This window comes from Uloborus diversus, chromosome 6, assembly GCF_026930045.1.
Source record: "Uloborus diversus isolate 005 chromosome 6, Udiv.v.3.1, whole genome shotgun sequence".
NCBI classification, from domain to species: domain Eukaryota; kingdom Metazoa; phylum Arthropoda; class Arachnida; order Araneae; family Uloboridae; genus Uloborus; species Uloborus diversus.
This window is the reverse complement of record NC_072736.1, coordinates 102978743-103122921: the sequence shown is the minus strand read 5'-3', so window position 1 is coordinate 103122921 and position 144179 is coordinate 102978743. Positions and strand designations below refer to the sequence as shown.

The window sequence follows — 144179 nt, the reverse complement described above, 5'->3', positions numbered from 1 at the left end:
ATTTGCCATGTAATTAAAAGTTTAAAATACTTAAAACGTTCTTAAGGTGCATAAATAAAACTTCGTCTTTCAGTTTTATTTCCAATTTTTTGATAAAAAACTCCTTTATGGTTATAATAAAACCTTCTAAGGTAAAATTATTCTTTTTCATAATAACCTTCTTTTTCTCAGTAAACGAATTATACGCATTTCGCTTTTTCATTAAGTCATAGTTTTAGCACCGGCACTTAATACTTTCAGATAAATTACATTCAAATGTTTTCTTTACATTCAAATGTAGATATCCAAGATGTTAGGAAAAATATTCAAAAATATTTCGTGTGTGAAGTATTTTAAAAAGCCTTATCAAACATTTTTTTTTACAAAATTTATGAAGATGAAAGTCAAGTTAGATGACTTATGTATCCTGTCAATTTATAATATGAGATGTTTTACTTCAAAAACTAAAGTACAGAATGTGTTATGTTTGCGACTAAAAAAAAATTGATTTTTTTCTAAGGTTTAAAAAAATGTGTGTGTATTTAAACCGATTTTCTGAATATAAGTAGAGATTCGTATTCATCCCTCCGATAAAAGCACTAACCTAAAAAAGTGACAAAACATTAAATAGTTAAAAACGAGTGTGATACGATAATATTTCATTTTACAATGCTAAAACTTGTAGGTGTATAAAAGCTCCTTGCATGCAAACGATTCAACTGAATAATAATAAAAGAAGGGATTATGTGCCTCACGTTTTGCAATAAATAAACATTTTTAAAGATTTTTTTTTGTTCTAACGCTTTTTGAATCCATTTCACGCAAGAAGCACTTAAGTCAGTGCCGTACTTAAAAAGCGCATAAAAAACGAGGGAAAATCTTACATTCTATAGGCATCCGTGAAGAGCTTTCCAACGAATGAGGAGAAAAAAAAAGAAAAAGAAATGGAAAAAAATCTTATAGTAGTAGGAACACTTGAAAAAACTATTGAAACGTTATTTGAAATTTTTCTTCTTAAAGTTTTGGTTTCACGTTCGATGTAGAAGTTATACAAGCAAATGCCCTTTTTTTTAAAACCAGAACGGCTGTTCATGTTTTTTTTTTCTTAAATATAAATTTTAATATCACGTATGTTGAATGCACTTGTTTCTTGGTTTAGGGATTGCATGTCAAAACATTTCTTTTTGAATAATTGTTAACATGTTCATCTAAATGTTGGCTTTAATTTTTTTAAGTTTTACAGAACAAAAAGAGAAAAGTTGAAATACATTGCTTCTTGTTTATTCAATTTTAAAAGTGAGTTTCTTGATGTTCGCGTGCATGACATTAAAATTTCTTTTTATACTCGTATAATGTCTAGTCTATGAAAAAGGAGACTAAAAAAATAAACAACAGCTGTTTCGTTCAAACTACAACTCTTTCGCAAGCGCAGAATCTAAAGAGATATACCACCTCTTACGTAATTTCGAGTCTAAATTATAATTGCGGAAACATTTTTCTTTCAAGTTTGTGATGCCTTTTGTATTTTAATATGTTAATGTTAAAATATAAAAAGCATCAATGCTGTCTGGTATAAAAAATGCAATACACATTTTTTTTTTTTTTTTGTATTTGCTTTCTTAGATTTAATCTGTGATATTTTTCATGCAAGATTCTTAAAATTAATAATTTTCGACTGAAAGAAAGGTTAATATGTAGCCTAAACTTCTCTCACAAGTTGAATAAGATAGGGTAATTTGTATCCCGTGTTTGCTATTTTCACTTTCAAAGTTATGAAACACTCAGTTAAGAAATATTTCTCTCTTTATTTACTGTCATGCATTAAATGCATACATACATCACATTCTGTCAGAACAGGTTTGTGGGTTTGTGCAGTTTCAACATTATTTTTTAAAATATAAATTAATTAAACTGAACTTGAAAAGTTCAGATCCCTTTAACATAGGGTAAAACGAGTCGGCATGAGGTAAAATGGGTGACAATGAAAATTGATGCCTAATTATTAATTTTAATACGTAGTAAGATGGCCTATTACACATTCTGATAAACAAATCATTGGAAGTAAAAGTTGCATTTTTCACAATTATTTCAAAGTGGGTTTTTGAAAAAAATTACAGTAAAAGTTTTCTACAATATCAATGTCCTCTCTTTTGTTTTGAAAAAAATATAATAGTCCCCTATTCTTCATTTAGTTACATGCTTCACATGCATGTCATCACCGTCAAGTATGATTTGATGACCAAGTATTATTATTATTATTCTGATTATTATTATTATTATTATTTGACTTGTCTCCTTTGAATTCAACTGTCATATGTTTATCAGTGATAAGTTCAAGGCTAGTCTTCAACTTTGTTGCGATTAGGATTTTTTTTCTCAATTTACGCTTGAAATGTAGCAGTTCACATTTTTTCTTTTTTTCATGCATTCTGATTCTTTATGAAGATGTTCAACTATAACATATTCTGTTATTTCACGCACTCCAACCAACCCCCCCCCCCCTTCATTTATTTCAGCAATTTGATACGTCAATAAGTTGTGAGCTGATGTACTGCATTACGTTAAATTAAAACATACAAAACGGTAGTGGCGTTACACTAAAATTCCCTTAACTGTACTATTTTCTTATTCCAGTTTGGTTTACTCCAGGCCAGCCAGTAGAATTCAAAATAAAAGAAACGTAAAAGCTCGATTTTTTTTTTTTAATATCTTACTTAGGATTAATTTCAGCGAGATAAAAAATTGACTATACCAAAGTGAATTTAATAATAATGATAAGTATATGAACATAAAATAATACTGTACAATGTGTACACTTAGACGCATATAAAAAGTATGTTTATATATATATATATATATATATATATATATATATATATATATATATATATATATATATATATATATATATATATATATATATAAATTTATTTATTAATATATGAATATCATATATTATAATAAAATCACCTTATTATTACCAACCAAATGATACTACCATGATTTATGAAAGTTATAATCAGTAGAAGTGATTTAAACAGACTTTATGTTCAAAGTTCGAGAAAAGAACCAATTAATACAACTTGTTAGGATTAAATTAACTGCGAGGTTCAATTAACTCCTTAATTCATGATATTATAAGGCGTATCTTAATATCGATGTTCAAAGAGGCGTCCGAATCCCCTGCCGAAATCCAAATGAATGTCCAACAACGATATCACGGAAGCACCAGTCTTGCGCCCAATATATTTTACACTTTCTGCATAAAGAGGGTCATGCGATAGTTACATCTTCCCCAGTAATACATTAAACTATTTGTTATCTGACGGAAGAGCTCTGCGTGGAATTTAAATCGTTTGGTTCGAGATAAATTAGACAGCTACGGGAAGAAAGTTGTTGTTGAACGAGATGAAACGGCATAGGGACTGCCCGTAAATAACATCAATTTTTCAACACATTTAGCTCCAAACCCCCTAATTCAAAAAGTGTCACGCCTCAGTATACCCTTCTCCTCGCCTTGTTACGTGTCAGGCTATTTTTCATTAATATATGGAAGGAACAAAATGTATGGGGTCACTCTTCTTGTTACCTCCTTAATTTCCTTTGTCGCGTGTCAGGCAATTTTTCAAAACCTTTTTTTCTTTTTTTTTGTAAAAATAAGATGTTTAGTGTCACACTTTGTGCAACACCCTCCCTTCAATTTTCCAAATATAACGCTATTTTTAATTGACATATTGTAATAACATAATATTTGGTGTCACACTTTTAGTTACCCCCTGCCTTCCCTTTTGCAAATGTAACTGCATTTTTGAATTGACATATTGTAGTAACAAAGTATTTGGTGCCACAATTCTTGTAACCCTATCACTTCCATTTGTAACATGCCACGTTGTTTTTCATCAACATATCGTAATAAAAACTGTTTGATGTTTGTGCTACCCCCTACCTTCCCTCTGTTACATGCTACACCATTTTTCATTAGCAAAATGTTTGGAGTAACATTTCTTGTCCCCTTCACCCTTTAATTTGTTACATTCTACGCTATTTTTAATTAACAAATAGTAATTACAAAATATTTCGGGTCACTTTCATTGTTAACCGCTTCCTCTCTCTATCACAAACTATCGCAATCTCATTGACCTCCCTTTCATTGTGCTAAGTTTGATATCATTTGTAGATTACCCTATAGAACTGAGACTACTATGTAGGCAGCATTTAATAAGCAAAAAAAAAAAAACCTTTAATTTATTAAGAAAAAGGGATAGAAATGTGATCTTGCTATAAAAACTTCCCGCGAATGTGTTGTTTTAATAAAGCTTGAGGTACAACAAAAAATACTTAGCCCAAAAGTAAAGAATTAAAAAAACATATAGATTTATTGATCAAACATGCAATGCAACTTAAAGCTCTATGGAATGGTATCCTCCGGCATCTATACACCTTTTCCAACGTGTTTTCTATGCATCATAGGCCCTCTGGAACTCGCTTTTTGGAATGATATTAAGGTACCTCATCGTGGTGGTTTAAATATTGTCTTGGGTCTCCAGATGCTTTCTGTTCAGCCCCCTTTTCAGCCATGGAAACAAGAAGAAGTGACGACGCTTTAGTGTTGTTCCAGAGTCTTCTACATCTTGAACGACGACGAGTTTCTGTATACAGAGGTTCACTAAAATTGACGTCTCACCGCTCTGAAAACTCGTTGGAAACATAACGAAGTATCTCTGGAAAACATAAAGCCCTAAGGGGTGATTGTGTTCCGGTATTTTACCAAATTTCCGGTATTTTCGGACGTATTTCCGGTATTTTTATGTCCGAAAATACCGGAATTATGTTTTTTTTTTTGATATGCTTTTATCTCCCTACCTCCGCAATTTTTTAAAATTATATAATACTCATCAAATATACCTGCAAGAGCCTTAAGATGGACACCTATCCCTTAAGATGGACAAATAAATGTCAAGATAATTTGTATAACACCAGCTCAAAAGTAACTTTGTAACCCATTAAAAATTTAATCACATGTACACACAATATTTGACTCAGAACTATTTAATACTATGGCAAAGGTGCACTTAAGTAATAAGGGTCAAAGATTATCCCCCCCCCGCCCCCCGGTCTCGCTTTGAAACCTTCAGGTATTTTTTGATGAACTCACAATCACCCCTGGCCTTACCACTTTCATCTTGTCGAGCAGGTGTGCGTAGTACAGACGCGTGGAAAAAAAAATGAGGCTGATTACTTTTGGGACAAACCCTGTGTATAAAATTCGAGAAAAGAAATGGAACAGTTAAAAGCGCTGTAACATAAGTATTAAATAAAAATGTTACACGATTGGATAAAAAGATGTGAAACAACACTGCATTTTTAGAAGTTATGCAAAAAAAAAATGAGTAGTTAACAAAATAATTGCTATGTTCATTGTTGTCCATGAGTATCCTTTTTTAACTAAAGATGTCGGTACTGAAAAACATACTACGCTATAAAGAAAAAAACTTAAAGTTTTTTAAATTTTTCCAAAGAAATATTTTCAATGAAAACTAGTATCTCTTTGGATAAATGTTAGAAATACTGACCTGAAGTATTAAAATATATTTTGCTTAATGCGTGCATTCAGTTATTTTACTACATCAAATATGATTGCATTGATCACTTTTATCAAATAGAACAGTAACGTTAAAGTTAAAAATAGCGCTAAAACCCACGTCAAAGTTAAAAAGCCTTGAAAATGAGATGGAACAAAATTACCTAAAGAAGCATTTTTTAAACTTGGCAGTAAATAGGTAGTTAATAGGTCCAAATAAAGCAAAACAGAATCCAAAACCTCCGGTTTAGAAGTAGTTCATTATTATTTATAAAAAGATCTAATGTGTTCTCTGATATGCAATTTACCGTACTTGAAGCGTAAGAAAAAGTTAAGTACTTACATTTACAAAAATAATTTCTTATGCGTTTTGGTGTAATGTTATATTGCTTCCTATAGAGCACACGCTTGAAAAACGAAGAAGAAAGAAAATGCTAAAACTTTAAGCATAAGCAATTTCCCAATTCAACTTTGATCAACTCCTTGGTATTTGACAACAATGTAAGTTTCTGTGGTTATTTTTAATTATTTTACTTATTTCCTAAATATCATAATTCGTGGAGCACAAAATTCATGTTCTTCCTTAATTCATGACTAAATATGTCATTGTAAACACTGAAATAAATATTTTTACAAATTACTCTATTTTAATTCTTCTGATCTGCTCCTCTGACTTTTGCAGTAACTTTCCGATTACCGCAGATAAAACTTTATCTGAAATGGATAACTTATTTGAATGCACAATAGTATTTGAGCGCAAAGTATGCGAGTTCTTTACTTATTTAAAAATTTTCTGGCCAATAAAAGTAAATGCTTCTGATATGTTGCACCAATTACTCCAAGGGGTCACTCACGAATAAATGTTTATAAAGACTAGGGTGCAGTAGATATTGAAAAATATTGATGTTTCTTTTAACGAATCAATAACAAGCATTAGTGAAAAAAATGGAAAAAAAAAACATACTTTTGTTGATATTTAAAATATTATTTCATTAGTGTTTTTTGATGCTTATTTTTACATTTTTCTGGCCATGGGCTATTAAAATTTTGGACTGCTTCATGAAATTAATCGTAGAAAGCTGTCGACATTTTAAATTCCTTCATAAAGTAAACAAGACGAATGTAAACAATGATAACTATAGTGCGCTGCAAGATTCAAACTTTTTGCTCTCTTAGAAAATATAGGTAAGCAAAAACGTAAAAGCAAAAGTAAACTTTGCTCTTATGTTGGCAAAAAAAGAGTAAATAAATAATTAAAACTTTTCATTTTACTTTTGAAAATGTAGTGTTTTTTTTTAATTTTAATTTTTTTTAAAATTTATTTATTTATTTTTTTAGCGGCATTTATGTATAAATCTGAGGGAAGGAAATATCAAAACAACATTAATATGATTAGGGGAGGAGTGTTGAAACTGTAAATTTGGAGGCTGATAACTTCTAAGAATCTATTTTTAACATATATGTTTTTTGTAATCCCTAATAGTAACTTTCACCACTAAATGGTACCAAAATAATAATCAGCATCAAAAGAATTAAACCGATGATTTGGCGAGAGAAAAAAAAATCATGACTCCAAAGTAAAAACATTCTTCCTTTTTGTTTCATTTTCTGTCTTAGTAATTGTAAAATTAATCATCTGAATTTGATTTTGTTATAAAAGAGATGTACAGGGTTGTCCAAATTAAAGTTCCCCAACTCAGAGGCCTGTGCAGGATGTTCTATGGGTCATAATGTGATGAAATTTTGGAAACAGACCCTTCAGATCATGCGCTCGTGATTTATTTTTTTAAAAAAAAGTACTAAAAGTTGCCAATAGAAGGCGCTGTAACACAAGTAACTGGGAAATTTGCATATTTCAACAACGTGATTTTCAGAAATAAAGCTTCTGCGCAACTTATTCAAAAGATGAGCCCTACAAAAGTGGAAGGTGGAAGACAGGCGCTGCACAGGCAGTTATTTTCAACCTCGCTGGTACACAATGGTGACTTTGAAAGACAAAGCTCTATTGGTCAAACTTTTTTACCAGAATGACGAGAACTCATGTGCTGCTTTAAGAGCATTCCGTCGGCTGAAGAACATGCGCCGAGGACCGATGTCACCACGCGCTTAAAGAGAGATGATAAGGAAGTTCGAAAGATCTGGACAACTGGGAATTTTGCCAGGTAGAGGACGCCATGCTATGAATTCTGCACGCGTAGAAGACGTTGCTTTGGCGGTCGTGGATACCACTAGACAATCGCCACATGGTGTTGTCAGTGTGCCACGTGTTTCTCGTGCTGTGGATATGCCCTATACGACCGTCTGGCGTGTGATGCGTCGAATCCTACGCTATTTTCCTTACAAAATCCATAGTCTTCATCAGCTGTCGGACGGGGACCCTGTCGTTCGGGAAACATTTGCGCTGCAGTTCCTTGCCGGAATGGAAGTCGATGCTGCTTGGCCGTGGAATATCCTTCGGACGGATGAGGCCCATTTTCACCTGAATGGTCAAGTGAATGCGCACAACTGTCGCATTTGGGCAAGTAAAAATCCGCGAGCAATTCATCAAGTACCCTTGCACCCTGCAAAGGTTACGGTATGGTGCGGTTTCACTGCAACTTGGGCCTTATTTTTTTGAAGAGGTGACTCCAAGAGGATTCGAAACCTGCTCTATCACAGGAAGACGATATCAGGACATGTTGACAACGTTTGTGATACCTGAACTGCAACAACGTGGCCATATCCAGGACACGAAATTTATGCAGGATGGTGCACCTCCCCATATTCTTCTGGGCGTTCAACAGGTGTTACGGGCAACTTTCTCTGATGCACGTGTGAACAGCTGCTGTTTCCCAACAGCTTCGCCTCCTCGCTAGCCTGATCTCACCCCATGCGACTTTTGGTTATGGGGATTTTTAAAAGATCAAGTCTACCGAGAAAATCCAGCAACCTTGGCAGATCTGAAAGACTCAATTATTCAGAATGTGCGCGGTGTTAATGTGCACTTATTGCATTCCGCTGTGGAACACACTGTTTTACGGATGGAAGAAGTTGGGGAGAACCACGGCAAACATATAGAACATCTATAGAATGTCTTGGTGATCTGCAACGCCACCTATCGGCAACTTCAGGTACTATTTTTTTTTAAATAAATCACGAGCGCATGATCTGAATTGTCTGTTTAAAAAATTTCATCACATTATGATCCATAGAACATCCTGCACAGGCCTCTGAGTTGGGGAACTTTAATTTGGACAACCCTGTATTTTAAATATTTTTGTTATGAGAAAATAGTAATAGTGCATCTAGATTGACCACCATTTGGGTTTTATTTAAATTATGTGGTGATTGTACCTTAGGACAGCCAATCATGTTGTACCTTAGAACATGTCCAAATAACAACAAAGGTACAACATATGCATGGATCATAATTTAGATCTGTTTAGAAACATGATCTAATCTGATGTATAATCTGTTATAAACATATAATGTAAGATAATATATTTTTAGTTCATTATGTTATTGCAGCAATATTTCTATCTCTTTTAACTTACATATTTTCAATTCAGCAACAATGGACTTGTTGAATGTTATAATATTAAATATGACTGTTCCCTGAATCATGAAGAGTGTCCCATGGTACAATATACTGTGCCCCAAGGTACAATATGAGGTTGTACCTTGAGACAGTTTGGAAATCTTACTTAAAATGGGGGGCTATATTTTATTTTCAAAGTGTCTAACTTAAAAAAATATATACTGCAGAGAAATTTGGCGATGCATATATTTTAATGTGGCTTTTAGCAAGGATCCCAAGTCACGTGATATATTTGAAAGTGAAGTATTGAAAGAAATCAGGTTTCTTCCCCTCGTCTCTCTTAAAACGTGTCACCCATTCGTTGAAGTCGAACCATGTGACTTGAGAGCTTCTCGGCATTTTCTCAGAAAATAATTGGTCACGCTCCCTCCAGTTGCTAACTATGTGTCTAAGTTTATTAACCACTGGCCATCTCACCTACCTTACACGTTAGTTTATTAGTTTTAGGTCCAAAAAGTTTCATACTCTATCACAAAGTACAAGTGTATTGTGTTTAAGGGCTTAAAACCTGCGGTTTATTTTGTTGTGTACAGTGAAAAATTATATTTTACTATGTTCTTTTTTTTTAACTTAGCAAAAAAAGATAAAATGTTCCTTCGCTCTGACAACTTTTAGTGTAAAGAAAACTGTTTTTGTTGTCTAACGCATTTTCAACCATCCAAGTCAGAAACAAATCGAAAAGAAATCAGTTTCAGTAATGTATACGTGAAAACTGCTCAAAGAATCGCCTTTGTGAGTTTAAAAACACGCTTCCAACATTTTCTTTTATTTCACCTTTTCCTTTCTTTTGACAAATGAAACCCATTACACTTGTAAATTCACAACTGTTTCTTTTGGACCCAGAAGGATTTGGTGAAAAGTTTTCCGAGATTTAAATGTTGTTTTCACATTTTTATAAATGGTTAGAGAAATAGCACGGAAAGAATGTTTTTCTTTTTTTCTTTTTATTAGTTATTATATTAGTTATTCGTTTTATTCTTAATGTTGGTTTTTAGAGGCTAGTTTAATTGAATTATGGAGTTATTTTTAGAATGTGTAAGTAAAAATTTTAGAACATTGACAACTGAACATGGCTTCATAGAAAAGTTTGAGGCGTAAAACCGTGTAATTTTTTTTTTTTTTTAATAGAAGTATTTACCTGTACAGAGCAACTTTTGAACACAATCAAAATAATGCGGACAATGTTTTTATTTATCACTAGATGTGTTGCCGGGCATTACACGGTCTTTCTCGAAAATAAAAGTTGTGTCAAGTGAGGCGTGTTCAACGATCAGTCTTAAATAAAAAGGGAAAAAAAACGTAAAATGTGCCGTCAACGTGTAAAAAAAGAGCAGTTTTAAATCAATTTAGACCTCTTCCGTTTGTTTTTTTAATTCGAAAAATTCCAGCATTGTTATTACAAGTTTTTACCCATTGTTATTTCCGTTTCTCGAGTTTTCTGGCAAAAAACCTCTTCAGTCATTCCATGTCAACTCACACACCAAAAAAGTGAGTGCTCACAGATTATAACAATATTTTGTAGGTTCATACCCAATTACTAAGTGGTATAAAAAAAAACGAATTTTGATCCTCTAGCTGTTGTAGCTTTTTAGATATAAGGGGTCAAAATTTTAATGTTTTGCTCCAACGGCTCCTACTTGCCTGACCATAACTCTGGAACAAATAAAGTTAGAAACTTGAACTTTATTAAGTTTGGGTCGCCTTTGCTTACAACAGACTAAAAGTGCAATGCAATCGCATGTTTAGGTAAATAAAGTTCTAAAAGCACTTTATTACTTTCAGCATTCTATTGGGACTTTATAAACACGAGGCAGTTAGTTGAATCAATTTTTCAAAACAGTTACTAGTTAACTCGTTTGACTGGAGTATTATTTCATTGTCTTCACACGAGGTAACTTCGTAAATTCAATTTTCTTCTAAAAATACCCCACAACGCTGTTAAAATTGAACCGAGGTGACTCAACAAATTTACTCGTGTGTAAAGCGAACGCTTGGCAATGTCCCAAAGAGTTGAATCAACTAAAAAGTTGATTCAACTCATCAGGATGAGAAACTTGTTGTTGTTGTCTTGTGCCAGCAAGGCGGGCAATTTGGGAAGCGCTGCTTCACTTTTCCAACTGTACTGGTGTTAACTTTGGTATTAAGTCCGACTTCCACAGTACACGCATGCCATAGGGACCCGTTAATAGAGTACGCAACCATTCACAGCATAACAACACATTCACACATAGGAAGGACAAGGATAGGAGAGATTAAGTACATCCATGCCCAAGCCGGAATTCGAACCCGGGACCACCCCATCGCAGACAGGTAAAATAGCATCTGTAAATCAATCTGCAGACGATATTTTAAAATGAGTATTACTTACAATGTACAAATCAGAGCTGCGGAGTGTAACAATGTTTGCACATGAATTTACCAGAAGGCATTCAAAATGTCTGATGCAAATAATGCAATAGAATACTAAGGAACATTCCATTATAAAAATCGAACACACGCACAAAGATTTCATTTAAGAGTTACAAGTGTTAGCAATATTTAGTATCTAAATCTCATTTGAAATAAAATAATAGTTTAAAAAACTAAAAAATCACGCTTTTGTGGTGAAATGAACTAAAAAGTTAAAAATAATCTTTGGATGACAGTTATATAAAGTAATTGACCAAACACTTAATTTGACTGTAATAAGAAAAAGCGTGGGGGACTTCTTATCAGTTGCCTTAAATTTCTTCCACTTGTTATCCATGCAAAAATGGAAAGAGGCAGCCCCCCACGCTTTTTTGTTATTGCAGTAAAATTAAGTGTTTGGTCACTATATACTGGTCATCCAAACATTATTTTTAACTTTTTAGTTCATTTTGCTACTAAAGCGTGTTTTATTAGTATTTTAAACAATTATTTTATGAATTTATTTTTGTTACTAGCGGTACCCGCACGACTTTGCCCGTAGTATAAAATTAATAGGTCATTTGGTTCGCTTGTATATTTACAAAAAAATGGACGATGAATTTCCCGCCAATATGCTATGTTAATTTTCTAGCCCATGTTATGGTAATTTGCTCGTTCACGTTATGGTAACTTGCTAGTCCATGTTATGGTAATTAGTTCGGTGCAGAGGAATTAAATCCACCAATGGTGGTAAAAACAAAATCATGGAAAAAGAAAAAAAAAGGCGAATTAAAAAAAAATCGCCTAAAGGTGCTTACCCCCATGCTACGAACTAATTCTGTGCCAAATTTTATGAAAATCGGCCGGACTGTCAAGACGCTATGTGCGTAACAGAGATCCAGACATGCAGACATCCAGAGATCCAGAGACACAGACTTTCAGCTTTATTATTAGTAAAGATTACACACTTTGTGTGGTTTCGTGGTTAATTATAAATTTTGCAAGAAAGTAAGTATCGATCTTAAAACTACTGTTAGTCGTAAATAAAAGTGAAAATGTATACATCGTCGACTCTAATCAACAATAGGATATTTTACTGCTGTTCCTTCTTTTAGTTACTGGGATATCGTACGGTTGCTCTAAGGCGACGTTATATCTTCATCATTAACTTTCGAAACTCATATCTGAATTTTATTCCCCGTACAAGAAAAAAAAAAAAAAAAAAACCCCTCCAGAATAGTAATGCAATATGATTTACTGAATGTATTTATTTTATTGTACTCTGGATTATTTCATTGAGTTTGAAAAAATGGAAAGAGGAGGATGAAATGAGTGAAAGATCAAGGTGTTTTTATCTCATAAGACATACAAGATAGGAAAAGGTGCTTCAAGAAAACTTTAATAAGTTGATAAGGTCTTGCTTTCCGAAATAAAAGGTCTGGCTTTTTTTCTCCGTCAGATATGCAAATTTTGTTGAAACTTATTTCAGAAACTGCTTTTAGAAAATGCCTTTAATGCAGAGTACATGAGCCTGAAGCGTTATTCTGATTAGAATATTAAAAATAAACAGGAAGACGATCTGCATAGTGTCAATTTTTTACCATGCAGAAAAATTACGTTTTCGAAACGCAATTTGTAATTAAAATGCCTCTAAGACTCCGGAGAGTAAAATCTGTTAATTGCTAAAATTATTTAAACACGAAAAATATAATTTTAATTGTTCATAAGCGCATGTTTTTCTGCCCTCATATTTTTAGAGATTTACTGGTGGATTGGTTATTTGGTGGAATTAAAAGTAAAATATTTTTTGAAGAAATCAAAAGTAAAGCTCTAGACTAGGAATTCTGAATGGTAGCCACTGGCTACCGGTCACAAAAAATTGTAGCAATTTTTGCACTTTTGGTAGCTATTTTTTTAAACCCAAATAAAAAACAAAAAGTATTCAAAAACGTCCAGCATCCAGCATTCATTTGAATTTTGACGCCTTGAATTCAAATTATGTTTTTCTCAATTGCGAATTGCGATAAGACCTTACTCGTGGAATTTCTTGTTTCTTTAAATGGAATAGGAGTGACCAAGAAATTTGCACCCGACATATTATGACTGGTGATTTTTTAGAATTGACAATACAAGATATATCAATAAAAAAAGAAATGATGATAAGGTAAAGCTCTAGACACGTATTCTGAATAGTAGTACTTTTTTTACTTTTAATTGCCACTAAGCCGCAGCACCAAAAAAAAAAAAACGAGTACCCTACTTTCTTATAGTAAAATTCATATTAAATGAAAAGGTTATGATATTCGACGAAAACAAGAAATAAAATTTCACTGCATGTGCTTTGGAATTTAAAGATGTTAGCATACGACAAAAGGAAACACACTACACATTTTTAAACATAAAACAAATATACAATGGCTCCCAAAAGTGTTCGTACACCTTGAAATTTTGAAGTAAAACCAAAATAACGCAAAACTGAATTCGAATATGAAGTTCAATTTTTTTTCACATCATTCCTATGTTATTCTGAATGAAACCCAGTAGTTTTTTTCGAAATATTGCCACATTTTATTTTTGAAATTTGTCAAAAACGAAGAGACAGAGAAAAGATACACCACAAAAGTCATCGTACACTGAAATATTTTCGAATAAATTCATAATTAACATTATCATATGTGGTTTTTTTTATTATTTTTGCATTGTAATGATACTATAAAGTCATTTGCCTTTCATTTTTTGTGTATTTATTCCCTAATATTCTGCTTATTATTTTAAAATGGCAGGTATGCGTAGAAAACAAAAAACATGATTCGAAATTTGATTTTTTTTCCCTCACAGTAGCCGTAAATTGGTTTGCAATGTCTCTAAATTGGTTAATTTATACCGTTCTATAGTGAAGTGCTTGATAAAATGCTTTAAAGACAAGAATCGGATCGAAAACAAGGTAAGACAAGGTCAACTGGCACAGTTAACAAAGCGTGATCGGAGGTTTACAGCTAAAAAAAACATGAAAAATACACATTTCAGAACTGAAAAAGTTTCTGCAGAATTAAATGAAACATTTTACGTTTAATGTTTGCCTTAAATTATTCGCCAAGGTTTCTGATTAGCTGGATTACATTGGACCTCTTCCCGCAGAAATTTTCTTGTTCGTGCGAAAAACAGTAAGCTTGCGCTTTCCGTCGTAAAATCAATGATAAATAAGCTCAATACATTTTGGAACAACGTCTTAGTTATAGATGAAAATAAATTCAACATTTTGGGTTAAATTGTTGTATAATTGTAAATGGAAGAAAAAAAATGAGTAATTGAATCTTAAGAACTTAGTTGGATCAGTTAATCAGGATGGTGAAGGTGTTCTTGTGTGAGGGTACATCTCAGCATCAGGACTTGGAAATTTGGAATCTTTTGGTGAAATAATGAATTTGCTGTTCATTTAAATATTTTAAAAAACAATTTTAAATTATTAACCCAAAATTTGGTAATCGGAAACAACTTTTTTTTATCAAGATAACGATAAGAAGCACACGTTCGCGTTTGTTGCCTCAAAATTTGTCCTTAAGCTTAGATATATGTCCTCAATCGCCAGATTTAAACTTAATAGAACATATTTGGAGACATCTGGTGGCTAGATTTTGAAAATACACCATTGAAACGAAAAGCGAATTAGAAACAGTAAGACTAGTATTTCGACTGAACACTCACTCAGAAATTGCACAAAAAAAAGAAAGAAAAAACAATGAAATCTATTTCCAGATGCTTAAAAGCAGTTGTTGCTACTGCATGGTATTCTACTAAATAATAACTTTGTAAAAAGTTAGATTATTTACTAATTTTTTTGACATTTTTTCAAAGTGTACGAAGACTTTTATGAGATAAAATTTCTGGCACTTTTTGGATTTTGATTTTTAAAAAAGTAAGTTTTAATGTTTTATTAAAAATTTTCATGTAGTTTTGTTAAAAATAGATCATAGATCTTATAATAAAATACCTATTCCGAAATATTAATTCTAATCAATGGATAGAGGCTTATTTCATTGAAAGTCGTAGGTGTACGAACACTTTTGGGAGCCACTGTAGGTAATAATAACTAAATGGAAGGAGATCAGAATTCACAACCGCTTTTTTAATTTTATTAGTCAGAAAATGTCGTTCACTTGAAACGATTATTTTTCAGGTAATTTGGAAATGCAAAAATCCGTAAACGCAAAAACAAAATGTGCCAAAAAAAAAGAAAAAGAAAAAAAAAAGAAAGAAGAAAGAAAAAAAAATCGCGATCGTAAAAACGAACCATTTTTAAATACTCGTAGATGTAAAATCATCTACATACTTTAAATGAAAATATGCGGATATCGGCGGAAAAAAAAAAGCATAAACTCGAGATAACGCTTACCAGAGACTCAAGGACTGAAAGTGTGCTTTCTTAGCGCGATATTTTTTCAACAGGAAAAAAAACACGATCGCCACTTTTAGTAACTGGGACTAGATTCTTTGGTAGCCATTCTCAATGAAATTGACTGGCAACCGCTAATCTAGAGCTTTACGCTCAAGCTTGAACCACAGTGGAGGTAAAAAAAAATGCATCACCCTCGCATTTTCACAACAATGGGATTATGTGAAAAGTTTTGGTCGATCGATTAACGATGAATGTATGTGAAATTCTGCAAAACTTATGAAATAAACATTTAAAAGCAGGAATCCGTTAATTGTTTGCGTAAATCGGGGCTAACGTGTCCAACTGTTCTGCAGATAAACTGATTTGTACATTAACGAGCAGAATCAAAGGGTTTCTGCGTTTCACCTATAATACGCGCATTAACCTTTTCCGTATCGGTAAACTTGTAAACGTTAAAAGAAATAACATTTCTAAAAACTACGTCGTAAGTCAAAGAGTTACCCATTTTTTGGTTGCTCCAATGACTAAGCAGAATTTTATCGCATGTTTCGCAAGCTCATTTCGATAATTTCAGAACATTTAAAAATATTTATTCACTGTAATACAGTTTTTTAAATTCAACAGCTGAAACACTTTTTGTTAAAAAGTCGTAATTCAATACTGATTGTAAGTTGACTAAAACTGTTTCATTTATTCTATTTCTGAGTTAATAATTTCTTGAGAGTATTCACCTGATTTCATAGTTATCGAAAAAAAAAGCAGCATAATGATAATGTAAAAGCACTGAATTGTTAGTACTGTTTCAGAAAAAAACGTATTCTAACTTTAGCAAGTGCGTAGTGTTTGATGTGCAGATTTCTAGATAGTTAGTGAAACGAAACAATTTTAACACACACATTACTTTGGCTGATAGCATTGCGCGTTTAATACACGAACTTTTTTCAACGTTTCAGACTCTGCACTTACCATTGAACATTTTCATAAGATCCTCTTCCCACCCTTCATCCCATATTTTGTTAATATAGGTACTGCAAAAAGAAACTGATGTTGATTAAGGTATATAAAACTAATATAACAGTAAAAATTGAGAGAACTGAAAACAAAAATTATCCAACGGTCCTCGACCTTTCAGGAGTTTTTTAACAGTCATGTCCCCCCCCCCTTTACCCCATGCACTACTTAATACAAGTAGTGCGATAAGAAACTGAAGTCGATTCGGATACTTGAAATTAATTTATAAGTAAAAATGTAGATAACATCATACAAAATTTGGCACTGCTACAACGTATTTTGAATATATTATTATTAAGCCTTCCTGATTTACATGGAAAGCTTTCAGCATATTTTAGCAAATTTGGCCGAAGCGAAAGCTAAATTGCAAGTAACTATGGATAAGCCTTTTTGTTTACGATACTTGCAAAGCTACAGTACCCAAAATCTGCATTTCACTTTCGTTTCTGTCAATCGGCACTGTCAATTTGGGGTTCGTATTTTCGTAGCGTTGCATTGCGCCGATTTTTTTTATACATTTTCTATTACAGAATCAAGTTTAAAAAACATATGATTACATGCTTCAAAAATTGAAATAAGGTAATTTTATTTTTCTGAAGTGTCTAACCATACATAGATCTCCACGGTCAAATTAATACATAAATATTCAACTCATTTCTTTGGATTGTTATTAAAGCTTTTAATGCTTGAAATTTCTTTAAGCTGCTAAATCTCACTCGCCGTTCTCCAAAGAAAGGTTCACCAGCAGAGTGCGATACCTCAATAAAATAGTCATAAATTTTAGAAATATTTCTTTCTTATTTCATACCATTACCTTCTTCTTCAAGTAGTTCAAATTTGAAGTCATTCTTACTATCGGTTCTTTTTTTTTTCTACAACATTTTGAATGTAGGAATGTAACAGTAATCACTTAGTATATTACTTTGAAATGTGATGATTTGCGACACAATTAATGAACTAAACCAAAACTTCTAAGAGCGACAAAAAGTAATTTACTCTTTTAGAGCTATAAAGCGATTTTTTTACGATGTGCGGTACTTACCGTCAAATAATAAAATAATTATTGAATTTTATGAATACTTTGCAATGTACTGCAATTAAAATCTAAAAGAAAATTTGAAAACTAGTGAAACGTACTTTTAAAAAATTAATATTCACTCATTCAATATTTGAAACAGTTGCAAGCAATTGTCATTCATTTTTAAAACAGTTTGATGATGCCTTTACTGCTCATGATATTTAATTAAGTGAGATTCAATTTTCCTTCAGAAATTAAATTGCTTTAATATTTCTTCCTTATCACTTTTTAAATGGAACGTTTTTGGCTGTTATCAGTAGAAATGCTGAGAATGCCATTCCAATATTTTATGTTGCCAAAAACTTTTTATAAAACATCCATAAATTTTTTAACGGCTGGAAAATTATACCCAAAAAAACATAATTGCACACAGGAGTTTTTTTTTATTAATATTTACGATCTAAATGAAACGGTAAGTTTTTCTTTTTCTACTTATCGCAATAAATAGCTGCACGTATGAAATACCATTTCTTTTATTGCGCTTGGCAGAATCCGATTTTATTGACTTAAATGAAAGAAATGAAAGAAAACTACTAACTTGTCTCCCTTTTTTTCATATCTCCCCTTATGAGGTATTTTTTGAGTTTACTTTTATTCCAGATGCAGTCAGTAATTTCATAAAAAGTGAGAAGTGTGTCACCGCGAGATGTCACTGTTGACTTTTGTCGCGTTTCCATAGCTACGCTCAATGACTCTTTTGCCTGAAGGGTTGTAGGTCTACAGAAAGGTTCGTCGCCAAATCCCTTAATTTCTTTTGGCGTTAGAATGGAACACGAGCCATTGAAAGGAATGAAGAAAAAATTATGAAATTCTGTTATTATTACTATTTTCTTTCAAAACACGATAATGTCACTAAGTTGTCCCCTGCCCCCTTTCCACTGTGGTTATTAGCAAAAGACTGCTTATGCTTAGTCTTACTTATAAGTGTTACAAACATTTTTGCATGTATTTTTTCGGTAAATGCAAGCTGTTCTTCAACAGTGAAATTGCCATTCGTTTCAAGCGTGTTCATCTACTGTAAACAGACAGCCTGTTCTGACGTCAACCATATACGTATTTTTTTAGAAATATTCGCAAATATTTCTGAAAAAAAATATTTGCGTATGTATATTGTTTTTACTAAAACATTTCTTAGTACAGTATAACCTAGTATAAACAGGCTCGGATAAACGAGATTCTTTGGTACTTTATTTTTATTTTATTTTCTTTTTTAAAACTTTGATATTCGCAGAATATCATTTCGATAAAAGAAAGGTGGTGTTCTCTAAGCCAAAGTTTGCATATCGAAGCGATAAAAATGGCTTATTGAGATCACTAAAATTCACAGAAAAGTTATTTTCGAGTTATATATGTGTGCAAAATACAAAGCTATGTATTTAAGTACACGCATATTCAACCTAAAACTGTAACGCGATACTATTATCAAAAATTGCATGTAGCATATCATTTTTAGTACTTATTTATAGTCAAGCATTTTGTAAAATAGCAAGGAAATCCAAAAATTTCTAGAGATTTCAATAAAAAGACTCTTTTTGAAGCAAAAAATTCGATGACTGTCGATAAAACGTGCATAGTCATTAGAGGGATTGAAAAAAAAATCTACTTTTGATGCGCATTCTATGTACAATATAGAAAAGCAACAAGCTACTTTGTAAAAACACAATGTATTATTTAGTTGGTTTTAACAGCACTTAACGTATTAAGTTTATAAGGGAATTCTTACTTGCGCAAAAGTACACAAAGCATTTAAAAGTAATGCTTATTAGGAGTTTAAAGGTCCATGGACGAAGTAATTGGTTACTAGCAGCGTTTCTTAGGCGTTTCATGATCTATTGTGGGAATAAAAGTTGCGTTACGTGACGTATGTTCATTAACTAGGCTTAAAACGGGCGCGGAGTTCTGAGGCATCCCAGCAGTCACCTTCTGTTTTCCAATGTGCGCATCAACTGATATTAGCCATATCTTTAGCAGCTTAATTAAAAAATATTTTCTTCTGAGAGAAGTGTGGCTAGTACGTAGCTGGTGTTTTTCATTCATTTCGGACCATCTGGAACGGAAAACCAAACACTACTGCTGGACAAATAAAAAAAAATAAAAATAATAAAAAAAAAACGAAATTCTTTTTGCGCTGAATGTGAACAATGTAATTGCGAAGTTATTTCCAATTATATATAAAAAAAGAGTTGATGTGATTAATGCACTGAATTTCAATATAGATATGTATTAAGTGCTTTATTAGTGGCATTTCTTAATTTCTTTCCTTTTTTCTTTTAATATATTAAATTTTTCTAAGAAACTTGTTGTTGAAGTCAATTGAAATTATATTATTTTGTTATTTGTATGCAAATATATCTCCTTTAGAAATCGACAATGAACTTTTGTTGAAATATACATGTATGAATCGCATTAAGCAAAAGGTAATTCATGGTCATACATGTACCCCGTGTGACCTTTTGTTTTATGTTTAGCACACGAGTTCTACCGGGTTAAATAACAGAAAAAAAAGTAAAAATGTCCGTTAACCTGTAGAAAAGAGAAATTTTATGACCTAAAATTAAAATTCTGACCTCTTTGGACTTTTTTTTTCAAAGAGCGTAACAGGAACTGCCAAATTTTGCAAAGATTCGACATAAAAGACAACAATGGTCGAAATAAGATGCAGAGAAACAAAATTTATAATTTGAAGATAAATAAAAATAATGGAAAATATGAAATTTAACTTTTTATCTGCTTTCCAGGTCCACTGCGTTACAGTTAGAGGATGAAAATCAAGCATAAAAAATATTTCATCAAAAGCATAAGAAATGATTCAAACCCATAATATTTAACATAACTAGGACCATGAGACATCACACAGTGTTTTGCGACCAAAAATAATTTACAACTGCAGTCAATTACACATTTTGAGGAGAAATATAGCAGCTAAGAAACGTTTGAAGTTACAAGTGTGCACATAGTGTGTTTTTTCAAATTGTACACTCAAACCTGTTTTTATGCTGTGGATATTAACCGCATAAAAAATCGTATTGAACAATCTTTCAAAACTTCACGAGTAGCTGTAAAAATAGTTTTGTAACAAAATTACTGCCAAATTGCACAAAAAAAAAAAGAATTTTGAAATTTTGAATTCAAATTATGTTTTTCGCAATCACGACAGGACCCTACTCATTGGAGTTATTCTTTCTAGAAACGGCCCCTGTCCCCTCAAGCCTGCCCCTCCTTCTGGGCGGTTACGTGTGCATAGTTAAGTGTGTGTAGGCTTCTGTGTGTGCGTAGACCTGAGTGTATGTACGTAGGCGTGTGCGTAGTGTATGTGTGTGAAGTCGTGTGTTTATATGTGTGTGAGCGTGCGTGTCTGTAGGACATGGACATCTCCGACCAGGAAAAGCGGATAGCTCTGGACCGGGAGACAGCCGCGCCTGGAGGACGGCGGGCGGTGGTGCTGCAGAGGCCCCTGGTCCAAGTTGAAAAAGGAACCACAACATCAAAAAATGTCAAAAGAGAACAATAAGCAATCGTGATTGCTAAAAAAAAAAAACACACACACAAACACACAGCATAAAAAAGAAAGAAAAAACGCACAAAAACAGCTTGTACGTGCTTTTGTTGGGTTAAAATAGTGTATTTTTGTTAAAGTAGCTTATTTTTCTATTAGCACTTAAAAATATAAATGTTTTTTTTCTTTGTTTTTTTACTTCGAAAACATTTCATTCTTCTGAAAGTGTGATATGTTCCAATCTCAACTAATCTTGTCCTAATTAATGTTCAACTCAAATATCTCCTTTAATATAGGTTTCAAATGCTTCAACTGTGTTGTGTTGGTTTTATTTTGCAATTGATATTCTTTCTCAAAATGCAATTTAGAGTACTTCTCATTTTAACTCTACATCTTATTTTGAGTATTTTTGCAACTGCAATATGCATCTAGGACTAACGGTGGCGAAAATAATCGTCATGCTAGTTAAACAGGAACACACTGTATATAGAGATTAACAAAAATTTAAAAGTTTTATTTATTAAAAAAGGGGCAATTTTGGCACACCCTGTGAATTGAAGCTTATTGAAAAATTAGAAGAAATAAAAAAATTCAAAATATCTTTGGAGAACTTTTTTAGTTTTAGTTTTATTTTCTATTCATCCCTGTTTTGTTTCTAATTCAGTTCTATAAAAACTGACATATCCGGGAATTGTGAAAAGTGCTTGAAAAATAATTAAATGAATAGCGAGTAAAAAGAAGAGTATGCTTATTTTGGCAGTAAGGAATGTAATTAAGATATAATTAGATAAATTAAAATTTCAAACAAAATTTTAATATTGGATGACATTTTTGTGAAGCTTTTAACGAAATGAATTTGTACATTCGATGTTCATTAAATTAAATATCGCCTCTTGAAAATATAAATTAAGCATTGCACAAGATCCGATCATCTTGTGGCTGGGATAATGCGCAAGGTCCCTATCAATTTTTTAGCTGCAAACTCAAGACATTCGGAAATCTCTAAAAGAAAAACTTTTTCTTATCTCTTCAGCTATAATTAAAGTTATACTTTTTTTTTCTTTTTTTAGGGGAGGGGTTTAAGATTTCAATGTTTAATAAAAAATGCGATCAAATAAAACGTTTTGCACCTTTTTACAGCTTTTAAAAATAATAAATAAATAAATAAATAATTTTAAGTTTGAGCATAAATAAAATTTTATCCCAGCAAAAACAACATAAAGGCTTATATGTAGTTAAAATAATTTATACGCCATTGCAAGTCATCAACTAAGCGGTATATAAAATAATCATATCATTTATATTGTTTTTATGCACGAAAAAAATCAGAAACATTCCAGTAAAAATGGGATATTAATCGGTCTAATGTCTAGTAGCAACGTATCAGAAAAAAAACAGAAAAGTTTTAAACTGAAATTTAGTGACCTAATATATATATATATATATATATATATATATATATATATATATATATATATATATATATATATATATATATATATATATATATATATATATATATATATATATATATATATATATATATATTTAAATCTTTTTATAACATGTTTTTTTTTTGGTGTAGTAATGAATTTGACACTCTGATTTAACCCCGAAATATGAGCGAAAAAAATGCAAAACAAACCACTATAAAATTGTTTTTGATGACTGCTTATAAATACTACTTTAGGGAGGAATGCCTTCGTGAGTCTCTCGCCTGGCTACAAACGTTCATACTTATTAACATGAACGTTTGTAGCCATTTCTCCTTCCTAGCTCCTGAAATGGCTGTTAATGTCTAGCATAATGCTCTTTTTCCTCCAAAAAAGGGGAGGGGGTGCTAGGCAGTGTTTTTTGCGATTACCCTTTCACTATTAATATTTAATAAACTATATATTTTTAAGTGAAATCATTAGTGAGTAATTTTTATTTTGTTTTCGTCTCCTTAAAATAAAGAGGTAACTGTGTTATTTTTTCTGTCAAACATACATACCGTATCTTTTATATAGTTGTGCCCAGTTCTCACTGAATTGATCACTTTTTTTTTCTTTATGTATATCTTGTTATAACATTTGCAATACTACGATTCATTTAAGCTTGTTTTGTATTATATTTAGTATTAGTAAAAAACATGAAAAATAGCCCGAAATATATTTAAAGTTACAACTTTTAGACGCCGGTAGTTATATTTCCTGGCTGCAATTCTTGAATGCAAATGTTTTAATTTGTCTAACACGAATCTCATAAACATTGTGTGAGTCTATTTTTTTTATTCTAAGGTCTATTGATGTTTTATGCCTTATCCTCTGTAACCTCAAGAGCATTAAATCAAAGCTTGCTGGGTCTTACGCTCGCCAAAGTCCTTTATCGCAGCCAACACGTCCGCCATTTTGGGACTAAGCGCCATTTTTTTCCAATGTGAAGTATGGTGAAGTAGCGTGTTTTGCTTCTTGACTGCGAGTGTTGTTTTTACTTAAATGTTAATCTTCAATCGTCAAGAAAACTCACTCTACTTCATTAGAGCAGTCTTGTTAATCGGCATTTAGCCCCAAGATGGCGGATGTGTCGCTACTTAAGACACGATCAAGAGCTTAAACACTGACAATGCCGTTTTTTTCTGACCGACTCAATCCCTAATCATACATTTCAAAGAGGTTCTTCAACACATTCTCTTTTTACAAATTCGGGACAATCATTTTTAAATTTACATATATAAGAACAGCAAATACAAAATATAAACTGTTTGTTAAGACAAATCATTAGGTTAAAATTTCTATAGATACCTATATGCCTAATTTTTAGACCATGCCACTCCATTAAAACGTGCCATTGGTATATTGAAACAACTTTTCAAGTAGATACAGTGGTTTTTAAGATTACGCTTTCATATAAACACACACACAAAATTTGCTCTCTCTCTCTCTCTCTTTTTAATATAAGTACAGATTTTGAAAAAGCTTGCAGTTTTCAAAAATTTTAATTTTTTCATTATGTACAAATCAAATGAAAGCCAGAAAAAAACGTAAACCACTGAAAACAGAAATATGGAAATCATAAGCTTGATTGAAATTTGAATGGTGGCTTGGAACAACGTTGGATAGGTTTTTTTTTTCGTTTTAAATTGGTTTTCTGTTGAAATAATGTTGGTTGTTTCTTTAAAAAAACGAATTTGGGTTTATCTTTTTCCAATAAAAGAAAACATATATTACAGTGGACCAATATTAGATGGGACATTTTCTCGGCAGATTTTTCAAATTTAATTGCACTTTCAGAAACAAACGCTCGCCTGTCAAGTTTGGATTTTCAACATCCAACCTTGTTCCAGCAGTGGAACTTTTATCTTTGCTACAGCTATCTGTGGAGCTTTCTTAAGAATAATTCTTAAAACTAATTATGGTTTTATTTTTTGGTTGCGCATTGGTTTGAATTCGCACTTGGACGCCAGGAATCATGCTTTTACCATTTTTCTTTACAGATGGTGAGCGAAAGCTTTAGAATTAATCATTAAAAATCATTGATTGCAAATATTGGTGCTTTGCACATAGGTAAACTGCAATTGTGTGTTCTTTATAACGTTGAGTTAGAAATAAAAGTTTAATACTCCTAAGTTTTCCTTTTTTTATTTGAAATATTTAAATTCAGTTAAGACTGTTTTCTTTTCTTAAGATGGTACTTTTATGAATTTGATTGGCATTGTGATTAGTGTTACAATGTGTAAAAATGAGTTTAATGATTCCAAACATATCATTACACATACTTCTTATGATGAAAATCGTTAAAAACAAAAATAAAAAAAAAGGGAAAGGGGATGAGAAGTTTAGTTTCTTATTCGGAAGTTTAATTATGTACCGGTACTTCCATCAACTTTACTTCAAAATGTGCTTTATTTGTTTGAAAGCTAGTGAAATTAGATTTGGTGAAGCTATCCTTTTGAAAAAGTATGTTAATATAAATTTACCTTATCACCTACAAATGAGAAAAAAACTAATGGCAAAATGAAAAATTTGAAAAAAAAAACATTTATGAGAAACGAAAAATTCTGGAATTTTGTCTTTTATTAACAACTGTAGCAAGCACCCTAAATGCAAGAAAGCAAAACAATGATTGATATCAATAATTAAAACAAGATAAGATGATGCACAATGATCGAGAATTTATTTGTGCCCTGGGAAAAACTGTTTACCGAAATCGCAAACATAACTTGCTCTCTCAGGGCCAGAACACCCCAAGTCTGCCCACGTTTGGCAAATAGCAAATTTATCCCACACCGATCCCACAGTATCTTTCATCACGAAAGAGGCAAGTTGCATCGCTTGAGAAATAATTTTTATTGCTTAAAAAAAAGATGTGATATAAGTATAGACCCAATTTAAATAAGGGCCATAATTACACTAAATACATCTAAGAAAGATGGTCACTATCGCATGTTAAGTAAAGGAGTTCATGACTAAAGATGTGCTTCAAAAATTAACTAAAGATCTCCGCTTTCCGGATATTACTGTGAAATTGTATTTAACTGAACATAAGAGCATCAAAAGAAAATGATTGCTCATACTTCATAAACGTTTGCTGTCTAGAACAGGAAAAACACCAATTTACTCAAGCTGAATGCACTATTTTAAAGGATTTATCAAAATTTTCTCTGCTATCATATTAGTAAACTAGTAATATTCGCACGACTTTGCCCGAAGTAGAAAATTAAAAGTTCTTTTGGTTCGCCTGCATATATACAAATAATGGATGAAAAATTTCTCGCCAATTGGCTTGTCCATGTTACGGTTCCACGTTATGATAACTTAGTAATTTACCCGTCCATCTTATGATAATTTTGCTCGGGAAAATGTTCTTAAAATTGGAATAGAAAAAGAACAAAATCGAATTTTCAAAAAATCGCTTCCAGGTGCACACCCTCATGCTACAAACTAACTTTGTGCCAAATTTCAAGTCACTCAGCGGGGATGCCCTTAGTCACACCTCTGCCTTTTTTTATACATTTTTCCTCTATATGTAGGTTTAGCACAGACCGCTAATCGATATTTTTGAAAATTAAACAATTAATGTGCCTGTATGACGATTTTAAAAAATAATACTTATTTGAAAACAAAATGCGCGAAGTATTACAAAAATACTAAACAGATTATCCCTCACTTTTATCAAGAGAACACGTGCCAAATATTTCATGCATGTCACTCAAAAAAAAAAACATAAAAATGTATTAGTAATCTAAAAGAAGAATTGATAACCAGATCGTAATGCAAAGATAAAAATGTAGTCTTTTACTCTTTTCGAATCTGTGTTATCTATTAGGACGATTCTGAATGGTCTTGTAAATCATGTAGTATTTCATTTGAAAACGTGTAAGATCACTGAAAGAACGTGACTAGACTTGTAGAGTGCAAAAGAAATACCTATGTATATGAAGCATATAACATGATAATGAACGAACGAGTTTTTTACTTGTTAGCAATGAAGTGATTTGAGGTATAATCTGCGCATCTATTTTCAGCAGGTTTATGATCATTAGGGTAGGTATTTTTCCCCCTGAACTTAAAAGTGGTACAAGATTAAAAATGTGCTAAATGCTCTCAAATTAACATGTATAAAATAGTATTACGTAAAATATTTTGGAATACCCCATGCACTTAGAAATACAGGGTAAATTTATATGGTAAATTTTACTGTAAAATAGAGATTTTACAGTACAGAAAAAAATTTACAGTAAATCATGCCAGAAAAGCAAACGCCTTTACGCATTTTACGGAGCAAAGCACTTTGCTCTTTTTTCCCGTTTTTTCCACCAGCTGTTCAGGGTAGTGGCTATTACAGCTATCTCGGACCAATGAGAGTTGGGTTCGAAACCCGACGCTCAAATTCACTTCTTTCCGTTCAGCACATATAATTGTAGCATTCTTACTTTTTTTTTTTTTGAGTTAAATGTTTCAGTAAAACAAGATTTTACGGAACAAATTTCAGGAACTTTTTTAGCAACGTGCCCTTACCTATAGTTAGGGTAAACCTAACTTCGTAACATTGTGAATGCTACGTAGACCCTAATTACAGCATTATGAATCTACCAGGCCAGGTTTGCTACAACTATAATTATGTTACATACAGGATTGAAACAATAATCGATGTTACATTGTTTTCGGAAAAAAAAACAATTTATTAAATTTCATTAAGTTTGGGTTCACGCCTGCTAAATTGGAGGTAACTAATCAGTGAAAAGTAATGTTCAACTAGAAATTCTTGGTGACCTAGATTTTCAAAACGAGAGTAACACTTACAAGTCCTTACAAAAGGTGTACGTATATAAATCGATGGAATAATATAATACAATTAGCTGCTCATGTTTTATGCATGAAAAAGAGAAGCATGCATTCTGGCTTATTCTCAGATTTATTACTACGTAGGTCGGAATATATATTTTTGGAGACTCGAAAACCGATTGAAAACAAAAATCTCCAAGTAATTTATTTCCTGCAGATAAGTCGACACCTAGGAAAAAAATTGCGAAAATGTATTTTCATCCATTATATTAATTAGAGCTAGAGTTTTTGCTGAATTTTATATTCATGTGGTAGTAAGTGATTATTTCAGCTGCGGAAATATTAGAAATATCGATATAATTTCAAATTGGAAAATCGGTGCGAGTGGAAGGCAGGGAAGAATGGAATATCTGAATTTGTGCCAATGGTGTATTGGTGCATCTAGCTTGTAATGCAAAATTTAACTTTTTGAGCACAAACAGATTTTCCCTTTTTAGCGTGCATTTCGAGTAAAGTCAGAGAAAGAAGGAAAAAAAAAAGCATGAAGGAAGGCTTAATGCATCTTGAAAATGTCGCGGAAACAAAAAAAAGTCAAATATTTAAAAAAAATTAAATAAATATCGAAAAATAAAAAAATTCGAAAGTAGGGTATTGAGATGAGAAAAAATGTATGTTGGTCTGTCTGCCCCCCCCCCCCCTACTAACTTTTGAGTGAATAGTTTGGTTCGAACATTTTTTTTTTGTTCAAAAGATCTCGGCGAGGACACCTCATTCCTATATTTCACTGTTTGATTAGAACTATGTTTCGTTCAATTTTGAACAGTTCAAAAAAAATTAACATTAGTGCCTATGGGGAACTTCAAGGCAATTCTTAACTTAAAACTTTTCTTCAAAAAATTTTGTAGGAGAAAGATTTTGATGAAAAATCTGTATATAAAATATCTTTTTGAGTAAAAAAAAATCCGTTCAATTTTGAATACTTCAAATTCCATAACATTACTGAACGTCAATGTAGATTCCGCACTTGAAGTCGAGTTTACTTCAAACAAATTTTGTAGAAAATAGCTCTTGACGACAAACTTCTGACTCCGACTCCTGTGCCCGAAAATGAGTTGGACTCCGACTCCTCAATTCGACTCTGACTTTGTAGCTTTGGCAAATATTTATACACGAAGGAAAAATGACTGACTTCGACTACTGGAAATTCGACTCTGACTTTAATTCCTATGTCAAAAAATAAATCCGACAATGACTCCGCAAACGTTGGCAGAGCTGCGGACTCAAAGGGGAAATGACCGATCCCTACATCGAGTCTTTGAATTAAAAACTTTAGGCATTCGAGTCTGACTCTTTTATCCTAAAATCAGAATGACTCCGACTCCGCGTCCATGGTTTCTACTGTGAAATAATTATTCGTAATGTGATTTGTTTGTTTTCACTTTAAAGTTTTAATTTATGCATTCAGTTTTTAGCGGAGAAATTCGGAGTACTTTTTGTTTCTACATAAAGATATACGCAGACGATTTTTTATATTCGACAATGAAAATTTTTCCTTCAAGTTGACATTTTATTGTTTTTATTTATTTTTGAAAGTACATTTATTCGTTTAAAAAATTATTTTTTGCAACAGGGGAAAACAAACTTTTTTTTGTTATGATGTATTTATTTTAATGAGAATATTAATTTTAAATATTTTTTTTCTTTTTAAAGGCGGTTAAAGAATTTTTTAATGGAAAAGAGTGTATTAGCTGCTTTGTTTAAAAGGTGCTACTATTTTATTTGTTCGTTTATTTATTTATTTATTTATTTATTTACTTTCGCATCTAATTTTTTAGAAGAGCAAGGCATATTTTATTTCTAGAAATCAGTTTAAAATATTTAAAAAATATGTTTAAAACTATTTGCGATTTTAGCTATTTTTAAGAATATTGATCAGATACTAGAAAGTAGATATGGGAATACGGGAAATTAGGCTTTCTTAGTTCTAGACGGAACTTCTTGTTTTAGGATACTCTGAAGTGCACTTTATGAAACAGTTATCACAAACTCTTTCAAGAACACTTATTTTGTTCAGCACACTTTTTAAACACTTTTGGGAAGACATATGTGAGCACTTTTTCAATCTTGACACATATTTACTTTAAAGAAAAACTTCACATGTAAATTCCTGAGCACCTAAGGACTTCTTTGCCAAACTTAGTGAAGATCTGACTTAAGCGATGGATTTGTACGCAACCACATACAGCTATTTATATATAGATAGATGACTCGGAAGTAATTTTTATAGTTTTGCCATTTGTGAACAAATAACCTTCAAGTTAAAACTGTTACCGGCACTGCTAAGTCCTTAAAACATTTTTTTTCCACGTTAACCCTTTGGGGCACTGCATTCAATTAATAGTAAATCGATTTGTCATCTTTACTACGCATACATTTTTATAAAATGTTCCTTGAAAACTGTATTAAAATTTCTTCAAATTAAAGCAATGTATTAATTTTCCTTAACCAAACGCAAGAGTTAAGTGTCTGACCATAGAATTTGAAAGTAAAGATTCCTCTACCCTTCCTTGCACGTGTTGTTGGTGAAAATAATAGATCGAACATTAAATGAGCATCTCCTAGTGAATAAACAGTTCTTGATTTGTAACTTAAATAAGGTTTCAAAAGGATTTTGTTAGGTGAACTAACTGCAGTAACCTCTTTCTACACAAATTCAAAAGGGCTGTAAAACGCTTTCAAAATTCAGACCATAGATAGGTTTTCATTGTAAGATTTTTCTAAATTATGCTGAACAGCAGCACCTACTAAAGATACTAGTACTATCTTTTGACCCAAGACAGAGGAGAGGTGCACCTACCACTTGTACTAGTTATCTCCATTTTTTTTTATTTGGCCGCTTACGTTCCTTTGCTTTTCACTGCCTCAAATGAAGACTGTCGACTGAAGACATGTTAAGTCTTACCGGAAGAAAAGGTTTTTAAAAAGTAAACGGTACTTAAGAGTTTTTTTAAAAAAAACATTCTGAAATAGGTCAAATATAATTAGGTTTATCAGTAGGCACAAAAATAACTGATGATAACAAAAACAGTTAACTACAAAAAAAATAAAATAAAATAAATAAAGAAAGAAAAAGAAGAAGAATAAATAAATAAATAAATAAATAAAATAGTAAACATAGAGTTGAGGCGTTTCGTATCAAAATCCAATGAATTCTAAAATCCTTTTTTTTCTCAAATCGATACTTGTTGATGCTTTTACGCTATAAAGCAATTTGGATCGAAAACCTTTTAATCTGGCCTAAAACCGCTGCCCAGTCTAATATCAAAACTAGCTGAATTCGTTGTTGTATTTAACGGATCTTGTAAAAACGTTCGGGAAACATCATTATTATCCTAATAAATTACGAAATCACATTTTTGATATATCTTGAATTGAGGTACAACATGAATTTAATTGAAATTTGAAAGGAAAAAAAATAATTTATTTCACAACCAGCTTAATGTTACTTTTTTCATGCAAATAATTTTAAAAAAGGCTTATTGGTAATGGAGAAAACAATCAAGTCAAGCACTTAAGGTTATTCAAACGAAAATTAACTCATTTTTAGTGCAGGGCAGTGCACTAAATGTGCAGATGAGGATTGAATGAAAAGAAAAAGTAAATAGCATCTAACGCCTATATGTGAGAAAGTTGTCTCTTGACTAGTCTATTTAACACAGGGGAAACTGGGCTAATTGGCACATTTTTCGCTTTTTGATTTTTCTATTTTTTTTTTTTTTTTTTTTTTTTTTTTTTTTTGTAGTATTTACGGTAAAAGTGATTTATGCGTCTGATAGGATAAAACATTGGCTACAAAAAAAAAAAAAAAAAAAAAAAAAAATTAGGAGCATCATCTAAAATTCACTGGGTAGCTCGTGAAAAATATTTTCCGAAGACGCCTCAACAGTGCCAACTAACCGCCGAGTCGGGGTTAGTTGATTTATGTAGTGGGGTAAGTTGGCATATGATGTAAGGCAAGAGTTTCTACTCGTCTTTATGTAAGGTGCAGTTAGAAATAATGTTAATGTGCTTGAAATTGAACATTGTATGTGTCAAAAAAGAAAAAAAAACATTTTTAAGTACACAAAAAGTATATTGACAAAAATACCATAATAAGAAGTCAAAATTAAAACATCCAGTTAAGTTACATATCAACCAAATAAAATGCGGCGTCACTGCTCATCATAATGGATGGTTCAATTTTTTGATGATTTTGTTAGATTTGTACCAGATTATGTTCGTGTTTTCAGTCCAACACAAATATCCCTCATATTTCTTCATGGTAGGTACTTTAAACTCGCCATTCCCAATTTCTGTAATTTGTCTAGGGTATAACTCTGTAAATGTATTTCACAGCTAAATAGTCCCCACAATGAGACCCCCAACAGCAATCTTATGACTCTGAGTCCCTGTGACCTTTTTCTCGTTTGAGTTTTTCACACCAAACTCACTTTGCAAAGGCAAAATTCCATCTTCTTCATCATTATCACACCCAAACTCAATCCGAATCCAACTAAACTATTCTTACGCTCTACACATTTAACCTCTAAATCATCCTCTTCATCAGTGGAACTAAGCACACATTTTATTTTCTTTGCCTTTAAATGTTGGCATACCTTAACTTATCCGTTATTGCGGGGTTAGTTGGTCTACCCAGTCAGCTTATGTCAACTAGCTCCCGAGTACGTATGCCAACTTACCCCAACACGGCAAGTAAAATACACATAGCGACCAAAACAAATGTTCATCAACTACAGTAGAAATGGACTTAGAACCTCTTAGCGAAATGGCCAACAATACTAAAAATTTATCAATGTTACCTCTATTTGAATACGCTACTATACAACACGATAAATACTGAATAATCAAAATTTTATTTACTGAAACGAAAATCACGTTTTCAGTTCTTCCGCTCAAAACAATGGCTGGATCCAGCTAGCGTTTTCATGCAAGTTTTATGTAGCCATGATGATCACGTGATACGCTCGGTGCCGCCCTGAATCGTGGAGTTTTTTCAAAATCACAATGCCAACTAACCCCGGTCTCTCCTACAAATGTGCAGCGAAATCAAATAGTATATTTTGTTGCCCAAATGACTCTAAAAAGTATTTAGCTTGAATTTTCAACAAAGCGGCGAAAGCAGTTTTTTTCTAAATCGGTTTGACGGTTGTGTCGAAAGAGGTATTAATAGTTATAAGCGCAAAAGCTGAAAAAAGATTATGAGGTTGTAGAAAACGAACATCTATCTGTCCGTCTATCGAGTGCTCTAATTCCATAAAAAATTGTCTAAAGATCTCGCCACAACACCACATTTTCATTTTTTTATATCTGCATCTAAATATTTAAAAAATAAATAAATAAAATAGAAAAAAAATAGCACTACCCTCCGAAAAAATCGTAGAAAACATAAATCATGTTCCAAAAAGCGTATTTGCTTAGGACAATCTGTGTTGAAAAAGCCTTTCACGAAAAACCACGTACCCGAAGATATATATATATAAATATATATATATATATATATATATATATATATATATATATATATATATTGTATTACTTGATTGTTCTCCACTTATTTTTTAAAAATCACAATAAGTTTTAGCATTGCCGTCAGCGCGAACGAGCCAAAGCTGTATTTCTAAAACTCAATAACACTACAATAATGCATAAAAATACGAAAGAGGATTCTTTGTAAACTTAATAATGAAAAATGATTGAATCAAAGTAAAAGGAATTCCAAGTGTTTGTAGTTTTCGTGCGACAAAAATGTCTAAAAACGATTTCCTTTTTGAGGAATCGTTTGTCATGACTTAATGATTTGCTTTTCCGTTTAAACTACTTATAATGTAAAATTATTATTTTAGTCTAAGATTTTTAAATTAGTCTTACTTTTTCTATTTGTTTTTTCAATGATTAAATCTTTACTAATAATAAAAATGAATGTCTTTCTGTCTGGATGTCTGGATCTCTTTGTGTCAGGATCTCTGTGACGCGCATAGCCCCTAGACCGTTCAGCCAATTTTCATGAAATTTGGTACCAAATTAGTTTGTAGCTTGGGGGTGTGCACCTCGAAACGATTTTTCAAAAATTCGGTCTTGTTCTATTTTTATTCCAATTTTAAGAACATTTTACTGAGCAAATTATCACAACGTGGTCAAATAAATTACGAAATTATCATAACGTAGAACCGTAATATGGACAAGCAAATGAATAGAGCAAATTGGCCAGAAATTCATCATCTATTATTTGTAAATACACTGGTGTGCAAAAATTAAGGACAAGACGGTTTTTTCAATATAACTTTGTACAAAAGTTTTCCAAATCAACACATTTAATACCGTAAGATCCCCAATTCGTAAGGACATGTGTAATGTAAGCAACACTTACTAAAAGAGAAATCAGAGGGATAAAAAGAAGCTTTATTGAAAAAGTAGCATGGAGCGTAATGCGACTGAAGGCCGAAACATCCATGTGATGGGTGTCCAGCAAGAAACATCCGGTCTTCAGTAGGGGATATGATCTCCCCCGACTGCTAGGCAGGTTTCACAGCGTCTGCTCATGCTGAGAATGTGGGTGTCAATGAGTTGTTGAGACATTGCCGCCCATTCGTCTTGCAGAGCCAATCGAAGCTCCCGAATCGTTACTGGTGGTAAGGTACGAGCTGCCAAGCGTCTGCCTAGAAAATCCCATACATGCTCGATGGGAATGAGATCCGGAGATCGTGCCGGCCAATCCATACGTTCAATATCCTCACTCTCTAAGAGCTGTTCGGCAGCTACTGTGCGATGACATGGTGCATTATCGTCCATGAAAAGGAACTGCGGACCCATAGCGCCTCTAAAAAGACGCACATATGGAAGAAGAATCTCGTTACAATAACGGGTCCCGTTGACTGAACTTGCGTCGAAGATGTGAAGGTCTGTACAACTACCAAGCATGATGCCTCCCCTAACGAGAACACCACGACCTCCAGAGCTGTCCCTTTCAATGATGTTCGAGGGATGATTGCAGCTTCCGCGCTCTCTCCAGATGCGTATGCGATGAGAATCGCTACCGAGACTGAATCTGCTCTCATCTGTAAAGAGTACTCGTCCCCATTCATTGTCTCTCCAATTCCGGTGTTCTCGGCACCACAGAGAACGCCTTCTCTGATGGGCAGGCGTTAGAGGTACACACCGTATAGGGCGTCGTGCAAACAGACCACCGCCGTGCAGTCTTCTGGCCACGGTAAAACGCGATATATGTCGTACAGTCGCCTGTGTCGTGTGTCTAGCGATTTCTCCCGCTGTCTGCCGCCTGTTTCTTTTGACCTGTAAGACAATATACCGGTCATATGCGGGAGTGGTTCCTCGTGGACGACCACTACTGAACCCCCGGATAGCTGTTCCTGTAGTTTGAAATTGTCTCCAAAGTCGTGAAACGATGATGTGAGCAATTCCGAACTCTGCAGCCTCACTTGTCACACTACGGCCTTCCTCCAACTTCCCAATGATTCGACCTCGGGTAAAAGCATCCAGATGTCGTCTAACAGATTGATTATTCGCCATTTCTCGCTGAGGCAGCAACTCGGTGTGATTTTAACTGCTATACGGCGTGGAATCTCTTTGCTAGAAATACTGATCTTACACCGACAACATGTTTTATACTATTCAGACACTCCCCCATTACGTCTGCCTGCATATCTGCTCATGTGCTACCGTACATCACTTTACTTAATCTCCTGATTGGTCTTTCTGTCCGCTCTGCCTCTTCGTTCAGCTGATATGCTAATTTTTTTGACTTCGTCCTTAATTTTTGCATACCAGTGTATACAGGCGAACCAAATGACCTTTTATTTCCTACTACGGGCAAAGCCGTGCGGGTACTACTAGTATGAAATAAGTTGCAATATGTAGCACGGATTTAATTCCTTTTTATTATTAATAAATGTTTTGTAAAACAATTAAAGTTTCAAATGTGTGTTGATTAATTTTATTTTAATTTAAATGTGAGTTTTTTTAACCGACTTAAAAAAACGAGGTTATGATTTTGGCTTACGGCTTTTTACGTGTGTTTTCGTATAATTTCATGAATACTGGACTGATTTGAAAAATTCTTTTCTTGTTTGGAAGGGTATGCTTCCCAGATGGTCCCATGTTAATTTTGTCTGGATCTGTTGAGGGTTCTCGGAGAAATCTAAGAAACTTTAAATTTCACACGTTGTGGCTACGTAGACCAGCTTTCGTCACTGCGCGTTCCGTCACAGGAGGTCACGTGGTTTTGGCGTGAACGGTGCATTTTTCGACGGAGGTATCTTGTTTTGAACAATACGTACATAATTCTCTCGCATTCCAGTTGTAATTAAAAGAGCTGAGACTCAAAAAAAAAAAAAAAATGTTTGTCTGTTCAGTTGCACTCACCGTTATTTTTTTCCGCTAAAAACAACTTGATGTTAAATCTTTATTCCATTTTATTTGAGGGGAACTGAAATGGAGTGCAATTTCTAAAGCCTTAAACATTTTTGTTTTTCATATTATATTTCTTATTAAATTAAATAATTACTTGTATTCAATTATTGCATATACCTTGTTTTTACAGTAATTCAACGGTTTGACACAGAAACTCAATTAGAGCAATAGTTTTAAAAAAAATTTGGAGAGAAGGGCTGGTGAGGGAGGATACTTATATTTAAAATAATGTTAGATATCTCAAACATGCAATACTTTTGACGTATGAACTGACACTGATCAACAATACTGCTGTTAAAAAAAAAAAAAAAAAAAAAAAACTCCTTCGCTCCCCCTAACCCCTCCGAATGATATCTAGACCTTATTGGTTTGATGAGGGAGGTGAAGTCTGCTATCCAGGGAAGATCAGGTCAAAGAAGGGGAAAGAAGAACGGGGAAAAAGCCAGAGGATTACATTCAGTTTTGGTTACAACTAGTGATTGCAACACCGGTATACCGAATGACCGATATTTGAAGCTACTTTGCAATTTTGAAATACCGGTATTTGCTTGGGAAAATAACGGTATTTTTGGTATTTGCAAAAACAATAAATAGTTTTTAATTAAAGAGTTGTCAATTTAAGTAATTAGATATCTACTGTTATTTTAAATATACATTTCTTTTTCGATGAGATGGTACTAAAATCATTCTATTGTAACAAAAATTTGACTTCACAAAAGCCCGAATTTATAGAATATCAATGAGTAAAAGTAGCGGAAAGATTACAAAATAATATTTTCATCACCAGATGGTGTGATGAATCGCACTTTTGTGAGTTTATGTGAACCACGTTTTTATTTTCTCCATTTCCTTGACTTGCTCTCTTGTGAAAATTAATTTTAAGTGTAATAAGAATGCTTCTGTGCTATGGACAATTTATTCCAACCTTTAATTGCAGCAATTGGGGCCGTGGTAGCCCGATCGGTAGAGTGTCGGATTTGGGGCCGGAGGGTCCTGAGCTCGAACCTCGATGGTCGAAGACCCACCGTCGTCATTAAAGGGGACTGGGCGACGTTAAATATGCTCGTGGTCTCAATGTCCTCCAAGTGAAACGATACCTCTGGGGTGCTAGCACCAGGTAGCTATTAGCTCCTGGACTAGTTCCAAATTCTCATTAACTGTTCGATCCGGTGATGGTGCTGCCATCTATCGGTATATAAAGAAACGGAGGCAAAGCACTTAGTATGCATTCCTCGACATAAATACAGTTGTAGTCTGTTGTGACTCTGAATAAGAATAGGAATTGCAGCAATTCTTTATCATTAATTTTTTGAGCAATCACGATTGCTTATTGTTCTCACTTGACTGTTTTGATGTCCTATGATTTTATTTTCCTCCTACCTCTCTCTGGAGCACCACCGTCGCGTCGGCCGGCCGCCTCATGATACTTCTCCTCTAGCGAAAACCGTCTCCAGGTTTCGTACATATTCTACAGTCATACGCATTCATACACACACCTACACACACACACACACACACACACACGCACACACACGAACACACACACCTACACATATACACAACATAAACATACCCCCACACACACAAACATACAACTACTCACACACACACAAAAACACACATGCCTACACACATACACATCCCCTCCACACCCACAAACAAGCATACCCCCTCCCACACACAAACACGCACATCTACATACACACTCTCTTGATTTCGAAAAACATAATTTGAATTTAAGATGTCAATGTTCAAATTAATCTTTTTTTACATAATATTTTTTTTTGCCTCAACTGTACTGAACTTTGTGAAAACCTTTTTCTCGCTATATAGTATGACAAACAATAATTTGTTGTCACCGGTATTAGTGTGCTGTTCTTTCTCGCTATTTAGTTTTATACTAAGCGAGATGCTATTTATAACGCCTTTAACATGTAAAAAAAGGTAAGGAATAATCAGTTGGAAATATATTTTCAGATATTTACATAATTGTAAAGAATTTCGAAATGTCAATAAAAGCAAACACAAACCTCTTCTGACCAAGAGGAAATGGTTGAGGATGATGTTAAAACTGAAAAAGAATTGTCGCTTGAAGAAGAGTAACAATTAACTATAAATAATAATGATAAAAAAAAATATCCTTAATACAAAAGAAGCACCCACACACTCAAAACTGGTTTTTTCCAAACTAGCTAGTTAAAGACCAAATTATTTGAAAATGTAGGACTTCCACTCAACTACAAGAGGTGTATTGCGCACTATTAACTGTCTCACCGGCCTGCGTGAATTCAGAAAGGATATTTTCAACTGCAGGAAATATTTAACTTAAATGATAGTTCCAAGCTTAGAGACAGTTCAATAGATGCATTATGCTTCTTACTGCTATTGATTTTTTGTTATGACTTTTGTTCCTTCATTTTATATTTGTTCACAATAAATAAATGATGCTTTTTTTTTGCAAAAAATAATAAAATGTGGCAATGAAACATTATATATTTTGGGAAATTTCTAATACCGGTAGTAATATCGCTATTCCGGTATCACGTTTAAAAAATCCCGAATATTGGTATTGCATTTTTGGTCCAGTATTGCACTCCCTTGTTACAACATGAGTTTTCGATAAGTTACATTCCATTGATGAAAACAGTTTGCATATATTTACAATTTAACTACTGTTTAAAGCTTTAATTATTTTCTTTGATGACGTACGTTGCGAAAAAAACCTTAAACAACGCATATATCAATAATATAATAATACGTAAGACATGAATTTCTTTTAAAAAAACAAAAAAAATGTTGTTAAGTCTCACAGGAGAACACTTTCCTGCGTTTTCCACACCCTGCCTTTTTGTTCCTACATTCCCTCTTCCCAGCGATACGTTCGCCGTTTCAAGGAACCCCCAGCTTTCTATATCTGATCAGAGTCGATGTCCGTGGATATTAGCGGCGGAAGCGCCCTCCCGCGGCGAGCCGGTACATGCGGACTGGTCTCTTTAACTTAGGCTCCTCTGAGTGATTTAGTATTCGGTAGGAAATCGAAGAAAGTAGGACTGTTCCGCGTTCCGTCTTAAACTTGTACCAGTTGATCTCGCTGGCTTCTGGAAATTGCTTTTATTCTTCTACGAGCTTAGAGATCAAGGGAGGATGAAATAGGAATAGAAAAATATTTGGAGTTTTCTGCATAGGATGGAGAAGAAAACTTATTGCAAATGAATATTTTCTGCAATTGAATGTAATATTCAATCAGATGCGATTTTATTTTGTGACTTTTATGCGTGCAAAAAATAAGTTCATTATTTGACGGTAAAATAATTTTTATTCAGGACTGAAGAAATATAGTTAAAAATTAAAACTGTTTCTTGAATAAACAATAAGTCTATTCGGAATGTTTTATTTATAACATAACGAGAAATCATTTGTGGCACTGGATATGTTGAAAGAGAAATGCTTCATATTTTCGTTGTAAACTAGTTATTGCAGTATTCTTGATTCTAATATATTTTCCTTTTTCTTCTTAAACAATCATTTTGCTTTGGTATTATAATTAAACTGTTAATTATGTGCTTCAAGTTTTTTAGCAGTAAACTCGTTTTTATAGCATCTCGTACTGCAAAATAAAATATTCTCTTAATTTTGAAATCAAGAAGTTTGAAATATTTTACCTCCTTTGTTTGTTTTTGGAGGGCTGTAAAATAGGGAGAGCAAAGAAAAATGAAAGCTTTCAGCAAATTTCATAAAAGAACTTCATAACTCAACAATTTCTACAACGCTATTTTACTTGCAACTCAATTTATCTGAAAATAAGTATTGTATTTTTACCGGCAGAGTAAATGTGGAAAAAATTTAGTAATATGTGAACATCAACTAAATTTACTGATGCTATCTGTTGAACAGTAGAACGTGATTTTATTTACTGTATTGTATTTTTAGCTTTCCACGCACAAAACAGGAGCTAAATAACCAGAGTGCCTTTAGGAAAACGATTAAAAATCATCTGTTGTCTTACAAGCAGGAAGGAAATTCATTAACAGCACATTTCCACTCATATCAAGTTACATATTCATATTTTTTAAACTGCCTTTCATTATCTAAGACTAATAAAACTGACGAAGAATTATTGATACTGTACAAAAAATATCTATTCACCGAAGCAATACACAGACAGTAAATATTTGAATCTCTCTTTGAATTATTTGAATTATCCTGCGCTTGTATGAATTTACAACAAGTGACGATGATGGCAACAAGAATAAGAAGGACAAGTTATGCGCAAATATATTTATTTTCTACTGCATTCATCATTTCACAGAGTTATGACGTCATTATGGCAATATCTCCTTGCGTGAACTGTGAAGAGCTGCATGTAAAACTGGGAGAAAACCTACCGGAACAAATAATGGTAAGTTGATTTAAAGATTTAACTAACTAGTTTTTTTTTCTTTTCTGAAAGAAAAACGTTGAGAAATATACATTCTTATTTGTAATATTACTCGAGATTTCAGATAACGTGCAATATTATTTTCTAAATTTAAAATGCAAAAATAATTTTCTTCATCATACTTAAAATTGTATCTTTTACTGATTTCTGTCGATAATGAATACGGACTTACATTGAGTGTCAAGTAGAATGTGATGTATAAACTTTACTTTTGTAGAGAGTACTCTGTTCAAAAGTATCTTAAAATAAAATCGTCAATTAAAAGAAATATGCTATTTTTTACTGGAACTCATGTTTTTTTATTCAAAGGTTTTTTTTTTTCTGTGTGTGAAGTAGAAAAATTTCTTGAAGAATATTCACTAATATGTATCTTACATTTTTTACTTGAGCGAAAATCCTGACATAATTAAAAAGTAATATACATTTTTTAAAACATTTATATCTAGTACCTGAATCATGAAGATTAGATGAAATTTACTTAAACGTAACGTATTTAGTTGATGTAAAAATATTTCCTTTCATACTGAGTTTTTTTAGCAGCAAGAAAAAAATTGGTCAACTCAAAATGTGTTTAACGCAAATTTGTTTTTGGGACCCTTTTAAAAAAGGTTTCGGAGCAAAAAAATAACGTTTGTAGTAGCAATATAATTTTGTTAAACATCGCTTTAGGAATATTTTTTGTTTTAATAAAATATATTTCTATAGACAAATCCATAGAGCTATATACTCTGTGAAGCTAATGGGGAAACATTCAAAAATTGTATGAAGGAAAAAAAGTGCTTTATTCGGTAAAAAATGAGAAACTATGATTTTCATGGTAACGTAAATAACGAAAAAAAAAAAAAAAACTTGCGTAAGAGTGTAAAATATTGTATGAATACAATGCATAAAGGTTCTGCAATTATCGAGTAAACATAGGAATTCTTGCCTCATAAAAAAATTTTCGGAAATAATTTCATGTGTAATAAACCTTTCCATCAAAGAATAGATTGTTATTATTTTTCAAATTTACGTTTAAAAAATATCGCTTAATAAGTTATTTATAAAATTGCATTGAGTAATAATAGTATATTATGAATAGTATGTATTCAGAAATAATTAAATTTTGTAAAATGTATTTGGCTTCAGCGAAACTAGTAACTATTTCGATAATTTTTCTCTAGTCACAAAATCTGTCTTCTTCTGAAAAAAAAATATTTATGACTCAGCAATTAAAAGACATTAATCCATTATTTAAAGACAATTTGTATTTAACATGATTTTTTATCTTTTGTGTTCTATATATCTTTTGTCTTAGTAAATATTTCAACTGCATAACTAAGTTAAAAGGTTTTTTTAAGTACTAAGGTAAAACAAACATTTTAATGCTGAAGCGTAAATATATATGCTTTTGAAATACATTCAGAGCAAAATGTTAAAAGCATTATCAAAAGCATTTCATAAAACAATTAAAAAAAAAAAAACAAGCAATACATGTTTAAAAACCATATAGTTGATACTATAGGTTGTTACCAATAAAGAAAAAATAGTGAATATGTTCTGTGATCTCTACTTGAAGAGGTAATATTTTTGGGAAATACTACTTAAAAATTATTATTTTTTCGTTAAAAAGGAAAGAAAAAAACTCTGCGTTTGTATTTAACAAAACACAGATGCATAAATAAATGAATGCACGGAAACACATTCTTCTTTTTTAATTAAACAAATTGCATTCATACTATCTTTAGGATATATGCCTCATCTAACATTCTCTAATTTTTTCATCGAACTTTATTTCGTGTTTATTTCTTTGCCTACCTTGATAAGTCAACAATTACATTATATTTTTCCCATTTTTAAATTCTCCAAAAATATGTATTTTAAACATATTTGAATTCACATAAAAATTTGCTCAGGTTATATCGCAATTTTATATAAATATTTGACAATAATGCGCAAAACATAGCATATTAAACACCAAAATAATAACTATTAAGATTTATCAGTGACAAAACCTTTTTAAATCGAGGTTTGCTTGTGTATGTTTTTATTTTCTTTCACTTTATATACCCACATTTTTAAATTGTTTTCTGGTGGCCCTTTACCAGATTAATTGTTACTTTAACAATTAAACTGATTATCAAAGCCCTAAATAATGTCCAATTGAAGATACTTTTATTTGAAAGTCATGCATATTATAGTAAACACAATATGATGAAAATTAATCCAGCTCGAAAAATATCGTAAGAAATAAAAAAAAAACTCTGAGAAATATCATTATTGAGCAATCAGATTGCTTATTGTTCTTACTTGACAGTTTTGATGTTCCTATGATTTTATTTCCCCGCCTCCCTCTGCAGCACCACCGTCGACCGACCTCACGATGCTGCTCCTCTAGCGAAAACAGTCTCCAGGTTGCGTCCATTACCTACACACGCACATACATACACAACTACACACACATACACAAACAGTCATGCCTGCACACACACACACACACTCGTGATTACGAAAAACATAATTTGAATTCCAGATGTCAAAATTCAAATTATTATTATTATTATTTTTAATATTCTCCTCAGTTGTGATTTCACTTAATTCTTAAAGCACTTCCATTTTTTAATATGTAATGGTTATTCTCCAACATACTCGAATGCCCTTCAAATATTTCAAACGAAACTCGTGCTATGAATTTCATATGACACCGCGTAAAATAACTAAACTAGTCGATACTTTTTTTAAAACAAAATCTGAGAACTCGTACACTTTACTTCAAAAACTTAAGACAACATTGTTTCCTCAAAACTAAACTTCAACGGATACTTTTAAAGAAAATGCGGTGGAATATTTCCGTGCGTGCTGCTAGTCGTTAGAGATATTACGTAACTTCTTGAAAAGCTTTCCAGTTTCAAAACTTGCGGAATGTTTTATTTTCGGCTTTTCTAAGAAATTAAGATACTATTAAATATTTCGTACTGCAAGAATGTTACATTCGTTGCTTTATTATTTAATCTAGTTTAGATGTGCATAGTCAGCATTTCGATGGTCTCATAGAGTTCTAAATGCATTTTTTTAGAAATATTTTGTGAATTCCAAGAATAAAATTTAGTGTATAGGATTATATTTTTTCAACTGTTTTTCCTGAGTTGGTAGCGTAGAAATGTTGTTACATGTTTTAAAAATACCTGTTTGTAAATGTACTTCCTATTTCAAAAATACAAACTGCATCAGAACCTGTTTATCAAAGTATTAAAATATTTAGTTAAATGCTGAAACAATTGGACGCAATCTGCTTTTTTTTTTGCATCACAGCTTTGTTCTTTCCTTGTAAAAATTATGCCCAAGTTTGCATTAACTAGTAATAATTTCTTTTAATTTATAAATAAGTGATTGCAATACTGATAAACAAGAAGAGCAAAAACTGATATTTAATGCTACTTTTAATCTTGTAAAATGGAAATTTTAAAAAAAAAACATCAATACTAACTGCATTAAAGGAAAATATTAATATGTTTTATTGAAGTGTTTTTAATTTAACTTGCTAAATATTTACTCTCATTTGAAACTTGTATTTTTTCATTTATAAAACAGTCCAAAACCAATTATTTTGTAACTAATTTTCTCAAATCAGTGCAAGAAATAGTATCGGGTATTTACATGAGTATATAGTGTTTAAAATCGCTTTTTCACTTAAAAAAATATTTTACAATTATATTTATTCGTCACATCAATGCCATTTCTTTTTTTTTCTTCTGTGGGAACGCTGTAATGATTCATTTTTACATTTCCTCTTCGATTACTAGTATCAGGCCTTATTATTTTTCACCTTATTTGATTATAATTAAATTCTAACTTTTGCTCCTGCAATTTATTTGTCTTCAAAAAAAAAAAAAACACTTAGTTTTTTGGCTAATGCCTTTTTTTGAATAAAACTGCGAAATAAAGCTAAGAAACGAAATTTTTTGTTGTTTCTCTCTGAACACTCGTCGAAATATGCTTGTTTTCCACCGTCATATTAAAAAAAAAAGATGTGTAACCGAAATTTCATCTTTGGTCCGGTAATGAAATCTTTATTTAACTTTAGTGCATATTTTTAACACTAATAATTTTTAGTCAGAAGAGAGCACAATCGCAAATGTAACAGTTAATGAATTTCAGTTTTTTATATGTATTGTTTACTTTTAAAATGTTACTACTTTACTTTCATTATTTCAAAGCGCGAAAATATTTTACGAACTAATTACGTGTACAAAAAGCGACACAAGTACATGCCCTTGAGCACGAAAGGGACATTCTTTGAATAAATGTCCTAATAAGTGAAACGCAATTTATTTTAGGTCCTGATTAGCAGCCAATTAAGAATTCAAGATAAATCCTGCGCAAAGTATTCTCATCTCAAACTAATCACGTAAACCGGATTACATTGTTTTGATCGAGATAAAGATCTCGTTGGAATTTACTGTGACGTCTGCTTCAAGATTAATATGTAAGCTTTTAAGACCACATAAGACGCGGACTGTGACACCATAAACCTCTTAATTAACGCGACACTGTTCGGAATGGTATTGAACAATGCACTTTTTGATTCGATTACATAGTCTTGAAAGTATTGAATTGCGGCACAGGTAAAGCAATTGTTTTGTATGTTGGAAAACATTTACTAAAGGTTACGATTCTTTTTGCAAAAGATCTTAACGGATTTATCATTGTGGATTATTGACGGATCTGTAAATGTTCTTTCAAGTGTTTTTTCACTTCGTCTTTAAAATTAGAAAAAAAAGTATTGTTTTTTTTAATCTGTTTTTTTTTTTTATTTTTTATTTTTTTACGGAAATTATTTCTATTTTTCCTATAAAATATTCCTTTAAAACTCACCATTAAACGGTATTTTAACACTAGAATTGCGGAAAGTTCTTTTGACTTCAAGCGAACTTGTTTTACAAACTGCCTTTCTACATTTTCATCAAAAGCTTAATCTTTCTTTGAATTCTCCTAATTCATCGTGCTTTTCTTAAGAGCTACTTGTAATTTATTTTCTTCGGTTCATAATTCATCAAAGGTTTCTTTAAATACCTTGTATTAAAAAAATCTATGTAACTCCTAAAATAGAAAAACATGATTTTTATTTGAAAGAGAAATAAGAAAAACTTAAGCTCAAATTTTCGATAATGATTTACAATTTTGCGAAGATAAGTTCTTCTTTGAAATGTAAAATATTTGGAAGTCATTTTTTTCTATTAACAAAAATTCGTAATTTAATTAAAATACACAATTTATATTTCACACCAAGTAAACATTATTTTGCTATTGGGCTAATTATAATGTTCAGTTCATTAATATTGCATACCCAATAAACATTACGCAGTTATATCTTGATGCTTTATTTACATTAATCAACGGCTGCTGAATCAAACAACACAAATAATGTTACAGAAAGGGAATGCTGATATTCATAACAAATCTTTGTTGAAAATTAATGGTTGTTTTTTGAAACAACAACTTTGTTGCATTTAACATCCCCTAATACGTAAAATGTATGTTCTTATGCTTCTTCGAGTAACTAGAACTTAAAGTTTTTTTTTTTTTTTTGATCGATTTTAATTTAATTAAAAAATCGGCTAGTATGTTTTCAGCGTTTTCATTTTGATACAAGGAATCAAACCAGCTTACAGCCTTAATGCATAAAACAACAAAGTTGTTATTTGCATTTTCACGCCTCCTCTATTTCCCCATCAGATTTAAAAAAAAAAAAAACTTCGGTTCACATTTTATTGGTTGTCCATTTACATCACTTTGTATGATGACTAATGATATTTGTTCTAGTGACTGACATCACCTCTGTATACTACCGTGGGCAGGTGAACGGCAGTATCTGCAGAATTGAATTTTCGAGATATTTCAAGAAATGTGTGTCGGATTCAATACTAACAATAGGGAAATGTTGGACTCAGACGATTCTTTTTGTGCCATTTTTCGGCGGAAACCAAATAAGCAAGCTTGTGCAACAAAGCTAATGCACAACAGATGACAAAAAGTGCAAGAAAATGAAAAATGAATATTTTGCAGTTACTGCTCTTTACTCGCCCCCGGCATTATAAATCGAGGTTGTTTATTTCTAGCGTTTTTCTTTAAGATTACCAGAAATTAACCAACCAAGTGTTTTCGACACTCAACTTTGAAACAAGTTAAACTTAGTAAGACTGCACTTTGCAAAAATCTTAAGCTTAATGCTATCAAATGGTTATCCAAATGCTTACATTATCTTCATTAATCTTCATCATCTTATATTATATTATCTTCAATAATCTGAGTCAAAGGCACTAAAAAACTCAACAACGTGTAATGTTTGAAGAAACGAAGTCAATTTTGAACTATCTATCTTTAAGCCTTTAAGCTAGGGCTAAGGCGGAACAATATTGATATGTTGCAAGGGAAAAAACTTTAGTACATAACATAATTTGTGCTGAAAATTTGCAAATTATGAAACATTACATATTTTAGCTACACTCATAGACATTATTATCAACCCTATTATCAACACACATGCCCAAAGATGAAGATCATTAATTTCGAAAGAATAATATACACATGTATATTGCATGAACGTTGTCCTAAATTGTTAGACGCAGTTAAAATATAAGCAGAAAAATAAAAATCGGAAATGCGTTTCAACGAGAAACCGTAGTCGTAGGTTTGCAATGAGTTAAGGTAAATGATTAACTGTAGCATTAAAATAGAGAACAAAGAAGCGTCTGTACTAGAAATGCAAAGGGCTGAACTACTTTAGTTTCCATGTTTTTAATCAATAATAATATTTCAGAAAATAGGACATTGGTGGATTGTTTTCTAAAGGAAAACTGAACAACTACGCTCATGAGTCTTACTTTTGAATATTTTCTGAATAGTCAATAGATAAAGCTATCATAATATTCAGTGCTATATCGAGCATTACTCCTGACATATCTGAAGCAGTGAAAAGATATACGGACAGCACATTGTCTGTATATTTACCCTTATCTGTCGTTTGTTTCTTTTTGGAGCACCAGAGGGTGCCGAGGAGAAATAAATGGTTATAAATGTAGGTGCATTAGGATGTTTAATGTTCTACTTCCTCATTTTGTTTGCGATGTTTTTATACTACGTTGAAAACAGTAATTTACGAAACATATTTGATTGAATCATTTTTTCAGTACTTTAGGCAATAGTATCCCCCTTAAAGGAATATCAAAATTAATGTCATTTCCTTGTTGTTTATATTTTTATTTCAAGTTAAACGCGAAGGATTACTTTCATTTTGGAAAATTATGTTGAAACTAATTTATAACGCAGCACATGTAAACGTAAAAAAAATCAAACAATTTTCAAATGATATTGGAAACGTTTTTTGGGAGTAACTCAAATATGATATAACCAAATAATCTTGACTTAATGGATAACATCAAAAAAAAAAAAAAAAAAAGAAAAGAAACGAATTGTATTGCATTATATTATAACTACCTGGCAGGGGTCATGGAATGAACGCATCAATTTCTGCCATCCTATATAGGAATCATAAGGCTTTGCATTGAACGCTGTTATAGAAAAAAACACTTTATTCTCCCATTTTATTTCCTACTTTATTTAAAAATTTGTGGTTTATTTTTAAACAGTTCAGCAAAACTAAACATTAGTATTAACGACGAAACCTGACATTAAAAGGAGGGTTTGTTTCGAAGAATAATAATGGCACTTAACTTTTGACGTAAAACATGTAGATAAATGAAGAAATATTCTTTGTTTTTTCAAACGCATATTGTTTTCTTTTATTTATTTATTTTTTTAATAGTTATAACGAATTTTAGCTCATATAAATCCTTCACTAAAATTTCATTTGCGTTGAACAAATTTTACTGCGAAAATTTTTGACCTGGAACGAGCATTTGAAAAATGATTTGGTTTGCCTTTTTCTTAACCTTTTTTTTCCGTTGCAATATTTCATCAACATTTTTCTTATTTAGTCTTCTTATTACTTTCATTCGTCTATCGGCTTATTTAATTTTAACTAGTAGTCTTTACGGTATTTTTCTTCGTTACTTCTGTTTTTTTATGCCTTTTTGTTTTATTTCTCGCTTATTTGAATTGCTTAAAAAATTTTGCGCACATGCTGTCATTTTATCATGCAATTACTTTACGTTTCAAAGAAAAAATCCTATACTTTTAAGAATTCATTCCTTTTCTTCTGCTTGGATTATTTATTTATTTATTTATTTACAACATTTTTTCAACGTTGTGTATCTTTCTCTGCACTTTTTCTAAAATTCTATGTCTTGAATGCTATTGAATCATTGCTTTTATGCTCTGATTTTATTATCAAACCATTCCATTGTTTTCTGTTCGTTTCAGTTGTCTTTTAGAGCTTGTTATTTTTAGTTCAAATTGTCACAAAAATTAAAAAAAAAGAAAAGAAGGCTCAATGCATCTCAAAAATATTGCAAAGAACTCAAAAATATTTCAGACGATCAAATAAATATTGAAAAATTAAAAATTGGAAAGTAGGGTTTCTAGAAGTTGAAGATGTTTGTCTATCCGTCGGTCAACCCGTCCATCAGTAAATCAGTCAGTCGGCTCTTCAGTCTGTTCGTGTGTCCCCTCTAACAACACTTGAGTGAGTAGTCCGATTCAAAAAAGTTTTGTTCAAAAGATATCGGCATGCACACCTTATTCCCATATCTTACCACTTGATAGGAACAATTTTTCGTTCAACTTTAAACACTTAAAAATAAAAAAATTCCTTAACATTAGCGCTACGGGAAACTTTAAAATCAATAGACGGTGGATTTGCTTCCTTCTGGATGATTCTCGAAAAATTGTCCCATGTGCAACTCTAAGTTTTCTTTATTTTATTCAAGTAACTATTAATTAAATATGGGATAAACTGTTATGCTTTGATAGTATATTAAAGCATGTACTATTACCCATCAGCATTATTTTTGAAGGCTTTGGTTAGCTCGAAAAAATAAAGAACTTAACGTTACGCAGTGGGCCATGTTTTCGAGAATATCCCTAGAAACTATCCTGGAAACTCTGCCAGAAGTCTTTTTTTTTTGTTTTTTGTTTTTTTGAGAAGGATTTGAAAATCATCGTCACGTTTCGTTGAATGACAGAAATATTGTCAATTCTCTTTTCTCTTAAAGACAGTTTGAATCGTGGGAATATAAAGAAGTCTGAAGGATTGAGATCTGGCGAGTAAGGTGAGTTTTTATTTCGGTGTCTTGCCAAGCTTGATGTAAAACTTTAAACTGATTTTTTTGTTCACTCATTCTCCTGGTATCAGTTCAGAAACAACGCAATAAGCAAGCTATTTGTAAAACAAGTCTTACACGGAACACGAATGACGCTCAATTGAACAAGGGTGGGGGGAGGTGATGGTCAATATGAACACTACGGAGGCGCAGCGGGTTTTTTTTTTTTTTTTTTTTTTTTCAACTTTGTTACCAGTTCGGCCGTTCCGACTTCATTTACTGAACTGTTATCATAGGTTGTATAATGTATATGATGGTAGCATGAATAGTTCGCCGCACCCCACGCATCTGCAAAATGCATCCCAAGATGCATAGGCTCCCACTTTGGGAACCAATCCTCTGAAGAATATTTATTCATTTATTTAACTTTTTGTAACAGGGGAAAAATAAAATCCGGGAGCTTTATTTTTACCTAAAAGAAAGAACTGCAGTCGCTTTAGTTTTTATAAAATGTACTTACTTGTATTTGGATGTGATTTTTATTTAATCCATTTATTCATTTATTTTCTCTTTGTTTATTTGTGTATTTATTTATTTTTAAAATAATTAGAGGAATAGAATTGTTTTTATTGGTTGCATTGTTTAAAAGGTGTTAACACATTTTTCACTTATTTATTTATTTCTCACTTATCTACTTCATCAGATGAATAATTTTCGCTAAAGAAAAAATCTCTAAGTGTAAAAACGGTACGTTTGACATAATTTGCAAGCTTTTTCATTACAACGCTGTTTTACCAGTATTTAATTTTCTTACAGAGACTTGCATGAGTTAGTTTAGTTTAAAATAGTAACCGTTTGACTTTTAACCTTTTTATATTAAATATAGTAGCACTATATTATTTTATGTTTCCAAAAACCTCGGAAATTGAAAAATCTTCGATGTGCATTTATAGTTCTATGACCATTTTGAAGATAGCACCATGCTCATTCAATATTCAATTCTTCAGAACAGTTGGAGTGTATTTGGGTTCACCAAAAGGATTAAATATATCAATGCTTAAGTTCAAAACTAAATTTAAAAATTAAAATAAAACGCAGTGAGAAAACTACAAATGCTATGAAAATTTTATTCATAAACTAGATACATTTTGGCATTTCGCCAAAGTTATCTTTTTCTTTTGTTTCACCTTTGGTTTTCCCTTAAGAACGTCCCCAGCAAAATCAAACTCTAGACCGTATTGCATTACTAATATCGTTTTGAGTAATTATGAGCTTAAAATCAGAAAAAAGATTTAATGTACTATGATTGATAGAGAAAATTCAAAGTAATATTTGTCGTTTTTATGCAACTTTCTACTTTTGAAAACACATTTTTAATCAAATACACATAACCTTGCTGTTGGAATAGGAAAGACAGCACGAAGAGCCAAATAAAAAGACACGCTTTTCATTAAAAGAACATAGCTTTAAAGGAATTATTTTTAAATATGCAAATTCCTCCGTAAAGGACACTTCATTAAGCATTCGTAGAAGAAAATTGCTCCCGAGACTTAAAACTTGTGCTGGCTTAATGAACATCAAATGTCGCTTCCTTTTTAAAACACGTTCAGAGAGTCCAGGTTGAAATTTCAGGAGACTAATGAACAGCAATCCTTTTTAGCTCTCAGGGAAGTAATCTTCACCGATATATTCAAATTAAGGACACGTGGAACATCTGGGTGGATAAATTGCAGTAATTTTTCTATTAGGATTTTAAATGCAAACGTTTCGATTGAAGTTTTGTGCCATGCTAAAAGTATAGTTTCACTAAAAATTTAGCTTTTAAACTAAATAAAAACTAAGGTTTTTTTCAGAACTGTTTTTACCTGTTTTAATTTTACGTGTATGTTTTTTTTATTAACTACAAAATATGAATAAAATATAAACAAAATAAAACAAGGTATCTATGTACAAGAGACACAAGGCACAAATGAAGTTTGAAAAAAAAAAAGAGTTAAAAAATAACCAACATCTGTTTCAAGCAGGGCTGCGGATTTGGAGTCTAAGAGTCAGAGTCGAACTGATTTTGTAGTAAAGGAGTCAGGAGTTGAAGGTTTAAAGGTCCAAGAGTTGGACTCGGTTATTTTTCCTCGAAGTCCAAAACTCTGTCTGTGCTTGCGGAGTCGGAGTCGGGCTGATTCCGGGGTAAAGGAGCCGAAGTCAAAAGTTTGAAAATATCCGGACTCGAAGCCGTATCAGTCATTCTCCCTCCGACTCCGAGGCCTTGTTTCAGGCTCTCAAAAGCAAGGTTCTTCATCAGTACCGAAAAAGAAGGAATGGTTCACGAACTAACGGTCAAGTGAACGAGAAAGACTAGACACAACCGTTCACTTTCTTTTACTTTACCGTTAGTTCAGACTTTGTGAACCATTCTTCCGCTTTATGCACTGATGAAGAGGCTCTTTTTGAATTCCTCGAAACAGCTTTTTGCTGAGTTGTTAACTCTCAATGATTTTATTTGTAATGTTATTCGCGTTGCCATATTTAATTCATTTCTTAGTGAGAAGTTTTTTGAATGCTTTTTTACATAAATTTCAAAACGTGTTACTAATTTATTTTGCAGAGGAAATCTTCCTGTGTACACTTAAGTAATTTTCCATTAGATTTAAATTAGATATCGAAGGTGGATTTGATGTTTTCAGAACGATACAATCGCATAAAAACATAAAAAATGCTTTTGATTAAGTTCGAAATGTATGCTCAGTAAAGATACGATTTTAGTAATACGCTCGACAAAGTTTTGAATAAATTAAGTGCATTTCATATCTGATTTCAAAAAGCATAAACACAAAATTCATTTCTAGATGTTGAAGAAATATTCATGAGCAACAAGTAGTTAAAAACCCTTTACGATACTCTTAAATAAAACTAATAATATGTAAAATTGCAATGTTGAAACTTCGTTTTGCATAAATCACTCAATTTAATTACATTTATTTGTAAATTTGTTTTAGGGTTTAGAAATAAGTCTTATTGCAGTTCTTTTAAAAAGAAATTACTTGTAGGGTCAAAATAAGTCCAGGAGAAAAGCTTTTAGTTCTTTTGTCCGTCTTTTTTCTTCTCCTCTTTTTTCATTGAATTTTCGGGAAATCAAAAGTTTATGAGAGCTGTTCTTTTCACATGTTTGAAAACAACTTTTAACCAACTAAATATGCCAACTTTAGAGACGTTTCACCGCCTTGGTTCGAAACAGTTAGACTTTCTGATTTCACCAACATTTTGTTATATATCGTCATATTTTAACTAAACTGGAGTCGGATAGACCGGGGTAAATTTACGCGGATTTTTTGAATGAGTTTTGTTTTTTAACTTATGTAATTTAGACATGATGATTTTTTAACGCAGTTAATCAAGCCAAGCTTTGTGTATTCAGTTGATCTCATATTGGTGTTTTTGACCGCAGGAACAATGTATAGGGATCCAAGTTTGTTGCGCAAACTTGCCTCGGGAACGAGGCAGCAGAATGAAGTGTTATTTCCTCACAAATACTTTCAGTAAGTTCAATATAAAATAGCGGCATCAATCTGTCATGACTGATGGCGTGCCAGTTATACCTCGTCTCGGAAAAAGTGCACTACGTAAAGGTACCCTATGAGCAAAAAAGCCCCGGTTACTCTAAGCACATTTTTCATTTTTTAAAAATTAATGCAAAGATACTCCTGGCACAGTTATCTTTACTAATAATAAACCGGAAAGTCTCTCTGTCTGGATGTCTGTAGGATGTGTGTGAAACGCATAGCGCCTAGACCGTTCGGCTGAGTTTCATGAAATTTGGCACAAAGATAGTTTGTAGCATGGGGTGTATTACTCGAAGCGATTTTTCGAAAATTTCATTTTATTCTTCTTCTATTTCAGTTTTAAGAACATTTTTCGGACCAAAATTACCATAAGATGGACGCGTAAATTACGAAATACTCATGACGTGGAATGGGAGAGCGAATGAACGTAGCCAATTGGCGAGAAATTCGTCATTCATTATTTGTAAATATACAGGTCAACCGAATGAGCTTTTAATTTTCAACTACTGTAAAAACCGTGCGGGTACCACTAGTATTTTTATAAAAACAATTTGATTTTGTTAATTTGCATGAGTGACGTGCAGGACATCTCAACCTCTTATACTTTGCTGAATAAGTTATATATTATTTTAGCTCTGATAACATAGTAATGAGGAAACAGATTGCAGTTTTTGAAATCTAAGGTTCCAATAAAAATGAAACATATCTCATTTGCTGAGAAGTAATAATTCAGGCCGTTCAAGAAAACATTATATAGGATCATTCCACAAAATAGCCGCCATTTCGTCCCACTCGTAACGCCTCATATAGTTCATTAAAACAAACAATTTTAAAAGATAACCGGCAAATATTTTGCTTAAGAAACTACACACTAGTGTGTGATTTATTAAGCAAGAAAACTGTGTTGAATAACTTTTTAAATTATTATTTTTAATGAAATTTACGAGTTACCACTTGCGAGACAAATAACCGTTTTCCGTGGAAAGGCCCTTTAGCGAAATTTTTAAACCTCAACAAATAAATAATTGCTTTTCTCGTAAATATACATATATATGCTGTTATGTCTTTTTTCAGAAAGTATTGAACATTGTTACTAAATGATTTTTTGAAACCTTTATTAATTATTTTGATAAACGAGTAATTATAAAACAACTACGGTAAAAGCTTCTTCTTAGTATTATTTTAATCGATTTTTTTTACGACGGAAATGTCTAACTTATGTAAAGACTTGGTTTTAAAGCAATTCAAAATGCTGTCATACCAATAATCATAATAACAGTTTGTTCTTTTCACATAAAATAAAACTGACAGAGTTATTTATGAAAAATGTTGTTTCTTATTGATGGGAAAAGTATTCGCCTAATCAAATTTAAATTGAAATACCATGCTACTACATCTAAACACAGTAACAGTAATTTTGGTAATTGAAAATTAAGTTTTAGTATTTGAATTGTTTGTTCAAAATAATTCAATTAATATTAAACAAGTCTGAAGGACAGTTAATCTATTTTGCATTGCAATTATTTTCTTTCACAACAATAAAGTACAAGTGTGTTATTAAACAACAAAACCAATCAAATTGATTTTGAAATGGCAAATATTATTTAAAAGTATAATTGAGTACATAATTCATATTTATTTAAGTATAAGTAACTTACGGATTTAGATAGATAAATTATAATCGTAGAGAAAATTAAAATTATTCTTTATGCAGATGAATATGCGGGTTGAATTCTCTGAATTAAAGTTGTTTGATTATCAAAAAAATCACCAATTAAATTTTAAACACCTCTTTAATTTTACATAATGCATATTTTCATTCGAATGCAAATAATTCTTGTGCAACATTTCTTATATATGTAATAAACAAATTTTTAGGTGTAATTTCGAAATCTATTTTGAGTTTTGAAATAACTCATAAACTGTGCAGAAATCGGGTCAAGTATCAAGTTACAATCATAAGATAGATAATGAATTTTAACCTTTTTATTACCTTGAATGATGTCTGTTGATCCCATTATCTAAGCTTAAATGTTCAATAAAAATAAGCTTTCATAAGGATATGCAAAATTTTCATATTCATTCATTCATTATCAAATCCCATTTTCTAAATTATACTAGAGAGAACAAAATATTATACCACTCACTGCCCAATTTATTTTTTCAGTAATTTTTTTTTGTTTAAACATTCTTTAGGGCTTGTTTCTGCTTGAAAAGATATTTTTTAATTTGCAGTATAGTCAATTTATATACGGAAAAAATTGTGTAACAGAAAAAAAAAATAATGGATATGAAAACAGAAATAGTTTAGACTAAAAACAGTGGACTTGCTTTCATCATTCTTTTCGTTCAGTTCCGAGTTGATTCATATGATTTCACAAATTTTTTCTTCTGTTAACTTGTAACATAAAAATCGTGAACTGTTTAAGCAATTCATTGCACTGTTGATAGTTTTTACTTTTGATAGTTTATTGTGTTTTTGAAGATTAAGTTATATTCGAGAAAATATTTAAATAATACGACACAAATTGTAAGAAAAATATCTTACAATTTGTTTTGACAAATTTTTTTGAAATTGGTATCGGTATAAATTGAAATAAAGAATTATAAAAAAATGTGGATAACAACATTTTCTTGAACACACTGTTAGCATATTCGCTACCTTCATCATTATTTTTGTGTTGCAATGATGTTTTTTCACAACATTTCTGCAATGTTTATGGGATTTTATATCTACCTACTTATTTCCAAAATGCTTGTAGAGCAAAATGATTAAAGCATTTATCTTTCTCGGACAAACAAGTGTACCAACAGCTGCAGGGGAAAGAAGCTTTTAAATAATTTTGTATTTCTTCGACAACCTCTTGAAAACTCTATCCAATATCTAACACACTTTACCGCTCACTTGATATCACCCACGTGTTTTTACAGCATCATTCAGTAATAGCATGGATTGAGGTGGTTTTGAAAAAAAAACATGTTTTTGACACTGGTTTTCGACCTGATAAGCTGCATTCATTCCAAAACGCGTTGTTGCAAAATATACCCACTAATAGTAATGTGAAATCTTAAGAGATTCAAAGTACATTGTTTAAATAGCAAACTTACAAGGTATTTTCATTTCTTGAATTAATAGATATTGGGCAGAAGCCGCTTACATGTGCAATTAGAGACATGAATATAATGCGTTAGCACAACTAACAGCGAACAACCAACTCAATGCAATGCGTACTTTGCTGAGAGGCGCATTTCTTCCCATAATGCAACAGTTCAATGACGCCACTTGGGTTCTTCCCGTAATGCAACAAGCTATAACGTTACGGAAAAACTAAAGCTTGAAAATTCATGCCATGAGATGGTTTTGATTGCTTCAAGTATGGATAACAAACCTTTTCAGTTAGTGAAAGTACTAACTGAAAATCATCAACTAGGAGTTAAGTCTTTACATCCAACATCAAACTGAACAATAATATATCTAGTAAATAATACTTCATATTTTTCATTTAAATGAGAAATATTATCCAAGCATTAACTGCATATGCGGACTTTTATTTTTATCTCTAAACAGCTTTAAAATACTATAATCACTTCCCAAATTCAAAGCTGTATGCATAGGGAAATGAAGAAAATTGTTTTAAATGCAAAATCTTTATAAAATAGGAAACATGCTATTTTAAATTTGCATCCATAAAGAACCAGACAATCATTAAACTTGTATCGTCCCAATTAAATCGGATTTATGTGATAAGTGACATTTGTGTCAGAAGTAACGCATAAGCTAGTAAATATCTGGATCGAGGCCAACCTATTTTGAAAAGAGCATTCAGTTGAGCAGAATATCCTTAAGCGATCGATAGAAGGAAGATCCGTTGGTCAACGGACATGGCAAAGTTAATTTGAATAGTGAATTCCTGAACGGTTAGCTTATGTTAAAGGATGCAGCTATGCATAGATAGTAGAATTTAGTCACTAATTTCAGAAATTTACGGAATTGTAATCTTATTAACTGAGTGTGAATTCAAGTTTCTGCCTCCATCATTAACAGTAAGCCTATTAAAGATTTTGGTAATTGCAATTTATATTTGTTACTTCAATTTCAGTTCAAAACTGAAGTAGTAAGTATCAAGTTGCATCAAGTTTTACTATCTGCAACAAATAACACTTAATATTAAGTAATATGAATTTTCAAGAATTTGTTGACTTATTAAAGTATTAGTTTCATTCAAATATTTAAGAAACTAATTTTTACTTCGGTTAATTAAAAAAACCTTTAAAAGACTTTGTTTATCTTCCAGATCAATTTTAATGATGCATATGTATACAAACGAAAACAGGTAAATAAAAAACCTAATAACTAAAATAATGGTCTAATGCAGGCAACAATCAAGGCTGCTTAAAACTGTGTTGTGTTTCACAACACAGTTTTAAGCAGCTTTGCCGCAGATTCACCTTTGATTAAATTGCTAAACAGCGAATGACTTGGAATAGCTCTCATATTGAAGTGCTTGAAAGCAATTCAAGTCTTCGCTGCGAAACAATTTTAACACGAGGGAATCTAAAGCGAAGCTATTTATGCCTATGAAGGTCGCAATGTTTTTTTAATAAACAGCTTTGTTGCAGATTCACTTATGATTGAATTGTTTAGCAGGGAATGCTTGGAATGTCTTGCATATTGAGGTACTTGTAAAGACTGTTAAGTCTTCACTGTGGAACAATTTAATCTCAGATGAATCTACGGTCCAGCTATTTTTGCACAAAGAGATGCTTTCAAGCAATTTAAAGATATACTGTATGAATATTTCAGTGTCTGCATCCGCTTTCACACACATTTCTTAGTAGTCCTCTGCAACGTTACTTTGGGAACAAAGAATATATTCTTCATTCTTTAACATCTTGTAAACGGCTTTTGTCGTCCCTTTTGCCCTTTAGTCGGCCTGGTGTCCTTGAGTACATTATGTCATGGTACCCTAAGAGGTCCCGGTTGCAATCCTAGCCGGTCGAAGATCCACCGTCTTCATTAATGGTGACGGAGAGATGATAAATATGCTCGTCATCACAAAGTTATCCAAGTAAAATGATACCTCTTTGGATTATGGAGGAAGGATTGATCGGTTTCTGGTCTGGATCAAAAAATCAGAGCTGCCTTCAATGTCTCATCCAACTGGAGAAAGCACAAACAATGGCAGGTACCGGAGAGCCTGGAGTGAAAAGTGAAAAATGATACTGTAAGAGGAGCTGAACCAATAGAGAGAATATTTATTTTGAGAATAAGATGAAAAACTACCAGACGATGTGTCCCTCTCATTCAATCCTGTGATCCATTCCATTTATCACGACGATTCTTTGAGGATCATTGATTTTTTTTAATTTATTTTTTTAAATATAATTCAGGTTACTTTATACAAAATATTTCCCACCAAAAAATAAATTAATAATAATAATAAACATGTTATATACAAAAATATATCTCTTTTTGTATTTGGGGGTCCAAAGGATTGTAATCTAGAAATCAAGCAAAATCCTTTTGACGTTTAGAAAAAAAAAAACTTTGCGTTATTTGAATGAGGTCTCGTGTGTATACGTACACTCCACGGCTGAAATGTCTAATGTCAACATCAAGTCATTCTTCGCGTCACTTGTACGTTTCGTGTTCCGTCTCTTTCATATTGCAATTTACAGGGTGACCAGTAATTAACACGCTGATGTTTAAAATTAATTTCTCGAAAACTACTAATTCAAAAAATTCTATTTAAATTCTAAAACAAACTTCAATACATATGGGAATTAGTTTGATGCATGTTCGATGTGTCTTTCATCTTTAGCTATAATATGGCACAAACGAATAGTGAAATTCTGCATGAATGGCTGAAGAATCAAAGTTTTAATGCTTTCAATACGGACTGAATCGCAGTTTTGGGTCACTGATGCTGTTGGGGGTTTCTAGCGTAAACGTTTTCTTTGATGTAACCGAACAAAAACTAATCGCAGGGGTTCAAATCAGGAGAATAGGGTGACCAATTAGTTCCTATATTTTAGATTTCGGGTGCCAAAATCTCCTCGTTAAAATGCTCTTCAAGCACATCAAGCACTTCATTGGAACGATGAGTTGGAGTGCAATTTTGCATGAACCACGTGCTTTCGAAATTCAGCTCACTTTGAAGTACTGGAATCAACTGATTTCCCAAAATTCCTACACATCATTCGGAAGTGGGTCTGTCTGTTGTCTTAAGCTTAGTTTCAGTCGCAAAACTTCTTTGAGTCACAATTGGGCTGTTTTTCTGTTCGAATAATACTTTCAAACCATGAAATTGCGCTCAAAAACACTGTATATCGACATTTTCACAGAAAAATAAACAAAAGCCAACTCATTCGCCAACACACTGAATCTAACCGCCAAGTTTGGACTAAAACCGATTTTTCTAGAAATTGGGATTTCTTTTCAACATATTAGTTACTGGCCATCTTGTATTTAGCAAACTTCTGAATGATGTGAATATAGAAGTATAGAGATATTTCAAAAAAATTTTATGTATGATTCGAACTTTTGACATGTAGTAATACCTGAAAGGATTTTCGATTGTCTTTTACTTTCATGGTCAATATTTTTTGAAAAATTTTAAATATTTGTTTAAGCAGAAACTCGATCTCTGACCGTAAAACTAATATTAATAAAAAAAATGCAACGCTCACAAAAGAAAGTAATTTTTAATTGCAAATGAATTGAGCTAAACGGATATCAATAACTTAGACAACAGTAGGCGAATGGCAATAAAATTGCGATTACATTAAGAAGAGATTACTGTGCGGGAAAGGAATTTATTTTTTCAGAAAAGCAAACCCGGAGCGGCGTTCCTGTGTGTTCCGGAACGAACTAACCCCTGATCAATCTTCCAATTTACATATTTTCAATGTGTGATTTGCATGTCATACTTGGAGGAATCCATTTCATTTTACAATTTAATGCTTATGGTTTTAATGCTTATGGTTTTAATGCTTATGGTTTTAATGCTTATCTCATTTCGAAAGTTACATCAAAGTGAATGTTCACCACTAAAAACTGTTTGCTTACCCTCTGTAAAAAAGTTTTTTTTTTTTTTTAACAATGTGTCAAACATTCATAAAATAAAATAAAAGGTTTTTTAGTAAGAAAAATAATTTCATACTCGCAGATATACACAAATGCCACTTTTAAACGTTTAACAAGCAGATACATATTTATGGAACGTGAAAATCGATTTCCTTGCCATCCTATCTATATTTGAATTTAAATTGAATTTTCAGATCACAATTTTTACTTGATGTTCTTCCGGATAAAGATTGGAAAACCCCGAAGCAATTTCTTCATTACATAAAGTCTTTTGCTAAGAATACGATGAAATATTGTTATCGTACGACAAGGTATAATATGTGGAATACTTTAAATTGTATATTGAAATTATTTTTTAAGTCGAACAGAAGAAAAATGCTGGAATTGTTGACATAGTTATCTCGTTTGTAGTACATTAAAATAGAAATACACAGCTTACAAAACAAAAAATGTACCATGTGACTTGATACCTACCAATCACAAAGAAAATGAATTCAGAATTGACAAATAAGGGAAAGCTAAATCCGTTTGCAACTCTCATAATTCAAAACTTAAGTTATAAAATACTATATCCGTTATTTAAGCAATATTATAAATAGATTGGAACATTTTTGGCCTAATAAAATGTGAGCTCTTTTCCACTGAGAAAAATAAATAATTGCTTCTACAGGTGGAAGTGAATGATACTATTACCGAGTTTACATTTTTTGCATGGGGTTCGAAACGGTCGTTGTTAAGTAGTTTACCATGGATACATGAAACTACAGCAGATTTGCCTCAAGCTCCTGTCCGTTTTTTTTTTAAAGGATATAACTAGTGGCGTCATTTCTTGATTATTTACCTAATTTACAACTTTCAGTGTTATGGAGCTAAGTTGGTCGCTTAACAAATGCCCTTTAACAAATGGCGAATGGGAAATGTCAAAATGAAAAAAAGTTTCCACAATTAAAAATAGCAACAACACTTTATTAGAACTTATTTTAATATCACAATTGACGCTTGATTTTAATTATTCTTGTGGAACGCGAACCACTTTCACAAAATCGAGATATGAAAATTCGAAAAGCATTGTTTCAACACAATATTTTTCAAGTCTGCTAAATTGCTCGTAAAATCGTGAGTTGCCCTTAATTAAGCTTTATAAAATCATATAAATCACTAGCGAAAAATTCTGTCACAGCATTTGCAGAATACTTGCTTTTTTGAATGTTGTATAGGAACTGTTCGGTATTTGCCTGCAATTCTGCCTTACCTTCGGATAAAGTGCAATCATGCATAACTTTCTACTTTTAAATAGATCTTTCCTACAAATATAATGCCCATTCTGAAATTTAGTAAGATATGCAGATGGGCATGAGAAATAAAAGGATTATCTTCAACTTATGGCACTATTTGGATTTTTCGAATAATTTGACGTATTATGCCATTGCCACTTGTCGAACTCTATTTAACTCATACAAATCAAACAGAAAAAGAAAAAAAAAACATTACTGATTAAAAAAACAAAACAGTTATTTGGACATTAATCTTTTTCACGGACCAAACCAAATTATACTGCTAAAATCCTTATGGATACAAAATTAAAAATGCGGGATTAGAAATCCTTCAAACACGCTTTCAACTGTTAAATTTCTCGGCCCGCAAATTAGAGAATATTTTTTAAAATTATATAGGGGAGACATGGTCCAGTTGATACAGGATTAAGTTATACAAGGGTTTTAACTCTCGAGTGTGCATACGCTCAAAACTGAGATTCTCATGAGGAAGCAAGACTTAGGCTGATTTGATCTGCGTACACGTCTGTACGTGTATACTACGTACTTGTCTTTCATTGTTTGAGAACTATTCTAAGGAAATCGTTTTTTGCGCACCAAAGTACATTTTAATGTTTTGCTTTCAAATTTAGTATAGGGTGCTCAGGTAAATACATCTAGTTTCTTGACTAGACAACATGATTTTGTATATTTAATTTGCAGATTTTTTTCCCCGTGTTTGAGTTAACGTAATGGCGTTCTTTAGGTTAAGTTAATTTATTGCTTTTCGATGAAGTTGATAATAGGCATGCACCGACTAATCGATAGCAATCGGTAATCGGCTGTAATCGACAACTTTCTCGATTGTTCATATTTGGCCAGATTTTAATGATTAATCGGCAGGACAAATTATTTAAAAACACAATTGGTATCAAAAGTATTCCTTGAACAAAAAAACTGTGAATAAATTTATAACCAATGAATGAGTGTAATTTTATGCAACAGAGATACAACTTGTAGTTGGAAGTGTTAACGTAGAAGAAGTAAAAACGAAAATGTAGTTGAATGGGTAGTATAAAAATGTAGTATGGAAGTGTAAAAAAAAAAAAAAAAAAAAAAAAAAAAAAAAAAACATAATGTAAAATGTGCATAAAGCTAAATGAAATACAAGAAAATAAATCTCAAAGCTGGCATTAACTAAACATTATAATTAATAATTAAAGCATAATACTTTTAAACCGTAATGCAAAAATATAAATATTTTAGCATTGTCATGTGATCCAGCAAAGCATTCCTACTGGCTCATATACATTTTCTCTTACGGTAAATAATTTTTCATTTAATTTCGTTATTTTTTAATCGTTTGATTATAAAACACTTTACTCACATGCTTAATTATTATTATTATTATTATTATTATTATTCTTCTTATTATTATTAAATTTTTACAGAATTATGTGGTCAAAGAGAATTTTTTTTTAATTTATTTTTTCTATTTTGAATAAAGATGCACAGATTTGCAATGTTGATGTGTTTATACTCTTCTTAGCGTTGTCCTTAAACATGTTGCTTTAAGATGACCTTAAATTTTCACCAAGTCTTGTAGTAAGAGGCAACTAGGTCTAAAAGAAGTGTAGTTACAAAATTTAAAGCGTCTGCTGAGTGCTATCATAAACCAGCTCTTCCTACTATCAACAGCCGATTAATCGGCAATCAGCTGATTTGCTTACTCGTTCATTTCTCGTTGATTCTGATAAACATTTAACACCCAAATGTTTCCCTTAAAATGTACAAAAATCAACAAATATAATAATAATAAACCCCTTAATCGAAGGAAACTCCTCTAAAAATTATTAAAAGAACAAATTTCGTAGACGATACCCATAGTTATGCTTGTACTAAATGAAAATAAAATTTATTTCTATCATCTAACTGGGATTAATATTTCAAACATTTTATGACTCTTCTTTGAAAACAACTCTTAAAAACTTCCTTTCGTTACTTATTTTTAAATATTAAATTTATTCATTTACGTATCAATTTCACACACGTTGGATCAAGTTGATACAGTAATAAAAAAAAAAAACTAACTGTGGTATTCTATGTAAAAAAATGTGCCAATAAACTTTTCGAAATGATTATGTAATAGGAAAACAGGTATAGAATTGCATGAAATTTATTTTATATAAGTAACACTAATAACCAAATTTAGAAAAATCAAATTATAAAATGAGCAAAAACTATTTCTGGTCTACCCTATTATTTGGATAAATATGCATATTAATCACCATTAAAAACTATGGGTTAACAACCTGAATATTTTTTCCCCTCAAATTAATGTTAACTCTTAAAAAAAAAGTATTCATGTTTTCTTTTTTCGAATTCCAACTTTAACCACGCAAATTTTAAGCTTTCAAATTTAGTCGTTCATTGTGTCACTTCCTTTCTTGTGCAGAAAATGAAGATTAAAATTCAACATGGCCGAGGCTCTTTCAGACAAAAGGAAAACCACTTATTTATTAGAGAAACTTATTTATTAGAGAAATGCTTTTAAGCTCTTTTTCACAAGCTGAAAAAACAGGACTTTCAAAAGGAAAAGAAAATTGGATGTGTTCGTATTTTCAAAAAAACCTTTACAACTGGTACTTTTTGTGTGACTATGGTAATTATTTTTAGTGTTTATAGAGCATTTTTCATTGTATTAGAGATCTGTCGACGCCTTTTTTTTCCGATCACGGTTAGGAAAATTCTCGTTTATTTCAGAACCATGTTTAGACTGTGATTCACATTTTTAGCTCTTTTATATTTTTGCTAGTGAGTTCTTGGCTGACAATTAGTATTTTGGTTCAGAAATAGGTTCCTAATATATTTAAGAATGACGACTAGTTGTTTCTTCGTTAGCTGGAGCAATATGTAAATTGCTTTTTTTTGCTTTTTTATTATCAGATGGTGGCAAGGAAAACATTATATTTGCATGTTTTCAGGCTAAGAATATATATATATATATATATATATATATATATATATATATATATATATATATATATATATATATATATATATATATATATATATATTTAGGGTGGTCCTTATTTTTGAAGTTGTAGATATTTTACACGACGCCCCCTAAATTTGTTCCATTATACAAATAAATGATAAATGCAAAATTTTAATGCAATCCATGAATATTAACATGTGCCCCTAGGGTCCCCTTTTTTGAGTTTCGATGAAAAAATTGCGGATTTTCTCATTTTTATGTAAAAATATTGCTAGGTTTTATTTTTAAAGGAATTTTGAACCTCAATAGATGTTGCTACTTCCAGACCAACCATTCTCTCGCTTTCATTCTGTAAAATTTTGCATAGGGTACATGTACACCAATGGCCTTGGGACAGGCATACCGCTATTCGCGCTCGTTTCAAACCAAGTGGCAGGGGAACATTTCTTTCCACCAAGATGGACACAAGGGATTCTAAAGGCCATTAATGAATGCTTTTTGACAACAACCAATTGCCTCCTCTAGGCTTTGGGAGTGTTGATTTAGAAAATTTTCTGTGCATGTAATAGGTGTGACAAATAGGGTCACTAGGTTTCGATGCTATAAATATAAGTAATGATAATTATATTTCATTTCGCTGTTCTTTTGTTATATACTTAAATGCTTATGCATTCTTATAATTTAAATTTTGAAAAATCCTCGATTTCTCTACCATAAAAATCAACTCTATTTTCCATATCTAAAATATACATTTAAAAAAAATTCCAGATCGGAATAATGTAAAAATCTATACTTTAAACTGTCTTCTATTTCAGTACATAATCCTTTATTATCATCAAATTCCTCGTGCAATTCACAAGATTTAGAAACCGAAATGGGTATCTATCCTAACCTGTTGAACCTTTTTTCTATATCTGGTTTACCACAACGCAAAAAAGCTTGACAACTATTGAGATCTGCTCGCATTTCATCAATGTTAGAAAAATGTCATATTAGGGACGAAGATGCTGCTCATTTATTAACAGCCTATGTAGATGCATTAAATTTAAATCCAAATAACCTTATGATCAATTGTACATCCCTTAAGAGAGCAAGAGAAAATCTTCGAGAGGTAAAATCAGATTTCATGAATTTAAATTTAGATTTTTTAGTTGTTCCCTGGGATACAAAGCTACATCCTGATGTAACTGGAAAAAAACGCCGATAGGTTTACCATGATAGTTTCAGGTCCCAATGCTGAACAGCTACTCAGAATTTCTGAGATATTTCTGCAGTTGTATATGATATATTAGATGATTGCTCTTTATTGCTAACTGTTCAAGCTGTAGTGTTTTATACAGCGGCTTACAATACCGGCCGTATAAACTGTGCATGTATTTTTTTAGAGCAAAAGCTGAACGGTGATATATTGCATTTGTATTGCTATCATCATGCACTTGAAATCGTACTGCAGAGTGTCTTTAAAGAAGTTCTTGCCTTTCTTAGTTCTAGACTCGATATTTCATTATTTCCAAAAAATTAAAAAGGACACACACCACTTAAATTCTAAAAGAAGAATTTGATGACATATTATTGTTCGTAGAAAGCGGAATTAAGAAATATTCCAGAGAATTCTCATAACATGTAGTAATATTTTTTGGTGAAGTCCTCCCTCCCACAGGGATATGTTTTCGGCAACCTGGAGCTTATCTGTGAGCCAGATGGGTGGCAAAAGGAATTTATTGTTTGAATATTTATATATTTAGGAAACAATTTAAATTGACCTTTCATGAAGAGAATGCCCGTAAATGCTGTTTTACAGTTAAATGTTGGATGAAGATATAGTTTTTCGCAGCAACTCGTTCTTGGCCTTTTAAATTAATATAAAGTCTTGTGTCTAATAAACCTGCAGCGTGCAAAATGATGACAAACATGCCACAGAAGCAGTGATTGAAAAATTCATAAATCACTTATGGTACTTAGGGGATGAACTAGTAGCTTTCTCCGTATTGAATGAAGGAATTAACTCTTTGAAGATAAGAAAAGACTACTTCAAAAAAAAAAAAAAATGCTTGCAGTATAGGAAGACGTGTTGTTTTTGTTATGTGCCAGCTAGGATGGCAATTTGAGGTACGCTGCTTCACTTTTCCAACTGTACCGTAATTTGGTGTTAAGTCCGACTTCCACAGTACACACATGCCACAAGGACCCGTTATAGGGTAGGCAACCATTCACATCATAACAACACATTCACACAAAGAAAGGACAAGGCCAGGAGAGAGAAATTACGTCCATGCCCAAGCCGGGATTCAAACTCGGACCTTCCTGTCGCAGTCAAACTTCTCTGACCACTAAACAAGGCAAACCGCAGGAAGACGTGTCTGATGACTGTATAAAATATTTCAGATAACAGTAGATGATTTGGAATACTTTCTTAGAAAAGATCCTCCTCTTTATAGAATCAATTATAAGTCAATAAAACTGTTTGATAAGTTACAAACACCAAAAGATGTTTTCCTATTTGATCCTGATTTATGGCAAATTGAAGGAAGCTATTTAAAGGGAAGAGATATCGTTAAAATGCTAAAAGTTGGGAATGATACAACAGAAAGAGGAGCACAATTAATCGAAGACACAATCAATTTACCAAATATGAGTCACAAAAGCAATTTAATATTTTACAGACAGTCCAAGACTATTAGCAAAAAATGCACACGATTGAGATACATTGAGAAAAGCGTACAATTAAGATTAAAGTTTCTGAAGCACTATTTCATTCTTATTCAATGTAAAATCTTTAGACGATATGAAGTAATGAAAACGATTAAGTTTAGTGCTGCCTCGCTGTAAAAATATTTTGCAAACATAGTGGAAACGATGTACGGAGTCTAAAGTAAAAACTCGAAGATTTATGGGAAAATTATCAAAAGTGTTAAACTTCAACATCCTAGGGGCACGTGTTATTATTGACCGATCGAGTTCAAAAAAAAAAATCCGAAACGTTACTGAATATTTCCATGTCATGTTTCGCGATTTCAATACTTTTTATCCATTTCCTGGAAATATCAAGCATCATTGTCAAAAGGTTTCCTGAATTGCTACAAGTTGTCCGAATGCAGACTTTTCTCTGTTGTAAAAAACATGTTTATATACTAGTTTAAAGATTAACTGAGAGTATTTATAAGGCGTATCAGCTTCAGATCGGGTACGGCACGTCAATGCCGATTGAACTCCCAAAGGGAGCGAATCAGTACGGACTACGTAGTTTTGCCAGAATTGCAATCAAGTGAAGTACTTGCAATTCTATCTTAGCTTTGACCATGTTTGCTATACTGCTTTTGAAACTGTCTTGATAACTCAGGAAGGTGCCCTGCTGTTGTATTATCCCTACCAAGGATTACAATGAAATTTGAGAGACGCGACTCGCTTTAAACGGAAAGATTTCTGGATTTTTCAGAAAGGTTACTGAATTTTAGCGGAAAACGTTCCTGGTTTTTGCGAGATATGCTACTGGCACAAATTGGGCACATCAGCTGCCTATTAATTTTTAGGAACGTTTCTGAATCGTTTTTATAGTGTATATATACAGTGGCTCCCAAAAGTGTTCGTACACCTTGAAATTTTGTAGTAAAACCAAAATAACGCAAAACTGAATTTGAATATGAAGTCCATTTTTTTTTCACACCATTCTTATGCCATTCTGAATAAAACTCAGTAGTTTTTTTCAAAATATTGCCAGATTTTATTTTTGAAATTTGTCAAAAAATGAAGAGACGGAGAAATAATGCGCCACAAAAGTCGTCGTACACTCAAATTTTTTCGAATAAATTCATGATTAAAACTATCATATGTCATTTTTTTTATTATTTTTGCATTGTGTTGACCCTTAAAAGTCATTTGGCTTTAATTTTTTGTTTATTTATTCCTTAATATTGTGCTTATTACTTTAAAATGACTGGTATTTGAAAAACACCACAAACACCATTCGAAATTTAAATTGTTTACTCACAGTAGCGGTAAATTGGTTTGAAATGTCTCTAAATAAGGTAATTTATACCATTCTATAGTGAAGTGCTTGATAAAATGCTTTAAAGACAAGAATAGGATCGAAAACACGGTAAGAAAAGGTCAACTGGCAAAGTTAACAATGCGTGATCGGAGGTTTACAGTTAAAAAAATTATGAAAAATACACATTTGAGTGCTGAAAAAATTTCTGCAGAATTGAATGAAACATTTTACGTTTAATTTTCACCTAAAATTGTTCGGTAAGTTCTCTGATTAACTGGATTAAATGGGACCTCTTCCTGCAGAAATTTTCTTGTTCCTTGCGAATGACAGTAAGCTTACGCTTTCCGTCGCAAAATCAATGATAAATAAGCTCAAAACGTTTTGGAACAACGTCTTACTTATAGATGAAAATAAATTTCACATTTTGGGTTAAATTGTTGTATAATTGTAAATAAAAGAAAAAATGAGGAATTCAATCTGAAGAACTTAGTTGGATCAGTTAATCAGGACGGTGAAAGTGTTTTAGTGTGAGGGTGCATTACAGCATCAGGACTTGGAAATTTGGAATTTTTTGATTAAATAATGAATCATGCTGTTCATTTAAATTTTTTAAAAAGCAATTTTAAACTATTAGCCCAAAATTTGGTAATCGGAACCAACTTTGTTTTTTTATCGAGATAACGATAAGAAGCACACGTTTGCGTTTGGTGCCTCAAAAATTGTCCTTAAGCTTAGAAATACCCCCTCAATCTCCAGATTTGAGTTTAATGTAACATATTTAGAGATATCTGGGGGCTAGATTACGAAAATACAGCTTTGAAACGAAAATAGAGCTAGAAACAGTAAGACTCAAACTGGGGTTGAACACTTACTCAGAAATTACGCAAAAAAAGAAAGAAAAAACAATGAAATCTATTCCCAGACGTTTAAAAGCTCTTGTTGATACTGCATGATGTTCTACTAAATAATAACTTTGTAAAAAGTTAGATTATTTACTAAGTTTTTGACATTTTTTTCAAAGTGTACGAAGACTTTTGTGAGATAAAATTTCCGGCAATTTTTGGTCTTTGATTTTTTTAAAATTATGTTTTAATGTTTTATTAAAAATTTTCATGTAGTTTTGTTAAATATAGATCATAGATCTTATAATAAAATACCTATTCCGAAATATTAATTCTAACCAATGGATAATGGCCTATTTCATTGAAAATCGTAGATGTACGAACACTTTTGGGAGCCACTGTATATATATATATATATATATATATATATATATATATATATATATATTCGATTAGTTGTTAATCAGACTATATTTTTTTATCAATTCGACGAGTAGTTTTTTTGTAAGTTCCCCCTCCCCCATTTGTGGCATTTAAAGTTGTAATATTCAGTTGCATATTTTGCTCGGAGATAATTCTGAAATCATTAAAAGTCTTCCTAACTTCTTCATTTTCCTAATGCTGAACTTTATCCATAATAATAAATAAAAACTTAATAACATTTTAAGTGTTATTAATTCTGTTTTCAGTTGCAGTATGTGTTAATGAATAGAAAATACATTTTTAAGGCAGCTTGTTAAAGCTTCAAATGCAGTAGAACCGCATTTATCTGGCCGTTGTTTATCCGAAACAAATTTGTGGGCACTTTTAATTCTCACAGATAACTATAAATTATAAGTATTCGAAAAATTCGCTTTTTTGTTGTAAATATATGTACAGTTGCTGCATGGATTGCATAATAAATTATGATGATCTAACCAACTCCACCGCAACCGAACTAAAATTATAAAACATTCTGATGGTCGTGCTTTATTCAAACAACACACATAATTAAACCAAATGACAATGGACTAATGTTTTGTTGAGAAGTCATGGGAGGGATTATTTTATATCTTTAATGTATTTTACTGATTTCTGTGAAATTTTGGTACAAAATATGGTTTTCGTCGTAATGAACGGTGTGCCTCATACTTCCCGGATTATCCTTATCTTCCATCATCCGAATTGCCTTTGATCCTAGTTAACCCGGATTAACGATATTCTACTGTAAATCTAGCCTTAAAAACTTTTTGTGTAAAAAAAAATAATAATGAAAAATAAATAAATAAATAAATAAAAATATCATTAAGATTTGAGGCAGTGAAGAAGCAGAGGGATGTAAGTGGCAAAATTAGAATATAACCAGTACAAATAGTAGGGGGACCTCTCTTCCGTCTTGGGGCAAGAGGTAGTACTAGTAGCCATGGTTGGTGCTACTGCATAGCATGATTTAAAAGAAAAATTCAATGAAAATCTACTTAGGAAGTTCTTTTTAAACAAGTTTTACTCAAAACTTCAAAATGTCCACTTACATCCGTTTGCTTCTCACTGTCTCACATATTGATAATGACTTCTGCATATAGGTAAAGATGATTCTTTTTTTAATATATCGTCGCCTCAAAACAGCAGTAAGATATCTAATCCCAGAAACAACACAAAGATATCTTACTATTGCTCTGAGACGACAATATATACTGCTTCTTGGAAAACTCACCAAATAAATTTTTTTAAGACTTTTTCGAGAAAGTAAATTTGGTTTAAATGTTATTAAACTACTATTTATAACATTAAATTAGTTAAGGGGTTCCGGGACACATTAAAATATATATATATATATATATATATATATATATATATATATATAATAAAACTATTTAGAGTTTTGATATTTTTTGCACTGATTCACCATCTATTTAAGAAAAAAATCACAACAGAAATGACAAAAAAAAATTCTTTAATTAAAATTCTATTTATTTAAAAAGAATTGGAGTTGCTTTAAATCGCTAAACCTTAAAATAGTCGTGGTCAATTTTCAATTTTGTTTCAAAAAATTATGCACAAATATCTAAGCTTTAAATTTTATTCGATGATTTGAAAAATATTTATTGAATAAAAAATAGGAAATATTTAAAGAAAAATTTCCAAAAATTCGAAGATACTTTTTAAAAAAATAATTTTTTTTGCTGTAAACTTTTTTTTCAAATTTGCAGAATAAAAATTAAAGTAAACTGTTTGAAAACGATATGCTCCAAATTTCATTACTTTATCTTTATCAGTTCTTGACTTATTAGAGTTTGAATGCAAAAAATCGGAAAAAATGCATCATTTAGAAAAACACGTTTAAAGTTTTAGAATTAAATATAGCATTGGTTAAATGCTTGCAACAAAAAAAATTATATATTTCGCTCTAATTAAGATAGAAACAATATTCAAACGTCAAATTAAGCAAAAAAAAAAAAAAAGGAAAAGTTTTTTAATGACTAAAAAAAATTGCAAATGTTTACGATTTTTGTGTCCCGGATCCCCTTAGAAATGTTTAGTTTACATTCTATCCAACATTTTCATCAACCCCCCGCCCCCCCCCCCCAAATTTGCAGTCACAAAGCTGCAGTACTAATACGACGATATCGTTTTTGCAAACATTAATCCAACTCATAAACAGTCATCTCAAGTTATAAGATCTCAAATTTACAGATCAACTCGGACGAATGAATTTGGGAACACACCGGAACGTTGAGCACAGTTCGGTGGATAATATTTACCTACAAATTATTCAACATCCGGAACACTGCAATAATCCATTATTATTAGGGTTATGACTGAGCTGGCAGTGCCTCTGCAAACTCTAGAAGATCAGAAATGCAGAAGAGTCGAGCAAACTTTGATGTCTAGTTTTGCATATATCCGAGTTTAACTATTTGAGCATGTTGGATGACCGCTATTGACATTGTTAATGTAAGGACTCAGCATGTGTTGGATATCTCCTATAGTTATAAATTTATTTCGCTCGGAGAAATGTGGTCGAACAACTTGCAGTTGTAAATAATCAACTGTTGAGGTTTCGACATCATGTGCGAGAGAGATTCTGTTAAGCAAGAAATCGTTCAGCGGAATATATATTTATTGGTTAATTCTGAAAACAAATTGTGTGTAAGGACTAAAATGAAAATGAATGTGGGTTTTCGATGAATATCAATGAAAAGGCTTAGGATAAAACAATGAATCACACATTATGTACAATGTTATTTCATTTTCACTTGAAATAAATAAAATATGAATCGCTTATATATATATATATATATATATATATATATATATATTAGGGTGGTCCTTATTTATATGGGAAAAATTTTTTTTCGGAATTTAACAAGTGACGCCCCCTAGTTTTGTGACATTATAATAAAAAGTAACGTGTGCAAAATTTGAACTCGATCGGTCAATAATAACACGTGCCCCTAGGCCGTTGAACTTTAACACTTTTGATAATTTTCTCACAAATCTTCCGAGTTTTTACTTCAGAATCAGTACGTCGTTTCTCTTAGGTTTTCAAAATATTTTTTCAGTGAGGTAGCACTAAAATTAACCTTTTTAATTACTTTATATCATCTAAAGATTTTACTTTGAATAAGAATGAAATAATGCTTTAGAAACTTTCCTTAATCGTACGCTTTTCTCAATGTATCTCGATAGTGTGTATTTTTTCCCGATAGCCTTGGACGGTTTGTAAAATAAATTGCTTTGTGACTCATATTTGGTAAATTAGTTGTGAATTTCTTCGATTAATTGTGCTCCTCTTTCAGTTGTATCATTCACAATTTTCAGTATTTTAACAATCTTCCCTTTAAATAGCTTAAACATTTTGCCGTGAATCAGGATCAAATAGGAAAAAATCTTTTAGTATTTGCAACTTATCAAACAATTTTATTGACTCGTAATTGATTCTATAAAGAGGAAGATCTTTACTAAGAAAGTATTCTATATAACCTATACTGTTATCTGAAATTTGTTAAACAGTCATCAGACACGTCTTCCTTATCACAAGCATTTTTTGGACTAGTCTTTTCCAATCTTCAAAGTTAATTCCTTCATCCAATACGGACAAAGCTACTAGTTTATCCCCTAAATACCATAAGTGATAAATGAATTTTTCAGTCACTACTTCTGCTGCATGTTTGTCGTCATTTTGTACGCTGCTAGTTTTTCAGACATATTATTCAAAGGAGCCTCGATTGGGTTGCTGCGAAAAACCATATCTTCATACAGCATTTAATTGTAAAACAGCTTTGTAAAACGGCATTGAAGGGCTTTCTTTTCATGTAAGGTCAATTTAAATTGTTTCCTAAATATAAAAATTTTCAAACAAAAATTCCTTTTGCCACCTATGTGGCTCAGGGATAAGCTCCAGGTTGCCGAAAACATGTCTCTGTAGGAGGAAATTCACCAGGAAATATTATTACAAGTTATGAGAATTCTCTATAATATTTCTCAATTCCGCTTTTTACGAACAATAATATGTCATCCACTTCGTCTTTTAGACACTACAGCTAGAACAGTTAGCAATAAAGAGCTATCCTCTAAGATACCATATACAACTGAAGAAATATCTAAGGAATTCCGAGCAGCTGTTCAATCTTAGGACCTGAAGCTATCACGGTAATCCGGTCGGCGATTTTCCAGTTACATTTGGATGTAGCTTTGTATCCCAGTGAATAACTACAAAATCTAAATTTAAATTCATAAAATTTAATTTTACCTTTCGAAGATTTTCTTTTGCTCTCTTAAGGAATGTACGATTGATCAATAGGTCATTTGGATTTAAATTTACTCCATCTACATAGGCAGTAAATAAATGAACAACATCTCGATTCCTAATGGCCTTTGTCTAACAGTCATGATAGGCTAGCAGATATCAATAGTTGTCAAGCTTTTTTGCATTGTGGTAGACCAGCTGTAGAAAACAAAAGTTCAACAGTTTAGGATAGATATCCATTTCGGTTTCTAAATCTTGTGAATCGCAATAATTTGATGATAATAAAGGACTATGTACTGAAGTAGAAGAAAATTAATTTAAAGTATAGACTTCTACATTGTTCTGATCTGGATAATTTTTTTAAATTTATATTTTAGCTATGGAAAATAAAGTATATTTTTATGTTAGGAGTAATCGAGGATTTTTCGAAATTTATATTTTAAAAATTAAAAACTGTATAAGCATTTAGGTATGTTTATAACTAAAGAACAGCAAATTAAAATATAATTGCAATTACTTATATTTGTAGCATTGAAACCGTGCGACTCTATTTGCCACACCTATTACATACACAGGAAATTTTGTAAATCAGCACCCCCAAAGCCTGGAGGAGGCAATTTGTTGCTGTCAAAGATCATTCATTAATGGTCTAGGCCATTCATTAATGGCCTATAGAATCCCTTGTGTCCATCTTGGTGGGAAGAAACGTTCCCTTGCTGCTTGGTTGGAACAAGCGCAGAAGAGCAGTACGCTTGACCCAAGGCCATTAGTGTACAATGTACATGTACCCTCTGTAACATGTTAAATTTTACAGAATGAAGGTGAGAGAATGGTCGGTCTGGAAGTAGCAGCACCTATTGAGGTTCAAAATTACTTTAAATATAAAACGTTAGAATTATTTTTACATAAAAATGAGAAAATCCGCAATTTTTTCTTCAAAACTCAAAGAAGGGGGTCCTAGGGGCACGTGTTAATATTCATGGATTGTCTTAAAATTTTGCAGGGATCATGTATTTGTATAATGGAACAAATTGAGGGGGCGTCGCGTAAAATATCTGCAACTTCAAAAATAAGGACCACCCTAATATATATATATATATATATATATATATATATATATATATATATATATATATATATATATATATATATATATGTGTGTGTGTGTGTGTGTGTGTGTGTGTGTGTGTGTTTGTACACTGCTAAAAAAAGGAATATTTTAAAGTAAATCTTACTGTTAATTGAAGTATTCACAGTGCAAAAAAAAAAAAAAAATCGAAGGAAATTTAACTAGAAAAAGTTTACGATTACAGCGTCAAAAGCAATGCATACAATTCTCGAGTCCTCTTTTTTCATGTTCTGTTCAGTATAGGGATCAATGGATCGCTCTGCGAACTAAGAGAAAGCAGGTTCGAGCACCATGACAAGTATCTCATACATTTGAATCAACACAAGTACAAGCATAGGTCTGGCTTTTTTTCTGTTTTTTGTAGCTCGTCCCAACCGTTGTGGACAGCTCACAGTTGCAAAATTTTGTTCAGTAAGTTTGGTTGGTCAGAAACATCTACAAACACTGTACCTTCAATATCTTTTTTTGGGTCACAGAAACTGCAAGATTGTATTCTTAATAGTTCTTAAATCTGCACCTTACTCCTGTGTTACATCTCGTAATATACTTGTACGTTACATTATTGAAAGTAATTCTGTGTTATACCGAAGTTATGTGTTACATTGTAACACATTCTTTTCGATTTCTGTGTTATCTTTGAACATTCTTTCGGATCACGCATTTGAACGTAATTTTTTGTTACACCGAGAAATCCTTCTTGGACTACGAAAGCAGGAGGAACGTTATCTAATCTCAAACTAAAAGAATCAGGTGTCCTTCACGCAAGGAAACTTTTTTGAAACAACTTTTGAACGGGCGGTCATTATGAGATGCAATCATGTAGAAAAGTGAAGGAATCGTCCGGCATCCTTCACACAGTCAACTTGTCAGGCACGACAAGCACACATGCTGCTGTCATTCAAAACCCGATGAGTTGAATTAACTAAAAGGACATTGCACAGCGTTCGCTCTACGCACGAGTAAACCAGTTGAATATTTCTATTCAGTTTTATCAGAGTTGTGGTGCTACTGCTCGGATTAATTCAGCTAAGTCCAGTGGTGTGAGACATGAAATTAGTTCTTTTTTATCGTAGCTTTTTTTTTTCTTTTGAAGCCACTTTGCCTTGCGTGAACACAACGAAAAGCACTAGACAACTAGTTAGCAGGCAACGTTTTTTTTTTAAAAAGTTGATTTAACTAATCGCCTCCAGGGCCCTACTCAACCGGTAAATCACATCTGTGGTAGATACAGGGACCCTATGGTGTGATGTAGTGTGTAGGAGGCCTTATATTGTGATCTTTTTTTTGTGTGTGTGTTGCATTTTGCCTCTAACTTAGTGATGTCTTATCTTTCTTTGAATTATTAACTCCATTCCTATTTTAAAAACTTGCTTATGTCTCCGAGTCGCTCTTGTATTTTTTTAAGTCCGAGCTCTTTCTCCCCTCATGCGCTGTAAAAGCAATTCAGAATCGTCACTGGAAAATAATGGGCAGATAATGTGCCTAAATTTTTCCACTGATGTACCTGGCAAAAAACAGGAAGGTTTTCGGCTAAAATTCAGTACTTTTCCTGAAAATATCCTGGAATGCATCTGAGGAATTTGTAAACCTTACCAATAAAAGTTTGTCACATTTTCGGAAAAAAATCAGATACCATCCAAGAAACCTTGCGTGTGTTTCTGATAGTCGCTTGGAACCATTTTGATATCTTAGAAAAGCTCCAAAAGCATTAATAAAAAACATGGATACAGCTCATTCCGAACTGCAAGCAAACCTCTAGCCCCTTATTTGGCTGCACTTCCTACAACGCTAATGTGTCCGGATACTGATTTTCGCTCAAATTTGAGTTTTAATTAATCCTGAGGGATTGCAATTTATTTGAAACTAAAAAACTCAATAAAAACGCTGATTACACTACGGTTGGGTAGCCAAAAAATATTTTTCAGATCGGCGATAATTTCACTTTCATGCAACTTGACACAATACTAGAAACCTTTTCGAATTTTAGTGGAAACTGGCCCAAACCCATGAAATCCCAGAACTTTGACCAGGAATAATATGAGATGTTTTAGAATTTTCTTCCAGTCTGTGTATGGGGAAAAGTACCATACTAATCGAAATCTAACCGCTATGCACATATTGCAGTGGTTCTATTCCTTTCTTTATGTTGCGTGGGGGTTTTGATTAGCAAATCCCATCTTTATAGTTGTCTACTTTCCCGTAAATTTCATACAGTTCTCCCCGCTGTATTTCATTTCTATGATCTCTGATTAGTTCCGAAGTTTTATACCAATGTCACGCAATGAGGATTTAATTTCTCATCAATGTTTTACAACCTTACCTCAGCTAAGGTGTATGAGGTTAATAACGAAATTAGTTGATAATTAACCGTTTTACACTACGCAGTTTCATTAATGTTTTTCAAAATATGAACGCTGATGCGATTAGAAAACTTATCCAGTTTGCTCAAAGAATAATTTATTATCTCTTGTTATCTTTTCTGCATAACAGAACATATAACGTTTAGAACTAGTATAATATCTGCATCTTAAAACCAAACTTAATATTTTTTTTTGGCTTCAATATTCCTTTTTTTTTTATTTTATTTTTTATGGCCATATTTCCATGACACATTTGGAGCTAAATGCGAAGTTTTATTTGCACGAATGGGGTATTTTTACCCATATATTTGCTTTCTATCAAAATTTTAAGATTTTGATTTTATTTCCTATACGCTCAAAAATAAGTTCTAAAAAAATGTTTTTACTTGAAATTAAACTGGTTTTAAAGTGTAGCGAATATGCACAAGTCACTTCTTTTTAAATACCAGAAAGCTTTAAAGAAAATTGACATTTCATATTTTGATGCATGCATAACACACATAACAAAACAATATTTTTTACTTTGTGCCCAGATTTCGAGAACGGACCTTAGATTTGTTCCGGACCTTGAAGCGAAGCATGAAATTAGTTATTTTTTCTAGTTGCTCTACTCTTTCAGATGAACGCTACCCGAAATATGCAGCTTTAAATCCATTATGCGCACTTTAAAAGCCAGTACAGTCTTTTGAAACAAGGATTACCTCCAACATATTTGCTCTATTATCAATCTGCAGTCCAGTTACATTTAGGAAACTTCCCTACATGGAGTAAATATCTGTCAACCTAGTAACAACGCTTCAACGAATTATGGTCAACTTGTAAGTTCTTGATTTGCATTTATTCACTTTACGTGATGTGTGACGAGTTTATTCTTTGTTTATAATGTTTTCAATGACCGATTAATATAGTGTGTGACCCTAAACACACATTTATTGGGGGTTCCTCTACAATCAAACCATATAAACCTAAGCATTGATGGAGAACCAGGGGAAGTGGTTTCAAGGGTGTTGAAGTGTTGAACCATTCATTCAAAATATTTGCTGATGGGAGGCAGAGCATCCCACACTTGTACGCCTAAAAAAAGATAACTAAATAAAGGAGGGTACCTTTTTTTTCCTTCATTTTCTGAAATAATAGAGTACTACAGTTTAGTATTTTTGGGGCAATTATACATTAGGCTTCTTACAGTTCAATTGCTCTGTTTGGTAACTGAGCTCTGATAATTTGTATAATACAATAGGAATAAAAAATCCATGTTTCGTTTTTTATTTTATCTACGGATTTAACTGAAATCTGTTTCACGAAGATTTCAATGCTGTATCTTAGAAATTTGAGCTCCTGTGCAGAAACTGATGTAATATTTAAACTCAGGGTACGATATTCATACGTATCAGCCCCAAGGACCCAACCACCAAAATGACTGTTCCCCTGCGTAATCATTTCTTATATCGCAATACGTAGGGATTAAAAACAGGAGTTTAAAAGAATGGGAATGAAATGCAAACATATCAGTAAAATGTCTCATTTTTTCTAAGGGAATGAACACTGTCTTTCAGGGGGGAGGGAGGTAGGCTAAGATAAAAAATATCTTCATCAAACTAGCTGCGTTTTAAAATGCGAGAAAATATACCTTATTCAAATTGTTTCCTATACTATTTAGCATTTATTTTTTAAAACCAGAACCAATTCAAAAAACTTCAAGTAGTAAAAACTTATTATTTGTCGAATTTTCGAATTCCGAGTGTTTACTATTATAATTATAATTATAATTATAATTATAATTATAATTATTATTATTATTATTATTATTATTATTATTATTATTATTATTATCTTTATTATTATTATTATTATTATTATTATTATTATTAGCATTAGTATTAGTATTATTATTATTATTATATTAATATAAAAGAAGGTATTTCTTCAACTTTTCAACAACAAAGCTGCATATATTTTTATAAATTGATTTGTATGCGTATAAGCTACTGTACCCGATGCGGAGATTTCATCTTCATGGATAACCACCATACTGCCTACTGTAGATAACTTCGTAGGACTATCTTGGTCGAAAAGCACTAGCAAGACAGTCATCAAATGACGCAATGAGTTTTTATTTCCGATCTTTGGTTTTAAAACTTTTGTATTTTTTTTCGAAAAAAAATCACAGAAAACTATGATTACTTCAAAGTGAAAGAGAAAAAGTAATTATTTTATAAAAACTCATGAAAAAGGAATTTTTTTGACACATTTTCTATTTAAAAAGTGATGAAGTAACGCAAAAATTTATCGATGCAGAGATTCCCGCGAGCAAAATACTGTTTTTTGGTGTATTTTATTAGTATTTCCGTGCATAAACCGCAGAAAAGAGAAACTCTGGGAAATTTTGATATTAATATTAAATGATTACTCGCGGGAGGGAAAAATAATTGAAACGTAATGAAATTTCTCCCACATCTTCGTGAATATAATTTTTGCATAACATGAGGTTTCTTAAGCGCCTGTTTCAATCACTCATTCATGCAAGTTGCAGCGTAAAAAACGTTGAGGTTAAATAAAATCTGTCTGTAATTTTTATTCATGTGAGACTGATTTTTTCATAAAAAAGCAAGCAAATAATGTTTAAATTCTTCAGTCCTTTGGACTGTTTTCTGTGGATGTAATGACAAACGATGCTACTTTTAATACATATTATTAAAGAGGTGTATTGTTTTAATTTGGCATCATAGGCAAAGTTTAACTAGGTTCCTAGGAAACGACGAGGTCAATCGTAAAATGCTGTGTTAACAAGCAAAGTGTAGTAGGAAAAATAATGCTAACATTATTTGCTTTGAGAAAAAATAATCTAAAACGTTCCTTTAAAATAATAAGCAAGTAGTTTGCCTAATTTCTGCCTCTTACATATCTGGTAAACAAAAAAAAAAAAAAGAAAGAAAAAGAACGTTTTCCATTAAAAGTCATTAAATCAGTAATCTACATGAAATTAATCTAGAAACCTTCCCAATAAAAGAAATCCCATATTTTAAAAATAAACCAAGTACCGTCAAGGGGAACATTCTCTTACCTCATTCTTTATTAACCACGATAGCTCCTGAATCAAATGTAACCAAAGCTAAAACCAGATTGCAAGTTAATACTAAGTAGCTTGCTTGCTATTCTTGCAAGTTGAGATATCCTGAGATTGCGTTTCACCCTAGGATTGGGGCTCAGTCAGTTTGCTAAAAACCTTTAAACTATTGTGTTTTATCAGTAATCTTTCTGAAAGAATAAAAATGTTTAATTTTTTTTTTTCATTTTATCTAGAAAATCTTCCCATATACGCTGAAATTGTATTGGTACACATTATTTATTTTGAATGTTGTATCTAATATTAAAGACTATGAACCTTTCTTACTGAGAAAAATTAATTTTTGCTTAATGTTTTACTATAAAAGGAAAATTTAAATATTTCGATTTTTAAGCGCTACTTAAGTCTGATTTTTTATGTGTTTCTGAAGAAAGTTTCATCAGATGACTTCACACAAAACAGTTCAGACTACTTTCACTAAAAAAAAAGGCTCCTGAAAGCCTTAAAGCATGTGGTTGCAATCAGTTGGAAATCTGTCCTTCAACAACGTTGTACAATAATGTTACTTTGTTGCACAGATGTGTTTATTCCCGTCGTAGCTGAAATGAAGATTAGCCTTTTATCTTACCTTTTTAGTTGAAAAAAAAAAAAACTTGGTATATTTAATTTAGTGTCCTTATCTAGAACATATTGATTTTGAGATTGATGGCCAACCAATTCTTGATTGATTTAGTTTCAAAGGTAGGGCCAAAACCAATTTTTTTAAAGAATTAATTAGTTCATTTGCGTCTTTAGTAAAAAATTTTCACTCTGTGTTCCATTTTTGCATTTTAAGAAACCGAGCTTTATTATATGACAAATAACGCGAGACTATACGTTGTAAATTAAAAACTGTTTCTGATCTTCTTTTAATACGGGTTTTTAAACAAAAATACATATGTCCGAAAGATTTTACAATTAATTTTTCTAAAACTGTAAGCAACGTAATATTTTCGTAAAAAACTGGTTTTACGCTTTGACATGGTTGTCAATTAAAAAGTAAAAAACATAAAAATTCATTTTATTGTATTTATACTTACACAAAATAAAAGCGAAAGGGTAATTAAATCAGACAGATTTTTAAAAAGACAGAAAGACAAACAATTTTTTTTTTTTAATTTTCAGAAAAGTAAATTTAATTATCACATTATCATGTATCTGAGTTTGGAGACTAAACTTTAAATTTGCACAGTTTTCTTTAAATTCAATTGCAGTTTTTTCCCCATAACTATTTTTAAAAATGTAATCGTTACACATTCGCTTTTTTGTCTCAGTATTTCATTTCCCTTTATCTCTTAGAAACAATTATTTACTTTCGTTTTTGCTTCTATAAATATTTTTCTTGCATTTACTCTGGAAATTAAATTTGAAACTAAATATTGTCTCTTTTGTTTTTTTCTTTCCGCAAACAAACATTTTTTTAATTTGAATTCAGTTCTAAAATTATAATGTTGAGAAATAAAATAATGCATTGTTTTAAAATAAAATTACCCTCAAAGGAATAGCTAACTGTACAAAAATGAAGTTGTAAAATAATTAATGTAATACATTTCCATTTTTTTGTCAACATCTCTTGTCTTAGGATTTCAATAAATATTGGAAAAGCCCAAAGCAATTGTTGAAAAAACCTGTACACTTTTAAAACTTTTATTCTACGTCTGCAAACAGACTAGAAACAATTTTCTTATTGACTTTATTTGAGAAGTTTTTCCTCCATTTTTTGAAATATTCTCGTATGTTTGCATCAATTTTAATAAGACAAGAACATAACTTCAAAGTACGAAGTATGTTTGAATATAGAGATAAATATGTGGAATTTCTGTTTTGTTTGAATAGAGAGATAAATAAGTGAACTTTCTGTTTAGTACACTATTTTATTTGAAACATCTGCAAAACTCTTGTAAGTGTACATAAACTGTACATAAAATTATCAAGCAAAAAATAGCCATTTTAATTGCAATCACTTTTAAGAGAGACTGCTTCTTTGCAATGTATATAAAAAGAATTTTTTTGCATGCTCAATTCTCATCTGTTTCTAAAGCGATAAATGTTACAAGTTTGATTAAAAGAGATGTTGAGCATTAAAAACTCATTGTTACATTTTTTTAAAATTTTTCTTCCTACAATGTATTGTTCTTCGAAGTATAATGAAATACAGGAAGAATGTGATGCTTTAAAGAAAATCTGGTGAGTTTTTTTGATATTTAGGTTCCGGTTTCAAGGTAACACTACTTTTATTAAAGTAAATCATTTTGCATCACATTACTAAACAAAATTTTGTGTTACCCTAATTGGAAGCATACCTTGGAAGGAACCTTGCTCTAAAAATCACTAATCACACTAATCAGCAGAAAAGAACTTTTGGTCTGCATTCTGGTTTTAAATAGTTAACTCTTACTTATTTTGGGTCGAGAGAAACGAGTACGATAGTGGGTTTTTAAAATTAGCTCTTGTTTTCAAGATACATAAAAGTCCACTGGAGGAAGATGCACAGCAACCACTCATTATTTTAAAGGCAATGTTAAAAAAGGAAAAAAAAAATCTTGTGCAATAAATGTTATTAAATAGGTCCTGTTTTATTAAACAATGCTTATTTTTCGGAAAGCAGTGGTTGCTTTTGGCTAATTGCTGTAAGCGCTTCATTTTCGATTGTTTTTTGCACGTCAAAGAAGGACCATCTCTTCATCTCTTGTAATAGTTCAGCAGTATTTGGTGAGCATTAACTCAGTCCAATGACCCTGATGTTTGAGTTCCATTGTAAAGATATCTTGGTAAAACCTTTCTTAATGCTCACTGCTTATAGATTTAGTTTTTAAACAAAATATCCTGGAAGAAATAAGCAAAATAGAATTTCAGAGACACGTCATTCATCAATTGTCACAGAACTTCCGCAGAGATTGTTTGACCAACTGTTTTTAGTTCTCGCCTTCTCTGCTGCTTAGAAATACTTGTAATATACCATGAAAGGCGACCTGGGTATTTTTTCTCCCCTCGATTTTTTTTTCAAAAAGAGTGATTTTCATAATATCGCGTATTTTAAGGGCCGTTAAAAATTCTCTCCTTAGCCTTAGCTTCAATATATCTTGGAAATTCCCCTCTGAGGTATTGGAAAATTGTCTTTTTTCACTGCTTTCACGAAGATCTTCATTATTTTCAGCAGAATCAGCATGGGTGGAATCACAAAATTGGTGAATCTACCTAGAACTCAAAATTTAGCTGATTTTAGGCATTTCTTTTCCCAAAATTTAAATTTCGTGTAGTCTATTTCGGTTTTGGTGTAGTGATATTTTCTATCCCTACCTAGGATCGAAGTTTAGAGGACAGTTAGCCCCATGGGGATGTTTCTATCTGCCAAGAAAAAAGAGAATTCACCATCCTAGTTCTACCTGTATCTTGACAACTATTTTTGAGCCGGATGCATTTTTGATGTTGACTAGTGTCATTACAAAAAAAAAAAGTTCTTTTCAGTTTTGTCATCTTTTAGCTCCTACACAACTGCTTGGAAACCGCGAAACTTTCAGACTATCTTCTATATATTGCCTCGTTTTCATTCATCAACAATTTAATTTTAAAAACTGGCATAAGCAACCAGTAATAGAGTTTTCATTTACCTTATAATTCCTTTTATTCCAACTGGGTAAGTTGGAGTTGAAGGAAACATGCTTCTAACAAGAGATGCTCCGATAGTCTGTTGAAATTCGGTATAATGCATATCCGGCAGAAATATTCGGCTCTGAAGAATAATTTATTATTCGGTAATCGAATTGTAAGCAAATTGAAATATTCGAGACTATTGGTTAAAAAAAAAAAAAAAAAAAAAAAAAAAAAAACATTTTTTTTAATTAAATGGCAAGTGAACATACTATATTACAAAATTGATTTAAGTTACTACTTATTAAAATCACCACATTAAAAGTAATGTTAATGTAAAAGAAAGCACGTTAATGTTGGCCATAATTCTGTTGCTTTTCATCTCGGCAACGAAAAGAGTCAAATTTTTAGTTGCAAATCACAAGGTGTTTATTCATTTTAAAATCAAGTGTGACTTAAAAACTATTTTGTATAGAAAGAATGTAATCTTCTCATCATAAACCAGTAAAAATATTTTTTTTCCTTAAAGAATACATTTTTAAATAGTAACTATAAAATATATAGTTGCACGATAGTTTGAAAATGTATGACTGCAAATAGGTACGCTTAGCAAATACAATTCTGAATTAAATCACTCTAAACTTCAATGCTATACAGGCAAAAGATCACAAATTACAGTGAGCCTATTAGCTTTCAGATACCTTCAAATTAAAAAAACCACAAAAAATGTTAAAATATAGTATTTCATAAAATCCCGAAAAAGTACGATATTTTTCGCTAAAATTAGCCTCTTAAAAATACAATAGTACCTAAACAAAAGTAAAAATATGTTTAACACATGCAAAATGCTTGTATATGTTATAATACAAAGTTTCATAATCATACATTGATATGAATTTTATGTAAGCGTACCTAAAGTTAAAAAAAAATGTGTTATCTGAAAAAAGGGAAAACGTGTTGACCTGACAATGATGGTAAGCATGCGATACGCTTCCAAAACTGCTTGCGCCGAGGCATTTTCTAAGTTTATGTTATGTAAATAGAAAAAAAGAGTAAAAGTAACTGTATCATGAAATATTTGATGAAAGAAAACATTAGTTTGTGTCAACATTCAATTCAGATATCATCCCTTAAAAAGGGGAGTGACTTTTTTATTTACATTTTAAATAGTAAATTAATTAGCTTTCGGAATTTGATACCCACACAATACATACATTTTTGGAATAGGGGAAGTGTGCCTTATTTTATGCAGCTAAAATTGAAAAATCAATTTTTTGAACGTATAAAACGTCCCGGTTCCCTTAAGAGAAAAATAGTAAAAAAAAAAAAAAAAAAAAAGAAAACCCATGAAATATTAAGTGTTTAGCCTATTACGTTTGTAACTGACTGTTGTAAAGTAAATGCAAGAGTATTCATTAATAACCTTATCAAATCATACAACCTCACATGAAAGAAATTAATTATTAATGGTGCATAATGCAGAAAAATGTAAACCAAATTAGCCAAATATTCATATGCTATATTAATTTTATTTTGGCTTTTACAATGAGTTATATAATTTCTTATTGGTTTTAAAATATTAATATACTTAATGTTGATAAATTTAGAATGATAATGTATTTAAGTTGCACAAAAGACACAAAATAAATAATTTTTTTTTTATTTTAAAATACTATCACACAAATATTACATGTAACGTATTTTAACTAAGTATTCGGTATTCGGTGCATCTCTACTTGTAACAATACTTTAAAAGAAACATACTTGAATTATTGTAACCGTCATTTAGTATTCCTTGGAAAAAAATGCATAAACTGTCCCACTGTAACACTTTTAGTGTTCATCATATTTCGTTTATTTAAAATCACCCCTAAAAATATTGTTATCATTCTATTTTTTGAGAAATTGGATATACATTTAAGGGTATACATACCTCAAAAAATATTTTCCAGAGTATTTTTATACCATTAAACACGATGAAGCAAAACAGTATCTGTAAGAAAAATATTATTTTAGAAAGAAAAAAACGCCTCAGAGCAAATGTAGGATCTCTTAGTGTTATTCCTAGAATTACATGTCTTACTGTTTCTCTGGGACGACCTTAGGTTATACATGCACTTTTTTTATCAAAGGAAATTCATAACGCTCAGTGTAAATGTATACCAGTGTGTATGAACAAAGTACTTTACAATGCAACAAACAAAACTGCACTTCGTGTTAGACAAACCGAAGATTAAATTTCAATATATCTTTCGGAAACAATTATCTTTTACTACGTTATTTTTTAATGGAGATTATAGAAATGTATTAAGGAAAACGCTAGTAAATAAATGTAAACTAGAAAAACATAATGCAAAGCCATGCGTGTGAGAAACAAATTTTATGATTAAATGTTTTGCCTTTTTGCCTAGCTGATTGTTTTAAAGTAGAATGCAATAAAGTTTTTTCTTTTTGTTTTCTTTCGCAATAAAAGTTAATATTCTCAAATAAAGCTGAAAGATAGCTATGGATCTAAAAAAATCCAACCATGAACGATTTAATCTGAGATATTTGTCAATTGATTAAAAATATTCAAAAATAACAAGCGATGCATCCAACCTGGAAAAAATACGTGTTTTTTTTTTTTTTAAATCAAGTTCGAAACATAAACCTTTTTAGCGTATTAGGTTTACCGACATGTGACAGTAGAAATTAATCTAATTGGTTCTGTCAGTTTTTATCACCCAACAGGCAAAGAAACCCGTTTTTTAGGTTTTAAAATAACTATCATTTTTTCCCTCTTTGATGCTGTAGGCTCTTAGATGCAAGATCCACGTTTTTTCACACAATTAAATCTGATTTTGTTATCAATTGCATACCGCAGCAACTTAATAAAAACAAAAGATAATCTAGTAAACATAAATGATTTTTTATATGTGAGTAAAAGAACTTCAGCTTTCACTCGAATATTGAAATAGAAGTTCACAGAGTTTTTTAGAAGTGATTAAATAAATTGGGAATTTTAATCCTTTCAGAAAAATTGAAAGATTCTAATTACGCTCGAGAATTAGCATTAATTCTTCTAATTAACAAGTTCTTTATTCTGATTAATGTTTTCATTAGTTTTTCATCCATCTATTTTGTGGTAAAGTAAAAATGTGATTTTTTTCTCTTCACATTCTTCTAATGGGCACCGAATCTATTGAATAAAATGATCTTCAGAGTTACTTGATCCATTGCGTGCAGCGATTTAGAAATCCTTGCTTGGCACGCAAAGAAAAAAATGTATTTCGAATGAATAAGTTTCAATTTCAGGAAATGAGGGATAATAGAAAAACTTTTTTACACGTGTTTGCAATTCATTTGGAATAAACCTCAAGGAATTAATGCCGCTAGCCATTTTGTTTTCTTATTAGATTGAAACTAACTGTTTAGCGCTGAAAAACTTAGAGTAACAATTTATTTAGTCATATAAATTAATTAGCATTCCTTTAAAAGATCGCGTAGTGTCAAACAAATTCAAAGTTTACAAATAAAGATATACTTAAAAAAAAACTTTGATTAAACGCTTTAAACAAATATGCAAGATATTTTACTATTTTTTTTTTTTTTATAAAACAATGCACGTGGGTTTCATTGAAAATTAAAAAGTTAGAGAAAAGATAAACCGTAATCTTTTGTTTACTTGCCATGTTTCCACCGTAGTTAAAAACAAAAATTTATATTTTTTCCAATACTTTTAATTTTATTATTTTATACATTAAACTGAAAAGTATTTATTGTAGTCTTTCTGAAGCGAAATTAAAAAATACATATATACGTTTTTAAATAGTTATAGCAGCATATATTGAGGAAGATTTATTATTATATTTAGGTTTTTTAAGCAGTTAAATTACTCATTGATATGTTTTAGAGGAGTGAAATCGATTTTGGAATAGTAAAATGTGCAGAAAAATTAAATGATATAATAGCAGTAAATTTCATAAAACGATATCTAAAGAAGAGATGGACGATGGTAAGGCAATGATACGCACGATTTTGATATTTAATTATAAAAAATGTTTGATAGTTAGAATTTAAAAACAAATGAAATACATTGAAATGAACCATTTTCGGAACTCAAATTGTTTATTCCCTATTTACCACTATTAGCAGTTTTTGTTTGAAAAAAAAGGTTGAATTATATGGGAGACTGGGGCTAGTATGCGAAGGGATACGTGTGCCAATGTTAAATAATTGTCTCGTTTTTGGTTTGACAGCTCTGAATGAACTGTCACGTAACCACGTAGATGCTTCGCAACTGTCAGTGTATTTTCAATGAAATCTGCCAAACCAAACGTGTTGCGTGAGAGAAAGTTGTTTTTTCGCAGTGTTAAGTAATTTTTTTCATCCTTCGTTATTTTCTTATAAAACATATAATTGTAGATTAACTTACCAAAACTTATTAATATTGAAGAGCCCAAGCTTATACGCACCAAATGACGTCTTATTCGGATTATTTTACGAAACCGTTTTGAAACCAGTATAAATTGATTTCAATACGGCGACATGGGGCTAGTAGGCGAACTTTTTTCGCGGTAAGTGTGCGAATTCGCATACTTGCCCTCAAGTTAAATTTTTAGAGTCAAAACATTAAACAATTGAAATTTTAAATTCTGTAAATTGTCAATTTAATGAAATAATCGCAGTAGTTACACCATTATTGAGCTTATCACTTCTTATAGACATGCTTATACATATGCCAACATACGTGCTCTTCTTTCCGGAATGAGAAAATACAAGAGAAAAAACAACACTGGGAACATCGCAGCAGATGTAATGCTGCATGCATGGTGCATCATTTCCTAGTGGGTAAATGACAGCTTAAAAATTTACAGATGTCTTAAAGGATTTTGCTAAAAACATTATATGTTCAAAGAAAAACCTCTGATTCTCTTGCTAGACATTTACGACTCCCTCGGCAATAGAATGGCTTGATTTATGTAAGGAAAATGCTGCACAGCTATAAAAATAATAATAACACTACCATCTTATTCACTACATTGTAGCCATAAAATGCTGCCTCTTGATCACAGTCTACATGGCCCATTGTAAAATTATGTTAATTTCGTCTGTGATTCTTGGATGGTGAATAATCCAAGAAAGCCAATGACAGTTTACTTGCACCAACGAACGGTGGTAACAGTTGCTTTTCTACAAGAAGCAAGCCCCGTAAATATTATGAATGGTTTTAAAAGAACTGGTGTGTTTTCCTGCAATTCAAACATATTTTCAGGACTGTGACTTCATGCCAAATTATATCACTGATCGGTCAGACTCCCAATCTCCTGGATCTATGAGTGAATCTGTTTGTCCCAGCAGCAACCATCTAAGAAGAAAGTAATCAATTTGGATTTACCTGCCCTACTGCAGATTCAATCGCTACTTCATTCAATAATTCAGATTTAGAGTTTCTTACTGAAGATAGCGCTATGTCTCAGCTAACCCCACATACGTTCCTGAGCATTACTCCAGGTCATATACGACCTTATTCTAAAACTGGAGAGGGTCATATAAAAAAAGGATGGAAACGAAAGAGATCTATTGCAATACTCTTTAATAATCCAGTCGAAAAGGCTCTTTAGGAAGAAAGAATCTTAGTAGAAAAACGCAAATCAGCACAAAAAATCCCCAAAACATACAAGAAATCTCTAACTATAAGGAAAAAAGGAATATTTACCCAAAAGAAACATAAAAAAGAAGAACGGAGGCAAATAAAATAGTTCATTTCAAATAATGCTCTCATTTTTCAGCATTTACTTCTAAAATCAGTTAAACCTTTTATATGGTGTAACATACCAAATTTTAAAGCAATTACAATACTAATTTCGTTTTTTTTTCATTTTATTAGTAAGTTTTACTTGCTTATTTAAAGCATCATTGAGGCTTTAGGTGAAATTTTCTGAGTCTATTATGAGATTTTCTCGATTCGCAAACTTACCGCATACGGCTCGCCAACTTACCCCGTGACAGGGCTTGCGAACTCTGCGAAAGTTCGCAAAAATTTATGTAAAAAAAAAAAGCTTAGTACTGTGAAAACAAAATCGCGCCTTTATTGCTGAAACCATACAGATTATCAAAGCAGTAAAAGAAAAAAATTCTACTTTATTTACAATCTTTAAAAAAATAAAGTTTAAAAAGTTCGCCAGCTGACCCCGATCTCCCCTACAAAAAAAAGGTGCTAATAAAGATAATTAGAGAAAGATTAATTGTAATTTAATTGATTGGTTTCCAGGGACTTCTTGTTCATCTGCAAAAAAAAAGAGAGAGAGAGAGAGAGAGAGATAGAAAAGAAAATACGAAGCTTTTATTTCTTAACTTTCTTAAAAGCCGCATCAATTTCGCTATTGATGAAGATAAACAGTAGTATTTTTAGGGATCACACAAAATCCGTATTTAGAAAGACATACTAATACGACGTAATCTTCTTACGTCAATGGCGAAATCAGAGCACTGATGAAATGGATTTATAAATTTTATTTTGGATGTTTAAACTTTTCTGTTCTCAATTAATTTGGTAAAAGAAAGTAAAATATTTTCGTTTAGAGAAACAAAATTGATTTTAAAAAATCCATAAAAATTGTTTATAACGTTTTGCTATAAAAATGTTTCACCCATAAAAATATAAACATTTAGGAATTTAAGTAACCAACAACTGGCAAACGTATCGCATTTTAACAAAGTTAAATACAGATTTTGAAACTAAATTGTATTAATCATTATAACTAAGTTTATTATTCCTAAATTATGAAGCCTTTTACCCATTTGTAAAAAATTTTATTTATAAATATATCTTTCTCAGAGGTTGCTTTTGAAGATTTTGTAATTGTTTTACTTATGTTACATGCATGGAATGTAAGTATATAGAAATGTAAGTATATGTAGAATGGATATTGTTCTTAAAATTTATGGAAATTTAAATAAAATTTATTAATTACGTGGTGTGAGGAAATTAGGATAATTATCCCTTATGAGGACAAACGTTTCCTCACAAAATTTGTATTACATCCTGAAATTTCCACAAAGATACTTACTTTTATTATACAATATAGGGTCATTCCATATCAAGTGATCCAAAGTTTTTTCCCTCACCTTTTTGTATTTCTTTGAAATTTATCTCATCAATTGTACCCTTTGAGGTAACAAAAGTCCAAACTTTTACATTTTTATCTCTATTATTTTTTTATTTATAACACTTTGATTTTTCGAAAAACCCTCTTTTTTTCATGGATGTTTGAACATAAAATGGACGATAACTCAGCACCAAATATAGATAGAAAGATTTGGTAAAAAGCATTTTAAAGTACGTTAGTTGCTGTTTAATTGGATATGCAACATGACTAATTTCAGAAAATTTTTAATTTAAAAAAAAATGAAATTTAAATTTTAAATTTAAATTTTTCAGAAAAGGTATAATGAATTTTTTTAAAAAAAATCTCAAAAATTTGTGTGTATTTTATCTTTATTTGTGCAAAGTTTCAAGTTGGGATCTCAATAGGATCATATTTTTATGCATTTTTAAATAAAATTTGACTTATGAAATAATGACATTTTTCAGATTCTAACTAGTTAAATCTAGGGTTCTCTTACTAAGGATGGTCTAGTAAGTAGTAATTGATCATGACTATGCTTGAAATGAGCTGACATGAATTTGTAGATTGGTACCCCCCCCCCCCCCCCCTGCCACACAACCACTTTTTATCTTTTTTTTAATTCAAAACTGTATTTAAAAAAAAAAAAAAAGCTGGCACGTAAGAGTTATAATCATAATAAACTGGGATGCACGCTGCTAAACATCAGCAGTGACTAAGGCTTATAAATGGGGGGGGGGGGCATAAAAACTAAAAGTCAGAAAAACTTTAACACACAAATAGAACCATTCATTTGCAGCTTTTTTTTTCTTTCGAAAAGTGGGACGATAGGGGGACGGGAAAAGGGAGGGGGAAGAGCAATCTGGAATGAAGCTTAACAACATGGAAGGTTATGCTCAAACTAGCAATATTTGTTTGATCTATAACTGCTTTTAATATATGCATAAATAGATCTCGCTGCATTGCTCTCCTTTACAACTGAAACTAAAAAGAAAACTAGCATTAAAGAAAAGAAGACCGCCGCACTCCAAATGTTGTAGAAAGACAGTTTTATGCGGAGATACATATATGCTCTCTTTTACAACTGAAATTAAAAGAAAGCTAGCATTAAAGCAAAGAAAAAAACAGCTGCATTCTAAATGTGTGGAAAGACGTTTGTTTAGTTTTATGCGGACAGACATATGATCTGATATTTAGATTGATTTTTAGTTTAGTGTGAAAAGAATGAAACAAAATGGGGGGAAACACTCCTATTTTGCTATGATCTTGGGACAAACTATTTCTTTCCTCCCTCCAAAATTGAAAGTTGGCGCGGGGGTAGGGGATGAAATGAATCATAACTTTCCTTATCAGATAGTGAATTAATCAAGTAAATTTTGTGAAGTTCGGATTGAAAAAGAAACACTTGGTCCGAAAAAAAAAAGCGTCAGGTGAGGCGTGATACTATTATAGTGTTAATCGTATGTGTGGGTGGGGGGGGGATGTATTTCGTCTTGCTTTAAAGAAGAACATTTACCAGCTTTTTATATGCTTTCTATTCATTTTGTTTCATTTTATTAATTTATTTATTTTTTGCGTTTTGAAAATAGTTTTGAAAAAAAAATAAAAGTGGTGGTGCTGGGGGGGGGGCTTTTTCTTGCTTTAAAGAAGATTATTTACCAACTTTTAATAAGTTTACTATTTATTTTGTTTTATTTATTTATTTATTTAATTTTAATTTTCGAAATGTTTTGAAAAAAAAATAAAAAATGGTGGGGGGAGGGCTTACCAATCTACAAATTCATGTCGGCTCATTTCATACATAATCATGATCAATTACTTCTTACTAGACCATCCCCAGTAAGAAAACCCCATATTTAACTAGTTAGAATCTGAAAAATGTCATTATTTCATAAGTCAAATTTTATTTAAAAATTCATAAAAATATGATCCCATTGAGATCCCAACTTGAAACTTTGCACAAATAAAGATAAAATACACACAAATTTTTGAGAATTTTTTTTTAAAAAATTCATTATACCTTTTCTGAGAAATTTAAATTTAAAATTTAAATTTCATTTTTCAAAAATTAAAAATTTTCTGAAATTAGTCATGTTGCATATCCAATTAAACAGCAACTAATGTACCTTAATAGGCTTTTTACCAAATCTTTCTATCTATATTTGGTGCTGAGTTATCGTCCATTTTATGTTCAAACATCCATGAAAAAAAGAGGGTTTTTCGAAAAATCAAAGTGTCATAAATAAAAAAATAATAGAGATAAAAATCTAAAAATTTGGACTTTTCATTACCTCGAAGGGTACAATCGATGAGCCAAATTTCAAAGAAATACAAAAGGGTGAGGGAAAAAATTTCCCAAATTTTGGATCACTTGACATGGAATGACCCTATAGTAACATATAACTACGAGCGGGTATCAAAAAGTAAGGTAACAAGCCCAATCAGAAAAACGTTTATTCGGGAATTAAAAATATATATATAATGTGGGAAGGCACAGGTACATATTAATTCCCTTCATAGTCACCATGCTTATTGAAGCATTTGTTCCATCGGTACACCAAACCATCGAAACCGGCACGGAAGAAATGAAAACCACATCAAGACGGCTTGCTGAACCTCAGCATCAGTTCTGAAATGATGACCTCCCAAGTGTTTCTTTAACGATCCGAAGAGATGGAAATCACTTGGTGCGAGGTCGGGACTGTAAGGAGGGTGGTTCAAGATCTGCCACCGAAAACACTCTAACAAATCGAGCGTTGTTGTGGCCGTATGTGCTCGGGTAATGCGGACATAACACTGGTACCTTACACTTCTACCAATTGGCAATGAATTTCAGCTGGAGAATTTTTCTTTAAACTCAAAAACCGTGTCACACTTCTTATTTCAATTGCAGACCATGCTTCCGTCAAATCGGCCATCTTCTAACTCAAATTTCGTCACGTTACCGGCCTACCAGCTTCATCAACTGACACCGTGTGAATGCTGTGATTGCTTCCGTTACCTTAATAGGGATTTTTATTCATACGGATGATTTGCAAACCCGTCAGAGCTCTTGTTACTTTACCTTTTGATACTCCTACGTATATATCAATTATGATCCAATGTTTTGTCTATTTTGCTTTATTAAAATGTATTCAAGACTCCATAATGTGTCCATCTATTATCTTTATTATCAGAAGCAAGAAGTAAGAAAGAGCCTTTTACAACACTAATGTTGAAGAAATACCTCTTAAGAAAAACCTTTCTCAACAATATTACAAAGCTTCCTTGCTGAAGATTTTGTTTTGGTATAAGATAAAATGAATTTAATTCTAAAATTATCTCATGTATTGAGTGTAATTAATAATTCTCACGCTGTTGTTACGTTATTATCTTCTAACAACTAGCAGACTATTGAAAAGTTTTGATTTTACTAAATATTTCTTACAACATTTAAAAATATAAATAACTACAGTCTATTCCACTTATTCAAATATCAGTCGGAATAGAATCCTGCTTAATGTAATAAATTTTTAGTGCCTCAAACTGTTGTAATTTGTCATTTCAATCCCAGATAATGGAACATCCGGCTCTTTACAATACTTTTTTTTTTTTTTTTTTTTTGCATATTGCCTATTACATTAAGTAAACTCGACTGTATAAAAAAATGAATAACTTAACATGTCGTTTTGAACTAAGCTGTTGCTTTGTGATTGCTGCATTCCGTATATCTTTAAAGTTCACAAAAAAAAAGGAAAAACACTTTTGTTTTATTTGCTATTACCCAGTTGTTGATTTAACGGCGAATAATGAATGTAAAGCAAAATTTAAAGTGCGACAACAAAGACTTTTTTGGCACAATAAATAAAATAATTAAAAAAATCTTTTTTTTTTTTTTTTTTGGCACTGATTTAAGAGAATAAATGCATTTTCTGCTTATAAAAATAACACTATTTGCTAAATGTGAAGCAAAATTTTAATTGATTAAACAATTTCAGCTTCATTTGTGAAAGAATACAAATTTAAGCGAAGAAGCATTAATTCAGAAGGTCAAAATATTTCAAATAAAAAAAAATACAAACAATTTAATAACTCTAATATTTTGTTGTAATGTTTAAATTTAATATCTTGTACAATGTATAACTTTTCTAACACTGTCAGGTTAAATGTCGAAGTATGTCATAATTAAATAAAAACTTTGTGTTTTTCTATTTGAAAAAAAAAGTATGTTTAACCTTTTATTATTTTTTATGGTTCACGAATAAAATAAAAACAGCATTTTTCCAATAATTTTAGAGAAAAATATGTTGATCGAATATACTAGACTATATTTTATATTTGTCATGTTGCGCTTTTATTTGAGTGCTCCATTACATTATTTGAACTCGAAAAAAAGTTGTATAAAAAGAGACAAAAATGCTTTGAACAAAGAGTAAATACCATTCAGAGAAATATCAGACCTTCCAAAATCGATAGCGTAGTTTGCAGGTTCCTTTTGCAAACCCAGATGTATTTTCCTTTTTATTGATCTGCATGACGAACTCTCGCTCATTATTTTAATGCTATTTCAGGTACTTCTCATTTTGTTTTAAGTGTAAGCCAGATTTTCGATTAATTTACTAGATGTGGGATTGTTTCTATGCTTATACTGCGTTTTATTGGGTTTTTTCCTACTATGACGGGAGCAATAAATATTATCAAATATTCAAAAAAAAAAAAAAAAAAAAAAAAAGAAGAAGAATAAGAAATGAAATAATAAAATATTATATTTCAATTCTCTAAGAGAAAAGTATCCTCATTTAGCTTAGATTTTTCAAAAACTCAAACTACAATTGCGAAAACTATAAAACTAAATTAAGAAAAGCGAAATGTATATATTAGTTCTTTAAGAAAGACAAAAATGCAGAAATATTGCTTATTTTTAAACAGTAAAGAACGTTCGCCTCTGAATAAATAACAGCGAGCTGTGGGTGAATATTGTAGTATGTTTTTTTTTTCAGTAGATTGGGACAGAATTCTGTTTCAGCCAAGTTATTGCGTTCTCATGAATTTTTGCGACAATGTATTTGTAGTATTTTTCTTTCTCTTTGTTGAAATTTTATTATTTCAAAGTTTGGTGCTTCAAAAACTATTAGCATTACCTTTAACTGCTAAAGTTTAGGGCTTATTTATCTTTGATATATTCAGTTTTTAATAACGGTGTTCTTGCATGTGGCAAAACTATTAAAAAGAATTTAAATAGAATATATGTTTTATATAGTCTAAAAGGAAAAGAAAAATGAGGTTGTTAACTAAAGTTGCTTGATGAGAATAATTTTAGAAATCAAATTGGGCCACAGAAATCTCCAAAATGCAGTTTTCGTGTATATTTGGCGGATTAAAGGCGGGAAGATCATGACTGCCTTCCCCCTTTATATCCGCACTTGGGTTTAAAAAAACCCGTAAGATGTACAATGAAAAAAGCTCTTACTTGCATTAAAGTATGTAGACTTCAAATCGAAAAACTTTAGATTACAAAAATAAATATTGATTTATGTTCTTCTGCGATTTAATGACCTACGGCTACTATTTGTCGATTTAGAGAGAACTTTCTGAACGAAAATATAAATAAAATCGAGTACTAGTTTTACTTGATTAAATACACTTCAATTGTGTTCAGCTTTGTGAAATGTATTCCAAAATAATGCAGGTAAATCTAAAAATTTCGGTTTATAACCTTTTAAGCAGATATTGTGATAATTCTTAAAATATGTTCTGCGTTTAAAAAAAATCGGGTCAAATAAATATGATTAGCATGACGGTTATGAATCAACAAGTATATCTGACCAAAATATTAGTTTAACATTCAAGAGAAAAATGAAAAGTCAAAATTTGTTTAAGGATGAGTGACTTATCCTTCAAATAACACATTTACTGGTGCAAAAACTACATCAACATTAAAACGAGCAAAAGGCTACTAAAAGATTCAAGATTTAAAAAGTTAAAGAAACATTTAAAAAAGCTAGCTGTCGAGCGAACACACGCTGCACGTAAGCTCCACGAGAACTCGGCTTCGACTGAGCGTACGTGTGTTATCTCCGCTCGCTTCTCCGCAGAGCCGATTTGAGTAGCGCGCTGATTACCGATGATTATCTGGAGTTGTAAAAGGCTGAAGTGGAGTCCTGGAGTCCCACTGACCTGGAGTCCCTATATGTTAAACAGTTTTATCAGAGATGATGCTCTTAAATGCGATGCTGCTAATGCAATTATTTTATTATATTGACTATTTTCGGGATTTAAAATTTTAAGTGTTTAATGTTTTGACTCTAAAAGATTAACTTGACGCAAGTATGCGAATTCGCACACTTACCCCGAAAAATGATCGTATACTAGCCCCGTGTCGCCGTATTAAAATCAATTTATACTGGTTTAAAAACGGTTTCGTAAAATAATCCGAATAAGACGTCATTTGTTGCGTATAAGCATGGGTTCTTCAATATTAATAAGTTTTGCTAAGTTAATCTACAATTACATGTTTTATAAGAAAATAATGAAGGATGAAAAAAATTACTTAACACTGCGAAAAAACAACTCTCGTGCAACACGTTTGGTTTGGCAGATTTTACTGAAGTTACACTGACAGTAGCGAGGCATCTACGTGGTTACGTGATAGTTCACTCAGAGCTGTCAAACCAAAAACAAGAAAATTATTTAACATTCTCACACTTACCCCTTCGCATACTATCCCCGGTATCGCCTACTAATTTTTTATTTTGGTAAAATAATAACGGTTTGATTTTTTTTTTAAGGAATAATTGAAAAATAGTCTGACTTTTATCTCATGCTCTGTAGCTGAGCTGTAAAACCTAGAATTATGTGTATTTGCTTGGCCCCAAGCCTTTCCCCTGCTTATTTTAGGGGATGAAATTGATTTTGAATACTGAAGCTGCGTTTATATTAAAATATTTGGAAGGCCATATTCTTTTGCTTTAAATATTAAAATTCTAGGATAGATTTTTCATCTGCACTAAAGATATAAAGGTACCATTCTACCTTACATTTATGCAAAGCTAGAGAAAATTACCGAAAAATGCAAATTATAGCAATTTAATTTTATCAGCTAATTGCGCAAAGTGCATGTAAAAAGTTTTATCAAAAGTAAGACAATATTTTGACGTTATTTCATTGAATGTCCAATTGTACCTGTGTGCTGCACAAAGCTATCACACCTATAGCAAGCTATTAAATACAATGGAAAGGTTTAGTTTTCTTCACTTAATTCAGGATTTAGGGGAGGGTGGCCCAAAGCGGGTAGGTGGCCCAGAGCGGGTAGACCTTCGTATGCCCATAATCCCCCATGGTGTGTAAGCGGCGATGCATACGTATGCCGTGCTTACATGAACCACCCCGAGTTTTAATCAGTCCCAGCAAAGCAGCAGTGAAGTGGCCGGCATGGCGCAACCAGGCTTAAAATACGAAAATGATTCATTTCTAAAAAAGTTTGTAACTTGTGATTAGTCGAAAACCAGCTTTTTTTTTTAAATTTTCAATAATATTACGATTTTGACACCATCCACCTACAAAATATGATAGTCATTTTGTTTGTTTCTTTTTTTTTAAATTTAATGTTATAATCATTGAAATAAAAAATGTACCTTCAGGCAAAGCGGGTGGGGCAAAGCGGGTTTAGGATTTAATCATCTCTTTATTTATAATTTCTCTATTCGTGTGCGGACTTAGATTTTCTCTTTCAATAGGATTAGTATAACTTTAAAAAAAATTTTTTTGGATGGTAATTAATTAGTCTATTAATTTAATCAGGTTCATAAAACAGAATCTGTTGCGATTAAAATCCAAAAACTACAATTTTCGAAGAAGGTAATTACAAATATGGTGCTTAATGTGGTGCTGTACATATTGTTGCCCAATGTTAAGTATGATTTATCCAAACGGAGGATTTCTTACCTTTCAGCAGTCACTAGACTCTGTACATGTACAGTACCTGCTTTGGACCACCCTCCCCTATGTTGCCATCATTACTTTCCTAAGAGTTGTCAATTGCTTTAGTTTAAAGTAAGGTAATTGTTAAAATCAATAATGCGATTTGTGTGATAGAAAATGTCAATGAATACATTCTGAAAAGAATTTTGCAATGTTTGAAAGTAGCAGGGATAAACGACACAAAATGCATTCAACATAATAAACATTTATTCACATAATCAAACATTTATAAATGAAATTGTATTTGCTCTGAAGATTGCGAGAAGAATGACTATTCATGCTGATTTGACTGATTCTTTATGTTTCAAAATTCAAATTTTATCACAGTATTTAATCTTTTTTAGTATAGTAATTTTTCTAGCTCTTGGGAAAAAATAGTAAATATCAAAATAAAATAATAAAACAAGTAGAATTCAGGCTATGTAGGGTGCACAAATCAAGAAACTGTTTCAAACAAAGTTTATTTAATCCAATTTGTGGATAGTTTTGATCTTAATTTTGCTTCCAGTTTTCAAGTAGCAACTTCTGAGGCTTATTTGTGTTCATTATCCTTTTCACCGACAACTTTGATTTTTGACAGTACAGTTAAGAGTTTTATATTTTCCGTAATCCACTTTTCATCATAATAGCATTTTAAATTTTTAACCAAGTATATACATGTATGCGAAACAATATTTTCAGAAAATAAAACTTTAATTTAACAAAGTTAAATTAGATTCATCCATACGAATATATGATATCGTTGAAGAAACACAAGTAAGAATTACTTTAAAGCTATATTTGATAAAAATATTATTTAAACACTTATTTAGTGAAGATATTTTTTAACTGTGTAATAGTTTCTATACGAAATGCTTTGTGTCGTTATTTACTGCAGATATAATGTTCAGCCTTAAACCAATACTCTTATTTATTTAACACACATTAGTTGTATTGTATGAATGAATTTAAAAAAATAGCTAAAACACACTTAATGTAAAACTTTGATATTTGGAACACATACAGTGGCTCCCAAAAGTACACCTTGAAATTTTGTAGCAAAACCAAAAGAACGCGAAAATGAATTCGAATATGAAGTCCATTTTTTTCACGTCGTTCCTATGGCATTCTAAATAAAATTCAGTAGTGTTTTCAAAATATTGCGTGATTTTTTTTTTTTTTTTTTTTGAAATTTGTCAAAAAACGAAGAGACAGAGGAATAATACGCCAAAAAAGTCATCGTACACTGAAATATTTTCGAATAAATTCATGATTGAAATTATTTCCTGTCTTATTTTTTTTTTTTTGTTATTTTTGCATTGTGTTGACACTGTTAAGCCATTTCGCTTTAACATTCTGCTTATTATTTTTAAATGGCTGGTATTCGTAAAAAACAACAATAACCATTCGAAATTTGATTTGTTTTCCTCACAGTAGCGGTAAATTGGTTAAAATGTCTCTAAATTAGTTAATTTATACCATTCTATAGTGAAGTGCTTGATAAAATTCTTTCAAGAAAAGATTTAGATCGAAACAAGGTAAGAAAAGGTCAAATTACAAAGTTAACGACGCATGATTGGAGATTTAGTTAAAACAATTATGAAAAATACACATGAGAGTGCTGTAAAAGTTTCTGTAAAATATTATGAAACATTTTACGTTTAAGTTTCACCTAAAATTGTTCGCAAAGTTCGCTGATTAGATGGATTCAATGGAACCTCTTTCCGTAGAAATTTTCTTGTTCGTGCGAAACATAGAAAGCTTACGCTTTCCGTAGATAATCAATGATAGTATCAATGATAAATAAGCTCAAAACGTTTTGGAATAACGTCCTACATAGAGATGTAAATAACTTCAACATTTTGGTTAAATTGATGTATAATTGTAAATAGTAGAAAAAAATGAGGAATTTAATCTTAAGAACTTAGTTGGATCAGTTAATCAAGACGGTGAAGGTGTTCGTGTGTGAGGGTGCATATCAGCATTAGGACTTCGTAGTTTGGAATTTTTGATGAAATAATGAATAATACTGTTCATTCAAACATTTAAAAACAATTTGAAACAATTTGCCCAAAATTTAGATTTTTGAAACATCTTTTTTTTTTCAAGATAACGAAAAGAAAATCAAAGTATTCAACGTTTGCTTTTGGTGCCTCAAAAATTATCCCCAAGCTTAGAAATATCTCCTTAATCGCTAGATTTGAAATCAATGTAACACACTTAGAGAAATCTAGAGGCTAGATTACGAAAATTCAGCATTGGAATGAAAAGGGAACTAGAAGCAGTAAGACTCGAAGTGCGGTTGGACACTTTCTCAGAAATTTCACAAAAAAGAAACAAAAAGCAGTCAAATCTATTCCTTGACGTTTAAAAGCTGTTTTTGATACTGCATGATACTCTACTACATAATAACTTAGTATAAAGTTAGATTAATAACTAATTTTTTGATATTTCTTCGAAGTGTACAAAGACTTTTATGAGATAAAGTTACTGGCTCTTTTTGAATATTTATTTCTTAAAAATCAAGTTTTATTATGATATTAACAATTTTCATGTAGTTTTGTAGAAAATAGATTATAGACCTTATAGTTCAATACCCATTCCAAAATATTAGTTTTAACCATTGGATAAGTACGTATTTCATTGAAAATCGCAATTGTACAAACACTTTTGGGAGCCACATGTTTGTACATTTATCTCACTTTTGAAATAAAAAGTCTTTTTGTTTATGTTGTACTTATTTAAGTAAATAGGTGAAAAAATACTTAAAAGTTTTGTGTTCAGAAGGCAATTCATGAAGTAATTTAAAGAAATAATTAAAGTTAAATGAAGAACGTTTCGTGCATTTATTTTCGCTTAAATAATGTTTTTAGAATATCTACTTTTCTTAATTATCTTACTACTATTATATATGAGAAAGTTTGTCTGTATGGATAGATGTTTGTTACTGTTTCACGAAAAAAATACTGAATGGATTTTAATGGAACTTTACAATAGTATAGCTTATGCATCAGAATAATACATAGAGTATTTTTCATGCCGTTATGATGGGCAAAATCCTCCATAGAGGGCGATAAAACAAAATTTTCACATAAATTCTATAATATAAGGGTGAAAAAACAGTTGCAAATATTAACATTATATGTAAACTTTTTCTGCTGAAGATGGCATCAGTTCGACAATTCTAGTTATAATAAAAAACGAGTTATAAGTTTTTTTTATGTTCGAAGGCTTTTATCAGAATATTCAGTATTTAGTGTATTTGGTGTTACTAATTCAGTATTTAATGCATCATCTCAACTCCTTGAAGCTAGCTAGAATTGTTGAATATTTTTGGTTAACGTCTGAGTGTTCAAAACTTTTCTCAAGTCAAATCCTAAACATTTTTGCACAAGAATGGCAAAAAATAAATGGATTTCATTGATTTTTTTCCTTTAATGGAACTTCATGCAGTTAATGTTATTTTTAATTTATTTCTGCTGAATGGACACTTACTTATTATCCAACTTACCAGCAGGAATCTCGCCCCTTTTTTTTTTTTTTTTTTTTTTTTTTTTTTTTTTTTTTGCGGAAAGATTTTAGTAGCTGAAGCATTTGGCAAATTTTAACTGTCGCTGTTTTGAATCTAAAAACTACGTAATACTGTTTTTCAGTTTTCACCATGTTTCCAAAATATCGCCATTAAAAGAACCAATAAAACATTTGTTAAAATGTAAAATAATCCGCCAACTAAATTAGGAAAATCCATAAACAACACAAAAACTTCCATTATATTGTCTTTATGCGCAATTTCAAACAATAGCCAAATTTTACTATTCTTTTTGGAAACATTTCGGATGAAAACGTTTAGCATCATTTTAAAAAAGTATCTCAGTATTTGGCGACAATATCTCTTTAACGGAAACTAGTAACAGACAGTTTTACAAAGTATGGAGCATTATACAAGGTATCCCAAAATGAATACTGCAAAATCGGAAATACTTTAAACCGCAGTAAGAAAAATGAAATTTCCCAAAATAACTAAAGTAAATATAGGGGGATAATGGGTGGCTGCATTTTTTTTTTTTTTTGAACAGTTTGTACTTTAGTAGCCATATAGAGAAGGTTTTAGACTATGTTTAAAAAAAACTGATAAATATTTTAAAACTTAATACTTATTGCCATTTTATTTCTTATGGGTAAGGAAGAAGCTCAATTTTCAATCATATCAAAGCAGTGTGCTTGAGTTCTTTCAGCGGAAACAGAAAACGAATGAAAGTAGCGATTACTGATGTAGGCAACGCCGTGTATTTTTGCTAGTATTTAATATTTATGTATCAGCTCGTATCATTTTTATTTTGCTTTACTTTCAGGCTTCACGTTGCTTTGGTCCTACTTAACCGAATGAACTCCCAGCTCAATTTCTACCAACTTTTATTTTCTAACGGAAATAAGTTCATCTAAATGTAATAGCTTCCTGATGTTGCTGTATAAATTCATAGGCAGCATAAAAATGTGATAAAACACAAATAAAACGTATAATTTATATTTATTTCTTCAATTGATTTTTTTCTTGTTCCTGTGCAGTGACTTCAACGTTCTGCAGAATATCTTCTATTTAAAAGTAACTTTAAATTAAAATTTCAAAAAAAGTAACTTATAATAGTTCATTAAAAAAATATTTTTTGGGTTTTTTTCCCCTAAGAAATATCCCCTTTAAACAATTTAATAATGGGACGAATAAAATGCATACAAGTTGGAAAAAGCACCAAATCAAGCATTTTCCACTTGTAAAAGGCGGGATCCATCTGTGGAGTAATTTGGGATATCATACAGTAATATGAAATACCCCAGCAACTGTATTTCACGTCTTTAGCTGCAGATTGCACCTGTATCAACTTTTTCAATGATATTTGTGCATATACTACAGCCATTTTCAGTGAATTTTTAGTGATTATTCCAGTACGGCAAAATATGATTATGAGTAACACTTTTTAACGCAGTTTAAAACTGAACTATTTTTCTTACATTCCTATTCAATTTAATATTATTATATTATTATATAACACAGAAGGGGTTGTATGATAATGTAGTAAATTGATCATTAAAATTGATTTTTTATTTATCTGCTATGAGTTGTAATAACTTGAACTAATTAAGTTAATTTTAAATACTTTTGTTTATAATAAGTTTGTCGATTTTACCTCAGTAAGGCATTTAACCTGATGGTGTGGGGAGAATTGACTGACTGTCAACGTAAGATGCCCGAAAAGTTGTTTTTTTTTTTCTTTGCAATCAGACGTTTAACTAGAAATTTTTGGTCATGATAGATTTTACACAGCATCTTGAACAGCTATATATATATATATATATATATATATATATATATATATATATATATATATATATATATATATATATATATATATATATATATATATATATATATATATATATATATATATATATATATATATAATTTCTTATAATTTCTTGCGTTGGTGCGGCGTGATACATGAACTTAACCCATGCATTTTTCTTCCTTTTATTTTTTCAAAATATTCTACTCTTTTCAAAAAGAAAATTATCTAGCCAGTAATCTTACTCTATAGCAGAAATAGTAGCTACTTAGCAATCCCGGGTAAAAAATACGAAACTAATTAAAACACTTTAATCCTACCTTAAAAAATGAGCCGCACATTTTTTGTTTGGAATTAGATATCTCACTTTTCCAATTAGCAAGTCTTGCATTTTAATCGCACAAGGCTTATTTAACTTTATTTTTTGGAGCAAAAAAAAAAAAAAAAAATGCGAATCTTTTTAACGAGCTTCTGAGATATTCTTTTTTACTTATCTTCATTATAAATTACATGAAACGATAGTAAGGCACATAAAGAAAGCGGTGAAAAACTATCAGTGTTACTGATAACAAAAATAGAGTTTTGAATGACAATTTTTAATGCTTTTTTTTAATAGTTTTTCTTATCACTGTGTCTTACAAAATTACTCCAATAAGTAAATTTCAAATAAAATACTATAAATGTATAATAATAAAGATGATTATTTAATGAAGATCAAAACAAAATTAAAATTATGACTTAAGTTGGCAATTAAACCTTATAGATTTATTTTTCTAAATATTAACGTATTAACAATTTTTTTTTTAAATTCCAGTTAAACTAAACGAATTAACTGGGTTGGTAAAATATGAAAAATTTATGTAAGCTAAAGTGGAGTAAAACATTTTGTTTTCTTTTTTTTAAATTATGATTCCGGGGTGTTATTCAACAATTAATAACTTGTCATGATAAAAATTCAGCCCAAAATACTGCATTTCAAGGTTTTTCTAATTTTAAAATAAAAAAGTTTGTTAAAAAACAATGGTAGTTCATTTTATTTTTGAATTTTTCTGTTGTTACGTTTTAAAAAGAAAAAAAGCATATATTTGACAAAAAACCGACCGTAAAACACAAATAAAAAAAATGTGATGTATAGATCTTAAACAGACGGCATTAACGTTGTTGTAACGTCGTTTAATTCTTTAATACATGTTCAATTATATTACTGCAGTAAAGCTTCAATTCTTTTTTGCAAAGATGTAAACGATTTCAGTTTTGAAACAAATAAAAAAAGGGGATTTTTTTTTTTTTTAAACCATTTAGCTCTAATGCCATCATTGATAAGCATTTTAACTGACAAACATTTGACAAACATCTTACTTCTCTTGACAACCATTTTAACTGACTTCGCCTCTTCCCCAAGGTCTCCTTTACTAGCTGTCCAAAGCTCTAACGTATTTCATCGTGTCTTTTTTTTCTTTGGTTTGTTTCACTATTTTTTGTTGATAACTCATAATGACTGTTGTCTAAACATTTTTAATTTATCTCTGCCTTTTTGTTCTTACAATTTAAAAAAAAAAATAATATTGGAGAGGGGGGGGATACTGTACTATTTGAACTAACTCTTTTTTGATGGCCAGCTACTGTAAAAGATGCTTAAATAACTTAAGTTAAGGCTAAACTGTCTCCAGGGACCAACCAAACGATTGTATATTTTTTAAAAATACACATAAAAAACGGGGCTGTATATCTACGTACCAAAGTTCGTAACAGTACTACTTTGGATTACTGTATAAAACAGTAATTTCCAACATATGATCATCGAGCAATTTTCTTGTGATCCGCAAACAGCTAGTGAGAAAGTAATCGATATCGTTTTCATAGTTGGATTTAAACTTATCAATGAAGCCTTGTGGGTTCATCTCTTTTCATATAGTTATTACGAAAATATTGCTTCTGCCGCATAAGAGCCACTTGAGGTTCGGTCATATCAAGTAGTTATCAGTTGTAAAAAGGTCTAGAACTACTGCTTTTTCCTAACAATAAATTTACAAAATTTGCATTATCCTTGCTTTCCTTTTAAAGCTGTGTATTAAATAGAATAAAAATAGAACTTCATGTGCAAGCTGAATATGAGCGACTCTCATATAAGGTACGTTATTCAAAATTATATAGTATTCTCCAATTTCAAACTTGCAGATAACTTTTTTTTAAAACAAAATAGGCAGAGAAACGTTTTAATGTAACTCTGCTATTTCTTATAATTGTTCTTTGGTACAAAAAGTACTGCTTGTTGGGCATATATGAAGAGCGAAGCTGATCCATACGATCCGTTGAAATTCCAATGTTAGGAATCGAAGCCTATGTTTTGGAGATTTCCAGAAGAAAAAAAAAAGAAGTTCATCCTTATTCGGCATCATGAATGCTTTTTGCAAATTTGGAGCAAGCGGTTAGAAATAGGCCTGTAATAAGTATTACAACCATTTGTGATTTCTTTTTTTTTCTCTTTTTAATGTTTTGTTATGGTATCTAACAGAAAATGAAATATATTTGAATTTAACATGTTATCCGTCCTGATATTTCTCCTAATATGCAGTACGCCCTACAATTTAAAAAAAAAAAAAATGAAAACTCTGTCAACAAGTTTCAACTATAAAACGTGCTGAGGTGAAATCTCTTATTTCTCTTGTTATGACTGATAAAACTGCAATATAGATACATTAAAATGAAAAACCAAAGTAAATATAACACAAATTCTGAAGAAAATACAGCACTGGTGTGCATATTGTTGTTGTTAGTTCTCTCACCACTTTCTGTTTTGTTGGTGAGCTATTTGCACTGAGGAAGGGTCTCCATTGCAACCTTGAAATAGCTATATACTGAATTTTCTTCAGAATTCGTGCTTTATTTACGTTGATTTTTTACTTTAATCATACTGTAGCGCAAAGAATATTTGATATTTTTTTTAATGCAATATAGATTGCTTCTGTTTTACTTATCAGCACTTAATGAGAAAAATCAATTAAAATTTATTTACGAAATTTCTCGCCTAATGTAGGATGCATGATTTTATACACTTTTTGATTCTGCGTTAACTTAATTGCGATTGTTATAACACGATGAGAGATAGTTGTTGATGGGTATAAGCTTCTTACGACTGCACCCTACCTCTTTCATGACCCTCAACCGTCCCGTTTTAACTCTGAATATACTAAAGGGTGTTTTTTTAGAGGTATAGAACTTTAAGTCGGGAGCACTGTTTGATCTGTCTGCCATTTTGATAGTTGTCACTTATTTTGTGTTTAGTTTGGTTTGCCATTTGATCATGAATCGACAACGGGACGGTGAAACATGCCACACAGCGCGTGTCACAATTGATTTATTGAAAGAAACTTTCGGTGAACGAATAATTTCGCTTAATGGACCCGTGAATTGGCTTGCGAGATCATGCGATTTAACTACGCTGAAATATTTTTTGTGGGACTGTGTGAAGTCTCAGGTCTACACCAATAAGTCACAGACGATTGACGACTTAGACGAGAACATTCACCACATAACTCTCACATACGGCCCCCATTGCTGTAAAAAGTGGTAGAAAAATGGACTTTCCGATTAGACGTTCTCCAAGCCAGCCGAAGTGGCCATATACCAGAAATCACATTTAAATAAAAATGGCAAAGAATCATCTTTCGAATAAAGCCAAATTCATGGCAATTTATATCATTTAATGGTGTTTTATTTGAACCTAAAGTTCTATGCCTCTAAAAAAACTCCCTTTATATATAGACGAAAAGTATCTTTATGGGCACTTTCTCTATGTTAAAGTGTCAACAGATTAACATGTTTTGAGATAAACTCAATCGATTATGACTATTTTTACATTTTGTCAATCTCTAAGTTTTTGTTTATGAGTTGTTCATATAGAACGTTGGTAAGGTTCACTGGTTTAATTTATAGTGGACTGTATTTTTAAAAAGGTAAATTGATAAAACATAGGTAGAACACTTTTATTATGTAACTAAACATAATGTATAAACAAATCTCGGTGCACCTGCACCTGAGTCTTCAGGTAATCGACTGCCGAAGCAGAAGGTGCGAGACTTTTAACAACTGCGATGGCGCCACATGCGCAATACTTCTAGAGTTGAGATGTAACATGCCGCCCGCGTTGAAAGGTTCAACTTTCAAAAAACCAATCATACATAACATACATTTCAAAAACAATCAAAATTTATCACAGGATATGAACATAGTGATATAACAAGCTACTTCAAAATTATGTATGAGGTAAACATGTAAAGAAGTTTAAAAAATTGTAAATAGCAAATTTTAATACCCAAAAAATGACTTATTGAGTTGGTAAAATACAAATTTTAGAAATAGATCGAGTGAAAATACCATTAGAAGTTCTAATTTTTACGACTCTTATTTTGTCATCTGAACCCTTTATAGTTTCCACAATACGACCAAGTGGCCACTGTAACGGGGGTAAGTTGGGTTCCTTCAAAAGCACCATAGTACCAACTTCAACATTATCCTTAGCAAATTGCCACTTGTTACGCTGCTGTAAGTGATTCAAATAATCAGTCTGCCATCGTTTCCAAATTACTTGCACATAATTTGTTAATTTTTGCCACTTAGACAATTTACTTTCTGGAATGTCCTTTAAATTTGGCTCTGGAAGTGCAAGTAGTGGGCGGCCAATTAAAAAATGACCAGGGGTCAAAACTTCATACTCGTTCACATCGGTTGATAAAGGAGTAAGTGGACGGGAATTCAGAATTGCTTCTATCTGAACCATTACAGTGGTAAATTCCTCGAAACTTAATTTATTATTACCAACTGTCCGTTTTAAATGATGCTTAAAGGATTTCACACCTGATTCCCATAGCCCTCCAAAGTGAGGAGAACGAGGGGGAACATTTTTCCAAACAATTTCTTCAGACAATAAATAGTTATTTAAGGTTGAGGTAGGCGTGTCTACTTGTGCCAGTAACTTCTTAATTTCAGAATTCGCGCCTTTAAAATTGGTTGCGTTATCACTGATAATGCTTGAAATTTTTCCCCGCCTAGAGATGAACCTCTTCAGGGAAGCAATAAATGCCTCCGAGGTTAAATCGGAAACAATCTCCAAGTGAATGGCTTTTGTAGAAAGACATATGAAAATAGAAACGTATACATTAACAATTTTTGCCTTTCGAAGGTTACTTACGCGAATTTGAAATGGTCCACAAAAATCGACACCACTATTGACAAAGGGGGCAACTGGGTTTACTCGTTCAGAAGGCAATTCTCCCATTAACTGCAATGGCGAACTTGGGTTATTTTTGAAACAAACATTACAGTTATGCACAACCTTTCTTGCAATGCTTTTGCCATTAATAGGCCAAAATTGCAGCCTCACAAAATGAAGCAATCCCTGGGCACCAATATGAAAGTATCTTTTATGAAAACTTTCAAAAATTAAATAAGTTAATTTGCTATGTTGAGGAAGGATTAACTGATGCTTGGCATCAAACTCTATTTGAGCTTTAGTAAGGCGTCCTCCTACTCTTAAATTATCATTTGAATCCACAAAGGGATTTAGGGACGAAATTTTACTTGAGCCTGAAATACCTTTTCCATTCTTTAAGGCCGCAAGTTCAGGCCCAAAATGCCTTGCTTGCACCTTATTAACAAGAATGGCTCTAGCTCTTTGCAAGTCATCCAAAGATTGACTTCTTTCTTCCTTTCTACACTTCCGAGAAAATACGAGAATAAACCTTAAAATTCTCAATAATTTAAAATAATCATTAGTTACATTTAACAAATATTCAAAAAATTCATCATTTTCTGAAATAAGAAATGTATTAATATTAAAGTTCTTGAGTTCTAGTTCATAAGCAGGATCACCAGAAAAATCACAATTCTCAGTTGATGGCAGTTCCCCTTGTAAAAACTCCGGACCATTCCACCAAAGTTCATTCGAAACGAGGTCCTTGACTGTGGTACCTCTCGAGATCAAATCAGCCGGGTTATTTTCCGAACTCACCCACCGCCAACTGCAATTACCGGTTAAGGTCACAATCTCCGCCACCCGATTGGCGACGTAAGTCTTGAGATTTGTCACGGGAGTGTTGATCCACCATAAGACAATACTAGAATCCGTCCAGCAAAAAGTTTTTGATATTGGCAGCTCCAGAATAAGAGAAATCTTATTCACCAATCGCGCCAGCAGCAGAGCTCCACAAAGTTCAAGTCTGGGAATGGTTAACATCTTTAAAGGGCATATTCTAGATTTGCTGCACAAAAGTCTAGTTGTGAAATTTCCAGATGTATCAACACAACGCAAGTAAATTACTGCTCCATATGCACGTTGAGATGCATCCGAAAATGCATGAATTTCAAACGCATCGGTGTTATCGGCAATCACTGGTCTTTTTACACTAATTTGATCAACTTGCCGGAGCTGAGCGAGAAACGAAGTCCATTCTTGCATCACATCCTTCGGCAACGACTCATCCCAGTTCAACTTCAGTGTCCATAGACTTTGCATTATAAGCTTCGCCTTGGTGAGAACTGGACCTTCTAGTCCAAGGGGATCAAAGAGTTTAGAGATAGTAGATAAAACTTCTCGTTTGGTGAACATGTCCTTAATTTCATACGTGATGGCAAAAGTGAAATTATCGGTATCACGTCTCCATAACATTCCCAAAGTTTTCACAGGTTGAGAAAAGTCGAACGATAATTTAGCATTTTCTTCATCATCCATAATTCTTGTGGAGTTGGACATAATTTTATGTAATTCGAACCCTCCTCTCTTTAAAAGATTACGCAATGATAGTAATGACTGTTTTGCGGCATCTACAGACGCTGCACCTGTTAAGATGTCGTCAACGTATGTGTCATTACGCAAAATATCTGAAGTGATAGGAAAATCCGATTTTTCATCATCCGCTAAAGCCTGCAACACACGGGTCGCGAGAAAAGGGGCCGAGCAAATACCGTAGGATACAGTAGTAAGCCTGTATATTTTTACAGGGGCCTGACAGCTATCTTTCCAGAGAATTCTTTGCAAATCTCTTTGCGACTCATGCACTAGTATCTGACGGTACATTTTACGAATATCCCCACACAAGGCAATTTTATGCTTACGAAATCTTAGCACAATCGAAAACAAATCTTGCTGAATAGTTCCCCCGAATAGAAGAATGGAATTCAAAGAATATCCTGATGAGGTTTTTTCGGAAGCATTAAAGACTACCCGCAGAGGTGTAGATTTATTTTCCGGTTTAAATATTGGGTGATGTGGGATATAATATACCCTACCCGGTTTTTCATCACCTTCGACATCCTCCACTTCTTCCATATGACCCAACGATAAATATTCAGCCAAAAAATCACGGTACAAATTTTCCATAGTATTGTTTTTATTCAATTTGGCCCAAATACTATTCAATCGTTTTTCTGCAGTAAGTTTTGAAAAACCTAATAACGATTCCGCGTTCTCTCTCATTGGATATTTTACGATATATCTACCTGTACTATCTCTAGAGTGAGTTCTAACAAAATGTTCCTCACAAAATTTTTCGTCTTCCGTTTTAGTCGGTTCAATATTATCTCCGGGAAAAGACTCGATTTTAAAGAAATTCTCCAAAGTAGTATCTAACTTAGAATTTTGCGTAAGATAACAGTTAATTAAATCCGTTTCCTGTAATGTGCTGTTAGTACACAGGTACCTGAAAACACTGTCCTGAAATATTAATTTCTTATCCTCAGAATACAGTTTTTCCGGTCGCAGAATTTCAAAAAACAAGCTACTATTTAACAACAATTTTATGTCCGTACTCTTATAGAAATTTGGACAAGCCAACACAATGTGACTAGGAATTTGACATTCGTTTATAGAAAAAGACTTAGACGGAATTTTTGCCGCGATTTGCGGAACAAGAAAACACTCAATCTGTTTTTCAAAAGTTCTATCTGCATTACTAATGCAGCAAATGACCTTGTACTTTATTGGTACAGAATGGTCACCAATTCCACTTAAAGACAAATTCTTGACTAGCAATTTCTTAAGTCCCAAGAAATCTGCTAATTTTTCCGTCATGAGATTTATATCAGAGCATGAATCACTTAACGAAGTCACTTCCACGCGATTGTTGCCCTTTCCTAAAACAAACACATTTAATTTTGTCATTAAATTACCTATTTGTTGTGTGCGATATACTAAAGTCGCACTTGTTTTGCTGTCAATTTTACTTTGCTGACCTACAGAAACATTAGAACTTTCTTGCGAGGAGTCCGAAAGGTTACGTAAATTGCGACCTTCTGAGTCAGAAACGATTGCGGTATGATAAACTTCATCTAAAGAATCATGCAACAAGGTATTATGTTTGCCTTTGCAAACAGAGCACACATATTTTGATTTACAGATCCCCACATGAGCATTAAGGCAATTTTTGCAAAGTCCTTTTTGCTCTACAAATTTCAATTTTTCAGATGCACTCATGTCATGAAATCCAACACACCAAAATAATGTGTGGTTGTTTTTACACAAAACACATACCCTCGGTTTGTTATTTTTATTTTGAACTACAAACACCTTGCTTTTTTGGGACGAAGGGCCAAGGTTTTTAAGAGGTTGTTTAGTTTGAGCATTTTTACTCACGGTTTCTAATATTGACACCCTAGTTTCAAAAAAGTCTAGCAATTGATCGAAACTTTCAACATCTTTACCTTTAAGAGACATTTGATACTGTTTAGAAGATTCTTCATCAACCTTTTGTAAAAATAAATGAGACAAAAGTATTTCTGATAGGTTATTTTGATCAAATTCTAGCACCTTTAAAGCGCGTAGATTTTTTTTGAAATTATCTATTAAATTCCGTAATTCTTTTGGAGATTCATTGTTTATTTTTTCTATGTTGAATAAATTTTGAATATGGGCATTAACAACAAGTCTTTTATTTTCAAAACGGGAAGTTAAGGCATTCATTAAAGAATCGTAAGTGTCTTCCGAGGTTTGCAAGGATTGAGCTTGACCTTTTAACGCAGATTTAAGGTAAAATAGCTTTTGCGTGTCATTTAATTGGTCGTTTTCATGGATTAAGGCTTTGAATTGCGTAGTGAAATTTTGAAATTCCTCATATTTGCCGGTAAAAATGGGTAAGGGAATTTCTGGCAGTTTATATTTAGTTTTAGCGATAGGTACATGCTGCGTAGCCGATACATTAGTACTAATCTGAGAATTAGCGTTTTTATGAATTTGAGAGAGGAGAGCTCGGATTCTTACCTCTGCATTCTCAATCGAAATTTCAATTTCTTCAAATGCCTGAAGGTTTTCCGTTATGTCAACGTTATCCGGTAGTCCAAGTACCTCTGTTTGAAGGGTCTTCAAATCTCTTAGAATTTCTTTTAGGGCTTCTAATTTCACTGTCAGTTGAACTTCAGTTTCTTCTTCCAACTCAACGGTATTTAGGAAATTTTCAATTCTTGTAACTCTTCCCTTGAGAATTCCTCTTTGACGGTTTATCACAGTTGGAACTCTTTCTATGACAGTTACCATATTTTCGGTATTTCTATGCGGCTAGGCGGACCACTTTGGTAAGGTTCACTGGTTTAATTTATAGTGGACTGTATTTTTAAAAGGGTAAATTGATAAAACGTAGGTAGAACATTTTTTATTAAGTAACTAAAACATACTGTATAACCAAATCTCGGTGTACCTGCACCGGAGTCTTCAGGTAACGACCGCCGAAGCAGAAGGTGCGAGCCTTTTAACAACTGCGATGGCGCCACATGCGCATTACTTCTAGAGTTGAGATGTAACACCAATTCACCAATTCACCAATTGGTAAAGCTCTCATTATCAATCTTACATGTTTGTAACTTAATTACTTTCAACTTTTTTTTGGGGGGGGGGGAGGGGGCACATTGGTATTGTAGTTATGGCGGCCAACTATGTTGTATTTCAAAGATTGTATCTGGCAACACCTCTTGCTCAGTTGCTAGCAGAGGGTACGAGGCTATGTATCGAATGGAGTCGGCGAACTCGCAGAGTAATATAAATGTGTGTCTAGTGTATTCTACGAGTGTTTATTTACAAAATGAAATACGCAAACAACGTAAGCATTACATGGTCATAAGACTTGCCGCATCCAAAATAACAGATCTCTGACAATTGATCATGCAAAAAAGGCTACATTTTAAAATGTTATCTGCTGCATGCATTTCGGGATGTTAACGTCTTAAATGCATTGTTTACCTAGCATGTATGTAATGTTCATCTCCCTCACTCCAGACGACAAAACTCCGCAGTTTGAAAAAATTAAATCAAACCAAAGTTAAGGGAACCGGCACGTTCTCGGCAACGAAAAGAGTCAAATTTTTAATTGCAAATCACAAAGTGTTTATTCGTTTAAAATCAAGTGTGACTTAAAAACTATTTTGTATAGAAAGAATGTAATCTTCTCATCATAAACCAGTAAACATATTTTTTTCCTTAAAGAATATATTTTTGAATAGTAAATAGAAAATATATAGTTGCACGATAATTTGAAAATTTATGACTGCAAATAGGTACGCTTAGCAAATACAATTCTGAATAAAATCACTCTAAACTTCAATACTATACAGGCAAAACGGCACAAATTACAGTGAGCCTATTAGTTTTCAGTTACCTTCAAATTAAAAAACCACAAAAAATGTTAAAATATAGTATTTCATAAAATCCCGAAAAAGTACGATATTTTTCGCTAAAATTAGCCTCTTAAAAATACAATAGTACCTAAACAAAAGTAAAAATATGTTTAACACATGCAAAATGCTTGTATATGTTATAATACAAAGTTTCATAATCATACATTGATATGAATTTTATGTAAGCGTACCTAAAGTTAAAAAAAATGTGTTTTCAGAAAAAAAGGGAAAACGTGTTGACCTTGACAATGATGGTAAGCATGCGATGCACTTCCCAAACTGCTTGCGCCGAGGCATTTTCTAAGTTTACGTTATGTAAATAGAAAAAAAGAGTAAAAGTAACTGGATCGTGAAATATTTGATGAAAGAAAACATTAGTTTGTGTCAACATTCAATTCAGATACCATCCCTTAAAAAGGGGCGTGGCTTTTTTGTTTACATTTTAAATAGTAAATTAATTAGCTTTCGGAATTTGATACCCACACAATACATACATTTTTGGAATTGGGGAAGTGTGCCTTATTTTATTTATCTAAAATTGAAAAATCAATTTTTTGAACGTATAAAACGTCCCAGTTCCCTTAGAAACTCTGCTACAATATTTATATGCATTAACTTAATTTCAAAAATCCTGGTGAAAATATAATGCTGAAATCTTAGGGGAGGAATTTATTTCATACAACGTCTCCATTTTCGAAATATGTTTCTTAGAAATTGAACGTGCTCTTGCATTCTTTAGCGCAACCGAAAATAAAAAGATTGCTTATTTGCAAAAATAGTACTTCAGAAGCTCATATTTAATGAATCCTTCTCTAAGAAAGAATACCTTGCGTTTGGATACAAATTTTATTTTTGTTATTAAGAAGAGAAACATTTTGGGAATATCTTTTGAGATTAATGAGCTAATCTTTTTTTATTTCGTAAAACAGCTTTTCTTCGTCTTTGGAAATGTGTTTGTGGTAGCTAAGTGGATATAGCTTTCGTATCAGGTAGCGTTTTAAGTAGATAGAAAAAACTGTGCTTCGTCTTAGGTTTTTCTCTTTTGCGTAAAGTTTAGCAAAACAACTGCTTGAGTTTTGAAGATAATTTCTTTTGCTACATTTCAAAGTAAATTTAGCTATTTATTTTTGCTTTCTATTTTCTTAAGATCATTCGTTATTTAAAAATCATTTCATTACACACATTGTGCAACTCTTAAAGTTCACTCCTTTCCCCTACAATAACTTCTGAACGGCAAGAGTTGTTGTCGTAAAAGTTGGGTCTAGGTATAGTTAAATTATCATGCGCTATAGTATCAAGATGCTTACAGCGGCACCTGGAGGCAAAACCTGGAAGCAGTTTACTTATCTTAACTGTAAAAGATACGGGAAAAAATCAGCTTTAAATTTGTTTAGCATCATCGATTTGTTTAGAATAGTCAGCGTTTGTGAAACAATGGGAAAAATAGTAGGCGTAAAATGCACCTTTGTTTGATTGCGTTGACAAAACTTGCAAAAATGAGCCTCGTCTATCTGTACTGCTTAAAATAGAGCATTTTCTATCATTTATTTAATTTTCATTTCCTATATGTTTGTATAACTTATATTTTCTCTTTCATATTTTTTCTTTCGTTTCATAAATTGCTATTATTCATTATTTCGTGATTTTAAACAAAATTTCCTTTTTCTTTCTGCTTAAAATAAATCTTGTGCTGCTCTTTAAAAATGAACTTGAACAGTTTCTGAAAATCGAACATCGTTTTCATCTTGCGTATTCTTTTGATCTGAATGAAATCCCATTCATGAATGATTCGGCCTCATATTACTCAATGCAAAATTAAATATATTCAGCAGGCCGTCTGGGTTTAAGCCAACATAACAAATAAGGTATTGTGCTCTGACCTCGTTGTAGTCACACTTACTACAAGTTATTAAAATTTTAATGCCAACCGAGAGCCCAAGAGTCATCAAATGGCACGAAAAAAGAAACGAATTACAGTAATCGGCCCTCCTGTTATCCATGAGACCGATTGAAGTACCGGGGGAAACGCCGAAAAACCATTAATGTGTCAGTTATATACTAATTGCTTATTAGTATTAAATTTTATTAGTTGATTTAAAATGTGTATAGTACTTTGTTGATTATGAAGATTTCAGAATTGATTAAAAAAAATAATCCTAAATTTCATTATTTTTATCAGTAGCATTAGTAATATTATTTTTGATACAGAAGCAATATCATCATCTTCTAAGAAGCCACATGCTGCCTAAGTTACAAAAAAAAAAAAAAAAAAAAAAAAAAAAGATTTTTTTTTTTTTTTTTTTTTTTTTTTTTTTTTTTTGCTGGTTGATACAATTATATATTCCTTCCTAGATAAGAAGAAAAAAGTGAGGCTGCTTTTGATTAAGCTTAACAAAAAAACTGTAAATCCCACAATTTAGTTGAAGTGCAAAAAAGTCCCTTTTTTGTCGGGGAAAAAGTAATCTAATTAAGAGAATTTAATCCCCAATCAAGAAACAAAAGCTTCTCAATTAATTTTGCGAGATAACAGTCTTTTTTCTAATTAGCAAGTTCTAAACTTTAATCAAGGATTATTTCTTCACAGAGTTATAATTTTCTAGAAACAGAAATCTAATTTCTTCTTAATTGTTACTTTCAGCTTTAAACTACTGCCTTAGAGGGGAAAATGCATAATTTTCTCAAAAGTTTAAGTACTGAAGTTTAAATGAATAGCATTAAGTACGTAGAAATTAAAGAGAAGAAATTTCTGAATAATTAGGGATAATCCTTTCCAAATGCAAAGAAATTCTTGGGCAAAATGTAACGCATTTTTATATGATTTCGTTTAAGTATTTAAAATGCATTCTAATTATATATAGATGCTTAGATACAATTAAGACAGGATAGTTGAATGCTTCTTAAAAGTTGTTACAATGCTTGTTATAAAATTACAAGTAGTTAATTTTAAAAATTAAAGACCATTATAAAAACTATTTTTTCCTTTGTACATTTGCTTAAATGACATAAAAATAAGCAAACTGAAACTCCTATGATCATTGTTGATTTTTAAAAAAATGTGTTATTACTCTCTTTGATGAATTTTGACACAATTACAACCAACCTTAACTTGTTCATATAATTAAAATCTATCTTCGTTAAAGTCATATTTACGCTCACCACAAACGTCATGTAATTGTAAAATGCTCTTCTAAGAACATATGCGACAGTGTAACATGTCTCCAATACTTGGGTTGAAAGTAATACATTCCCATTCAAAACGACACATTTTTCTTTCTTTGTAAATTAAAATGAAATGCATGTTTCCCCCCCCCCCCCCTTTCTTTTCGCTTTTTTTTACGTGTTATAAAACAAAATTTTATTTCATGAGAAATTATGATTGCACCTGTAACATTCTCCCATTCCGATAAAGAAGAAAATTACAAAGTAAAGAATACTATTTTTTTTGTACAAAATTTGACGAAAAATGCGGGAATTTAAAAATATATAAATATATTTTGTGTAATGAGGTTTCTTTCGAAAGAAACATTCTTTTAAACGGACGATTTCCTCAAAAGTTGTCAGGAAAACAAAGGCCGACAGACAGACATTCAAAAGAATTTTCCATCTCATAATGCTGTTTTTAAAAGATTTTTTTATTTTTAAATATTTAACAAACAGTTTATTTTAATTCTAACTCTTTAAAAACGATATTTCAGTTTTGCATTAAACATTTTTTCAGTTTTATTAAAATCTTCACAGGAAAGTTAACTTACAAGCGAGCATCAGCCAAACATAATTAAAGATCAAATTTTTAAAACATATTTAAAAATTACTTAAATGGTTTATTTCGTCTTTTGAAATGACCATAAAAAAGAGACACATCAAATATGCTTAATCGTTTTATTAGATCTAATACGCTTTAACGATAATAACAGCGAACTCATCCTCTTTTGAAACCCCTCCGAACAAAATCTAAGTTTGACACGTTTTCAAAGATAAATTGCCATTAAAGCTTTTAGCATTCACCACTTCATCTTCCTCAAGAGTTCTAAAAGATCAGACATTTTTCCGTCACCCTTTGTTACGGTTCGATTATCAGGAGCGGGTACACAGGTTGTCATCTTTCACGTGATTCCCTTTGTTGGTCGACAGTAAAATGTCAATCAAGTTATGAATAAATTCTCCTATATCTGGGAATAATCTATGCGTTCTTAATAATTTAATTGTATTTTGACTAAAAGCCGCTTTTATTAATCAGACAGTGTTGCATATCCTCTCCGATGATCCAAATTTCAATCATTTTCATTTTAAATTTTTCAATCAGCTCCATCCATCTTTGAAGGAACTGTTAGGGGACACCCTCCCCCCATCCGAAATTGTTTTCTTTCCTTTAGGGGATTGGATTTTTGTCTTTAATTTAGTGTTTGATCTTATGCCCTTGTTTTTGTCTTGTCATTGTTTTGTTTATTTTTTTTGTACTACGCAAAATTGTTTCTCAGATATTTCTTAAGGTTCGTCAATCAAAATTTAAAACTTCGCTTATGTTTTTTGTTTGGCACTCTGGGCTTCCTTAAGAGGTTTTTCCATTTCCAGCTCAGTCACTTTCCTATGCCGAGCTGATGAGTGCTAATAAGCACGAAACTGCAGTCCTTGGCTGGAAATGACTGAGCTGGCGGTGTATTTCATGTATTTCGCTTATGTGTTTATTTTGACTATTTTTTCAAAATTCTAGAAGTTGTATGTCCTTTTGATACTAAACAAAATTCACTTTTTTGGCTCTTCTTTCCACAGTTTAACAATCGTTTGGCGCAGTGTAGATTATTGAGGCTCTTTGCGCCAAAACACCCAATCAAACCAACCAACCACTTTTAAAAAATGCATCCATCATTTGGCATCAGTTTTCAAGTACGTGACTGAAATAAAAACTTACGTCCAACATGTAAAGGCGTAGATCGAAAAGCTTATGCAAAAAGCTGATTGTTGGACAAGATACATTTTTGTCTTTTACTTATTGTACGTCCATGCGTATTGACCGCCTGAAAATTATTGTAAAGAAACACGGTCAATAATTAAAGTAATTGCATTTTTCTGCTTCAAGACGAAATAATTGTGTAGCGTTAGCAGTGAAATGTACACATCATATACTACGTTGTTACAAAATTGAACGATACAACTACACAAAACATGTGTAATACTCAACATACTCGTATAATTAACATTATTGAAAACATCATGAAAGTTTAAAGTACATGATGAAATTTGAATAAATGCATGAATAAAAACAAAAAAGAAATGTTTTGAAAAGAAGTGACAGTATTAGCCATAATATTGGTCTAAGAATTATTGATTGAGCGCATGTCATAACCAAGTAAAATAAAAGCGAAATATTCTGCTTGCATGTGTATTGTTCTATTTGGGAATGTTTAAATAACACTTTAACAAAGCTATTTCAAAAATCTTATTTGTTTTGATTCAAACGCAGCAAATCATTATTAAGAAATTTACTTTTACATGTTAGAGTAAGCAATATGTCTTCTAACTTAAACAAATTTAAATATATATATACAATACAATTACTGTTAATAAATAAAATAATTTCCCTGTATTAAGATGACAAATAGTGTGCATCGTATATGCGTGACAGATCGGCTTTGTCTTGAAATAAAAAAAATGTATGAAATAGTATTCGCTATGGTAGTATTCAAATAAAAGATAGGAACTGAAAAAAAAATGCTTTTTGCAAATGTAATATATTTTTTGAATCAAATGCGTAACACATAGTAGAGAAAAATAAAAGTAAAGTAAAATTCTCAATATCAAATTGTTTTCCTAGAAATGTGAAACCCTCTTTTTCCCCAAGATTTGAAATAGCGTGTATATAAATAGAGCAAGAAAAGTCAACCTATTTTTCACAGCCATTTTCTTTGTTCTATCGTCGTTTTTCTCATCATTTTTTCAAGAAACTGACGAAATTTTTAAAGTGAAATGCTAGACGGAAAGTTACGGAAAGCGAAAGCTATGATGCTCTATCCTTATATTCGATTACGAGTACGTAACTTACTCAGTTACACATTTATTTGGAGCACAGCAAAACAAGTCTAACAGTATTTTACTTCCCCAAGCAAAGTAAAATTAATATGTATTAGTTTTAGCTATGACTTTAATACGAAACAACGCATTTCTGTTAGTCATTTTTCGTTTTTGGAGCAATCACGAATTGCTGATTGTTTTCACTTGATGACCGTTGAATAACTTCTGCGCCCTTTGACTTTATTTTGCAATGCTTATAATGCAGGCGTTCATTTGCCTTGGGATACAATTATTTATAAACGAACTTCTCGACTTCATACAAATATGCGAAAACAGTATTCAGCACATAAAATCCAGCATCCAGCTACTGGCATTGATTTGAATTTTGACGAATTTTGAATCCAAATTATGTTTTCACTAAATGCCATTAGTAGAAAGAAGAAACCCAACGTGTAGGGTCCTATCGCAATTCGTGATTTTAAGAAACCTAAATGAGGCACTGAGAAGCAAAGGGATGTAATTGGCAACATTACAAATTTGGAGATAACCAGTATAAATGGTATGTGAACCTATCCTCTATCCAGAGATGGTTCTAGTAGCCCTGGTAGGTACTGCTATACAGAATGCTTTATAAAAGAAATTCAACGAAAGCCTACGTAGGACCGTATCTTTAAACGCATTTTTCTCGAAACTGTATAAAGTTCACTTACAACCCTTTGCTCCTCACTGCGTCAGTTTGATGATTTCAGATCTCAAAAATTAAACTTTTTTTCCAAGTTAATTTAAGCTCAATAATATTTTGAACATAGAATTATTATTGAAAGAACGTTCAAGAGCCAATTGCATATAACTGATCAATGTGTTTTGGAAATAAATAAACAATTACAAAAATGTTTCAAACATTGGTAAAAAAGGTGGACATAAATTTTTCTGCCACGATTCATACCAAGATCATCCGATTAGCTTAAAATAATTGTAATATCTTGTAAGGATGTCCTACCGCTATTTAAGTGATAATTCGGCATGCGTCCAATATATGAGAAACCAAATAAAATAAATCAGCTCGGAAAGGAGAGAGAGTATTCTTAGCTCATTTAACTTGGCATTATACTTTTGAACTTTAAGAATTAGTTTTATGAACACGTTGTTTCAAAAAAGAACAAAGAGGTTGGGACTATCGATGTAAATGTGTTTGAAATTATTTGTTACGTGAACAAAGCTTGTAAAGAATTAGCGTGAACCTTGATAATTTTTTCTCCTGAGAGACAAAATACGACATTTGCTAAGCAAACTTTATCATCGCATTGATTCGAATTATAAATTCGCTCATGATACTTTAACCATGTTCTAGGCATTGTCCACTAATGCTAGAAAAAATATTTTTATCCAAAATCGAATACAAAATCAAACTTAAGGGCTTTGTCTTCTAAATCTAAGATCTTTTATAGCTGTATTTTTTAATCTAATTTTATGTATCTAATGGCTTTACTACAAATAGCACCCATATTTTAAATTCGTTCTCGTATACTCAAAGAAATACATAGCAATTTTGTTTTCATAATTCAAAAAGCAAAATAAAATAGCAGTAAACTAGTAGAAATAACCCAGAAATACCTATGTAGCAGATTGAGTACGTAAATTGAAGTAGTCTTATTGCCTTCATTAATGCTTTAGGAAACACTTATATATAACTTCTCTAAATGACTTAAGACAAAAAATACAATAATGCTATTCTAACACTAGAGAAAAAAGTATCAAAACAGGGAATGTCCATGCACCTTTAAAGAATGAAAACCAGAAGACTAAATGCTCTTTCTTTAAAAAGATGAATGATACATTTTGGAGCACCTTGTACGTGATTTATTTGCATACAAATTATATGTAATATTAACGTAAGCAGACTTAGTCTTTATTTTCCGTATAAAGTTTTTTTTTCTTTTCTTAATGTTTTGTTCTTCCTCAAGTAGCATTACTTTTTTTTAATGATAATAAAATGAATCATAATTTGTATTGCGTAATAAGCTATTTTTATGTCCACATTCTAAGATTGAAAATTTCAATTTTCTACTTTTGAAATGTCAGGAAAGCCAATTTTACTGCTTGAATTTATGACTAAGACTAATTTCCTGAAACGGTGAAACAACAAATTTTTGTCATGCCCTCAATTTCCATCAAATATATTTTATTCGTTGTTTGCTATAATATTTGTTTCTTAATTGTAGCCTTTTTCAATACATTATCTTAACTGGTCGAAATCTTAACCATATATATTCTTTATATTTGCACCTTTGTAAAGGTTCTAAAATACCTATATTTTTGTGCTTCGAAAATTTTCTATCGAAACAATCAATTAGGATAAAAATATATAAATATTAAGTAGATTTTACTGATGTAGTTACAATAATTAGGTAGGTAGCTGCGGCTTATAGTATCTTTCGCAATGTCAAATATGTTTAATTATGCCACATATGGCGAATAAGAATGATTTTAATCAGCTATGCTAGACATGGATTCAAAGAGGTTGACTTCATATTCTTAAAAATTGAGAATATTTCAAATAGCGATATTGAGAAAAATTTAATAAGTGTATAACAAAGCATTTTCCTACTACATACAAACGAATTTTATGTCTCTTTTCATTGACAAAGAGAAACTAATTAAGGCGCCTTTGACGGATATTCAAAGAAAGTTCATTTGCTCAAAAATCTTTCTGAGAACAAAATTCAACAACATAAAATAGAATACATTAATTTAAATTTGAAGCTTATATGAAAATAATTAAAATATTTCAGGATAAAATTTGCTTATGTAGATCTATTATTAATAGCCATGCACTAAATGAGCGCAACGAAGAGTAGTTGTCGTATTCTAAAGCTAAATGTATGCTGCATAATTCATAAAACTCCAAAATATATATATATTTTTTATTTTTTACAAGCATAGGTATCATGAATAACGTTTTGGCTATTTCTTAGCAATAAAATATCGCTCGTAAAGCAGCTAAAATATTATCTCTTTTACTTGTATTTTAAACCATAACTGCTGTAAAATTTCTAGTAAAACACATTACATTCTGTTTCAAAAACCGAATTTGCATTTCAATTATACATTTTTATGTCTAATATTATTATTATTAATAATACATTATCAATATTAATATTATTCTTATTATTATAACAGTAACAGTAACAATAAAAAAATAATAATAATTACTACTACTACTACTAGTAATAATAATAATAAGAAGAAGAAGAATGATACTGTTAAACATTATAACAATAATAGTAATGATATTAGTAATAATAATAATAATAGCAATAGCAAGCTCTCCGAATATAGCCAGAGGTAAACTGATCATGTAAATAGCTAGTATTTTTCGAATAGTTATCTTACGTCAAGTAAAATATCACTTACTGGAGTGGTAAAGAAGATAGCTTTAAAGGCAGTTAATTGAAAAGGTCAAAATATATTTTTTCAAGTGATACGCCTTGAGGATCAAATTGTGTTAAAATGCCGGAATCGTTTAAATATTTGTTTGTTTGTTTGTTTGTGGTTTTCTGTTTAGGCATATCTTAAAATAGTGTAATTTGTTTTTTTTCGTGTGTGTGAGACTATGTATATATATATATATATACAAATACAAATATATATATATATATATATATATATATATATATATATATATATATATATATATATATATATATATATATATATATATATATATATATATATATATATATATATATATATATATATATATATATATATATATATATATATATATATATATATATATATTGTATTTATGAATTGATAAGCTCGATCAACAGTAGTCTCAACGAGTCTAATAGGTCTCTCAAAATCAGGAAAAAAGATATGATGTACAACAAAATAACGATCATTCAAAGTTTTTAAATGTCAAGTAATTCGATACTCAACACTAGCCATCTTGCAAAGAAAATGTTTTTTTTTTTTTTTTTTTGATCATTTCACAGTAACGCATTTTTTTTTTTTTTTTTTTTTTTGCATGTTATCGAAAAACCATCGAAATAAATACATTTCCTTAATCAGTGCGGTAAATCATTTTATTACCATGATTTCAACCTTGACCGAATTCCTTTTAGTATTATGAAAGGAAAAAATTTTTTGATTTTCTTCTATGTTATTTTAAATTTTATTTCAAAGATTTATCTCTTTAATCTTTATTTATTTTTGAGTATAGTTAAATGATCAGGCTTTACTTTACCGCTGAACTCAATAAGTATTTTTTTTTCAATATCTTCCATAAGGAACAAATATCTCAAAACAACACTACCATATGAATCAAACTCGTATTTTGAGAAGCAAACATTTCCCTTTAAAACATCTTAAAACACAAAAATATGGTGTACTACTCATCAAAATATCTAGTACTTTATTATTGAATATTTCACCACAAAATGTAATACCGATTGCTTTCCTTACAGAAAATTCAAACGATTAATAGCTATTTCTACCCTATTAGCCTGGCATGAGATTTAATTTTGAGGCTAAATAACTTTCAGAAAGACTACCCTTAATGATTCCCGTTTTCCTTAATGAGTCGAGGATATTTAGGTCCATTCAGCACCTCGCATTTCGTAGACGCACCATTTAATCATTAAGTCCCCGAAATCCTTTTAATAGCCTTGCCCCACATCAATGGAAAATACATTAAATTTTCAGCGGGAATGAGGAATACATATTTAAGGATTCAAAATCCATGAGCTTCGCAATTATAAATTGCAGCGTACATGTACTTGGACTCATGAATGTGGTAGGTTTGAAATTTTTCGTTCGAGTTAAAGTGATATCTGAATTTTGCATTGTTATATTTGGGTGGAAAAAGTAAGCAGTTTATCTGTGAAGAAAGTAGTAAAAGTGTCACAAGTTTCTCTAATTCCGATAATGATTGGAAATAAAGCTTCCACAAAAATTCAGAATCGGTGTTTTAAAATATATACTACATTACAGGAAACATGGGATAATCTTATAATTTCCAGAAAATAAACAAAATATGGATCTGTGTGTGTTTTATTTTTATTCTGTGTTAATTTGAGAACTACTCCAGCAGAAGATTCAATGCAAATTCTGATCCGTTATAGTTTCAAAAGACAAATGTAAGTAAATGGATGTTCATAGAAGACTTCATGCGTTTAGCGGAAATTGTGCAATTAATAATGGATATTGTAAAAAATAGTCTTACATAACAAGTACTTTTGTTAAAAAAAAATAAAGGATATTAAGGAAACGTGGGGCAAAGTTAAATGGTGAAATATTTTCTATTTCAAATACCATCTATCTAGTAATATTTTAAATATTTTTATACACAGGGTGCTGCAAAACTAATGGTCCCTACTGTAATTGGTGATAGACCTTGCCAAAACAAACAACTTTCAAAATGCAATGTGTGGTCGGAACGCACACGGCAGGCCGGGAGTGTGTACTTGGTTAGCAGAAATGGGGAATGCAATAAAGATCAAGAACAAAAATATGAAGACACAGAACCTTTATTTATTACAAATGCTCAAATGAGCGCCCGCCAGCTGCAAATTAAGTTTCATATCAGCGATGCATTGAACAACACACACGTTAGAATATTAATGCCACATCATAAAGGTGTATAACGCTTTTTCGGGAAAGGTCCTCTGGTTACACGATGGGCGTCCACTTGCTGTTGCATGTTCATAAATCGAGCAACATCTGCTGGGAGAAGTTACAATATTTGTGTCCATCTAAATAACGTAGTTATAAAGTTATAAATCAATGATATTTATCTTCATATTGTTATTCTTAGTCTTTTTCTGCATTCCCCATTTCTTTAAACCAAGTACCTATTTCTGCAAACCAAGTACCCATTTCTGCAAACTAGTAATGTATTTATATTTTCAAAACTTCATACGCGCATATTGTAATATATTGTGATTTATAAAAAATGTTCAGTACTATAAAATAAATTTTTTAATAGCTTTTAAAACATAAGTTGAGGTCTACTTAAGTCCAGTGCCGTACTCATTTACTTAATATTAAACATGGTTTGAGTTTAGAAGCTAAAATCAATTTGTCAAGTGTGCACGGTGCGAAGTAAACGAGGCGAAGTGAATAAGTTTATTTCGCTTACTAATTCAATTATTTATTCAGACACCAATGTTAATTAATTCATTTACATTCCTTTGTTTAATAAATCACTTATTTATTCACTCATTCACTTTTTTTCTTATTTATGCACTACTTTGTTTACTTATATATTTTTATCAACACATTTATTTGTTGATCATTTCATTACTTATTCGTTTATGCATTCATCAGTTTATTTACTCAAATAATTGATGAAAAATAATTTTAAAGTAAAGTAGATAATATTTCCTTCTATAAGTATATTTTATTTCGAAAATTTTGCATTTAATTTCTTATGGTAAAAACGTGCCGCCAAAAAGAAAATTAATATTTCAATTCAAGATTTATTATTGTATAAGTTGCTTGACTCTTTCTTTCGAATTGTAATTTTAATAAAAAGAGATTTCCAATTTCTTCATTTTTCAAAAGATCTTAACTACTTCTCTTTACTCTACATACTTCAAAAAGCGAAACTAAAGCAAATATTAACTGAACATATATTTTTTTAAATTAATCATATACTTATATTAATTCTTCTGATATTTTTTAACATGTCTTTGCCTTGCCAAAAGCCAGTACAGCCCCGCATGAACCTCCCTAAATTAAAGCTATTTTACAACTGTATTTCAATTAACTGACTTATCGTAATATGAGTTATCGTAATGGGGTTTAAAGGGAATGTTATTTCTTTCGCATTTCTCTTCTTTTAAGAAAAATTCATAAGATATATCCATGTCACACTTTCTACAATAAAAACCATGTCAGCATTCCGTAACTCCATAAGAAGAGAAACATTTCACGCAACACTATATTGCTGCAAATGTAAAATATCGAACTACTCCAAGAAAGGACGAAAATATATTACTTTTTCTGAAGGCTATCACAGCAGTATAAAACATGGAACGGAAAAAACTTCCTTTACCTCATGAGCACGAGGTTTTCGTTTCCCTTTCTTAAACTAAGTAAATCTATTCCATTTTATTTTGAGATACCACTACAATGAATTCGCCCCCTTCAATATCCTGCCTTCCAAATGGGCTTCAATTTGAGTCTGAGAGTACTCGTATTGAACACGGAATCTTAAAAGGAGCAAGCAATTCCAGGAGCCACTTTAAAATCCTTTAGAGATTGCGAAAAAAGGAAAAGCTCCATGTCCGATAAAAAACTGCCGGTTCAAATCCTCTGACGCAGATCTTCAGTGTACAGATCAAGTTAAACTCAGTTGATATTTTCTGTTACTTTTTGGCACTTCGTTTCGAGCTTCTCGCATTTGTAGGGTTAAAATATAAAACTGCTAAGTTAAATAAATACCTTTGTGCATGCAAAGCAATGTAAGAAATAATAACGGCAAATATCACAAATTGAAGATTACTGCAGGCACGTGTTTCGGCAATACAAGGAACGCCGAAATACATGTCTGCTTTAATCTACATTTTGTGGTATTTGACTTTGTTATTTCTTAGCTCAAGAAACTGTTGTTGTATTATATCACTTGTAATTGAACATCTACCCAAAAAATACATATTTTGCAATTGTCAGATATGTCTCCTGTTTTTTCCATTTTCTTCTATATTTCTCTGCTATAGAAGAAGATGAAAAAAAAAGATCGTTTTCGTGAAGTCGTAGCAAAAGTTGATGTGGAAGTAAAGCACCAAACTAACTCAAAATAAAAGCATTAATAATTATGCGGATGCTTAAGGGGAGAAAGCAGTTTAGGAGGCCAAAATTTTAGTGTTTTTCGTGATTTTTTTTAACCGGAAAGAAATAATCAAGATTTCTTCAAACTTATAAGATATTTTATTTATCTTTTGAAATACACCCTGTTTTTTTGAAGTCATTTCCATCAGAATTATTGGAGTCAGAAGCTGCTGTCCATGGGCAGTCGTTTGTTGCTGATGTATATTACCGAAACCAAAATTTTTGCCTGTAACGATTTTTACGATTTTTCTTTCTCGTAATTACGATTTTTCTTTTTTGTAAATAACATATTTCCCTACGATATGAATATAACTGTGTTCAAAACAGCTAAAAGCTGCACGTTTTTGAGGTGTTTGTTTACAATGTTATGGTTTCCTACCAATTTTACCATTTTTTTTTCACACTTCTTGCATAAAAAGGAATATTTTTATTGCTAATATCATCAAAGAATTAGGTTCATATAGAGTATAATTGAATAAAAAATATTCACACAAATTTTCAGAACGATTGGTCAAAAACTCTTTGAGCGAGTATGCACACCAGTTGAAAATTAAATGTTTCCAGAAAAACTCGTTTGAAAAAAAATGCTGCCAACGTTTTCTAATCTTCACAGTCACTTTAATAGCTCATAGATCGGAACTAATCGGAATTTTTCACTCAAATGTTGGCAACATATTCTTGAATAGTTCTACTAAAGTTTGATCATATTTAAAAAAAAAAAGTGGATTTTTTGACCGGCTAAACTGGTTTCCCCCAAAGATATACTTTAGAATCTGTTCAATTTTTTGACACTCACTAAAATAAAAAAAAAAATCCTCAAACACATAATCTTTTTTTAAGACTTAGGAGTTCAGTGCCGTTGATGACTAAGGCCAGGCTTTGAGAACTTATGACCTATCAACGATCAAACTTCCTTACCCAAACAGTTAGAAATCTCTCCTTGGCACTTTCATAAAGCCAAGAACTTTTCTTGATTACTTCCTATCCGGATGTCCCTTTATTTCTGTGATCCGTGTTTTCTTCGCTTGTGTTTTTTTGTTCTGGAGATTTATCCTGATTTCAAGTCTTTTTCTCAGAGGCGTCTCTTTTTTTACAGCGTTTTATTCTTTTTCTTATACTATTACTTGGATTCGAAGCGTTGGAAAGTTAACCAGTTAGATAGGATCTGGTGTTAAATCTGAGATAGCAAAGCTTTGGTTCATATCTGATAAAATAAAAAAAAAGACAAAGTTTTATGGACTCTACTGAGCTGCTGAAAAATCTGATCAATTACACTGGAGTGCGAAGTTCAGGTCATGAACATATGATGGTACGGTAATGGGTGATTTTATATTATTTAGTAAGCTGATTCCAAATATGTCATCCATTTTTCTCAATCAAATAACAATTTTTCATAAAGTAGGTTCAAATATATATGGGCAAAAAAAAAATCTACGTTGCATGTTCTGGGAGAAAGACGGTCTTTTCAAAATATCTGTAAGTCTAATATTTGCAAACTAAGCTATGTATTCATCAATAAGAAAAGACATTTTAAATGCATATTTTAATGTTATTGTAATTAGAACAGTTACTACTGTTTAAGATAGCAAGCATTCCTGTACAGTTTCATCATCACAATGAACATAATGCTTATTGTTAATTTTCCTATGAAAACTCTTTTTGACTTCCTCTTACAGACTAAACGTGAAAATTTCTATACTTGGGGCAAACCTAACTTGGCAGCATTGTGAACGCTACGTTGATCCTAATCACATTATTATGATGCTGCCAGGTTAAATTTTAACTTTAGGCACATTGCTGCAGTAAACCTGGCCACTACACATAGATATGCATTAAACGAAATCTATTTATATCTTTCTGAACCTCTGAACCATGAGAAACAGATACTTGCGGCAAATACATTCTTCTGCTTTAGTCGAGAGCCTGAGAATTCGGAAGGTCTTTCATAAATGAAGAAACTTGACTACAGTTGGTGCAAATCTAATCTGGTAGTTTCGTAATAATATGATTAGGATTCGAATAGCCTTTGCAATTTTGCCAGGATAGGTTTGCCCCTACAATAAATAGATCACTTAGTTTTCACTGAGAAGAACGTTGTGGCTCACTGCCTGTCTGAAAAAGGGTGGAAGTTCAATTATCATCAAAAAACTTGCCTTCATCACCAGAATCTTCATGAATGGTTATCAGTTTCTCAGTTTGTTCGGGCACGGATATTTCTGGCCTATGAGAAATAGCGTGCATAACCGACGGGAGGTTTGAATAGTATATTTCCTTTTTATTATTAAATTACATGAAGAGAAGTCACAGTCGTTATTGTGATTTTTGGGTCTTTCCAGATCATAGGTATTATTCTAAAATGGAAACACTATTTCATGCTTTTTAAACACTTTATCAAATCTTTTTTTTTTCTCTCTACTGTATACACGAGCAAGATTCGCTTTATAGAGGTCTTGACTTGGCCCAGTCACCAAATTTTATTTCTAATATGCGTGGTAGATTCTTCACCAAATCGTTTATTTTTCTTTCACGCTTCTTTACTACAAGTTCTTGACGAATATAACACAAAACGAGTGATGTATGCATCACATGACTTCCTTTTACACCAATTTAATGTTATTTTCCCATCTTTGCAATTTTAATGTGATTAAATATTTAATTCTCTAAATATCACCAACAATGGCCAAATTAAAACCAAACTTCAAAAAAAAAAAAAAACCGCCAAATTTGTCGCCAAGTTGGTGACAAAACTTGGCGACCAAAAGACTGCCGATATATCTCCAAGTGTCCACCAAATTATAAAACCACTTGAGTTTGCATCGAAATTAACAATGATCCCCCCCCCCCCCCCAAAGGTGCAAAAGACCCCTTTAGAAACACCCGAATGCAACCAAAAGGGGAGGTGCACAACTAGATCCCACTGGAAATCTACGTACCAAATTTCATCTTTCTAGGACGTACCGTTCTTGAGCTATGCGACATGCGTCTTGAGTATACGCATGTACGTACATACGCACATACATACGTACAAGAGAAAACTCGTTGTAACTAACTCGGGAGTCGTCAAAATGGATATTTTGGGCGTCTATACGTTTTTAGGTATATATGCACGTTTGTCCGGTTAGGAAAAATCTCAACATTCAGTCGGGGATGAGCAAAATGGAAATTAAGGTCGATTTTTGAGTGAAATTTTTTCACGATTACAATACTTCCTTTTTTGAAAAAGGAAGTAAAAATTGGATGAATTCAAATAAGCCCTTGTTCCCAATTAGTATATCTAATAGATATGTTAAAGCTTTAGATATGAAAGCTATAAAACAGTTTAAACTCATGTATCGTGGGGAACAAACCAGGAACAGATGTCACCGTTAAAAATTGTGCCAACCCTGCAGAACAGTTTCATTAAAAGTGTAATTGAGTAGAGAGTATAAGCGTAACATCAAGAAAGGGTGGTTTCCATTCGTACCCAATTTTTGTAAAATTTGTCTTATTAAAAGAAACTATTGAGTAAAACTTATTTTTATGGGTATTTTAAGCATATATGCTCAACAAATTAGAGCTATTTCTAAGATAAAATCTCTTGAAAGAAAATTAGTTTAGACATATTATTATTATTATTTTTTAACTGTCCGATGTCCGATAAACAAAGAAAACTCTTCAACTTTTCCCACAATAACAATTTATGGCACTATATACTGATATATTCCCATAAGTATAGCAGTATTTAATGGTGGGGCTACGAAAATATAAATTTTCAATTTCAGAAAAAATTCCACTTGATAGAATTATTTTGACAGTTTTCCCGAAAATCAGCGTCTAAACTAAAAGTTTACTTGCACAAAAAATTAGCTTTAGCAGTCTTACACTTAATAGCGGTTACACTATTTGATTCTTTTTTTTTCCCTTTCGAACTGTTAAATATATGTTTGAAATTTCAATTATAATTAATAAAAATATAAGTTAGATAAATTATTCTTAAAAAATACATACTTTTTAAGTTTATTAAATCTAACTATGGTATAATACGTACAATGTTTCATAACTTGTAAAAAATTAGTTCTATAGTATTATCACTGTTAAATTTAATCATTCAATCAAATAAAAAAACAACAACAACATTAAACTACTTCCTTTGTTAAGAAATTATTTAAAATATGTAAAACGCTTTAAATAAAACTTAATATCATACCGCTTACTTTATTTTAGCCGATGGACAATGGATTTTTTGACTGTCCAATGACTTGCCAGTGCCCAGAATCATATCCTCAGTGTCAAGATGGAGTTCCAGTCGTCATGGACGGTTGTGGTTGTTGCCCAATGTGTGCAAGGCAACAAGGAGATGTTTGCAACACTGTTCAAGTTTGTGACGCGAGCAGGAAACTTCAGTGCACTTATGCTGACCCTTTCTCAGCTTCTGGTATCTGCAGAGGTAAGCATTGGACGGATTATGCTACTCATAGTAGTATTAGTGTTAACACGTTTTATGTGGTTTAATAAATCAATCCGCTGTCAATCCTCCAGATAATCCAGGTTCAAACCACCAGCATCGAGAAAAACTGACACTTTACTTAAGTTAAAGTAGCGAAATGACAAAGAAACATTAAATGCATCTGCAGCATTTTATGCTTCTGCTTAACTTCTACGAACTATAAACCATATTATAATCCCATTTTTATTTCATATTTCCAAAAGCTATCCGTTAATTGAATAAATGTAGTAATCGGGCATATTTCATTATTCAATCTCTATGAATTAAATAGGCTGTAGATATTCTGGGACTTAACAAATGAATTGTCGGTTTCTACTATTTGTACTTATGCATGATTTAGTATCTTATCAGAAATATTGCCCATGTGCGCAATTAATTTATCTAATATGTATAAAAATTTGTGGCAAATAATGTTCTTTCCCTAATGTACTACTAAATTATTATTAACTTAGTGACTTTGATTTTCTTTATCTTATCTATTTGCAATTTTAATATTAATAAAGGTTACTTATGATAAAATCGTTTGCTGAATCGTAAATGCAGAAAGTCAATACTAGCTTTTCTTGTTTCTGAAACTTAATATTCAACGCTGCAGCGACAAATGTAATTGCAATGCTCTGAGGCAGGCATCGATAAATTTATCAGCGTTTCCGGAATGTTTTGAATATTTAAAACTATATGTCACAAACGTTTCACTGTTTTTCTGGTTTGTTAGCTGGTGTTTTAGATTACACGAAAGAAATACTTTAAAACAGAATAGAACTGAGAGTATTTAATATATCGGTTGCATTCTAGAAAATAAGACAAATTTAGGCAAGTTTGTAATAGTTTTCTACCAAATAGCAATGAAGCACCTGATTTATTAGGACTGGTGACCACAATTTGCATCAGCTGACGTAGTGGAATCCAAGTAATTAAATGGAAAACTGACCACTGAAAATAATTAAAAATCGTGTTTATTATGACTTTTTGTTTGTGTCAATGAATATATTTTCTAATGATCTTCATAGTAAACTTCTTGGAACGTTTTTCACTCTCTCAAAATTGACACGAAACAGACTGGAAAGCAATTTTGTTTCCTAAACAAATACTTGTTCTGCAATGAACTGCTGGTTTTTCGAATAGAGATGAAATCCATTTTTCGGATGGATTATTTAAAACGCCTGTACAAACTTCATTTAATTATTCCCAAACTTGTACCAGGAGCGAACAAATTACAAGTTATATCTTAAATGTATTTTGAATGAACATCATCTTTACGGATCAGATTTATTGTCTAGAAGCCGTGCTTAGTATTGAGCAGCTGCTCAAGTTGTTAAATCTTCAGTACCTATATTTGATTGCACTTCGGAACATTTTTATCACGTGAGCCTTAAAACCATAAATAAACACAAATTTCTGCTCAGCGTAAGGAAAACGGGCAAAAATTCGTGAGTAAGTTAAATTACAATGATGTTCGGTTTTTAATTTTCCAAATTCCATCTCTTATTTAGCTTTAACCCCCTTTATGAAAGCCACATATAAAGCCCAATTGGTGATGTCAAATCACGTAAACTAACTTCAGTAAACACTTATTGGTAGCTTATGCACGTGTCACCTTTTTTGTTGTAGGTACAGTACTCTGAGGCTGTAAAAGTGCGTAACCTACAAAACGTTTGCCGGGTAAGGGTTTCTTTGCGTCATAGAAAAGGGCTTACAGGGAATGAAGGGTTTGTGACATATAATGCTATAACAAGAACTTTTGTAATTTGTAACACTATGCTGTAATATCAACAGTACTAATCCTAAACAGCGCTTTAGTTGATGGCAGCAGCAGAGCCAAGAACATTTGCTGTAAAATATATGATTTTTTCTTTAACAATGTACTTTTTAGAAGTAAAGCCTTGGTTATTTATAAATTCACGCAACTTTTGTAGATGCTAGATATTTTTGATAATTTCTTGTTAAACGTTTTGATTAGCATTGTACTTTTTCTCAACTGATCATTGTTTGGGGAGTTAGTGTTAAGTGCGAAGGGGGTTTAGTGCTAAAGAATAAGTGCTTATTAACACCCCCTCTAACTGAAAAAGCCTTTTTCTTAATCATATGTCATAAGCAAGCCAAGCATAAACTTAAAATAGGTTTCGGAAAGATAATTTCCTTATTTTAAAGCACAGCAAAACCCATTTCCTGAATCAGAATGCTTTAGGTTTTTTTAGCAGTGGGGATTTATATCTGAAGTTTTGTTTCAAGCAGTTTTGAATCTGAAATCAGGTCGGTGAAACCCATCATTGGCTATGCACTAAATACGTCAATTCTTGACAATTATGGCCAATCATAATGTAGACATGACTACGCTGACAATTTCTGCCCAGATATTAACTTTGAGACCTTGTAAGGTGCTTGAATGGTTTCCAAAACAGACCCCCCCCCACCCAGAAAAAAAAGAAAACATGCAAGGACACAAACCGGGGGAACGGACAAGACGCTCGGAACCGCCTGTATATAGCTGTATAAAGCGTTTCAGGAGTTTCATTTCAATAACATACTGCTCTTGATTTGATCCTTAGAAAAAAGTTAAATAATTCTCAACCACCCAAATTTTAAAACAATAGATGAAAAATCGATAAGACCGTACAGACAAGACCAAAATTGTAAAAAAGACATAAATTGCGTATAAAAACCAGAAGCTATTTCAGTACATAAAAATGACCAACTCACGTCTTGAAAAAGGCATTTTGCTAGGAATTTCGGAATTCGTAAATTTGAAAACCGGCGTTTCTGACGTGGTTTTGAGGAACAAACAGAAAAAATTATTTCTGTGATGCACATTCATAAAATTCATCGAATAATTTGATTTGAAAATATGACTTGATAATGTTTTAAATGGTTATTATTTCAAAGGCAATATCGTACTCAACTTGCGATTGTAAAGCAGAGTTTTCCTCAAAAAATATTGAAAAATTTATTTGTTCCGCTTAAAAGGGTCCGGAGAACAAAAATAGTGAAATTTTGCTTTTTATTTTATTTTATTTTTTATTTCTTTTTTTTTTAATCATTTGAAAAAAAATCTACTTTTTTCTGCTTAAAAGAACGTTTGAATCTTGTTTCTGTCTTAATTAGAACTAAAGATGTAGTTATTTTTGTTGTATGCATTTAACTAATATTATACTTAACTTTAAGAATTAATTGCGTTTTTCTCCATGATGCAATTTTTCCCGACTCTTTGCATTAAAATTCTTATAGATCAAGAACTGAAAAATATAAAGTAATGAAATTTGTTGCATATCTTTTTCTAACAATTTACTTCATTTTTTTATTTGACAAATTATTAAAAAATAATAAAAATAAAAAACGTTTTCTGCGAAAAATATCATTTTTGAAAAAAAAAAAAAAAAGTATCTTCGAATCTTTCGAAATTTTTCTTCAAGTATTTTCTACTCTTTATTGAATTAATATTTTTTAAATCGCAGAATAAAAATTAAAGCTTAGATATTTGTGCATAATGTTTTGAAACAAAATTGAAAATTGGTCAAGTATAATTTGAGTTTTAGCAATTAAGAAAAAAGAGCTACCCTAATTTTTTTTAAACAAATTAAATTTAAATAAAAAAAAATATTTAAAAATATTTTTGTCATGGATTTGCTTGTTTATAAAATAGATGGTGAATCTAAATTGTTTAGTAAAAAATTTTTCAAAATGTGTCCCGGACCCCCTTGGCCTCTCATCCGTATTTGCGTCGATTTACCAAATGATCTCAGCGTAAAAAGTATCTGTCTGAAATATTAAGACTCCAACAGCTATATACACGTAGCAAAATACGTAAGATATATAATCCAAGTGCATCGCTCATTATTTTCGAAAATTTAGAGCAAAAAAAAATGATAAACGTTTTCACTTTGAAGTCTTCTATGTGTATATCAGAGAAAAGTTAAATATCTGCAATATTTAGTTAAACACTCAAATTTTTAATCTTTATTTTTCTTTTAGTGAGAAGAGGTCAAGGTTGCCACGTTGGACAATCGAACTATATTGATGGTGAAACTTTCAAATTGGACTGCCGTACTCAGTGCACTTGTCAAAACGGAACGTACGGATGTGTTTCGCTGTGTCCTCATGAAAATATTCGCCCTTCTTCTAAGTGCCATCATCCACAGCTTGTGAAAATGCACGGTTCGTGCTGCAGAGAATGGCTATGTGATTCTACACTAATGGATGGTATGTGATACGTAATATTTAAAACTGTTCTAATGCTTTTCAGACGAGCAAAATTAGCTGTTAAAAGAAATGTTAAAAAATAATTTTCGTGTTTTCAAACTATATACTATTATTCTTGACAGACAAGGTTTTGCAGTCAAGTAGTATCTCCATATTTCTAAAAGTTATTATTTCATAAATTTTCGTTTAATTTTTTCAGATATTTTTTAGACTTTGTTAGCAATTCATGAATTTCCTTTTCCATAAATATGCATATTTTTTTCTGCAGTTTGTTTTTAGGACGCATAATGTTTTGCTCGCGTATACCGACTTTTGATCGAGCGAACCTGATTTTTCGAAACGGAAAGAAGCGATAATAGATACCTTTGCTAAAAGTGGGGTTCTATTTGAAGTACCTGCAGAATTTTTTTTTAACTTTCTTATATTGATAAATTGACATTTTGCCAATTTTTGAGTTATCATACATTTTCAGATGGTGAGAAAGTGTTGTGGAAATGTTTACTTTTTTGCATAATTTCGTTGTCAGTTTTGAGCATTTACTTGTGTTAAAGTTAATTGGTTACTTTTTGAAAACTATTGTCCTTCTGGAAATAAATTTAAGTTCCATTTCCAAAAATCGTAATTTTGGATGTTTTTGGCCTAAAAATCAAGGTTTTGTGATATTTTTTGTATTAGATATTCAACAGAAAAATAATTCAAAAGAAGTAAAAAGGGGTTCATAACTCTTCAGTACTACCAATCCCAAAGTGGATATCAACGTCAAGAACTCGTTGTACATCACTTGTTTAGTCGCAGTGACTTCATTAAGCAATCCTATTGATTTTAAAAATATTAAAAGTACGAATTAGTAACGAAATCCAGTAATAACAAAGTTTAATTTCACACAAACATTCAACTTTTAACTCATAAATTTTGCCATGCTTTTATGACACAAATAACAGACTACTAGCAAAACATTTCCTTGCACCAGATAAAACGGTTTTTTTTTAAGTTAATGAAATTTATTATTTCTCTGTAATTTTATTCAATGCGGTTCTGTATTGGAACCATGTTCAGTTTCTTATAAACTTACTATCCTGTAATAACTTAACATTTTTAAAAATATATTTTCAGACAGGAAAAGTCATTGTCAAAACTACACTAGTGAGTGGACTCCTTGTTCAACGACATGTGGCGTCGGATTTTCTTCTCGCATATCAAACAACAATCCTGAATGCCAATTAAAAAACGAAACAAGATTGTGCATGATCAGACCATGTCCGACACTCGAGGACTTGCAGCAGATATCATACCACGGACATCATGTAAGAGTATGTTGCACTTTTTGTTTCTCACACGATTGACTACTGTTACAAAATCTTATTTGCGTTATCACTATATACATACGTTTATCATTAAAAATGGACAGGTCTTTAAAATAGCAACATAATTTCTTTAAGAGTCTCTTTTAGTTTTTTAGGCATTTTTTCATTGTAAATGTTATGAAAATTGTGAAAAAATTGCGCAATATATTTTTAAAAAAAGTAAAATAATTTTCATGTCAATGTGAATATAAAAGATTCACATAAGTATGAAAATTATATTGTTTTTTTTTCCCCAAGTTGTGTTAGTTTTATTATTTATATTACAAGTAGCAAAACCTAAACTATCCCTAAAGGATAAAGAAAAATGTGAGTAACTTATAAATAAAATGTTCTGAATAAATATATTTCTGTTTTTTAACACACATTTTTTAAAATGTTGCTTTAAAGAAGACAGGGTTCTTGTAGAGTTTTTACACTGATGATTTTTTTTTTACAAATTAGTAGTAGCCAATTTATAAAGTTATTTCTGTTTGCAAGTCGTTTCATTAATTCCGGTTTATGTTGAAATGTAAGGTTTGTTTTGCATAAAAAGTGCATAAAATTTCAGAAACACAGAAAAATAAAAATAAAAAAACTGAGATTTTTTGAACCTGTGTGTGGAAACATGAAGATTAGTTATATTTTCAATAACAATAATAAAAAAACTACAAGTGATCACACATACGTCTCTGCATGATGAGATGGTTACAAACTGTGTAACTGGATAACTGGAGTAAAACAAATTTTCAAGCAAAAACTCTTTTGCATTCGATATGAACTTCCTAAAGATACCTTTATCTTATCTAACATCTTAACATTTACTACAGTTATATTCCAAAACATTTTGAATAGTTCATCCCTTTTTTATGCAATAATTAAGAATACTTTAATCGTTACCCTTTTTTTTTTTAAATTTTTGAAACATTTTTCTAACATATGTTTTTTTCCTAGTCATTTTTGAGTAATGTGTCTTATATTTTCAGAAAAACCACAAATGCAGGGCGACAATTCGCAGCACAGAGCCTGTACGTTTGACAGACGGAGGCAACTGCACAAGTGTTGAATTATATCAGCCAAAATTTTGCGGATTCTGTTCAAACCATCATTGTTGTAACCCAAAAGTTACTGCAAGTAAGAAAATACAATTCCTCTGCATTGATGAAGAAGGAACGAATTTAATGCAGAAGGAAGTATTGTGGATTATCAAATGCACATGTTCGACAGTGTGTTCATAACAGTGATTTTGTGATTTGAAACTTAAAATGCTGAAACTTAAAATGAAACCGTCCAAGGAATACAATTATCTTAATCGTGATTTTAGCTTAATGTTGTTCATGAGTTTGTTGTAAGAAATGAACTTTTAGAGAGAAATTCTTCTTTATGGTAAACTAAATAGTGTAAAACAGGATTACGGAGAACATCTTTGTATATATATTTTAGGCAAATATATATATTTAATGTTACGAACTTTAGAAAATGTACATCAGTGAAAAATGCATTTCTTAAACTCATTGAATTTGCATATCTAAGAATGAAAAACAGAGCTATTAATGCATGTATAGAGAAAAATTTATTCTTATTTTGAACCCAGGTGTGTAGTTTTTTTATTTTTTTTTCCTTTTAAGAAGGATCTGTGTTTGCATTTTCAATTTAGATTACTTTATGTTTGAAAGCGTGCTATTTCAGATTCTTTGACTGTCTCGTAGCAAATTGGGAAAGAAAACGTAAAAATTTCTGAAATTAATACGTTTCTTAAATTTATAAGAAATCTTGCATCCAAAAAAACAAAAACATTACATCAAAAGAAATCTGCAATTTATGCAGATCTCCATAAACGAATTAACAATAAAACTACGGAATAGGTGATAACGATTTTTGTTTCTGGATACACTTTGGCCTTAGTTAAACTTTGGTAGTATTTCCTTTTTTTACTATGTCAGATGTATCGGGTTGACTTTATTATATACAGAACTGCATGCTTAGCCATAACACAAATCAAATGTATTTTTTGTAAGTTAAAATTGATCTTTCTTCCAAAATTATTGATTGCAGGGTAAAATTTTGTAGCATATAGTTCCAAACGTGGTCTATATGTTGAAATATTTTTTAAAAGATGAAGAAAATGTTTTTGTCACTGGAAGAGTAATAAACTGTTTATTTAGTTTTGATTCCAAGGCTGTAGTGAGGAAAAAATGACTTTGTTTTTTCATCATGTGCTTTTTTGGTTTCACGCGATCTTGATTTTTTTTTTAACTGATAGCAAAACAATCTATGAAATTAAAAATAAAGAAATTTTCCTTACTACATTAACCTGCATAATATTTCTCAAGGTGACCATTGTTGACGTGCGCATGGTGATCATTTTGAGGACGTAAAATTATTAATCTCCTAAATTCAGTAGAGATGAATAAAATGTGATTAAAGAGAAATAAACAATATTTTTGAAAATCATCATAACTCTAAGCTCTAAGAATCTGAACACATGTGGAATAAAATATAGTTGTACTAGAAAATAGATCTTCTACTAGAAAGTAAAAGCATTGCATGCAATGTAACCGATCAAGATTATTTCTTCAATTTCAAATACCTTAACTGAAGCTACATAGTTTGCAATGCAATACGAATATCTTGCTTTAAAATTGAATTAGTTCTACCTTTTGAGGCCATTCTACCTTATAAACACTGCCCACCTTTGGCTCACACACCTTACATGAATTTTCTTGAAACATCGAATGTTGCATAAAATATCATTCGGGCATTTCTAAGAGTTTTTTTTTTTTTTTTGGCTACATGAACAGACAAACCATGAGCAGACAAGATAAATGAGGAGACAAACCAGATCAAACTTGTGCAGCAGAAGAATTCCTTTGTATCATCAGCACTGCACGACAGTAGGTTAAAAAACATGCACTCTCCAGTCCCCGATCCTCCTGCCATCACTTTCGGAGTCGCAGTATCGGTATGCTAATAAAGATTTCAATCTGTTCTTCAAAAAATTATGAAATTTAATGATCAGTCATGGCGACTTCGCAAACACTTGCTGATATGTCGAGAAAATTTATTAGTAGAATGGACATCCTACGAGTAATTATTTGGGCTCGCGGGGGTGGAATTGCTCTAAATGATAATTATATTCCGAACAATGTCAGTAAACAATCTGCTGTTTAATTCACAATTACCCTTAATTTCGATACGACCTTAGGAGTCACAGAAGAGAATTTATATAAAACAATCTGTCTTTATAAATTCCTCCTGCGAGGGATAGATAATTATTTGTTGACAGAAAATATCATTAAGTAATGTATTAAAAATTAATAGTTTTATTTAGTAAGCTTCGTGCTTCGAAATATATCGATGAAAATTAAGAGTTGTGTAAAAAGTACACTCTGAAGCGAGGAACTTTTCAAGTCGAATTTCTCAAATTCATATTAAAAGTAAATGAAAATATTTTGTAATTCAAACTTATCGCATTGTGTGTGTCAATTATCTACTACAGCATGTAAAATATATTTTGTCTAACCACATTGGGGCTGTTTGTTTTCATACTCATCAGGTTCATATAGCTGAGCTGATGCACAAATTTGGAAAAGTGAATTATTTATTTCAACAATAACTAACATTCAATGTTTTCGTTGATTTTTACAAGCCATTTTTAGACGTACCAGTCTTAAAACTAAAACGTTAACCCTAAAAGTTTTGTATTTTTTACTTATTATGTAATCTTGGTTGACATTGACATCTGAATTATATGGATCAATGTTACTTTTCTTCAATGAAGTGTCACGTGTTTAAGCTCCAAATAAGTAAATACAAAAGTAAAACAAATATATGTATCATCGTTTTACATGGCGATTGTTATGGATATCAATGGAGGGGGTGAAGCATGTTTTTAAAAGAGCAAAGAATGAAACACGAAACCTATTAGGTGACGTATTATTATTCCACAACTCAACAAGACAGTGCAAGATAAAAGTTATGCAACTTATGTCCTACTCCTTGCAATTAAAATCGGTTTTGACTCATTTTCAACTATTTCTCTTGGGCGTTCTGGCTGGAAAGTCTTCTAATTTACCCCTGTTACAGATATGTACCCAAGTTATGGGAAAAAATTTTTGTCTTCGTTTTGTACAAAGAATTTGCTGATCAACGTGCTCCATATCTCTTAAAAGATTACAAAAAAAAATCATAATAATGTAATTTTAGTTTTTAAAAAGTACGTTAGTTTCATATGAGCAGTGCATTTATTGTAATACATAGTATTACATGTTTTTGTTAATATTGGTATTGTAATTATTGTTTCGTGTAAAGAAATCAGTATAAAATATAACTTTTGTTAACTCGTATAAGCAATGATATAACAAGAAAATAACATTCAAGCATTTCGTCATCAAGAATATTTTTTCGAAAGAGATTTTTCATTGCATGTGTTGTACATTTCTACATATCATTAATAATCAGCATACAATGTTTTTAATAAAAGCTTCTAAGAAATATAATGTGTGTTTTGTCATTTTTTTTTTCAGTTCACAGAACTGCCTTTTGTTAAAGAAGATATTATCTACGTTTCAAGGAAAAAAAAAAGGCTTTATCCTTAGTTTTAGTAATAATGACTACTCTTTAGAAATAAAATAATAAAGGCGCGGTTCGCATTCAAAAGTGTTTAATTCATAATTGTGCGCACATCATCTGATTTCAGATAATGTTGTTGTTTTTTAGCTCACTGTAA

General features: G+C 31.5%; 1 protein-coding gene across 1 annotated transcript; it reads left to right on the top strand.

The window, feature by feature from the left end:
• The first annotated feature begins 40621 nt into the window (after window positions 1–40621).
• Window positions 40622–140688, top strand: LOC129224897 (CCN family member 1-like). The gene is made up of 5 exons (XM_054859443.1): window positions 40622–40658; window positions 133631–133853; window positions 137883–138110; window positions 139224–139420; window positions 140437–140688. The coding sequence occupies exons 1-5, from the start codon at window positions 40656–40658 to the stop codon at window positions 140686–140688; spliced, it is 903 nt and encodes a 300-aa protein (XP_054715418.1). The 5' UTR covers window positions 40622–40655.
• The last annotated feature ends 3491 nt before the right edge of the window (window positions 140689–144179 follow it).

Coding starts and splice junctions, on each gene's coding strand:
- LOC129224897 (XM_054859443.1), top strand. Junction 133,854..137,882: donor AGCTTCTGGTATCTGCAGAG/GTAAGCATTGGA, acceptor TTTTTCTTTTAG/TGAGAAGAGGTCAAGGTTGC. Junction 138,111..139,223: donor TGATTCTACACTAATGGATG/GTATGTGATACG, acceptor ATATATTTTCAG/ACAGGAAAAGTCATTGTCAA.